Raw genomic sequence first — 137,333 nt, forward strand, 5'->3', positions numbered from 1 at the left:
TACCATCCACACACTCATTTTCACTTCTCACAAGACTCCTCTTAATTTTTGGTTATCAGATCGAATGAATTGAAGAAGATCAATGACAAAAACTTAACAATAATGTGTGAAAAGTAAAAAAAAAAAGTGTGAATAACACTCTTTTTCTTTTATGATGCACCACTCAAATTCATCAAACTTATTAGCATGAATTATACCACTCACCAAATGCCAAACCTAAAAGCACCCACTCTTCCAAGCAACAAATTTTACATACAAATAATGGTACCATAAAATAGTAGACATTATTCTTATTCATAGTAAGAGCACTTCCACCCCTAAAAAGCCTCCTGAGCAATAGTGGACATTATTCTTATTAATCCCCCAAGTGAACCTGTTCAAATACATCTTCATCCTAAATTGAATAGCCAAGAAATTTGTATTAAAATATTATTAATATTTTTTGATAAATAATAAAAAATCATTTATTTTAATTTCAGATAGGATTTTAACCAATCTCGTCACTCCACGTGTTTTTATCCGAAAGTACAATTTTTATAGATAGATTTTCGAATAGATTTTTAACCAATTTCGTAATGCCAAGTGTCATGATTTTGTAAGAATTTTGTGAATAAATTTCCATTAAGATTTTTAACCAATCACATTGTGTCACTTGTCATTATCCGTTTAGAATCTTTGAAAATGGATTTCAATAAGATTTTTAATCAATCATGGCGTGCCACGTGACAAGCAATGAGATTGTTTGATCTTGACGAGGGTGAAAATGCGTTGTTTGAAATAGAAGAGAAAGAGGATGAAGAACGTAGAAGCGAGAGAGCCTCACATTCCCGTCGTGTCATGCAAGTTGTGGGTGAGATCCCCAAACCCAGGTGTTCCGCAAACCTCAATAGAAAGACGGAACATCGAGGTAAGGACCTTTTAAACAATTATTTTATCCTAAACAATGCATACCCTAATGCGTATTTTAGACGTCGTTTTAGAATGCAATGAAGTTTGTTAACAAAATCATGATTGCTGTTTGCAGCCATGATCTATATTTTGTGTAAAAGAAGAATGCTTTTCATGTTATGAGCCTCATTCCTGAGCAAAAAATTACTATTGCAAAAGAAGGATTTTTATTTTATTTTATTTTATATTTTTATGTATTATTTTAATAATTTTTTATTAACTTAATTAATTTGGACCGTTGGATTATAAAAAAAATTAAAATCCAATAGGTCATACTTTGACACATGGCCAATGGTAACATTTCTGATATTTTTTTCTTATTTTTTGTTTTTCGTTTTTTTAAGCTAGAAAACCTAGATCGTTGATTGGAAATCAAAAGGTCTAGATTGTGCCATGTCATCTAACTGTTGGGGTTAGACTTCAATTTTTTTTACCATTGAAAATCCAACAACCTAGAAAAATAGCTATTGGAAATCCAATGGCCTAGCATGTGCCAAGTCACCCTTTATCCGAACTCATTAATGCGCTTGTACGCGAGTCTCATGCATTGTAGTGGCGTCGGAGACGCGCGCCAACTCGTGGGTGTTTTCTACGCACTTGGTGCAATTTTTTTTTCTAACATGGTTGACATCAGCCTTATGTCAAATGGCCTAGGAGATGGGCTTGTTGATTTCTGCCTAGGTGAACAATTAGGCTCCCCTGGAGCTTAGTGGATTACAAAGGGCTGGAGGAGCTTTGGGGTGGGGAGTGGATTTAATCCACTATCTCCTAGGGAATTTTATAGGGTTGGAAGTGCTCTAAATAGAATACAGTTGATACGATAAGGTTTAAATTATTTTCTTCTTTCCTTGACAATAAGATGCTTCATAATGATGACGATACCATTCACTTGACATCGTTCAAGAACCATTCTAACAAATCTTACCTCGTGGCCCACCGACTCCACTCATGTTCCACTTTCGGGAAAATCTCCACACATCTTTTAATCTATGATTCCTTATAACCAATAGTCATATTCTAATGGCTTTTTAGCCAAAATGGTCTATGAGATTTACATAACTCCTTATTTTGGTCTATGAGATTTGAAATCAATAGAATTAGTTCCTGAGTTTGTTCACCATCAATCATTTTGGTCATTCCTTGAAAAAAATTCATTACATAAGGATAAAATGACAAAAATACCTGTAATTTTTGTTAAATGATTTTGGCCCATTGTTTATTAAATTAAGGATATTTTTGTCATTTGGTCCTTATTTAACATAATTTTTCAAGGAATAATCAAAATGATTGATGGTGGACAAACTTAGGGACCATTTCTATTGATTTTAAATCTTAGGGACTAAAACAAGGAGTTATGTAAATCTCAAGGACCATTTTGGCTAAAAAGCCATTAGAATATGACTATTGGTTATAAGGAATTGCAGATTAAAAGACGTGTGGAGATTTTCCCGAAAGTGGAACACGGGTTGAGTCGGTGGGCCACGAGGTAAGATTTGTTAGAATGGTTCTTGAATGATGTCAAGTGAATGGTTGATGCAAGAGGATCAAAGCTCAAGTATCCAAGTGAAAAATCATCCTCTAACAAAATCACATCAACAACTTGGGCCAGAACTAAGAACACACTTTGGAAGAAAGAGGCAATTTCTATAAAAGGGCAGTGAAGAGATTAAAGAAATAACACTTAACCCAACATACAAAACGACTTCTAAAAGCTCTGCAATGTACTTTTCACATATTCCTTTTGTGGTTCAAACATTCCCTTGTATTTACAGCTCTGCTACTTCTTTGTTGTATCGATTTCCTGTATTAAATTTTACTTCTCAAAACGCTCCATGTACTCGGCAGAACTTATCCGAATAGGTTGAAACTTTGCCTAATCGTTTGTATTTATCATTTACTTTCAAGTTATTACTTTTCATGCAATTTATTGTCATTTTGGCTAACACTTAACGAGAATTTACAAGCTCTTTACTTTCAACTTTTTACTTATTCTTTGCTTCACTTTGCTTTATCTCCTTAATCTTTCACAAAGATTGCAAACTGGCTTGGATCGTTTCTGATTAGTTTGCGGTCATTGTTTTGGCATTCAACAAAAGAAAAATATAAAGTCCTTGTCTTCAAGGCATGGAAAAGAACCTAATATGAATTTAACCCCTCCATTAAACAATCTTTTCTAAGAGGCTCAGTTTACTTTCGGATCAACAAATGACCTATAAACATCTAAACTAATTAAACAACTTGTTGGACTTGACTAGTAATGGCACGCTTGACAATAACTAACTTTGCAAGAAAACCTAAGAGCCTATTCAAGGTTTTGTCAAGACACCTTCAATTAACTCAGTGTTTACCACCCGCGGGAAGAGTGTGGGGATCTTGCACCCCAACAAGAGTGTTTCCATGAAGGATATTTCCTATCCAACAAGGTCCTCTCCGGATCCTTTTGGTGAGAATCCTGAGAATCTGTGAATTATGTTTGTTCATCGTACATCATGCAGTCAGTTTTTGTTAAGTACTGTTTATGTTTATGTTTATTTTTAAATAAAAATATTTAAAATGATTTTTGACCGCACTATATACAATGAATGGACACAATTTACAGATTCTTGGGATCCTCACAAAAAGGATCCGGCAAGGATCCAGACTTATTTCCTACCTCATATTTTGCAGTTAAAGCGTCCTCAAATTGTTGTACAACTTCAGGTGGGGACATATTTGTTAGCATGCATCATTCTATTGAAAACCAAGTGACAGCTCAACAAGTTAATTAGTGTAAACATGAGTACTTAGGTGATTACCGATAATAGTGATTAGTAATTTGTGTATATAAATAAATATGTTTTCAAGTTTTAAATTTTCAAACTCCACTCTTTACCGCGCACATTTCTTGTGGTTCCACCAACATTCGTTTACAGTTGCTCATCCCTATTTTCTCTTTTGTATTTCCCCTCTGTTCCGAACCAAAATGTGAAAACTATTATCATGTATCCGAAACAAAATTATCAAGTTTATAAAGCTCTCTTTTTTGGTGGGGGGCACACCCATAGGGCATCTCCAACTAGTACTATACTTACATGACGCCCAAATGGTGTTGGGGGTTCCTACGGGTTACATGGAGGAGACTGGTCGAGAACTTTCAGTTCAAACTAGGGTTGTGATTTTCACACACCCTTAACTACTTTTCCCACACCCCTCCCTATTTTTTAGTACTTAATTGGTATCCTACTATTTAATCTTCCACATATACCCCTCCATATTTAATCTTTCATTAATTACCATCAAAAAGTAGGAAGGGTATATATGGAAGATTAAATAGTAGGATACCAATTAACTATTAAAAAATAGGGAGGGGTGTGGGAAAAGTAGTTAAGGGTGTGTGAAAATCACAACCCTTCAAACTATTGCGTGAGTCAATCTATAGGAAAAGGGAATGTAAATATAGAGTCATTTTTTTAGGAAGGTAATATTAGTGTTCTTTATTGTTTTCTTATGTAATAAGGATTGTATGTACTTATATTCAAAATTATGGAATACATGAAAATTAAGCCGTAAAATTCTATTTGGCATCGAAAACTTGTTGCCATAACCTTAACCGGAAAACAATTTATGTACTGTGCCGCTACTACAAGGGTTGTGCTTGCTGCCCTGTCGTGGGTCTTGTGTCCCTGCCGTGTTTCTTTTTTTTGCTATTCGTAGGAAATTGTCGTGTTGTTGTGTGTGTCGTGAACCAAGATGGCTAGTGTCGTAGAAAACTTACGGCTGAAGTTGGAGGGGGTCTACGTACAACCACCGACAATTCAGTTGTGAACCCTGTTGTGATACATATTGATGCTTCAAACGTACCGAATACCGTAAAACTCAATGGATCAAATTATTCTCTTTGGTCCAAAATATTAGAGATGCATATCGCTGGGCGTGGTTAGAAAGGGTTTGTGATAGGGAATATTAAAGAGCCTAAGCAAGAAAGTGTTGAGTATGAAGCTTGGGAAATTGGGAATGCAATTGTGAAATGGTGGTTAATTAATTCCATGGATCCTACCATTATGAGTTTTTTCATCCATCTTCGTACTGCTAAAGAAGTGTGGGAAGAAGTTGCTCGGACATATTATGATGGTTCTGATATCTCTCAAATTTATGAGTTGAAGGTAAAATCATTTCGACTCCATCAGGAAGGGAGTTCTATTGGTGTGTACTATGCTGATCTCAAGGTAGTATGGCAAGAACTGGATCAAAGAAGACCGATTAAGATGGAGTGTGCTCTTGATTTGAAGGCGATTCGAGGGGAGATCCAATTGGACCGAGTGTATGCCTTCTTGGCAGGACTTGATGATGTGTTTGATAAGGTACGTAGTGATATTTTGAGAACTCAACCCCTACCATCTGTCGATGAGGTGTTTTCTGTGATTAGGTGTGAAGCCCAACGTCATGCTACCATGATGGGAGGAAGTGGTGTCGACAACGACAGTAGCCATGGTGCCTCGGCCATTCCCTGCTGGCCGGCCATATACATCACCTTCATTGACAACTTCTCATCCTTTAACTCGAGAAAATAAAGATGATTTAAAATGTACTTTTTGCGGTCAAACCCATCATACTGAGGATAACTGTTTTAAAAAACATGGAGTCCGTAAGTGGTTTTTGGAATTGCAGAAAAAGTTACGTGCCAAGGAGCGTGCTGCTAATGGAACAAGTGGAAGCCATGCATCTGTTGCCATTGCCGGACCTTGTGTTAAGGAAGCCGTGCCTACCCCTGGAGATCTGAGTCAAAGTTTGTTGACTAAGACCACTCCTAGTGAATCACCGTCCAATGCAGGTAGTATGAGGCGTGTTTTCTTAGCATCTGACATGGAGCATCATACAGGTTGGATTCTAGACTCTGGTGTAATAGACCATATGACCTTTGACAAAACTTTGTTTACTTGTATGACAATGACTTCTCGGAAGTGTGTAGCAACGGAGAATGACACCACTGCACCGGTTCTGGGGGCCAACACCGTGGACCTCACACTGGTTTTCTCCCTTTATCACTGCTTGCTTGTTCCATCGTTGTCTCATAATTTTTTATCTATTCCTCAAGTTACTGAGCAATTAGATTATGTTGTACTTATGTATCCACTTTTTTATTTACTTCAGGATATTCAAACCAAGGAGATCATTAGGCGTGGCACTAAGAAAGAGGGGTTGTATTATGTGGATGACATCATTCCTAGCAGAGCTAATGCAGTTCAAGCATCCCATACCAATAATTTACAAGAATTTTGGTTATTGTATCGTTTGTTAGGACATACTTCGTTTGGTTATTTAAGGCGTATGTTGCCTAGTTTATTTCATGAAATAAAAAAATCAGACTTACATTGTGAAGTATGTATTCTTGCAAAGAGTCATCGTGATTTGTTTTCTCCTAGTATGAATAAAAGATTTTTTTTTCCATTTGATCTTGTGCACTCTGATGTTTGGGGTCCCTCCCTTGTTACTACACTTTCTGGTATTAAATGGTTTGTTACCTTTGTTGATGATTGCACATGTATGACTTGGATATATGTGATGAAGAATAAAAGTGATGTTAGTATGGTGTTCCGGTCTTTCTCTCATATGGTTACAACACAATATTCCTCTGTTATTAAAGATCTCCGCTTTGATAATGGAGGTGACTATATAGGTGTCTAGTTATCTAGCTTTCTTCAGGATCAAGGAATTCTTCATGAAACTACTTGTCTACATACTCCGCACCAAAATGGGTTTGCTACGAGAAAGAATCGTCATATTTTGGAAACTGCTAGTACCTTCCTTATTGGTGCATCCGTCCCTAAACATTTTTGGCATGAAGCCGTTACTCATGCCGTGTATGTGATTAACTGTATACCATCTCAGGTTGTGGACTTCCGTACACCTCTCCAAGTTTTGACTGAACATGTTCCCATAGTATCTACTAATACCTTAACTCCTCGTGTATTTGGATGTGTTGCATATGTTCATATCCACAAGATTCATCGTAGCAAATTGGATCCGTGTGCCCTTTGATGTGTATTTGTTGGGTTTGCCTCTCAACAGAAAGGGTACAAGTGTTATCATCCTGAAACTCGCCATATGTGTGTGACCATGGATGTTACTTTTTCTGAATCTGAGCACTTTTATTCTTCTATCCCGTCATCTTCAAATCACCAGAGGGAGAACACTAGTGGTGATCAGAATGATCTTGGATGGTTAGAGATACCATAAATTATGATATGTAGTTCAGAGGGAGCATGTGTTAACGATAATGAAAATAAAGGGAATCAGCAAGAAGCTGTCGAGATATTGAACTAACCGCTGTCTGCCAAGGCAGGTGCAGTACTTTAGTAAGAGTTTGCCAAGACAGGTACAGAAGATTAGCGAAAGTCTGCCGAGACAGGTACATCAGATTGGTAAAGTCCTGCCGATCCAAGTCCAACCGCCCAGCAGCTAGTTGCTACCGAACCAAGTGCAGTAGGGGAAATAGTGTTATCTGCCGAACCTCCATTACCTTCTCTCTCTAGCTCACTGCTCAATGTGTTTTCTCTGAATATCCTTGAGGTAAGTACAACGGATGAGCATGTAACTAATCCAAATAATGTTGTAAGTACATATAAGTTGCCGCTAAGGTAAAATCGTGGTCTTCCGCATGATAGGCTTTTTCTCGAATGAAAAGTGAAGTATCCAGTAGAAAATTATGTGTCATGCAAGAACCTTGCTCTAGAACGTCAAGCATGGGTGAATAATGTGGAAGCAGTTCAAGTACCAACCTGAGTTGAGGAGGCATTGAAGGATCCGAAATGGGCTGCTGCAATGGATGAAGAAATGATGACACTACATAAGAATGATACATGGGAAGTAATGGAACTACCGAATGGGAAAAGGCCGGTCGGATGTAGATGGGTTCTTACAATTAAATACAAGGCCAACAGATCAATAGACAGGTATAAAGCAAGGTTAGTGGCAAAAGGTTATACTCAAACGTATGGTGTTGATTACTAGGAAACATTTTCTTCAGTAGCAAAGATGAATACAATACGAGTTCTTATTTCACTAACTGCAAATTTGAATTGACAACTGAAACAATTTGATGTTAAAAATACTTTTCTTCATGGGCATTTGGAAGAAGAAGTGTATATGGATTTTCCTCCGTGTATAATGCTGAAGGGAAAACCAGAGTATGTAGGTTGCAAAAGTCTCTTTATGGACTTAAGCAATCACCTCATGCATGGTTTAGTAGATTTACTCAAGTTATCAGAATGAATGGATATTATCAGAGTCACTCCGACCATACGTTGTTTGTAAAACGGAGAAGCGGTAAAGTGACAGCCTTAATTATTTATGTGGATAACATGATAATAACAAGTGATAATTCGGAAGAGATGATGAAGCTGGAAGCAAGTCTTGCCGCCGAGTTCGAGATGAAGAATTTGGGAGACAAAATATTTTCTTGGAGTAGAAGTGGCTAGTTCTTCTTGAGGTATTTTCTTGTCTCAACATAAATATGTTATGGATTTATTAAAGGAGACAGGCATGCTGAGATGTAAACCGGTGGACACTCCTATTGTAGAGAAGCATTATTTAGGGATTTATCCAGATCAAGTGCCAGTTGCCAAAGGCATATCAGAGATTGGTAGGGAAACTAATTTATTTGTCCCACACTCGTCCGGATATTACTTATGCAGTAAGTGTGGTGAGTCAATTTATGCACTCAAGTGTGGAGCATATGGCGGCAGTTATGAGGATTCTTGCATATTTAAATTCTGCTCCTGGACAGGGAGTTTTGTATAAGCCTCATGGACACATGAAGATTGAGGGATTTACTGATGCTGATTGGGCAGGTGATGTGACTGATAGGTGTTCTACGTCTGGATATTTTACATTCGTTAGAGGAAATTTGGTTACTTGGCAGAGCAAGAAATAGAGGGTGGTGTCTCGATCTTCTACCGAGGCCGAATACAGGGGCATGGCACATGGTGTGTGTGAGATTCTTTGGCAACGAAAGTTACTTTGGAGTCTCGAATTTAAACAAGAAGAGGCAATGAAATTGTATTGTGACAAGTTGACAAGAGAGATAGCAGAGAATCCAGTACATCATGATATGACTAAGTATGTTGAGGTTGATCGACATTTCATTAAAGAAAGGCTTGAGAAGAAGATTGTTTCAATATTGTTTGTGAACTCTGAAGAACAACTTGCAGATGTTCTTACTCATGCCGTGTGTAATAGAGCTTTTGATGACTCACCTATCAAGTTGGGCATATGTGATATCTATGCACCAACTTGAGAGGGAGTATTGCGTGAGTCAATGTATAGGAAAAAGGAATGTAAATATTGTGTAAATATTAGTCATGTTTTAGGAAGGTAATATTAGTGTCCTTTATTGTTTCCTTATGTAATAAGGATTGTATGTACTTATATTCAGAATTATGGAATACATGAAAATTAAGCTGTAAAATTCTATTACAAAACTTGACAAACAAATAACAACAACAACAACAAAACCTTTTTCCACTAAGTGGGGTCGGCTATATGAATCCTAGAACGTCATTGTGCTCGGTTTTGTATCATGTCCTCCGTTAGATCCAAGTACTCCAGAGACATTATTTATCCATTACAAACAAATACGAACATAAAACTCCAGAGGCATTATTTATCCATTACTAATAGATAGCAGCTGATAAGGAAAACCACTTCAACAAATCTTGATGAGGCCACTCACTTGACATGGTTCAAGAACCACTTCAACAAATCTTGATGAGCCTCCTCGGCAGATTTACAAGCTGCTTCGTCTTCAACACTGTACCTCACCGTCCACCCATGTGACACTTTCGGGAATATTTTCACATGGCTCTTAACCTGTGATTCCACAAAACCAACAATCGTTTCAACAAATTTCAAAAGTTTACCACTACAAGCTACCATAGTGGTGAATCCTAATGTGAAGGAGGGTGTTTTTGGTGTTGTCCTATCATTTCTTCAAAAAGAACAAAATGAAAATGTTTTCAAAGTTCGTACAAAACGGTATATGACCCTGATTGGAAATTAAAATTGAATATCTTAACGTAGCATATAAGCTCTCTGGCCCCCTTCCCTTACAAGTCGTTTTTTTAAGGGCAAGTTACCTATAACTATAAGCCATGCATAATTATATTTCATAATATGATAGAAAAAGTTCGCCATGCATCCCAAGTTGAGGAATGTCCATGATTAGAATAAACAAACTAACAAAGCCACAAAAGTATTGAAGACAGTTCGGATGAAGGAGATTCCTACCTCAGGTTTTGCAGTTAAAACCTCTTCAAACTGTTTCACGACTTCAGGCGGAGACATCCGATCAATCTCAGCTCCAAGTATAGAAATAGGAACCTTAACCTCTGAAGGTAAGTCCAGGAATAGGTCATAAAGTGAGTGTGAGACTAATTTTTTGTTCCAATAATAGTGTATATATTTCCTGAATATTAGTACAGGTATCTTACCCTTGATATCATCCACAGTGACTAATGACGGATGACACAGAACAGCAGCTTGAATTAAAGCGTGCTTTGAAAGTTCAACCACAACCTTGGCTGAAAACAGCGCAAATAGTTCAATGTCAACCGAAACAATATTTTCCATATTGGTTGAACTACTGAAACAAGAGTGATAAGTAAAACATTGCCTAAACATTATCCAAATGTCTAAACGAGAAACGTTTTTGTTACACTCAAGAAGCAACAAATTAAATTTATATAAGGAAAAATGAAATAGAACAACTAAGATGTTAACGAGAAATGAACGTGAACTCACCTCCCCAACAGAAGCCTGCAGCACCGATTGCAGAAACACCTTTACTTTTTAAAGCTTCAAGAACTGGCTTTGCATCCTCAAATCCCTTGTCCTATCAATCCCAAAACAAGATTCAGAAGCTAACAATACTTGAACATACATATCCAAATTGCAGAAAAACTTCTATAACACCCCAATGCCAGGGACTCGTAATTTAACCATTGTCACAAAATGTGGAATCAGCCTAGTAGTGAACAACCACAAAAAGTTTTAACATAACAACTGCGACTCCCAAGCTGAACCCACACACAAAAGCATATAAAATATTTTTAAAAACTCAAGAATTGCATAGGGCAACTTGTAAAAGCACTTTGATCGTTAAAGAAACAACACAACAACAACAACAACAACAAAGCCTTTTCCCACTACGTGGGGTCGGCTATATGAATCCTAGAACGCCATTGCGCTCGGTTTTGTGTCATGTCCTCCGTTAGATCCAAGTACTCAAGTCTTTTCTTAGGGTCTCTTCCAAAGTTTTCCTAGGTCTTCCTCTACCCCTTCGGCCCTGAACCTCTATCCCGTAGTCACATTTTCGAACCGGAGCGTCAGTAGGCCTTCTTTGCACATGTCCGAACCACCGGAACCGATTTTCTCTTATATTTCCTTCAATTTTGGCTACTCCTACTTTACCTCGGATATCCTCATTCCCAATCTTATCATTTCTCGTGTGCCCATACATCCCACGGAGCATCCTCATCTCCGCTACACCCATTTTGTGTACGTGTTGATGCTTCACCGCCCAACATTCTGTGCCATACAACATCGCTGGCCTTATTGCCGTCCTATAAAATTTTCCCTTAAGCTTCAGTGGCCTACGACGGTCACACAACACGCCGGATGCACTCTTACACCTCATCCATCCAGCTTGTATTCTATGGTTGAGATCTCCATCTAATTCTCCGTTCTCTTGCAAGATAGATCCTAGGTAGCGAAAACGGTCACTTTTTGTGATCTTCGCTAGATTGCTCCAGTCATTAGTGTGGATAAGTATATAAATGGATAGAGATAAGTATATAAATGCACTCTTACACCCTAAAGAAACAACACAGATATGCATAAAAGTAGACACAATAACAAAAGAACCAACCGGTCCATGATCTTTTATCCAAACAGAAATAGGTCTGTTGGCATCTTCAGGTGCATAAGGGTCTTTGTTAAGGAAGTCGGGAACCACAACGAAGAACCCAGCAGCTGCAACTTTGTCAGCAAGCTTCCTTCACAATGAAAGGCAGGTGGCATTAGTTAAAGGGTACAGGATATTATGGAAACACCGAACAACATGAAAATATCTGAAGTCGGTAACTGGCACATGAAATTTTATCCTTCTGTAAATTATAGAGTGAACAATCTAAAATACCGGTATAGATCTTCAAACCATCATGAAAGGTTATTGTAAAAGTCAGGGGATCCGACAATTGTTATACGATATCTGATACTGATAGACAATCCGAAACTATTGGTTGCAACTATCCTTCAAAAATAAGTCAGATATAGATATAGAATCATAGATTACAGACCTACTGTAACTTTTTCTTTTTTTTTTCTTCCTTAACGATTGAATTATTTCAAGTAAACTGCTCATCAAATTTAAGTAGCAAGTGTAAATATCCGAAAGCGAAAAGTCATCATACCTCAAGTTTGGAGCTTCAAATCCTGAATGACAAAGCAAACATTCAACATTACAAAGCAGTTATACAAAACACACACTTTCATCACAGATTTGAACAACACATAAGCTAGATTATCAAGACTTTATCAGAATTGGAGGGAAAAAAATCCAAAAATTCAAAGGGGAAGGGAAAATGTCATAAATTTAGGAAACCCATCAACAAACATAGCCTAAAAATCAATACCCATTAAACCAAAAACCCAAATAAAAATAGACAACAAGGAAACAAACCCATGTCGTAGAATGAAGAAAGGAGAGGTTTTTTAAGTGGTGGGAAAGTTACCATAAACGTCAGAGATGAGAAGAACAGCAAGGTTGGAATCAGGGGAGCCAGTGACATAGGAGTCGAGACCGCCGAGGCTTTCGACATGGCCGGTGCCGCTGGAGGGGTTCAGGGTCGGAGGGTTTGAGCAGCACTCAGAGCTTGCCATGATTTCTTTCCTTTTCTCTCCCTGAATTCACTCTTGGCTAAATTGGATTGTTCATCCTGTGGTCACAAGAGACTTGCACGATGGCGTAGCGAAAAAACTAGGAATTAAATCCTGTGGTATAGAATGTTAGCAAATTTAGTTCAAAAGTAAGATTTTTGTTAAATAACTGTTAAAGGTTGGGGTAAAATTGTATTTTCAGTTCCAATTGACATTGAATTGGCGTTTTTTTTTATTTAAAAAATTAAGCATTATTTTTTTTGTTAATTGTTATAAAAAAAATTATTTATTTTAAATGTCAATTGGAACTGAAAATACAGTTTTACTTATACTTTTAACATTTAACAGAAATCTTACTTTTTGACTAAATTTGCTAACATTCTTGACCACAGGGGTTTAATTCCTAGTTTTTTCACCACGGGGGTCATCATGCAAGTTTCCTATGATCACAGGGATGAATAATTCAATTTGGCCTTCACTCTTTGTCAGTGTTTGATTGAGCTAGCATAGCGGAGACTATATTTAAATAGGGAAATTTTATTTAGACCCTAAAAACTTATTTCCACACCCAACTTAATTATTTTTAAGGAAAACTAATGAAAAAAGCTTGAAAACTTTGAGTTTTAATGATAAGGACAAAATAAAGGGTAAAGTGAATAGTACCAAGATTGACTTTTTAGTGTAAAAATATGGTTTTTCGTTAAAGTGAACAGTACCGGGTGTTTTTCATTAAAGTTCCATTTTTTTTATCATTGAACTCTCCACTTTACCCGTAAATTAATGTGAGATAAGAAAAATATATTGAAATGAGATGAACCCATATCAGCCCCCAACTCCCATCGCTTTCAGGCAACTTCTTCACTGACCGGGTAAATTTTTCGTGTCGGCGTCTTCTATTTTTAGGCTCCTTTTCCTTTCTCTTTGTTCTCATCCTCTATTCTCTCTCTCTCTCTCTCTCTCTCTCTCTCTCTCTCTCTCTTTAATTCTCACTTCCTTCAACCGACAAATGCCGACGTAGATGGGGGCTTATAGAGTTTTTGACGACGACGTGGAGAATCACGACCAAGGGTGCTTTTATGTTGTATGGAAGGCGTTCGATGTCAAAGCTTGTACGGAAGGTAAATGGGCTGCCATGTAAGGTAGTTTGATTTGAAGTTGCCTTGAAAATCGTCGGCAAATCTCTGGTGGGGTTTGAGGTAGAATAATGGTGGGTGTGGAAATACATTTTGATTTTGTTTTTTTTGTTTTTCAGTTCTATACAAGGGTGAATTAGGAATTTGAATAAAATATTTTTAAAGAAAAACTAATGAAAATAGCTTGAAAACTTTGAGTTTTAATGATAAGGACAAAATAAAAGGTAAAGTGAATAGTACCAGGATTGACTTTTTAGTGTAAAAATGTGGTTTTTCGTTAAAGTGAACAGTACCGGGTGCTTTTCGTTAAAGTGCCCTATTTTTAAAGTTGGGTGTAAAAAGAAGTTGAATGGGTTTTAATAAAATTTCCCATTTAAATATAAAAATTATTAAGTATTACAGTAGTACCACGTCGTCCATGATGCTTTTATTTAGGGGTGTGATATCCACACACTCCTTTTTACTTCTCCCATACCTTTTTAGTTTTTGACCATCGGATCGGATGAATTGAAGAAAATCAACGGACAGAAATTAACAAGGGGTGTGTGAGAAGTAAAAAAAGATGTGTGGATAGCACACCCCTTCATTTATAATTCGATATTAACCGTTTATTTGTTTTTTTGGCTGAACTTTCAACTTGTTTTAAAAAATTACCAATTAAATAAAAAGAAAATATCACCCGTCCATCCTCATCTCCCATTTGGATTCATCATGGGTGAATAATGTGGAAGCATGGGTGAATAACGTGGAAGCAGTTCAAGTACCAACCCGAGTTGATGAGGCATTGAAGGATCCGAAATGGGCTACTGAAATGGATGAAGAAATGATGGCACTACATAAGAATGATACATGGGAAGTAATGGAACTACCGAAGGGGAAAGGGCCGGTCAGATGTAGATGGGTCTTTACAATTAAATACAAGGCCGACAGATCAATAGACAGGTATAAAGCAAGGTTAGTGGCAAAATGTTATACTCAAACGTACGATGTTGATTACCAGGAAACCTTTTTTTCAGTAGCAAAGATGAATACAATACGGGTTCCTATTTCACTAGCTGCAAATTTGAATTGGCCACTAAAACAATTTGATGTTAAAAAGTAGTGTTTATGGATTTTCCTCTGAGTATAATGCTGAAGGGAAAACCGAAGTATGTAGGTTGCAAAAGTCTCTTTATGGACTTAAGCAATCACCTTGTGCATGGTTTGGTAGATTTACTCAAGTTATGAGAAGGAATGGATATTATCATAGTCACTCCGACCATACGTTGTTTGTAAAATGAAGAAGCGGTAACGTGACAACCTTAATTATTTATGTGGATGACATGATAATAACAGGTGATGATTTGGAAGAGATGATGAAGCTGGAAGCAAGTCTTGCCGTCGAGTTTGAGATGAAGAATTTGGGAGACAAAATATTTTCTTGGAGTAGAAGTGGCTAGTTCATCTTGGGGTATTTTCTTGTCTCAACGTAAATGTGTTATGGATTTATTAAAAGAGACAGGCATGCTGGGATGTAAACTGGTGGACACTCCTATTGTAGAGAAGCATTATTTAGGGATTTATCTAGATCAAGAATCGGTTGACAAAGGCAGATATCAGAGACTGGTAGGGAGAGTAATTTATTTGTCCCACACTCGTTCGGATATTGCCTATGCAGTAAGTGTGGTGAGTCAATTTATGCACTCGCCGAGTGTGGAGCATATGGCGGCAATTATGAGGATTCTAGCGTATTTAAAGTCTGCTCCTAGAAAGGGAATCCTGTATAAGCCTCATGGACACATGAGGATTGAGGGATTTACTGATGCTGATTGGGCATGTGATGTGACTGATAGGCGTTCTATGTCTGGATATTTTACATTCGTTGGAGAAAATTTGGTTACTCGGCAGAGCAAGAAACAGAGGGTGGTGTCTCAATCTTCTGCCGAGGCGGAATACAGGAGCATGGCGCATGGTGTGTGCAAGATTCTTTGGCTACGAAAGTTGATTTGGAGTCTCGGATTTAAACAAGAAGAGGCAATGAAATTGTATTGTGACAAGTCGGCAAGAGAGATAGCAGAGAATCCAGTACAACATGATAAGACTAAGTATGTTGGGGTTGATCGACATTTCATTAAAGAAAAGCTTGAGAAGAAGATTGTTTCAATACCATTTGTGAAATCGGAAGAACAACTTACAAATGTTCTTACTCATGCCGTGTGTAGTAGAGCTTTTGATGACTCACCTATCAAGTTGGGCATGTGTGATATCTATGCACCAACTTGAGGGGGAGTATTGCATGAGTCACTGTATAGGAAAAGAGAATGTAAATATTGTGTAAATATTAGTCATGTTTTATGAAGGTAATATTAATGTCCTTTATTGTTTCCTTATGTAATAAGGATTGTATGTACTTATATTCAGAATTATGGAATACATGAAAATTAAGCCGTAAAATTCTACTACAAAACTTTAAACAAATACGAACATAAAACTCCAGAGGCATTATTTATCCATTACTAATAGATAGCAGCTGATAAGGAAAACCACTTCAACAAATCTTGATGAGGCCACTCACTTGACATGGTTCAAGAACCACTTCAACAAATCTTGATGAGCCTCCTCGGCAGACTTACAAGCTGCTTCGTCTTCAACACTGTACCTCACCGTCCACCCATGTGACACTTTCGGGAATATTTTCACATGGCTCTTAACCTGTGATTCCACAAAACCAACAATCGTTTCAACAAATTTCAAAAGTTTACCACTACAAGCTACCATAGTGGTGAATCCTAATGTGAAGGGGGGTGTTTTTGGTGTTGTCCTATCATTTCTTCAAAAAGAACAAAATGAAAATGTTTTCAAAGTTCGTACAAAACGGTATATGACCCTGATTGGAAATTAAAATATAATATCTTAACGTAGCATATAAGCTCACTGGCCCCCTTCCCTTACAAGTCGTTTTTGTAAGGGCAAGTAACCTATTACCATAAGCCATGCACAATTATATTTCATAATATGATAGAAAAAGTTCGCCATGCATCCCAAGTTGAGGAATGTCCATGATTAGAATAAACAAACTAACAAAGCCACAAAAGTATTGAAGACTATTCGGATGAAGGAGATTTCTACCTCAGGTTTTGCAGTTAAAACCTCTTCAAACTGTTTCACGACTTCAGGCGGAGACATCTGATCAATCTCAGCTCCAAGTACAGAAATAGGAACCTTAACCTCTTAAAGTAAGTCCAGGAATAGATCATAAAGTGAGTGTGAGACTAATTTTTTGTTCCAATAATGGATTAGATATTTCCTGAATATTACTACAGGTATCTTACCCTTGATATCATCCACAGTGACTAATGATGGATGACACAGAACAGCAGCTTGAATTAAAGCGTGCTTTGAAAGTTCAACCACAACCTTGGCTGAAAACAGCGCAAATAGTTCAATGTCAGCTGAAACAATATTTTCCATATTGGTTGAACTACTGAAACAAGAGTGATAAGTAAAACATTGCCTAAACATTATCCAAATGTCTAAACGAGAAACATTTTTGTTACACTCAAAAAGCAACAAATTAAATATATACAAGGAAAAAAGAAATAGAGCAACTAAGATGTTAACGAGAAATGAACGTGAACTCACCTCCCCAACAGAAGCCTGCAGCACCGATTGCAGAAACACCTTTACTTTTTAAAGCTTCAAGAACTGGCTTTGCATCCTCAAATCCCTTGTCCTATCAATCCCAAAACAAGATACTTGAACATATCCAAATTGCAGAAAAACTTTTATAACACCCCAATGCCAGGGACTCGTAATTTAACCATTGTCACAAAAGGTGGAATCAGCCTAGTAGTGAACAACCATAAAAAGTTTTAACATAACAACAGTCTTCATGCACTCCCAAGCTGAACCCACACACATAAGCATATAAAATATTTTTAAAAACTCAAGAATTGCATAGGGAGACTTGTAAAAGTACTTTGATCGTTAAAGAAACAAAACAGATATGCATAAAAGTAGACACAGTAACAAAAGAACCAACCGGTCCATGATCTTTTATCCAAACAGAAATAGGTCTTTTGGCATCTTCAGGTGCATAAGGGTCTTTGTTAAGGAAGTCGGGAACTACAACGAAGAACCCAGCAGCTGCAACTTTGTCAGCAAGCTTCCTTCACAATGAAAGGCAGGTGGCATTAGTTAAAGGGTACAGGATATTATGGAAACACCGAACAACATGAAAATATCTGAAGTCGGTAACTGGCACGTGAAATTTTATCCTTCTGTAAATTATAGAGTGAACAATCTAAAAATACAGGTATAGATCTTCAAACCATCATGAAAGGTTACTGTAATAGTCAGGGGATCTGACAATTGTTATACGATATCTGATACTGATAGACAATCCGAAACTATTGGTTGCAACTATCTTTCAAAAATAAGTCAGATATAGATATAGAATCATAGATTACAGACCTACTGTAATTTTTTCTTTTTTTTCCTTCCTTAACGATTGAATTATTTCAATTAAACTGCTCATCAAATTTAAGCAGCAAGTGTAAATATCCGAAAGCGAAAAGTCATCATACCTCAAGTTTGGAGCTTCAAATCCTGAATGACAAAGCAAACATTCAACATTACGAAGCAGTTATACAAAACAGACACTTTCATCAAAAAATTGAACAACACATAAGCTAGATTATCAAGACTTTATCAGAATTGGAGGGAAAAAATCCAAAAATTCAAAGGGGAAGGGAAAATGTCATAAATTTAGGAAACCCATCAACAAACATAGCCTAAAAATCAATACCCATTAAACCAAAAACCCATATAAAAATGGACAACAAGGAAACAAACCCATGTCGTAGAATGAAGAAAGGAGAGGTTTTTTAAGTGGTGGAAAAGTTACCATAAATGTCAGAGATGAGAAGAACAGCAAGGTTGGAATCAGGGGAGCCAGTGACATAGGAGTCGAGACCGCCGAGGCTTTCGACATGGCCGGTGCCGCTGGAGGGGTTCAGGGTCGGAGGGTTTGAGCAGCACTCAGAGCTTGCCATGATTTCTTTCCTTTTCTCTCCCTGAATTCACACTCTTTGTTGGTGTTTGATTGAGCTAGCACAGCGGAGACTATATTTAAATATAAAAATTATCAAGTATTACAGTGCTAGCACGTCGTCCACGATGCTTTCATTTATAATTTGATATTAACCGTTTATTTGTTTTTTTTTTGCTGAACTTTCAACTTGTTTTAAAAAATCACCACTTAAATAAAAAGAAAATATCACCCGTCATCCTCCTCTCCCATTTGTATTCCACCAAACAGTTAAATTTCGTCAATATTTTTACAAAAAAAAATAATAATAATAATTCTTTTTCGTTTTGATTGTAGGATCATTTTCCACTTAATCCATTAAGTTTGGGATCTAAGCCGTTCAAATTTGATCCAACGATTACAATTATTATAACTTTTAAAGATCACCTTATTTATAGCCGTTTGATCAAATTTCAACAGTCAAAATCACAAACTTAATGAATTAGGTGAAAAGAAATCCGGATAATCCCTTTCCGTTTTGATTGATTCTCATTGAATTTCAAGTGACATGTGAGACTTCTTTTATATTTTGTTTTTTATTGAATTCTTTACTTTTTCAATGACGGGATGAATGACATAAGCCTAATGCGAAAAGTCTAAGGAGAATTGCTAAGAGCTAGAGTCCAGGACTACAATACTTCAAGAACGTGTTTACGTGTTCGATATCAGAATCAAAGGTCAGTGTGATTCCGATTACGGGTTATTTTTGTATTTACAAAAATTTGGATGAATCAAAATGGGTGGGGTCCACTTGAAATATAGGAATTGAATTCTTGATTTTGAAGGAATTGAACTCATGAGTAGGATGTGTCATTTGAATCCCGTCTAATTCCTAAAAACTCCATCTAATTCCTAAAAACTCCAAATCTGCCACTCAAATCAACAAGCCCAAACCTCTCTGCCTGCCTCCCATTCACCTCCCCGTGCGCCAATGAACCAATCTCAAGAATCCTAGAGCGTCTTCAGATATCGTAGTGAGCTGGTTGTTCTTTGGTTGTGGCATCGTGGTCGTGTGGGGATGGAGGTGCAACGAGCGAGAGAGATCAATGGATGCACATGAAATGATGATGAAGGATCCACAAAAAATAAAATGGAGGAGAGGGAGGGAGAGAATGGTGGCAAGGGTTAGCAGGGCGACCGTCCAAGGCCTCAAAAACTCGAGGGGCACCAAAAATTGATAGAGTAGTATATTCATATATATTTCCATAAGCATATAAATTTTGAAACCTTGGTTAAATCAATAAGAACTTTAGGCAGGAGTGGTGGTGTTTCGCTGCCAACTTAACAAAACGATGTTGTGTTTGAAACCCGATATGTTCATTTTTTTTTTCCAATTTTTTACAATATTCTGTTTGGGATCAATGCAAGGCACCTCATGCTTTTCCTTTCATGCCTTTCCCCTCACCATTTAACATCTGGATGTAATTTGCACAACAAACTAAACATTTAACTTAATGCTAAGAACTCATTAAAATACAAATAATTAATAAAACAATAAATTAGAAATATGGTGCCCAACACCTATTAATGTTCTTCCTCAACCCTTTTGTCGTTTCTTTTAACTTCCCTGGGAAGCGGCCATAAGCCATGCCTCTCAATTTCTCTTATTTTATTTATGAAGAAATATAATTCTTGAAAAAATAATTTTACAGTAACAATCACATATGGTTGTAGGTCGGAGAAAATTGCAAAGGCATAGGGAGGAAGAGGTAGAATTGAAGGATTTTGATGACAAATATACCTAGCTAACGACTTTCAGAAAAAATTATGAAAAAAATGTCATTAGTTCTACAAGATTTAGGGGTTAAAATGTGAACGATGAGAGGTTCTTGTTGAGAGGCATAGTTGTTGCGACCCGTGGAGGAAGTGAAAGAGATTAATGTTAAAGTTTGAGGAAGAACAAAAATAGGTGGTGGGACTCAAAATTCTAATTATCTTTAATTCTCTCATGCATTGCTTATACATTTCAATTAAAAACTCAAAAATATGATATATTTTTTTAGTCACATATTGACAAAGTAAGTAAATAAGAAAAAACACCTCACAATTTTATATAAAAGCACTCCAAAATTTCAAGGGGAAACATCTACTTGTAAGCCGGGGTTTTTTTGGTTCCCTTCTTTCAAACCAAATGTTGTGTCATCAATAGAAATAAGCATGTTAATCAACCCTTAAATAATAATCCAATTATCAACTTCCATGTTATTTAGTTTACCATATTTTGTCTACAAATTTAGTCTTCTTAACATTACCCTTTCCAAATTATTAAATTTGGTGTGCTTTTTCTAAGTGTTATTTTATCGAAATCTTACCTGTAAAAACAAATCATTTTTATTATATATGGAGTTAGGACATATTTTTTTATGTCGTCTTGGGCCTCAAAAATCTCAGGACCGGCCCTGAATGGTGGCGGTAGCGGCTGTTGAGGACTGACGAAGGATACTAGGGAGAAGAGAAAAGACGTGAAAAATTAGGTTTCAAAAGGCAGAAAACTTGGGAAGTTATAGGGTTGGTATAAAAAATTGGGAGTTTTAACGAAACACTCCCGATACTGTTCACTTTTAACGAAAAACCACATTTTTACCCTTTTTGGTACTATTCACTACACTTTTATTTGTCATTTTTCATTAAAACTAAAAAAAATTTGGATTTTTCGTGAGTTTTTCTTAAAAAATTGGGTTTAAAAAGGTGTTGACCCTAAAAACTACTAAGCTTACGTGGCGCGCATGCCGAATAATTTATAAGCTAACTACGTCATTCGGTTGAATGCGGGGCGTGCCAACTCGTCGGCCGAGCTTGGCCGATGAGTAAAATTTATCGATGTTGCGTTGGGTGCGCGGCTGACTTCTGCGTCTTGCAATTGCGACCGAGGAAGGAACACGTCTCAGCCTCTTGGGTTCTCGAACCTGAAGACAAGGCTATTATTCTTACAAAGTTCACGAATCGTTGTCGTTGGATTTGGTCACAATGATGGTATTCCTCAGAGTAAACTCACGTCGAATCGACACCAAAGTGTAAGGGCACAAATACTCAAAGCGGATATATGTCTTAATAGTGAACGTGGTTCGGCCGTCTGAATGCCGAACTCTAAATCCCACTTGAGAGTATCCAATCATAAAATAACTCGGCGTGCAATGCGCCGAGCTCAGTAAGTTGTAACACTTCACTTCGCCGAGAAGGCTAATGAGATGACCTCGATCAATAAGGATTCGGAAATCCTTCTCGACCGAGACTTGGATAGGTAACCAATCGCCTTCGCCGCAGTGCTGTTGATGCCAACGGAAGATGCTGCGAGATCGGCTAATTCTACGGTGACGGAGCTATCTATGCTGACTGAAGATATCATCGGTTGCTTTCACAGTGCTGTTGATGCCAACGGAAAATGTGTCAGCGAAAAGAGAAAATAAAAATCTCAAAGTTGTTGAGAGAGTTTGCGTAGGGCAGTTGTGTGTTGAATTGGAGGGGCTTTCAATGGTGTTCGCAACCTTGTATTTATAGACGCAGATGTGTGGTGCGGCTTCACACTAGTGTAGGATTTGATTTCAATTCACACTTATCAGCCAGAGTCCCAGTCAAATTCTTCTCAAGGTAAGCAGCAACCTATCTTCTAGATGTCATCATTATCTCCTTATTTTATGCAAATAATTAACATGCATAATGGCCTCCACGGCTCTGGAACCAAAGCATGCTGATAATTAACATGCAAATCTAGCCATTCACTTCCACAAGACTCGGTAAAAAACCCGCCAAAATCCAAGGATACATGCCATTTGGTGGTCATTTGCTTTCCTTGTGGAGACCATCAAAATAAACCTTTTTTCATGCCATCTTTATCCATCCAAACCATTTCCAACTTTTGCACGGCATTTAATGAAATTATCACATGCATGCATAAAAAATCATGGCTGGTAGTTTTGCATTATCTGCAAAACCACCCTGATCCCATCACATCACTTTACTTTGACTATTCCACACGTCTACACACATCCCAACTTAATTTGAACTGTACCACTTGTTTAGAGATATAATTCGCATTTATCAAGATAATTAAAAGATAATTATTATGATAAAAACCATAATATTATCTTTTAACAACAGCAAAACTATCTTCACTTTTCCATCTAACGGTTGAGAGCTATGCTCACTCAACGACCTTGATTGCACAGGCCGATGGTGTAACTTCAAATTCAGAAGTGAATTGGTAAACAACTTATATGAAACCAACACCATTCCTATTCCATTTCGTGATAATTTAGTAAACACCTTTCATAGGAATCTGATTCTAATTCCTCCCCAATCCAATTCTGCATCAATATTCCTTATCAATTCAATTCCTCCCATTTTGATTATGGATTAGTAAATGAGCCACAAGAGTATGACTCCAAACCAAACCCAGTACACCAAGTTGGTCATTTGTGAAAGTGAAAGGGTCTGTTATGGTTGGAAGTAAATTGCAGAATGTGAGTGATCAGTTGATGTATTGTGCATGCCTATGAGTTGCATATCGCAACTATCCATTAAAAGATCGTATTAGAGAAAACCGCTTAATGTGTGGTTCTGTTCGTTTTAGAATATAATTTTTTTTTTTATGATGCACTAATCAACTTCATCAAACTTATTAGCATGAATTATACCACTCGCCAAATACCAAACCTTAAAGCACCACATTGTTCTGAAACCTCTACCCTTCCGAGCAACAAATTTTATATACAAATATTGGTACCATAAAAAGTGCAGGCATTATTCTAATTCATAGTACATAGAACCCTGTTGATACGATAATGTTTAAATAATTCTTGTCTTTTAGAAACAATAGTGCTTTGCAGTGATGACAATACGAGTCACTTGACATGGTTCAGGAGCCACTCCAGCAAAGTCTTGATGAGCATCTTCTGCAGCCTTACAAGCTGCTTCGTCTTCAACGTCTGACCTCTTGTTCCACTTTCGGGAAATTCTTCACATGGCTTTTAATCTGCGATTCCATAAAACCCACGGCCATTCCAAATATATAACGCAAAACATTGAAGAAAGAAGGTAGAATATGTAAGCATATATTGATGATTTGATTATTACTTAAGTGTTGAAACACGTGCTTATTTCTTATTAGTGACATATCATTTAGTTTGTAAATTTAGTCTACCTAGCATTACTTTGTAAACATGATTAGTTAGGTAATTATTGGTAATATGTAATTAGTGTAAACATTCTTTTGCCTTCGCCCATCCCTCTTTTTTCCTTTGTATTTCCCCTCTGTTCCTAACTAAAGTGTGAAAACTGGTCATCATGTGCCGGAAACAAAATCATGAAGTTTATAAAACTCTCTTTTTCGGTGGGGGGCACAACCCATTGGGCATCTCGAACTAGTACTATACTTACATGACACCCAAATGGTGTTGGGGGTTCTTCCGGGTTACACGGAGGAGGCCGGTCGAGGACCGTCAGTTCAAACTACAAAACTTTACAAACACATACTAGTTCATAAAACTCCATAGGCATTATTTAACCGCTACCAATAGAAAGCAGCTGATAGGATAAGGAAATCCACTACAGTGATGATGTCACTCCCTTGACATGGTTCAAGAGCCACTCCAACAAGTCTTGATGAGCCTCCTCGGCAGATTTACAAGCTGCTTCGTCTTCAACATTGTACCTCACCGTCCACCCGTGTGACACTTTGGGGAATATCTTCACATGGCTCTTAACCTGTGATTCCACAAAACCAACAATCGTTTCAACAAATTTCAAAAGTTTGCCACTACAAGCTACCACAGTGGTGAACCCTAATGTGAAGGGGGGGTGTGTTCGTCGTGTTGTCCTATCATTTCTTCACAGAGAACAATTTTTGAAGTTCATACAAAACAGTGTACGACCATGATTGGAAATTAAATAGAATGTCTTGGCATAACATATAAGCTCTCGAGCACCCTTCCCTTACAAAGTTACAAGTCATTTTTGTAAGGGCAAGTTACCTTTAACTACAAGCCATGCACAATTATATTTCATTATATGATACACAAAGCAGGCATCTCAAGTTGAGGAATGTCCGTGACTAGAATAAACAAACTAACAAAAGCACAAGTACTGAAGACTGTTCGGATGAAGGATATATTCCTACACCAGATTTTGCAGTTAAAACCTCTTCAAACTGTTTCACAACTTCAGGTGGAGATATCCGATCAAACTCAGCTCCAAGTATAGAAATAGGAACCTTAACCTCTGAAAGTAGTTCCAGGAATAGACGAGTGTGAGACTAACTTTTTGTTCCAATAATGGTGTCCAAGGAGATATTTCCTGAATATTAATACAGATATCTTACCCTTTATATCATCCACAGTGACAAATGTAGGATGACACAGAACAGCAGCTTGAATTAAAGCGCGCTTTGCAAGTTCAACCACAACCTTGGCTGAAATCAGCGCAAATAGTTCAATGTCGACCGAAACAATATTTTCCATATTAGTTGAACTATCCAAACGAGAAACATTTTTGTTACACTGAAAAAGCAACAAATAACCCACAAAGTAAATGGATTATGGAGATAAGGAAAAATAAAATAGAGCAACCAAGATGTTAACAGGAAAGGAAAGTGAACTCACCTCCCCAACAGAAGCCTGCAGCACCGATTGAAGAAACGCCTTTTCTTTTTAAAGCTTCAAGAACTAGCTTTGCATCCTCAAATCCCTTGTTCTATCAATCCAAAAACCAGATTTAGAAGCTAACAATACTTGAACATACCCAAATTGCGGAGAAACTTTTATAACACCCCAATGCTAGGGACTCGTAACTTAACCATTGTCACAAAAGGTGGAATCAGCCTAGTAGTGAACAACCATAAAAAGTTTTGACATAAATAATCATGGGATTGCCAAGCTGAACCCGCACAGATAAGCATCTAAAATATTTTAGTAAACTCAAGAATTGCATAGGGAGACTTGTAAAAGTACTTCGATCATCAAAGAAACAAAACAGATATGCATAAAAGTAGACATAACAACAAAAGAACCAACCGGTCTATGATCTTTTATCCAAACAGGAAGAGGTCTATTGGCATCTTCAGGTGCATAAGGATCTTTGTTAAAGAAGTCGGGAACCACAACGAAGAATCCAGCAGCTGCTACTTTATCAGCAAGCTTCCTTCAAAATGGAAGGCAGGTGGCATTAGTTAAAGGGTATACGATATTGTGGAAACACGGAAACTACAAAGTGATTCCACAGTTTTCTTCGATGAAAATAGCTGATGTCGGTAACCGGCACGCGAAATTTTATCGTTCTGTACATTACAGAGTGAACAACCTAAAAATACAGTTATAGATCTTCAAATCATCATAAAAGGTCATTGCATAGGCAGGGGATCGGACAATATCTGATACTGATATACAATCCGAAACTATTGGTTGTAACTATCTTTCAAAATTAAGTTAGATATAGATATAGAATCATAGATTATAGACCTACAGTAACTTTTTTTTTTTTTTCTTCCTTAACGATTGTATTATTTCAAGTAATTACTCATCAAATTTAACCAGCAAGTGTCACTGATGTCCCCGAGTCAATATCCGAAAGCGAAAAGGGACAGCATAAAACGTTCGGGTGCAAGAAAAAGCGATTCGCAGAATTCATCTAGCACATTATCCACTGCAAATAAAATTAGCAGTCGAAAAACCAATAAAGAGACTAGTCAACTAGTCACCATACCTCAAGTTTGGAGCTTCAAATCCTGCATGACAAAGCAAACATTCAACATTACAAAGCAGTTATACAAAACACAAACTTTCATCACAGAAATGAACATCACATAACCTAGATTATCAAGACTTTATCAGAAATGGAGGAAAAAAAAAATCCAAAAATCCAAATAGAAATGGAAAATATCATAAATTTAGGAAACCCATAAACAAACACAGCCTAAAAATGAATACCCATTAAACCAAAAACCATAAAAATAACGCAATAAGGAAAGAAACCCATGTCGTTGAACGAAGAAAGGAGAGGCTTTTGAAGTGGTGGGGAAGTTACCAAAAACGTCAGAGACGAGGAGAAGGGCAAGTTTGGAGTGAGGGGAGCCAGTGACATAGGAGTCGAGACCGCCGAGGTTTTCGACATGGCCGGTGCCGCTGGAGGGGTTCAGGGTCGGAGGGTTTGAGCAGCACTCGGAGCTTGACATTCTTTCTTCTCCTGTGTAGCAAAATAACGTAAAAAACCGGACAATCAGAGAAGCAGTTCCAAACTTCCAAACCCGCCAAAATTGGGTTTCTTTTTTTCTTTTACAGAGCCCAGTTCTCACAAGGCAAAAAGCGAGTGGCCCAACCCGCCAAAAATGTAACCGTCCTCACTACGTCGCCGTTTTTACAGAAATTCCGTGCCACTGCCATCCGCAATTGGAATTCCAAACATCAACCACCATGCACGAAAACAAACAAAAAGAAATATAATTTAAAAAAAATAAAATAAAAATAAAAATTTATCTGCGACCGGCCTTGTCTGATACGCTATCCCATCAAAATTCAACATCGTCAGTGATTTTTAATAGCGTCGAGGTTTTTGTAGGCTTTCTCCTTAACCCCCACAGAACACGACATCTGAAAACTGCAAAAACATGGGTTCTTTGGAAAATGGGAGACAGAGAGCAAGTGGAGAAAGAGCAGAGCAGGAGGAGGAGCCGATATTAATGGAGCAGACGCAGAGGTTCTGCATGTTTCCTGTTCGTTACAAGCAAGTCTGGGAGATGTACAAGAAGGCCGTGGCCAGTTTCTGGACTGGTAAGTGGTAACTTCTTCGTTTTTACCTCTTTAAAGTTTAATCCTTTTTTGAAAACCAGAGCAAATATTCTAAGTATTTTTTGTGAATTTTGGTGTTTTCTTGCTTATCTGTGTGTTTTCTGAAGTGAGTTTCTGTTAATTTTTCAAAATTCAGTTTTTGGACTGGTAACTTGTTCATATTTCCCTCTTTTAATCTTCTTTGTAAGAGACAACACAGGTTCCCATATTTTCTTTTGAATTTTGGTTTTTTCTTGCTTTTCTGTATGCGTTTTGAAGTGGGTATTTCTTTATTTTCTTCAAGTTCATTACTTTTTGTTTTTGTATCTGTGCAATGTAAGTGTTTTCCCTTTGTCTTTGTTGGAATTTAAAAGAAATATGAGGTGGGGTTTTTTAATTCTTTTATTTTGGTTCCAAAATTCAGTTGTGTAATTACTTGGAAGATATTGTTACTGTTGGTTCATGAAAGTAGCGTCTTCTTTTCCTTAAATGGATCCGCAAGAATATTAGTTAAAAAAATGTGGTCATGGCGTCTGCTTTGTCTCTCTGAAGGGGAACAAATTTGGGATTTTCTTGTGCTTTGGGAAATAAATTAATTATCTTTATTCTCTCTCTTAAGTTTATTGTACATTACTTGTTTTTGAATTGTTACATGAAGAAGCAATTATCAAACTGTATGAAAATCCAACAAAATCGGAACATGTTCGAACGGAAACCCTTTGGGGGCTGCGTATTTCAACTGCAATATGATGTATGAAGGCATATTGATATGTCAAATACAGTATAAGTGGGTAGCATTGCCTCTGATTTACTTGGTTTGCTTTTGTGGTAAATAGCACTAGTATATAGTGTCTTACTCTGGAGATTTCTGAGTCTACAATCTCGAGCATATAAGTTCTTCACCTTCTACCGGACAGCTCTAGTCTTTGGCGGGTGTAGAATGTGGGCATAAGGCATTTATTTCAGCAACTTGATTCCTTATGTTTAATAAGAACCTTGTTCTAACCTTCAACGCATGGCATGGAAACTGTGTTTGTATTTATCCACAACAATGTAGTTTTTTAACAACAACCTGCCTTGCACAATTAGTCTGATATATATCCAGCTCAGACTTGCAAGCTAAGCTTTTACAGCAATTACCACCACAACTAATCTTTCTAATCTATTGACAAGTGTCAAACATTTAACAAGGGTCCCTTGAGCTAGTAGAATTATACTCGTACGCACTAATTTGTTTAACCTTTTCTGGTATCCTATCAATGTTATGCTGTTGAGTAGATGTTCCATTATTTTTATTTTTTTGCCATGGTATGTTCTAATGACATGTTAATTGGCTTACAGCTGAGGAGGTTGATCTCTCCCATGATATACAGCAGTGGGACGCTTTGTCTGACTCTGAAAGACACTTTGTAAGCCATGTCCTTGCATTTTTTGCCGCATCTGATGGGATTGTTTTGGAGAATTTGGCTGCAAGATTTCTAACTGATGTTCAGATTCCAGAGGTGACTTCTTTTCTCTGGTCTGTTCTTTAGATAAGATGCGAAGAGTTTTTGAAGTTCCCAAGACCTAAGTTTCAACTATTTATCTCCTTAGTTTCACCCCTAAGATTCAGATATTTAATTTTGTTTTCTCCTGGTTGACTTACTAACATCAAGGTTTCTCATTCTTCACAGGCTCGGGCATTCTATGGATTTCAACTTGCAATGGAGAATATCCATTCGGGTAGAGCTTAAAACATAGTTTCTCTGGTTTCCTTAGTTGTAATGTATATGGCCACCTGTCTAAGGAATTTTCTCCTTGTTCCTTTTTAAATACTGTCTACCATCAGAGATGTACAGCTTGCTTTTGGAGACATACATCAAGGATTCTACGGAGAAGCATAGATTGTTCAATGCAATTGAAAGCATTCCTTGTGTGTCTAAGAAGGCTAAGTGGGCTTTGGATTGGATACACAGGTACTCATGCTTTCCTATGAGTGAATATAATATCGCTAATAAGGGAAGGGAGATAGTACTTTTTGACAATTTTGTATGGTTGGACGTGTTTGTGAATGATATATGCGATCACGAGCAGTAGTATATGAGCATTAATTTGTACAACTCAGGTACTTGAATTTTTAATGTAGAAGTCCTCTAGTCCTTTCAAAGATTAAATGTTTAGATTTTGTCTGAGAAGAGAACAGATTGTTTAGATGTGTAGGAGGGCCATTTATGTCAAACTGCGGTATTGGACATCAGCAGTAATATTGAACTTCCTTCCGTGTGAAATTATACGTAATGACTTTCAGTTCAACCTTCAAGTGTGTATGGTATTGGAAAGGGGAGTGGGTTTTTAACATTCACTTGGTCTTTCCAAAGAGTAGGTTTATGCGCATAGGGAAAACGGGAGTGGCTCTTTAACCATGTATTATTCAGTTTCTAACAAAACAAAGAGCTCCTTCGGTAGTCTATGCTGTATCATATGTTGATATCACAAGATTCAAACTTAGTACCATCTGCTTCACTCTGCAAATTTAGAAGGCGCCTTTCTATATCCTGTCTGCTTGTTATCATCAAGCTTCATGTGTAGCTTGTACATAATCTTTGTTTGATTAGAAGCATGGCAGATGCTCCATAAACCAATTTCTTATTCTGCATGATGTGCAGTTCCAATTCATTTGCAGAGAGACTTGTTGCTTTTGCGTGTGTTGAAGGAATCTTTTTCTCCGGAAGGTAGTTTGGGCTTGCATTATATATGCTTGAGTTTGTATGTTTAATTGATACTTTTCGTTATGACGCTTGTATGATCTTTTCTTTTGTTTTCATCACCCTTTTCTCTCTTGTTTTTTACTTTATCGTTCATTCTCAGCTTCTGTGCCATATTCTGGCTTAAAAAGAGGGGACTAATGCCCGGGTTGACATTCTCAAACGAGCTTATATCTAGAGATGAGGGTCTTCACTGTGATTTTGCTTGCCTTTTGTACAGGTAATATCTATTTTCTTTCTGGTTCCCAAAATTGAGCTTCCTGTGTTGCTAGGCACAAGATAATAGTTATACGGTGTTGTTTTCACCTTCTTAGAACTCAGTGGTTTATTACTTTTAGTCCTCGCAGAATCCGGGAATTGGAGAAACTTGGGTAAAAAAGAGAGATTTAAAATTCTTTTCCATTTCTCGATATGCAAATGACGGAAACTATATTTGTTTTGTTATTAGTTTGTTGCAGAAGCAACTAAATTGGGAAAAAGTTCACGGAATTATAAATGAAGCTGTCGAGATTGAGACTGAATTTGTTTGTGAGGCCCTCCCATGCGCATTGATTGGCATGAACTCCGATCTTATGAGCCAGTACATAAAATATGTTGCTGATCGACTCTTGGTAAGTATCTCTCTGATGATTTCTTCCTCGTTTTTCATTTCTTTAATTCCTAGGTGATAGGGGAGTTGCGTTTAACTTGTATAACTATTCTCCGCCTTAGTATCAATATTCATATGGTAGAATGTTTCTCCTTTCCAGGTTGCGTTAGGTTGTCCGAGGAAGTACAATGTCAAAAATCCTTTTGACTGGATGGAGTTTATTTCTTTGCAGTGAGTATTTCTGAGAATGTGGTTTTGATTTGCCTGCTTTTAGTCTATTCTTGGAACCGGTTGACGGATAAATGATCTTGATCTCGTTTGCTTGATTCTGCAGAGGAAAGACGAACTTTTTCGAGAGAAGGGTCGGTGACTATCAAAAAGCATCTGTTATGTCAGGCCTCCAAGATGGTGGCAAAAATTTCATCTTCAAGTTGGACGCCGACTTCTAGTTCACCAAATTTGTATATTGTATTTCGAGGGAAGAGTCCTCTCTTGAGCTCAGGATGGGGATCCTCTTGACCAGCCCATCTGGGTCGTTCAAATTTAATCCAGCGGTTGCAATTATTATAACTTTTAGAGGGCCCCCTGTTTGGAGCCGTTGGATTAAATTTGAACGGCCCAGATGGGCTGGTCAAGAGGATCTCCATCCTAAGCTCAGGAGAGGATCCTCTTCCGTATTTCGAGGTAGTCATAGTCACCAACACTTGATAGTATGTATTGACGAGTAGTGCTATCGTCAATCAATCGCCCTCGCAAGCTTAGTTAATTTCTTATAATAGATGTTTGTGGGTTTCACAGTGGACTCATAAACATCAACGACCAGAAGCCCGGCCTTGTGCGATCAATCCTAGTATTTTTCATATATTCATTCTTTTAACTTAGGTGGTTGTCATTATCAATAAAGAATTTTTTGTTTCTATAATTTAATTTTTATTATTTATCATAATTTGGAATGTGCATAATATCATCATTGTGTTTGAAAAATGGTACATGCTTCAGCTGCTTTTCATCAGTGCTTCTGATGATTAGCCTTCTGACCATGGCATGGGTGCACCCTTTTCCCAATTTTGCTTGAATCATACATGTACTTTTTTATCTCTGCATACGCCAACATTTTTTCCAATTTGGTCTAAGATTTTGCTCGGGATAGCGTCATACGCGCATGTGAGTGACTTTCAGCTATTGATAATCTGTTGTCTTCTAAGGTTTATGATATTTATAATTTATGGCCCGTTAATTTAAAGCAAGCGATTAGCTAATATCCAAAAGCATATTTCCTCATTAGGGGTTTTCCTTAACCAACTCCAACGGGGAGTTGTCAATTGCTAAAATTTGGCACACAAAAAACAAATTCTTGATGGATAAATTGTTTTTCTTCTCCAACCCTTTAGTGTTGAATTTAGCAACTTAGCTATGTTAAATGTGAACAAGTGTTTTAGCATTGTTTTATTTTTTGTTAAACTTTTTTTCAAATTCTTTTTCTTTAGGTTATCTTTATTTAAATTTACGAAAATATAAGTTCCTAAAACAATCCAAATTTCCGACAAAGTTTGACGGACTTATGAGCTAAATACTTTTAATTATTATTTTAGCCCCTTGACATAAATTTGGACCGTTTGATCATATTCATCACTATTAAATTTGATCACATTTGATATCATCCGTTAGATATTTCTAAGAGAATTATGAAAAAAATAAAAATGAGAACTGATGTTGGGACTGTTGTGATTAAAATTATTATTTAGGAATGTGGTTGTGTAAACATAAAGTAAAATCCCAATAGAAGATCAAATCCTCATATGCTTCACAAGAAAACCCATCAAAACTAGTATAAATGGTACAAATCCTCACTCACGATGGGATAACCCAACGAAGTGAATATAACATTTTGGATAAAAAAACAAAAACAAAGAGCCATTGGCTCTCCTTTTTACGTAGAATTATCTCTCCTCTTATTCTAATCTCCTTCCTTCCCTTCTCTCACACTTTACTTTTCGTCTTACTGTCTCTATGAAAAATTAATATAAGATTTTAACGTAACTAAATATTAACCGTTCAAGTATGAGAGAAGAAAAAAGAAAAAAAATTAGAAGAAAAGAGAATTGTCATCCTATCGCGTCAATTCTAGGCGTCTCTGTCAATTGGTTTTTTGGCATCAAAGGGGTTGGGTTGGACAAGTACTTTGTTGCTAAATCCAAAATTTGGGACTTGGCATCTCCCATTTGGAGATGGTGTAAGGATGTTGATATTTTGGAAACATGCTAATTTCATCTTATTGCTATTATGTGCAAGCTCGTTCATCACCAGTGTTCGTCACTGCTTTTTCATGGTGAAGGAGGATCAGGCACATCATCATCTACCAACCAACAAAGCTAATAATGCTCCCAATTTGTCCTTTTGGACCCATCTCCATGTCACAACTTGCACTTGATGGAGAATAACTTACCTTGTTTCACTCGTTACGTGATGCATAAAAAATAAAGATATATTATTTACTTGAGAACTGGTTTTTTGGCTATCCATGAGAGTGTATATATCAAATTTTTATCTCTTTTATTTCTCTCATCACGCGATACTTTTTCAATTCACATATCACGTGACCAAAACAAGTCTGACAAACATATTGAGACAAAAATATATATTATCGGTTGTATGCTTGAAGGTTTTGTATTTTAATTCACATATCACATCATTCATATAACAACTCTCATAAAACTAAGGCTTTGTATTTTAATTCTACATCTCCCAAATTGTATCAATCGAGTTTAGAGCTGCCCTAGCGACTCAACCTTCCCAATATCTCTCTCGTGGCACAAGAGATGTGTCAAAGCTTTTATTGGACAAGTGCTTTACTTCTTGACAACGTAACACATTAATTAGTTACAGGGAGAATTTCTCGAACGAGCATACTGTCTTTATTCTCTGAGTTTGGCGTGTGCTTGAGGTGACCACAAGCACTAAGATTAGGTACCAAAACTCCACCACCTTTTCCTCCCTTTCTTATTATTTTAGTATTATCCAAATTTCCTGGTAATTATTACTATTAGGTGCCCCATCAATTTTGAGAGAAGGTGATGCTTTTCTCAATTTTAAATTTGCATCTCAATAGTTTAATTTGATTTATGTTTTGCTTGCCTTGGCCGCCTTGATTTTTGGTGGCAAGCAACCATCTTTTGAGCACAACTGGATCGTTTCGTATGGTCTATTAAAAAGATGACAACAATGCTTACTAATTAAAGTTAATTAAGACATAAGAATCAGTTTCATGTGAGTTTATCTATATATAAAAATAATAACATCTTATGCATTAATTTTTCGATACTAATCTCTTGAATTTTGTAGTTTTAAAGTAAGTGTGGTCACCTATCATCGGTCTTAATTCAACGGTAAAAGAGAACAAACGTTTGTTGTTTTATTTTTTTACCCATATTGTTAGATTAAAATCAAACAGTAAGTTATTACAATTTCTTTAAACGGTAAAGTTTAGGAGAACGAGATTAATTGGTTCTTCAATCCCTTGCAAATTACATCATCTTCCATACAAAACGTGGGTTTGTTAACCATATCCTCTCCCACTCTACCAACTTCAAATCATATCATAACAACTTTGAACTTGATGTGGTTTCTTAGAGATGACTGGACTAATTCACCTAACTCACTTTCTTCTATGTCATGTCTAATCTATCCCAATGTTTTACAATTAATTGGCTCACAAACTCCGAAAATGAGTTTAAAACCTTTTTAGTGTGACAAATACCAACAAATTGATAGGAAAATATCATGTTTTGTCCTGTACTATTATCTTAAACCAGTCCCTAATAAGCTTATGTGTGCGTTATAAATTTCTTTCGATTCCCACGAGTAACTTTCCTACCTACAAATTGATAGGAAAAATGTTGTTTTCCACGACAAGTTTTGGGAATGTCATATCACAACATCGTCATATCACAGTGTCTATTATCGTAAACCAAATCACAACATCGTTATCACTAAAATCAAATACAAGTATATTTCTTAATGTATAATATGTCACATCCTGGCCCGGGAGTCACATCCCGGCCTGGACCTCTACCACACTCTGGGCTTGACTCCGCCGTAGCACGATATCACCCTCACGGTTTTGTTTATAAGAATTCACACGAGAACTTCCCAATGGGTCATCTATCATGGGATTGCTCTCGCACGAACTCGCTTAACTTCGGAGTTTCGATGAAACTCGAAGCCAGTGAGCTCCCAAAAGGCCTCATGCTAGGTAGAGATGAGAATATACATATAAGGCTTACATGATCCACTCTCCTGGGCGATGTGTGATGTTACATAATAACTAAGCTATCATTCAACCTTTGATCTCTCATTCATTATGTGAATTCTTCATGGTATTCATAATTGAAAAAGCTCTTTTAGCTAGAGCAGTTACAACTAGTAAAATAAATGTAAATGTCACAAACAAGTACACCGAGAATTATTGTCTATAAAGGTCATTTATAAATTCAAAGAGAAGAAAAATATGAAGTTGTTGAGGTTATGTGGAACCAATGACCTCATGCTGCCTCCGCTACTTACATGCTTCCTACAATGTTTTGTTAATTTGTTTCTCATTAGTGATTACACCATGTTTTCCACAACATAATCCAATCTCTCTCATGAAGAATTATTATAATTAGGATTGGTAAGGGAGGTTGAACCACATTTGTTGAGACTTTTCAAGATTAATGCCCTAAACATAGTAGTTAATATATAAGATGCCCAAATGAAGGCATGCACTAATACTATTGCTTACCTACCAAGACATGCATAGTATATATTATATAACATCCACACACAACATGATATAGGATTGTAACTTGTGACAACATACCAAAAGTTCTTCCCAAAATGGTCCTCAATTGAAGAAGTGGGGGAAAAGGAGGATCACCTTTCCCATACCTAAAGCATAAGTCCTAACATGCCAATTTCATTGTGATGCATTTTTTCTCACCACCTTAAAGTTGTCATAATACTCACTACCTTATTTATCATTGTTGATTGAATTTAAATTTTGAGATTTTTATTTATCTACTGTACAAATATCAAAATCTAAATTCATTTAATAGTAATAAAAATAATAATGAGCATCACCATCACTTAACCATGGTGATAAAAAATATTTCCATTACCTTGCTACTTTTTTGCTTGGACGTGGACCCACGCTACTCTCGCAACTCTTAAGTGGACTTATTCAGCACCTACCACCATCCACTATGGTTTTTCAATTATTATATTTCTAGGACTGAAAAATAATGTAGAAATTAAGAAAAGAAATTATTGGGAAAATGATTTGAAGATCATCATCTGCTGGTGGCAAAGCCAATGGACCCTATGGATCGGTTATCATTTGTGGGCCACGGTTGGCCTCAAACATGAGGAAGGTCAGCATTAGATTACATCTTTACCCTTCATTACTTCCAACTTAAAAGTTAAGCTGTTCTGGTTCTTGTATGGAGTTGGATGCAATAGCTTGTGCCTAAGACATTGGTGGGGACATGATTTTGGTTATAACATTTGTAAGTACATGATAATATTAAAGAGAATGACTACATATAAATCCTCTTCGAATCTCATACTATGAAGTTTACCGATCTAATAATTCGGACTATATTTCATTATTTTTATTCGTTCCATTCCATTAGCTCATCTCACATATAATCTCTCTTCAACGCCTATATATCTCTCTTTCTTAAACGGTCTAGATTGCTAAACCTATGAGCTCCAAAGTGTGAGATTCGGAGAGAATCTCAATCCGTTTGCACATGACCACCGTTTAGAGTTTAGACCAACGCTCAGTCTTATACATTGGTCATATATTAAATGATTGTGTTGATGTATAGGGTTACACTTGTATGCACATTCGTGACTTGGCATACAAGAAATATATGTGAGGTTTTACAATAAACCTAAACCTACTAGCCCAGTGTGACGGGACGGATTCTCCTATTCGAATACCAAACGACACAAATTTGCTTCATCTTTATCGAAAGGATTAATAGATAGATACAAACGTGAGCACAAAAAGGCTACAACAATTAATAGAGATGTTTAGGAGAATCTGATTAGAGTAATGTAACCACAATTCGTTTGTCCCCACATGCCATGTATAGGAAAGATTATGTGAGCAAATCGTAAAGAGTTATGTTAGGTAGATCAAGTTTTTAAATTAAATTTGTGTACTATATGATATGTTATAGAATGGTATAAGAGAGGATGTGATCATTACATGAGATAGTGGTGAGTCTCAAAAAAAGAAATTACGTGTTATAAGACATGTGGTCCGATTGTCGTACCTAAAACTTTCTCCATGTATTGGCAGAAGACATTACCAAGATCCCAATAGTGCTCCTCACAGAGTTTTAACTTTACCGTTTCTTTAAACACCAATTTATACCCAAAGCATAAGATAAAACCATGATACTATTCTCGCCAATGCTTTCTCACTCATCAGAGTCACCACTCTGCTACTTTTGATCTGCTCTGCTCTCTCCCTCCCTCTCTCTCTCTCTCTCTCTCTCTACACTCACCATTCCACTCCGAGTTCCAAATTCCAGAACCATAATCAAAATCTCTTTCGCAAATGGAGGTCTCCTTACAAGGCAACCTCTGGGACAGTGTGGTGGAACTGACCAAAGGGGCACAGCAAAAGGGCAGTGATCCTCTGCTCTGGGTCATGCAGTTGTCCTCCAACTTGAACTCCATGGGAGTTTCTCTGCCCTCAGTGGAGCTCGCCAATGTGTTGGTCTCTCACATTTGCTGGGAAAACAACGTGCCCATCACTTGGAAGTTTCTGGAGAAGGCTCTGATGCTGAAGATTGTGCCCCCCATGCTTGTTCTTGCCCTGCTTTCACAAAAGTTTGTGCTTTCTCTCTCAAATTTGCTGTTTGAAGATTTTTGGTTTTTCTGGGTGGGTTCGGATTAATGGAAATTACCTTTTGATAAACGATGAAGATAATCTACACTAAATTCGTCTTTAACTGCGAAGAAGGGAACTCAAACTTTGGAGCACTCTAGCCAACTTGGCTAAGTCGAGCTCTGCGGTTTTTGGGATTTTAAATGAGGTTCTTTTGAGACATTTTTTAGTTGGGATCAGTTAAAGGGTGTGAATTTGTTTAAAGGTTTCATCTTTTCTTCCACACACACAGACAGAGTGCCCCCCACCCCCGGGGCCGCTGCGGAATGTTTGATTCATTGCTCTTTGTGTTTCAATGGGTTTTCTGCGTTTAATGATTTGTTCTATGTTGCTGTTTGCTGTTTGTTTGGTTGCTTAGAAAATGAAGGGAGGGAAAGTAATACCAGAATCTTAAATATGTTGGTGATGGCGCGTTGCTTAGGACAAGTGGAGGATATGTTGGCTGAATTGTAGCAAATACTTGTGTGTTCAGTTGACTAGGAGCAGAAATTAATGTGTTGTACAAATACTCTTTTCTATTTTGCTTTTGAGTTTTTAAATTCAAGACTTTTCTCACCTTTTCCCCACATTTTCAAATTGTGGAATGGTCTCACATGTTTCCCCTTGTACTTGATTTTTTTCTCTCATAAATGCAATTCGATTCTTCTCTAATTTCCATCTCGGTTTTCCCTGTCTTGATTATTCAGTATGATCGATGTTGTAGAAATCCTTTCTAAAAGAATGGATAACGAGCGAGCCAAGTTATTGTATTGCGATTAGACGTGTGGATGTGATCATCCTAATTTAATTTTCATTTGCTTGTGAACTCTACTGAATTCATGGATCGCAATGTGCTACATTGATGAGTGAGTGTGGCGTTGTTTATTATGTATTTGCAAAGTTTTATTTTGAAGTATCAGATGGCATGCAGATTACTGATCTTAGGCTGCATTGCTTGCCACTGATTTTCGGGTTTTGTTTGTGGTACTAGGTTTGGATAGATGGGTTCTGTTTGTTTCTCCAGATCTAGTTATGTTCACTTTTTCTTAACTTGCCTTCGTATGGTTTCACTTGTGAGCAACTGGTTGCTCCCTTGCATTGTAGGAAAGTGGAAACTCTCATAATGGTCTTACTCTTGTCTACCATTCTTTCTGCAGGGTCATTCCAAGTCGACGTTCCCAGCCGGTGGCATATAGACTTTACATGGAACTCCTTAAGAGACACATTTTTACCCTTAAATCTCAGATAAACGGGCCAAATTATCAAATGTAAGTTTTCTCTAGTACAGAATCATTATTTGCTTACATTGTACTGACAATGGTGCTTACATTGTATCTGGAATTTGTACCTATATTCTTTGGACAGAATCATGAAATCGATAGAATCTATTCTTCATCTTTCCTGGAATTTTGGTTTGCAAGCAAGTGACCCAGGGATTCTTGTGGTTGAGTTTTTATTTTCAATCGTATGGCAATTGCTTGATGCATCATTAGATGATGAAGGATTGCTGAACTGTACCCTCGAAAAGAAGTCCAAATGGGCAATTGAACCTCAAGAAATGGAGATAGATTGTCATGGAAGTTATTATGAGAAGAGGAGCGAATACAATGAGATATTGCAGGAAACAAATACAGTCATGGCCATTGAGATAATTGGGAAATTTCTTCAAAATAATTTAACTTCAAGAATTCTTGACTTGGCTCGCCGAAACTTGTAAGTCCTTGTTCCCTTTAGCAATTGCTTCTATACTTCGTCCTAGTTCCCTTCAATTTATACGACTTTAATATTTGGTTTTCTCAAGCAGTGGATGGCCTTAGTACTCAACTTATATGCATACGGAATTTTCTGAATGTGCTTTCAACAGATTTCCTTCTACTTACAGTGGAACTTTGTTGTATGCATTGTGTTTTTTCATTTCGTTTGCCAGCAAGTCCGAATATTAAAGACTAACTTTTCCTTTCGCCAGTACCTTGATCAGTTTCCTTTTTGGTCTTGCCCTTGACTGCAAGATTTTTCTTAACATGCCATCCCACTTTTTTCAGGCCTGTACATTGGACAAGTTTTATTCAACGATTACAGATTCTTGGATCAAACTCATTAGCATTAAGAAATTCGAAAACTCTTACTGCAGAGGCTCTTATAAACTTGACTTCAGATAGTCGCATGGTCTTGCCTCGAGACTGTAAAACAACTTCTTTGCTAAAGTATCATGCAGTGATGGTTTCTAGATCTCTGACTTCTACTGGTTTGTGTCACGGGGCTAGTCGTTCTGCTCTGTGGCTTCCTCTTGATCTTTTATTAGAAGATGCCATGGATGGATATCAAGTTGACGCAACAAGTGCTGTTGAAGTAATTACTGGTAAACACAAATTTTATCCCTTGTGCTTAAAGTAGTATTTTTAAATTACGATTTGTTCTTATGAAACCAGTTCTGTGAGAATGAAAAAGCAATGTTTCGTTTTGTAGGTTTGATTAAAACCCTTCGAGCAATAAATGGCACAAGCTGGCATGATACCTTTTTAGGCCTTTGGATAGCAGCTCTTCGTCTTGTACAGAGGGTTCGTTTCTGTTTTGAATAACTTTAAAATTTCTCCTCTTCTGTCTGAACGGTTAGCATATTTCCTGAACAAAAATCTTAGTACTCCCCATAAACTTTCTACTAGCTATATGTCCTAGAAGTTTAACACGATCAGACCCATATGTTGCAGAAGTTTAAGCAACTTGATTTTGGGTACTTCCGTCAACTTTGATTGCTGATTTGCAAAATTTCTTACAAAGTTCTAGAACTTTATGAGTTAGACATTAATGGCGGTTGAAAAATTTGTTGTATTTTATCACTGGTCCCAAAAGCTTAGGTTGTTTACTCTCTTAAGATGTGAGTCACAACTATTTTATATTCCAGCACTTCTCTCACGTGTGGGTCTCATTTCATCGTCAGAAAGTCCAACCTATGAAATTCAACATAAATTGGGAGGTTCCTGTTGTAGGGATTTTAACACAGAACCTTCTGCAGCTCTGCTATGACACCATTGATGAATAAGTTGGTTTACCATTTCTCTAAAAAAATCTTAAGCTGTTACTGTTAGAATTTTCTCTATCTACGTTCTAAGAATTAGCACCAGATTTACTCAAATTTTTAAATATTATATTAGCTATGGCTTCTTGTTTATAGTTTTTTTTTTTTTTTATATTTATTCCCTGTAGGAAAGGTATCCCATAGAGGGTCCTGTGCCTCGCCTAGACACTCGCTTATGCATGCTATTGAGTATCACAACACTTGTGGTTGCTGATCTGATTGAGGAGGAGGAAATTACACCAACCAACAAAAATGAATGTGGCTCAATCAATGGCTGGAAAGAAAAAGAGGTTCCAAGACAGCGCCGCAATGATTTAGTCTCCAGCCTACAGACACTGGGTGATTATCAGGGTTTGCTGACTCCACCGCAGTGTGTTGTTTCCGCTGCCAATCAGGCTGCTGCAAAAGCAATGCTGTTCCTTTCAGGTGTCACTGTTGGGAGTGCTTACTTTGACTGCGTCAGTATGAAAAACATGCCTATCAACTTCTGTGAGTAATATCAACATGAAAATACTTTGTGAGTATCAAAATGAAAGGCTGTTTGGAGCATGGCGACATGGTTCACTAAAAAATTTCTTATCATTTTTTGAATGTCTACTGCTCTGCATAAAAACTCTTAGAACTGTGTTGCACGTTGTTGTCCATGGTTGTTGCGGTCTTGTATTCTTTTTCTTGTTGAGTTTTTCATTTCAGTCTTATTTTATTTTCCGATGTTGTTCCTGTTTCTATGTTTTAGTTTAGTATTCTAATCTTAGGTTTTTGTATTTGTTTACAGCTGGAAACATGCGTCATTTGATAGTTGAGTCCTGTATTGCTAGAAATCTACTGGACACTTCTGCATATTCCTGGCCAGGTTATATTAACGGATGCATCAACCAGTTACCTCATGGCATGCCAACGCAAGGGCCTGATTGGTCGTCATATATGTTGGGGGCTACGCTTACTCCAGCAATGGCTAATGCTTTGGTTTCCAGTCCTGCTTCAAGGTATACTAGCTTTAACATTTTAAATATGTTACATTTAGTAATTCATGTTGTAATTAAGGGGTTAGGACTTCATTTCCACAATTTTTCATCGTTATACGCCAATGAGTAATTCCTTACAAGGATTAGTTCCTTGCTGCCTTTCTGGGGCTTGAAACCGCTGTTGGCAGTTTTTTTTCTCTCTCTGGTAAAATTGATTCGTTAAATTGGATTGCCACTTTCTGAAGGCGCATCAATAGATGATTTCTAAGTTATTGGTTTTTCAGTTCACTCTTAACTGCACTAACTAGGATGGAGGTTTTAAACGGGTTTGCATTTGGTTCACAGGAGTTTAAGAATCTAATAATCTGACTGATGTCGTACATGGATACCTTTGGCCACTGGCGTTATGATTCCTATGCCTAAGTAGCGGGATAGTGTGCAAACTATTAAAAGGGGAACTCTGTATAGATAGATGACCTTTAGATTACCATTTTAAACTTCTTTGACTATGGCCTGGTCTTCAGTTACTCCCTTTTCTTTCCTAAAGCCAGGTATATCAGATGCTCTTTTTTGTAAATTTACCCAAAGGTAAAGCTACTGAATTAAGCTCATGGATTTGATGGAAGCTTAGCAGAACTCGAGAAAGTATTTGAGGTTGCAGTCAATGGATCCAATGCTGAGAAGATTTCTGCTGCTACCGTTTTGTGCGGCGCCTCATTAATTAGAGGATGGAATATACAGGTGAAGAAACAATATTGTTATGCTTGATATATATTTAGAATCCTTTGCCCACAATGCAGTAGCTTTTCTGCAGTTGCGTGTTTGAATACTAAGAGTTCTTGCCATTTCCTACGAATCACTCAACTTTCTAATTAACTTATGGTTCGCATGTAATGCAGGAACATACTGCTCATTTTATCATTAGATTACTGTCCCCTCCGGTTCCTGCTAATTATTCTGGGGATGACAGCCATTTAATAGGTTATGCACCGATGCTGAATGTCCTCATTGTTGGAATAGGATCTGTTGACTGCGTTCAGATTTTCTCTTTACATGGCTTGGTATGTATAGTATATGTTTTACTTAACCAAAGGTCCAAACGTGACAGATACAGAATAATCTTGTTAGGGTTTGTCACATCCTAGATTCAGTGATTGAGCACACCCTTTACTTATAGCTAATTATTTTCCAACATTGACTGTTATCAAATTATCTACCTCAATAGTCAGTTTGGCATTTGAATTTGATGTGCCGTGTTTGTGTTAGTTACGAGACCCTCACATCGGCTATAAACTAACATCATCTAATTTTCTTACCAGGTTCCACAACTTGCATGTTCATTGATGCCGATTTGTGAGGTGTTCGGTTCATGTGTTCCCAATGTCTCCTGGACTCTAACAACAGGAGAAGAAATCTCTGCTCATGCTGTGTTTTCGAATGCATTTACTCTCCTTTTGAAGCTGTGGAGGTTTAATCATCCTCCTCTTGAGCATGGGGTGGGAGATGTACCCACAGTTGCTTCCCGACTTACACCTGAGTACCTCCTGTCAGTGAGAAATTCTTACCTAGTATCTTCTGGGAGTGCTCACCAGGATCGAAATAAGAGGAGACTCTCTGCTGTTGCAAGTTCTTCATCTCCAGAACCCGTATTTGTGGACTCATTTCCAAAATTAAAAGTTTGGTATCGGCAGCATCAAGCATGTATAGCCTCAACCCTCTCTGGTCTTGTTCATGGAACACCCGTTCATCAGATTGTTGATGGGCTTCTTAACATGATGTTCACAAAGATTAATCGAGGAAGCCAGTCTTTAACTTCTGTCAATTCTCCAAGTAGTAGTTCTTCGGGACCTGGAAATGAAGACAGCTCTCTAAGACCTAAATTGCCAGCCTGGGATATCCTGGAAGCTGTTCCCTTTGTGGTTGATGCTGCTCTAACAGCCTGTGCTCATGGAAAACTTTCTCCTCGTGAGCTGGCTACAGGTTAGCCTTGTTTTCTCATCTCATTTTCTGTACATACACCGATACTTGGGAAAATATATGAAAAAGTTTTTAAATTGACTTTTCTTAAAACTAATCGCGAAAGTTTAGCTATGGAACTCAATTTTAAAATGACTGAAGAGTTTTCACTATTTCAGGGCTTAAGGATTTGGTAGATTTTCTTCCGGCATCTTTGGCGACCATTGTGAGCTACTTTTCTGCTGAAGTAACTCGGGGTATCTGGAAACTAGTTTTTATGAATGGAACAGATTGGCCCAGTCCGGCTGTGAATCTATCTTATGTTGAGGAACAGATCAAAAAAATTCTAGCTGCTACCGGTGTTCATGTCCCTAGCCTTGCTGCAGGTTTTCTCCTCTTACGAACTTATAACGAGATGAGCTAGTACATTGTTTTGGGAGTGATTTCATTTTCCATTTTCCCCATACTGTGGAGCTAGTTTTGTAATGTCGTCACCTCTAGTATTTTGACTGAGACTTAACTATTGCAGGTGGAAGCTCTCCAGCTACACTTCCACTGCCCCTAGCTGCCTTCGTGAGTCTTACTATTACTTACAAGATTGACCGAGCATCAGAACGCTTCCTCAGTTTGGCTGGCCCCACCTTGGAGTGCCTTGCAGCTGGTTGCCCCTGGCCTTGTATGCCAATTGTCGCATCGCTTTGGACTCAAAAGGCCAAGCGATGGAGCGACTTCCTTGTTTTTTCTGCCTCTCGGACTGTTTTCCTCCAGAACAGGGATTCAATGGTCCAGCTTCTTAAAAGCTGCTTTACTGCCACACTTGGCCTGAATGCCACTCCTATCTCAAGCAATGGTGGTGTTGGAGCCCTTCTTGGCCATGGATTTGGATCCCATTTCTGTGGTGTGATTTCCCCCGTTGCACCAGGGATCCTTTACCTACGCGTTTACAGATCGATTACAGATATTGTCTTCATGACAGAAGAGATTGTTACTATCTTGATGCATTCTGTACGAGAGATAGCATGCCGTGTTCTTCCTAAAGAGAGATTGGAGAAGTTGAAGACAAGAGGAAACGCAATGAGATATGAACAGGTTTCACTTGATGCAGCAATGTCTCGGGTGAAACTAGCAGCTTCACTCGGGGCATCTTTAGTATGGTTGACAGGAGGCTTGTGTCTGGTTCAGTCATTGATCACGGAAACCTTGCCTTCTTGGTTTATATCTATGCATGGCTCCGAGCAGGAACAAGGGTCAGAAGGAATTGTTGCAATGCTTGGCGGCTATGCACTTGCATACTTTGCAGTGCTTGGTGGAGCCTTTGCGTGGGGCGTTGACTCGTCATCATCAGCATCAAAACGACGTCCCAAAGTCCTACGTATCCACATGGAGTTTCTTGCAAGTGCACTTGATGGGAAGATATCGCTTGGTTGTGATTCAGCAACATGGCGGGCCTATGTCTCGGGGTTTGTAACGCTGATGGTGAGTTGCACGCCTAATTGGGTGCTCGAGGTGGATGTAGACGTGTTGAGGAGACTGAGTAACGGTCTGAGGCAGTGGGGTGAGGAAGAGCTTGCTCTGGCGTTGCTGGGGATCGGAGGCGTCGGTACAATGGGAGCGGCCGCTGAGCTCATAGTCGAAAATGAGATGTAGACTCCATTTCCTCAGCACAGCTTTAAGGTTTTAGGAGGTCGGATGTACATGTTAAAAATGGTTTTAGATTAGATTTATCGCCGGAAACATTTGCAGCATTTCGTAGCATTTTGAATCAAATAGTCAATCGGATCTGATCACTCTATGTAGGACCTAACTGTATTAGAGAGTTTGTAGCATATTTGTTCGTTTTGTGTGTCTAAATAGAGTTACTCTTTCTTTCTTTTTTTCTTTTTTTGTTTTACAATATATACTTCAAATTCTTTTCCAATAAGCTCTAAACACTTGACCCTTTAAACCCAATATGAGTTGTGTAATCCGGATAAGGAACACATGTTTATTGAGTATCGACAATGTGCTGACAATATTTCAACTTTTAATTAACAAAATGTACCGACATGTTAGGATCAGCATAACATTTTAGTTAACCCTAGAGACAAGAAAAATGAATCAGTTTAATTGAATTTAAGGATCTGTACAAAGTTGTTCTAAATTCTCAATTTTTTTTCCTCAACAAGATTGAATACAAATTCCAAGTGGCAATCTTACAGCCAGTTTGACAGATCGTATCGCTTCAGTTGTTTCACGACCAAAAAAGCACACATGCACATCATGCACTGTCACAGAAGGAGAAGCAAAACCAAGAGACATTCCTTCAACGTTATTCTGATTCTGCAACATCCGAAATCTCTCTCCCTCTCTCTCTCTCTCTCTCTCTCTCTCTCTCTCACCGGAAACAGCCCGAAACGCTGGCCATTGTGATCGAGAAATGGCGGAGCCCAAACTGAGCAGCCTCTGGGACGCTGTGATAATGCAGACCAAGGAAGCTCAAGAAAATGGTAGTGATCCTCTTCTCTGGTCGATGGAAGTCTCATCGAATTTGAGCTCTGCCGGGGTGTCCCTGCTATCTATGGAGCTCGCCGGCGTGTTGGTATCGCATATTTGTTGGGAGAACAATGTGCCGATTATGCGGAAGTTTCTTGAGAAGGCCTTGGTTTTGAACATGGTGCCCTCCATCTTGTTCTGGCTTTGCTTTCTTCCAGGTCTGTTTTGATTAAAGATCGAATGGTCAATATAACAAAACATACTGACATGATATTCGCACATTATCAACAATGTCGATGCAAATCCATCCTTCAACAATTTACGTCGTGCACAGAAAATTCTCGTAAGGTATTAGACTTAACAGTTGTTTTTGTTGGATGAAAACTGTTCATATGTTGCATTTTTATGTAACAAATAAAATTCATGTTGCACCCCCTAGATGATATCATTGTAGTAGATATCAACTTAATAAAGAACAAACGTTCCGCACAGAGAATTCTTGTAAGATAAATAAACTTCATAGTTGCTTTTCTTTTCTTTTCATAGGGTTATTCCGAATCGACTTGTCCAGCCAATAGCTTATAGGCTTTACATGGAGCTCCTCATGAGACATGCCTTTTCACTGAAATCTTAAGCGGCCTAATCATCAACAGTAAGTTTCTAGTTTCTTCACTTGTATTGATACAATACGAAAAAATTACCCTTTACATTGTCTTATATAAGAAAGCCGGCTTGGGCCCAATTGGGAGTGATTCTGGAACTGACAAAAGCACCTCTCATAAGTAATTCTAGCCTTCCCAGAATCACTTCTGAACCGGCACTTGGTGTATAATATAAATGTTTTTATGGAATTTTGTTGTACCCTATTATTTTTGCTTGCAATGTATTAACTTATCTTCCTCATTCAGGGTTATGAAATCAACAGATACGATTCTTAATTTGTCCCAGATATTTGGGTTGCAAACAAGTGAAGCTGGGACTACTGTGGTTGCGTTCATCTTCTCAACCGTGTGGCAGTTGCTTTATTCATCGTTAGACGATGAGGGGTTACTGGAACTTATTCCGGAAAAGAAGTCCATATGGCCAACTAAACCCCAAGACACGGACATAGATGGTCTCGAAAATCATCATGAGGAGAGGAATGAACAATACGAGAGACTGCAGAGTTGGAACACTGTGATGGCCATTGCGTTAATCGCGCAATTTCTGCAAAATGTATTGACTGCAGAGCGGAACACTGATGGCCACTTCCCTGCATCCGCGTATAAATTGGATAGGAGAACTCTAACTGGCCCATGAGATGGTTGCAACCTGTCAAACTCTCTGCAGCCATTTCTCCTCTTTCCAGACTCCCAGGCAGCGTGCCCCATATGACTACATCAGCCTTCATGGGCATGCTCCTTATCATTTTCTCAGCATCTTCTACTCGACCAGCTCTTCCAAGGAGATCCACCATACAACCATAATGCTTGATATTTGGTTCTACATTGTAAACATTCTTCATGCTCTTAAAGTACCTCTCCCCCGCCTCCACGAAGCCAGCGTGGCAACATGCACTTAGGACTCCGATGAATGTGATTGAATTGAGTTTGATATTACGCTTTTGTAAGTCTGAAAATATTTCAAGAGATAACTTTGCATGTCCGTACATGGCCGACCCACATATGATGGCATTCCATGGTGAGACTGTAGAGGTTTTATCTCGGATTTGAAACAACACCTCTAAGGCAGTATTGATACATCCACATTTGGCATACATATCAATGAGTGCTGCACTTAGATTGTCATTGAGAGGAATGGAGTTTTCAACTATATATTTGTGTGCCCATCTTGCCTCTTTCAATGTGCCTAATGTAGCAATGCCAGATAACACACTCACCATTGTAATTTCATTCGGTCGGATCCCACTAGCTACCATTCTTTGAAGGAGTTCTAGAGCTAATTCAGGTTGATCACTCTGGTGCATAACCAGAAATCATGGAACTCCATGAAAAAACGTCTTTTTCAGGCATCTCATTAAACAATGCAATTGCCTGGTTGATCCTTCCATTTCTTATGTATCCGGCAATAAGGGCATTCCAAGATGCAACATGCTGCTTGATGCCCTTTTGAAACTGACGACGTGCAGGGCTCATGTCGCCACAGCCTGCATAAAAGTTGGTGATTGTTGCCTGTATAAAGTCATAGCAGTCAAAACCTTCCTATACAATTGTCCCATGAAGTTGCTGACCTTCATGTACTGCCTTAGACCGGCCACAAGCCGAAATCAAATCTACAAGCATAACATCATTCGCCCCTAACCCATTACACAGCATTGCCCGATACATCATCAAGGCTTCACTCAACCACTCTACTTGCACATACCCATCAATCATTGTACCCCATGAAGCCACATCCTTTACATGAATCTTGTCAAACAATCCACGAAACTATATTCTTTTCAGGCATCTCATTAAACAAATTTCTCGAATCACATAAACTCGAACAACCCCAATACATGTGCAACAAATTCGTAGAGACAAGAACAAACCCCTCAAGCTGCAACTTAATCACCAAAGCGTGAAGCATTCGACAATTCCAAACACCGCCCAAATGTGAGTAAGTTGAGATAACAGTCGCCACTGTCACCTCATTTGGGATCACACCCGCGGACCTCATATCCCTGAAAACCTCAACGGCTTCGGTCCAACGCTCATCCTGGGCAAGACCCATTATCATAGTAGTGTACGAGACACAACCCTTTTTCGGCATTTTCTCAAACACCTGGCGTGCACTCTCCAAACGACTCGATTTGACATACCCAGCAACCATAATATTGTAAGACACCGGAGTCTTAACTTATAGCAAGAATCGAACAGCAACTCGGCATCGGCAATGAAGCCGCATTTGGCATGCGTATTAATCAAGCTGTTCCTGATGAAATTGTTGGAGTCGAGCCCGGCTTTGAGAACAAGGGAGTGGATTTGCTGGCCTTGGAAGGAGGCCGCGAGGGAAGAGCGAGACTTTAAGGCCGAAACCAAGGCGAGCTCGTAGTCGGTTTGGGTTGGGTTCATTCTGCCGGTGAAGAAGGAACGGAGATTGTCCTCTGGATTTTGGGTGGCGGCGGCAGTGGAGAGCCATTTGAGACCTGAAATGCGAAGGTCTGGAAGTCCAGGGAACGATTTGGGTCTCAGAGATACGAGCATCCGACGAGAGCATGAGACGCTTTTGTAAGGGAAGTGAATTCAAGTAGAGAACTTGACAAGGTGAAAGTAAATGCGATGAAGCAAAACCAATCGAAAAGGAAGTAATTTTAGACCCAAGCTAACTTTAAATAGTTCGCCCAACAAAGCGGGAAGTCATAATAATTTGTTATTTAAACTCCGAACAACTAGTATCATTTAGTACTTCGATCTGATGGTACCTCTTTACTTGGAAGTGAGAGGTCTAAGTTTGAATTTCGTGGATGACGAATTCAATACCAAATTAGGTTTGTGACTTAGCCGAACTCTCACTCATCTTAATGTAAAAATATCAATGTACTAAAAAAAATATAAAATAAAAAACTCCTCGGACAACTAGTATCATGACCTAGCCCAATCACTCCTCCCTTAGAATAGAATACCATTGTACCAAGAAATAACACCACGTAGTTGTGTTGCGGTCCATTGCAGAATTCATCAATTTTGAGAACAAAGACCTTCATCCATAGCGACTCATCAATTCCCCCGTTTGGCAGAGGTACATGGCTTTACCTCATCTCGGTTCTAAAAGGGAATTGATGGGGTATAGAAGTTCAAAACCATTAGTTAGGCAAACAAAATATCCACTTGACATTTAATATATTTATTCTCATTCAATTTGTTATGCCCTTCCACATACGAGAGACAATCGCTCGAGAAGATGCTCGTCTACAGACTCTACACAAAGGTTGTTTCAAACATATAAATGTGCTGCCACCGGAGTATATGATTAATGAAAAAGAATTGTTTTGATTGAGAGTGAAGTGAAGAATAACGTCTATAATAACAGGTAAATGATCGAACATGTAATGGGAACACCGGCGGCGAAAGCATCCTTAACAATCAGCGATGATCTCCTCCATTAAGAGCCATACTGGCCAGAGCCCTGCAAGACCAAAGAGACTAGATAAGTATAAAACTTGCACGGTTACAATTCTCAGTAAGTGCTCAATACCACTTTCAGGGTTTGACAGAGTTGTACAATCGTTACGACACAAAACTTGCCAGCCTACAAAGCAATAAGTTCACCTACAAAGAACATAATAGTGCACCCAACAAAGTATATTTGAAACCTACTGAGGGCATTGTCTTCTAACAAGGTAAGACAAGCTGCAAATAACTAAAGCCAAATCAAGATACAAATTATCTTTTCAATTCTATTTATAAGAAACACGTCCCATAGGTAAAACCAAATCAGCAGAGTCGTACGTAACTGCCAGATCTATCGGTACCAGAAATGCAGCCCAAAAGGGGATGCTGTTAAACTGGACCAACACTGAATGAGGACAAAGTGAACCGTAACTGCTTACAGGTCTTCCTAAACTATATTGTTGCTTTCTCTGTATTGCCCGGACAACCACTCCTGCTCTCATGTGCATTGTAGGTACGGTGCTAAATAAAGAGCCAAACTAGTCTCTCCCGCAAACAGAAAATATATTGATGAATGCCTCTTATGAGGGGTCACCTTCTGGAACAATACTAATGGCTGGTCACATAGATCTAGAACCTAAAATGACTGGGTATATGCCCCAGCATATCATCATATCATCCTATCAGTTTATGTTGAGGACTCAAGTTTGTGCATATACTTATTTTGTGGAGAAAATTCATATCAAATCAAGATTTATTCCACATTGTCAACCATGGTGCTGAAGCTAACACTTTTCAGTAACCATTCTCAGTTACTCGGGAAATGATCATTCATGGCCTACACTCCAAATTATACCGTAGCTTTCATCCGTTTAGCACTTCAGAATATACTCACTGCTACCATTACATTGATGTTCATCCTGCCTTTTTTCATATTCTGATTAAAAGCTTTCCACAGATATCCTATAGTAATCTATCATGTATACCACTGAGGTTGATGTCTGGGTTATGGACCTTAAAGACCCAAACAAATTCTATCCCTAATACTTCTGGAGTAGAGGTGTAAAATGGGGCCGTCATTAAAATCCGCCCATCTGTGCTTCCTTTGGTACTTGGGGCAACTTAATCGTGCCATGCTCATGCATCATATTAGTGTGGTGCCTAATCCTGCCATATCTTTCTACACTTCTTCAGGGCCTCATTTTTTCAGTTATTTTCGTTGAAGTTATTTTCAGTTCTTTACTTCTTTAGGGCCTTATCATGCCTTTTTGAAACAGGCCATGTCCATACCATACTTGAACTAACCTAGCTTGCTTATCTCTATTGGGAGTACTCTCCTATTGACTAACAAATGTACATGCCATTTACACAGATCAATCTGAACTCAATCATAATTCTATTGGTGCACTACCTAAGATGTTTGTCCAACCGAAAACATATATACAGTATTTACCATTAAACTCCAGATTACTCAGGCTCCACTGAACAAACAAAACATTATTCTAGCCTACAATGTTCAAAAATGCCGGATGAAATACGGCACAGCCACCTAACGGATCTAGCCAGGGATACAAAGTGAAAAGACATATTAGGTACACATAATTTTTTAGGTGGGGCAAAATACGAAAGGTCAAACCAAAAGGGTCTCATTTCCCCAAAACCACTGGTGCCTACCTTCTACAATATCGACTTGATGCCATCACCTATGCTTCTACTCTTCTACATGGATCATCTGATTGCTTGAAGAGTGTATATAAGAGATATCGATCTTGGTCAAACCTAAGTCTAACGGAAGTTCATATGATCTAAGCTTTACCTCTTCAGCCTCAAGGAATTCAGTAAACCTTCCAGTACCCATCAAAGATTACTTGCAAATTTCTGTAAATTTAATCAACCCCTTTGAAGTCCAATTGTTCAATTCATAGCATCCAATAAGTTCCGCACAAAATTGTAACTTACCCAGATCAATACAAACAACATTTACTCAATCCAATTAATTTCCATCTACTCAAATAATCAAGAAAATGCAGGCAAGAAAAGAGAAAGACACTCACTTTTTATGCCGGCGTCCTCTCTTGGGACCCCAGCCTTCGAGCTTGGCCACCGGGCATCCGCATCGCGCCCGAAACAGCAGCACGGCACGGCCATTCGTCGGCGCCATCCGCCTCAGCTCAGTCCTGAGGCACTCGTAATCAGGATTGCCCTCGCTGCCGCCCTTCCACGGCAGCCTATCGATATCTTTAGACCCGGACTTGACACACTCCTCCGATTGCAATTGCAAATCGAATTCCATGGCCTTCTTCAAGCCCTTACATCCGGGCCTATCGCACTTCCTGGATCGAATGCCGCAGCAGAACTCGACTACGAACAGCGTGGCGGCGAAGAAGGCGACGAAGCCGACGACGTAGGGGACGGGAATGTGATGGAGGTGGAGGGGGAGGGTGGAGTGAGAGAGGAGGAGCGAGAGGGAGTTGAAGATGTAGGAAAAGTAAGAGGTGATGAGGAAGGTCCCGGAGAAGAGGACGAGGATGAGGATGAGGAGGTCGAGGGTGGGCGACGGCGAGTGCTTGCAGAGGAGGGTGCAATTAGGGTTTGAGGATTTGGGTTTGGGGGTTGGATAGGAGGAGGAGGATGACGTGGCAGCGGCAGAGAAGGAGGAGGAGGGCATGATGGTGGTGGTGGTGGCGAGTAGCAAATGGCGCATGTTAGAAAAACACGGAGGACGGGGGTTTCTGTAATTTTCAAATTTATTAATTTTTCAAAAATAATATTTAATATTTATTTATATTTTTGGGTACGTAGAGGTAGAGGTTTCGTCCTTCCAGGAAAACGATGGGGGACAGGGGAGAAGAAGGCTTGCCGGTGAAGGAGAGCGCACTCCGCTCACGCGCCTTCTGGAGCGAGTATGGCGTGGACCTTGCAAGCCTTGTTACGTCAACTATGTGAAGTTGCGAACAAGTATGTTCCATTTTATTAATTTTTAATTAATTTCCTATGAATCAATCCGGGGTAATTAGTTGCAAATATTGTTTAAATCAAGATTTTATGGAATGCTTAGTTGCTTACCTAATTAAAACGAGACAAGCCATGAATCTTGGATGTTAGAAATACGACAACTTAAAAATAGGTCAAGTAAGGCAACGTAATCAAATCAACTAGTCTCCGTAATCAATTTATTTTTCAATTTTTAGATATTTAACGTAGAATTCAGAGAAAAATAATTTACGCATACTACGGAATAAATACCCGATAATAAAATGATTCCTTGTAAGAAACAATACTCGATTTAATTACTGATTTTCATATGTTGTAATAAAACAAAGCTTTTTGCTATTTTTGGTTAATTCCTATTCTCCATTTGTTACTTTTCAATACTACAACCAAACCAAATTCAAGTGAAAACCAAATTTGGTGATTCCAGCTGGGCAAGGCCGACGATTGGATACGCGCCGACGACGCTATGATCGGTCCGTAGAAGGGATGCTTGTCTTGCGCTCGCTTGTAGAAATCTGTCTGCTCTGATACTCCTGAAGCGTCAGGCCTGCCCTCGCCGTTTCTTCACGTGATTAGGCTGCAAGATGGAGCCCTTGTGATCCAGTAAAACAGCAGCAGCAGCAGTTGGTGCTTCCTCGGCTGCGTCGGCGCCCCCTCCCCGCAATCTTCTTCCCAGTCGCAATCTCCTTCTCCATATGGATCATATCTAAATAATCATCCAAGTTCTTTTCTTTTTCACTTGATTGTCAACACATAACTCAACATAAGGTAAGAATTTTGAATTAGATTAGTTTACCTAAATAATTCCGATCTCAACCGTTGGATAAAATAAATATATAAATATAAAACTAACAATTAAATAAATTAAAGTGAACCATTGGATATTCAATATCCATTTGAATTGTGGCCGTCGGATAAAAAAAGGAGCTGTTGGGCTTGTGTCACAGGGTGACAAAAGGTCGATAGCCCCATGTGGGTGGACCAGCGATGCTGAGGCGGGTCAACACGTGCGGGGCATGTGCTCGTTTGGGCTCGGCGAGTCCAGTTCATTTCCCTTGTTACATTCTCACATGTGGGCTCAACCGCTAATTTGGACCTAAATCTTGGCCGGAATTTGACTGTTTTTTTTTTTAGTTCTAACACTTAACCCCATTTTAGCACAAAGGTTAGAATGATGTTGGGGGGATAGAAAACTTACTCCAAAGGTTAGAGTTGGTGTAAACAAATTTAAAATTTATTGCAATTTTTGTTCCATATGTGCAAAAACATGTTAAATCCTGAAATTTATATCACATATCGATGGAAATTGTGCTGAGCTCAAGTTTATTACAGACTCCCAACCATGACTATTTCTAAGAGATTATTAGATAATTACATGACTAAACTTATACTCCACAGATAAACAAGAAAAATATTGACAGTTCTTGGAACCTCAGAAACAAAGTGAAGGAGGTAGCTAGAACTCGCGATCAGGGAAAAGTAAAGGAGCGAGGAGGGACCAAACGTATAGTGCAGCAGTAACCCATTCTGTGCAGATTCGGACCCAAACCGATGTCCAGCCAACGTCAATGAGATCTGAGCTCTCTGATGAGTCGGTCCAACCCGAAAGCAGCATGGCTGAATACATGCTAGCCAAGGCAAATATCAGATGGAAAAACGTATAGGAATAACTGACGGGTTTTGCTTCTTTGTCCTCCTTCTCTTTCCCTTCTTCCAACTTTTTGCCGTCAAGAAGAGGTGTCTTTTCAGCTGCACCAGTGCCACAACATTCAACAAGTTTGGAAGAACTTAAATACGCTATGAACAAGAAGCACGAGAGTAGCTTTCATGAATTGCAACATTCAACAAGTTTGGAAGAAGTTATTACTTTTGGCTGAACATAAAGGATTACAAAAAGCGATTGAGTACCTCCCCTGGGTGAAGTTGGTGGTGATAAAAAAGTTGTTGATGATCCAGCACGAAGGGCAGAATACAAAACTGAAAGAACAGTCGTCGCCATCCCAAGAAGAAGGGTACTCACAGAGACTGCTTTGGAATGGTGAAGACCATTGCAAGCATAGTCACGAGGTTCACTGGAAAGAGCCGTGAAGCACACATAAGCACTATAAACAGATATCACTGAAGCAGGGAGGAGGCTGCCATTCACCTGTTTGAGATTTCCAGGCAAAATCATCATGTAGGTTAGTTTTCAATATAAAGCCTGACACTCTCTAGCACAGACCTACTAAGTCCCAAAGTACATACAAACGAATGAAGTTCACCCTTTTATCCTTACCTTCGGGTGTAATGCAATAACTGCAAATCCAAATGCGAGAATCATTGTCATGACAATAAAGAAGATATTAAGGCCACAGTCTTCGCCGGAGGGGTTGAACCAAATGAACAGAACGCCCGAGAGCGCAAATGCTGCAAGGTAGCATACAATTGATACAACAAGCAAAGCAATATACCTGAAACATACATATTCACTGAGTGAGAACTGAAATTCAACCAGTGAAGGTGAAATTTATCTATTTGTACTTAAACTAACCATTTTTGCTCATCTTTCTCCACCCATGCATCATTCCACGAGTGAGTAAAGTCTAATAAGATAATCACTTGAACCAGTAAAAATAAGCCTGCCCCAAATTTTGATAAGAAACCTGCAAACCCAGCATATAACTAAGTGGGAACTAGAGCAGGGTAACCAGAAAAAAATTGAAATTACAAAAAGAAAATACAAAGAAATCTGATTTTAATTGTTTCACAGAAAAAGAAGAGAGCTACAAATAATAGTTGATTAGGTTGCTTTAGAAATATCATTACAATCGATTTTAAAACCCCCATCCCTCATGTCTCACAGTTCTACAACTGCAGGATGGGCCCATGACCACTTTGGTCCCCTAGTGGCTCCGCCCTACCATCATGCACACCAAATTTATAAAAACATAATGGAAAATTTGTAAAAGGAAAAGTGCATAATTTCATTTTTATAGTGTCAATAACAACATGGGAAAAACAAAGCATTAGTCTCTGAACTAAAAACTCATGAGTATCAAGTAAAGCAGAGAAATGGCCACAGATTCATGACTGACCCCACAAACAAACTACGTCAGGCTGAAAACATTCTCTATTGCACAAGGTTAAAGAACTGAAAGCAGAAAATACTAATAGCCCAAACTGAAATATATCGAGAAAAAACTAACCATAGATTGTAATGACAATGTCTGGCATGAAAAACATGAGAATGACAAGCAAAAGCCAGATCACCATCTTGGCAATCCATCCACCATGATGCCAGGAATCTCGTCTGTCATTTTGATCTTTAACTCCAATCATTATAAGCGCAAATGCTGTGAAAAACAAGAAATTCCCCATGCTCACACGAAGAACCGCTTGTGTTTGATACCACACCTTGGTGTGTGTCTCAGAAGAGCTTATCCCTATAAAGACCAAACCCAAAAAGGATATCAAAAATCAAATCCACAACAGTCGCAACTCGCAAACAACATTTTGAGAAGTGAAACAAGCATCCCACATAATCTCGGTTATACACTCACTGGCATTTCCAATATTAAACTCCTAATTTGAAATCCTTTAAATTCTTGATTGAAGACTATCCGAAAACAAATTAGGCTGAATTCCAATATAGCATTTCCAGCTTTGCATGCTCGTGATAGAGCTGTTAAAAATGCAATCACGCTGCTGAATTTCGAATTCTTAATTTAAATCAACGAATAACATCAAGAAAATTAGATGATTCAGATATTTGGTATTCCATTCATCATCTTTAGAAGGTAATTAACCACATGTCTTTACATGTGGGGCAAACAACTGCAAAATCCAAAAACTTGACAGTAGCTACAATATGCATCACATGATAATAAAAAACAAAACAAACCCAGTTCATTATTTCAGAGATGAATTCAATTCTGTCACTAGAACTGTAAAATCTGACGATTCCTCACGTACCCAAAAAGAATCAGCTCCAAAAACGAAAGGGGTTGTTGGAAAAACGAAAAACTCACATGGGATTTTCTTCAAGAGAGGAGCTGCAACTTCTCTGAGAATCCAAGAAACTATGAGGGAGAGCCCGAAGAGACCGCAGTAAGCAAGCCTGGCGGACCTGTTGGAAATCCCAGAGGCGACGGAGCCGCAGAGGCCGCAGGTGGAAGCGGTGCAGCAGGACAAGCACCACGACATCTGTCTGTACCGGCGTTGTTGAGAATTCTGGGCAACTGGCAATCACAGGGAAGGAAGGAAGTAAGGTTTGAAGTGTTGGTGTGGGAGGGAGTGACTGGTAGCTGAGAGCTCTCTTGTGTTTTCTGGAACAGGTATGGTTTCTACTTTGTTGAATTTGAATCGCGTATTTTACGTACGTAGTTTGAAAGGTGAATTTGCATGATTGAGATGGAATTTACCATTTACCATTTACCAAGGTGGAAGAATGGTAAATTTGGTGGACAAGCCTGATTCTTCTTTTGTTAGCCCAAACTTGGTTTGGTCCAGGCCCAAAGAACTTACTATACCACATCGGGTTGGTCTGACAAGAAAGGAAGGTGATTTTACTTGTCGGACACTATTTTTAGCTCCCTACACATTTTTATTTTATTTTATTGTATCGTATAAATAAAACTTAACCTATAAGATTAAACTGAGGTATTTGAAAAGCTAATTAATATGGTGTTATCGTTATCGTTTTCTAAAGAAAAACTCCTCTCCAAATAGCCCTCCTTTGCGAGACCCCGATGCTACTCTTTAAGGTTTTCTTTTCGACATCGAATCATTAGCTATGAAAATTGGACATGCAAAATTTGAGTTCGTTCCGTGGGGTGGTAATCTTGATGCCCACACGATCGCCTTGTTTATCGCCTTGCATGGTGGTGCATAATAAGAACCTTGTTCTACCTTCAACGCATGACACATAAACTTTGATGTATTATTACTCAACAATATACTTTTCTTATCATATCCTGCCTTGCATATTTAGTCTGCTATATATATATCTCTTTTCCAGACTTGTAGGCTAAGTTTCTACAATTACAATCATCCCAACTAACCCACCCAACTACTGACAAGTGTCAAACATCTAATAAGGGTACCTTGAACTAACAGAATATACACATATGGATAACCCTCCTTAGTATCCTATCATTACCCCGCCCATAGAAACATACCTTGTCCTCAAGGTTGAAAACTAGGAAATCGTTGTCTAAAAGCATCAAATTCTTCCCAAGTTGCATCTTCCTTAGAATGATTTTTCCAATGAACAAGGACTTCAGGAATCTGAAAGTTGGCCTTGGTGACCACCCGCTGCTAGAGGATGGCTAATGGAGTTGCTTGTAACAGACCTTCATCAATGACATCAAGAAGTATAGTAGTAGGAGTCACACCCACACCCAATTGCTTCTTCAAACAGGACATATGAAAAACATGATGTAATTTCGAGTGAGCATGAAGTTTGAGTTTGTAAGCGACTGCCCCAACCTTTTCCAACACCGCAAATGGTCCATAAAACTTGGGTTGTAACTTGTGAAATGAATGACAAGCTAAGGACTGATACTGGTAAGGAATAAGTCGGAGGTAAACCATATCACCCATTTCAAAAGTACGTTCAATACGATGTTTATCTGCCTGATGCTTCATCCGCACCTGAGCTGCTTCCAAATTCGTCTTAAGTTGAGATAGAATCTATGATCGAGTTTGCAAACACCTATCAACCATATCCAGTTTGGTGGTGCCTGATTTATATGTCTGAACCGCTGTAAGACGTTGGCCATAAACAATTTCATATGGAGTAAGCTTGGAAGATGAATGATAGGAGGTATTGTAACTCCATTCAGCCCATGATAACCATTGGAGCCACTTCCTTGGTTGAAGGCTGCAAAAACAACGCAGATATGTTTTTAGACAACGGTTGACGACCTCGGTTTGACCATCGGTTTGGGGATGATACCCTGAGCTGAGACACAGTTTAGATCCCTGTAAAGCGAAGAATTCCTTCCAAAAAGTGCTAAGAAACACGGGGTCTCGAACACTAACAATTGTTGCAGGCATACCATGTAGCTTGAACACATGATCAACAAAAATCTGAGCAACTGAATGGGTTATGTAGGGATGAGAAATCGCCACAAAATGTGCATATTTAGAGAACCGATCCACCACTACAAAAATAATAGTCTTCCTTTTGCAAGGCCGCAACCCCATAATAAAATCTATGGAAACGTATGTCCACACAGTTTGAGGGATTGGCAGGGGATTCAATAGGCCAGGGGAAGCTAAGGTTTCATATTTATTTTGTTGACACACCTGACATTCAGCAACCATTCGTCTAATATCCGTCTTCATGCCATGCCAATAAAAAGAGCGTGAAATCCTCTTGTAAGTTTTAAGAAACCCGGCGTGTCCTGCCATCAAGGTACTGTGATGCTCCTGAAATATCTTATCCCTCCAACTAGTCGTCAGACTTAACACAATTTTTCCTTTATGTTTAAGAAAACCATTATCATAATGGTAGGAAGAGGACGATGTATTAGCAGCACTAGTCGAAACAGAAGACTCTTTGAGTTTCGAAATAATCCAAGGCTCTTGTTCCAAGTGTCGGCGCAAGTCGTCTAACCAACCCATGTAAGGATAGGAAATAGCACAGAACTGAGCCTCCGAATGCAGTCGAGACAGTGCATCAGCAACTTGATTTTTAGTGCCTTGTTTGTACTGGATTTCGTAATCGAATCCCAAGAGTTTAGAAATCCATTTTTGCTGGAATGGAGTATGAGCTCTATTTTGCAAAAAAAATTTCAGGCTATGATGGTTCATTCGTATAACAAAGTGGTTGCCTTGAAGATAAGTTTGCCATTTCTTAATAGCATGAATGATTGCAAGCATTTCTCGTTCATATGCTGACATAGCTTGAGATCGAGGTCCAAGAGCTTTACTTGTAAAAGCTATAGGTCTGCCCCTTGTTGTAGAACAACCCCAATGCCCGTGTTAGATGCATCAGTCTCAATAACAAATGGCTTCGAAAAATTTGGGAGAGCGAGAACTGTTGGAGACAACATCGCTTCTTTAAGCTGATTGAAAGTAGTCGTAGCCTTTGAATTCCAATGGAAGGCATCCTTCTTTGTTAAGGAAGTTAGTGGTCCACAAATTCTTCCATACCCTTGTATAAACTTGCGGTAATACCCGGTAAGACCTAAAAATCCCCGTAAGGCTTTGACTGATCCAGGTAAGGGCCACTCTTGAATGACACGGAGTTTTGAAAGATCCGTTGCAACTCCATTTCGAGAGACCACATGACCCAAATACTTAATCTGTGATTTACCAAAATTTCATTTTGATTTCTTCACAAACAATTGATGCTGCTACAACACTTGAAAAACTGTATTGAGATGTCGCAGGTGATCCTCCCAAGTAGAAATGTAAACTAAGATATCATTAAAAAATACCAGAACAAAGTGAAGCAAAAAAGGTCAAAATAGTTCATTCATTAAGCTCTGAAAGGTTGCTGGAGCGTTTGTGAGTCCAGACGGCATCACCAAGAACTCATAATGCCCATTATGAGTGCGGAAGGCTGTTTTCTCAATATCGGCAGGGTGCACTCAAATCTGATGATAACCGGCCCGTAAATCCAATTTGGAAAATAACTGAGCACCCTATAGTTCATCCAGCAATTCATCAATTAATGGGATGGGATATTTATCCTCGATAGTCAACAAATTCAAGGCTCGGTAGTCCATACACATCCTCCAACTGTCATCCTTCTTCCAAACTAACAAAATAGGGGAAGAGAAAGGACTATTACTGGCTCGGATAAAACCAGAATCTAATAGCTCCGTAACACATTTCTCAATCTCAGACTTCTGCATAGGATTGTACTGATAAGGCCTTGCACTAGGTGGTTTACTTTCTTCCAATAATGGAATCTTATGGTCATGAGACCGTGATGAAGGCAAGGTGGTAGGTGACTGGAATATTACTTTAAACTGAGACAATAATCCATCCAATTCAGCTTGTTGACTACGATATAAATCTTCTTTGATAGCCACAGCATCCTTCGGAGCAATAAGAAACAAAACCACTCCAAAAGAACCTTGAGTCAGCAGCCTTTGTATGTGACAAGCTATCACTGACCTCGGTGCAGGGGCCGGAGAACTACATAAGCAATAAAGTCGTTGGCCTAAGGTGAATTCCATCTTTAATTTCTCGAAATCCCAGAGAATGGGTCATAAAGTTCTCAGCCATTGAGCGCCCAAGACAACATCACAACCTCCCAACTGCAAAACATACAAATCCGAGATGTATTCATAGTCTTGGATAGTAATTTTGACCTGAGAACAGCACCCCATACTGGTAATTGTACCACCATTGGCAATCATCACATCAAACTTCTGAAGTGGGTCAATTCACTAGCCCATCTTCTTGGCGAAAGCAGAGTTAATGAAATTTTAAGAACTTCCTGAGTAAAAAAGAATCACTGCATGACAATGTTTAATAGACCCTAGAACCTTCATAGTTTGAATATTATCAGGAGCAGATACACCATACATATCACAAGTAGTAATATGAGCATTCGATAATTCCTCACTCTCATCTAGCACAGGATCAACATCAAGAACCTCTTCAGATCTATCAGACAAATCAAGTAGTAAAAGTTGAGAACTTTGGCAAACATGCCCTTTGAACCATTTGATAGGACAATAATCACAAAGACCCTTCCTCCTGTGTTCTCTAATTTCCTCAAATGTCATCTTTTTAACATTGCTCTGCTTAGGGGTGGGTTCGGTTTAAATCGGTTTGGTTTTTTGCCAAAACCGAAACCAAACCGAAATTTTGATTTGGTTCGGTTCGGTTCAATTTTTTTTCGATTTTTTTCGGTTCGATTTTTTCCGGTTCGGTTTCGGTTTTTTGTTTTTATTTTTTTCAAAAAATGAAAAACATTGAAATTTTAAATTTTAACATATCCAACACAACCATAACATAAACATTCTAACTAGAATCAAAGACAATGAAAATAAACATTTAAAGTTGAACTAAAATCATCAATCAAGTTTTCCAAAGTCCAAACTAACAACCTCACAACACAAAAATCACACAAAAATCGTACAAATGACTTAGAAAAGTTAAATTGTATGATGTTGTTCAAAGATCAGGGTTGTTTTCTTGTAATTGCATGTTGACAACTTGATTAGTAAAGGTAATGCGTGGGTGGATTTATTTAGTGTGTGTTGGATTCTTTTCCATCACAAAGTACCCAAGTAATCTACACGAAATACATGTTTATGGATTATGTTACATGTTATATGAGAGTAGATTTGGAAAAGAAAGCTGGCGCATAAGTAGACAGTGCTATGGAGATGGATGTAGGTACTTCGGGAAGAGGTTTGGTTCCGGAACCTTATATGGGGGAGAAATAATAGGTTAGGGTTTAGAGTTTTTATAGGCCCCTTTTTAATATTTTGAGCTTAAAGTTTGGCAACACATTGGGTTTAGCACATTTTAATTTAATTAATTCGGTTTGGTTCGGTTTCTAGATCACTAAAACCGAACCGAACCAAAAGAATTCGGTTCGGTTCGGTTTTTTCAATTCAGTTCGATTTTTTTGTTCGGTTCGGTTTTTTCGGTTTCGGTTTGGTTTGGTTTTCGATTTTTTTCGGTTTTCGGTTTTTTGAACTCATCCCTAGCTATGCTTAGGAAGATGAATAGAAGAAGTGGAAGTACCTGAATCCTGAGAGGTTGGTGTAGTCTTATTGCCAAACGAATTATGCCAAGAAAAATTTGGGGCTTTTGAGAATGGCTGGATCTTAGAATCCGCAAGCTTGGCATCGATCTGTAATGCTAGTGCCTGAGCCTCATAAACATCCACTGGCCGCAGAAGCTTTACATCGTGACTGAGCTCCAGTTTCAACCCCCCGATGAAACAACTTTTAAGCATTGCTGGAGCAATCTCATGGGTTCTATTGGCCAAACGCCTGAACTCTGTGATATAATCCCTCACCAATCCAGTTTGCTTCAATTGAACCAATGCTTCCAAGAAATCCTCAAACTCCAAAGGGCCAAACTCTCGACAGAAAATCTTAACAAAATCAAGCCAGTGGGAAAAAATCTTGAGACAATTCCGCCACTGAAACCATTGAAGGGCTTCACGATCAAGATGGAAGGATGCCAATTGAACCTTGCAATCGTCGGCCATCGATAAATAGTAAAAAAAATGCTCCGCTTTGTACACCCAAGCTAAAGGATCGTCCCCATCAACAAATCTTGGAAAATCAAGTTTGATTGGCGGTTGGCGAAACTGAAATGGAGAATCTTGATGGCGGAATCAAGTGTCTTGACGCTGAAATTGAAGATTGGGATCAAGATTTTGATTGCTGAAAGTTTTGTCGGAATAAATAGGATTACCCCCTAATTACGACGGACCCCCACACCCGCGACCCCGTTCTTCCATGGTTGCAGAACGAGATTGATCAACGAAAGACGGGTATCCATTATCATTATGAATTTGGACATCTAGGCTGCAAGGTTCTGGACTAATTTTTCAATTATGGAATTCGAAGCTTCAAGGGCAGTGACGCGAGCATCCATCTTTATAGCACGAGTGGTTGCTCTTGGCATACACAAGGGAAACGTGGGATCGTATAATTAGCTGATACCAATAATAAGAACCTTGTTCTACCTTCAATGCATGGCACATAAACTCTGATGTATTATTACTCAACAATATACTTTTCTTATCATATCCTGCCTTGCATATTTAGTCTGTTATATATATCTCTTTTCCAGACTTGCAGGCTAAGTTTCTACAATTACAATCATCCCAACTAACCCACCCAACTACTGACAAGTGTCAAACATCTAATAAGGGTACCTTGAACTAATAGAATATACACATATCACTTAATTTGGATAACCCTCCTTAGTATCATATCAGTGCATTCCTTTGGGACGAGGTTGGCTTGAAATTTATGTTTAATAATCTTGCAGAAGATGTAAACATTGCAATTAGATTATAATAAAGGCTATCTTTCGACAAAAGAAATTTTATCACAAATGGTCATTGAGATTGACCAAACTTATCATTTTGGTCCCTCGCTTTCAAAATCAATCAATGTCATCCTTGACATTCACTACCGCACATCAATTTGGTCCTTCCATTTAGATTCCGTCAATTATTCTGTTAGTTTGTATGTGGGACTCACAAATCCAATAAAATTGTGACACATGGATTACACAAAAGAAGGGTTTTTATCGCAAATGGTTCCTGACATTAATCAAACTCCTCATTTTGGTCCCTAAGATTAAAAAATTGATGAATTTGGTCCCTGACTTTCACTACCACACATCACTTGAGTCATTCCGTCAATATTTTTTGTTAGTGTGTTGATGTGGCCCCACTAATCTAATCACATGGCACCAAGTAGATTAACTAGAAGAAACTATTTTTTTTAGAGTGAACCAACTAACGAGTATTCCGCATTGGCATTTCTCTTGCATCCCATAATCCCAATTGGAAAAAAAAAATTCAATCTAAATTCGATAAAATCGAATCCAAATTCAATTCAAATTTGATAAGATTATAACCAACTAGAGAGAATGAGGAGTGAGTTCATGGAGGCCAAGAGCTTTAGTGGTGTCATGGTGCCTTATGATGATATCTTTTTTCACTTTTTTTAGTTTTAGTTTTTTAATTTCTTATTTTACTTTTAGTTTTAAATCTAAAAAAAAAAAATTCTTATAGTTAATCCATATGGCGCCATATGATTGTATTAGTGGGACCATATCAGCACACTAACAAAAAATATTAATGAAATTTAAATGGAATGACTAAATTGAAGTGTGGTAGTGAAAGTCAGGGACCAAATTTATTGATTTTTGAAACTTAGGGACCAAAATGAGGATTTTGATTAATGTCAGGAACCATTTGCGATTATGAAAAAATGGTCAAAAACGTGTTGAACTGATTCTACAAAAATAGTCGAAGACAAGTTGAACTGGTTGATTCTACAAAATTGGAAAAGACGGGTTGAACTGATTATGCAAAAATGGTTGAGGATGGGTTGAATTGATTTTGCAAAAATGGTCGAAGACGGATAAACTAATTATGTAAGAATGATCGAAGACAAATTGAATTGATTCTACAAAAATTATCGAGAACGGGTTGAATTGATTCTGCAAAAATGGTCGATGATGGGTTGAACTGATTCTGCAAAAATGGTCGAGGACGGGTTAGATTGGTTCTGCAAAAATGGTTGAAGACGAGTTGAACTGATTTCGCATAAATGGTCGATGATGGATTGAACTAATTCTAGTAATAAAGGATATAAACTGATTCTGCATAAATAGTTGAAGATAAGCTTATGGCACATATTAATTTTGTTGGATTTGTAAAGGCTGGATTCTCTTAGCAGCCCTAAAGCATAGGGGTATGGCTAGCATTTTAAAACAGTGTTTTCATGCTTTTAGGCTGGGCTTTAGTTGTTTTTATATTTTTGTCTCTCATTGACATGTTTAAAAACTAGTGGATTTCCTTGAAATATAGTGAAAGTTTTTGTCTCTATATATAAAGATCCCTTGATATTACTCATTTGTGCTATAACATGCATATTTATTTATTTACACTATTTTATTAGACTCTGATGTATTAAATTAATAATATTATTTTTATCATATAAATTTATGACAATTTTATATCACATGATGTGACAGGTGAGGTGGACAACCAAGTCAATTAAAAAGAATTTTGTGGCAGTTGAGGTGGATAATCACATAAATAAAATTTGACGTAGATAATCACATAAAAAAAATCTCATTCTTTTATTAATAAAAAGCTTAAGAAATAATTCAAACCCTAAATTTTAGGTGTCTTTAGTTTATCTGCCTCCCTCACCTCTTTCTATCGTCAACTTGCTTCTCAAGATCGGTTTTGTTTTTTCTCCCAAATGTCGTCGATCTACATGTCCATAGAATTATATCTTCTAACTCATGATTAATTTGTTCAGGTTATACCATTCGTCGATGTTGATGAATTATCCACATCCTTTGTTGATAACTAATTGGGTTATAACTTGAAAAAATTGACAATCTGATGGGAAGCGCTCATTAGCAGCGATTAATCAATGCGATGCTTGACAGTTAGAGAACTTCTAACCGTATAATCTCTGAAATAGTCACCATCAGTTCATTCACTGGAGAAGGATGGGTTAGAGCTTCGATAGTCAGGAGGTTGAAGAAGCGATGTGAATGTGGACAAAGGAGAGGGAGGAGGAGGCTACAGGGAGAGAGGCATGAAAATGTACAAAACTAGGGTTTGAAATTTGAGATTTTGATGTGATTATCCACCTTATTTTTCTCAATATTTTTTATAATTGATATGGCTTACACACCTCAATTGCCATAGAAGATGTATAAAAGTGTGGTATATTTAGATAGCAAGAATAGCATTACTCATATTAAATATGACGTAACATGTGAATTTATGGCACCTCATGTTGATATGTCTATCACACAAAAAAAATTTCTCTTCCTTTTCCACCCTTCTTCTGTGTTACTTGGAGTCTCACATGGCCGATCATTGGTTGGCCAGTCTCTTCCCTTGTCAGTTTATATTAGATAGATGATATATATGATTGTTGATTGAGATGGTACACTCGACCCTATACCCCGACTCCATACAAAAACATTAATCTTATAAAAGGAGTCGTCACTTAGTACTATGGTCTAGTGGTATTCTTTTTCACTTGTAAGTGAGAAAAAAAAAGATTATAAAAGGAATCTATAGTTTTGCCAAGGAGAGGATACATTTTTGTATGGCTCAGTCTCGATTCTTTTTATGCCTTAAAGATATAAAACTTTATAATTTATTTGGTGAATGCCAAATACAACAAGTGAGATAATCTTTAGTGAATGACTCAACTAAAACCTAGAAGCCTAAGTGTAAAAACTAATCTTAATCTAAATGATTTAAGTTGCAGTAAAATCAAAGAGGCCGGAATCACTTGACTTTACCTCGGACTAGAATAGCAACTTGATTATGAAAAAGCACTTCAATTGGGATTTACAAGGTCTTAAACTAACATTTTCGCAACCCAAATGCTCCGAGGTTTGAATTCGAAAATGGATTGCCGTACCTAGGTCCGATTTGAAGAAAGTTAGGGTTTCATTATAAAATTAATTGGCAATATAAGGAGTGGTCTAACTATACTTATAAGCACATACAAGGAAGGTCCCTTCTCCCATCAATGTCTAGATCCCCTCACTAATAGGGTTTATATCTCTAGGTATGTCTACTTTGATAAATCATTTGTTTTATATCATAAAACCAATTGACAATATGAGAAGGAGCCCAACTACTTATATGTTATAAGCACATTTGTGGTCCCTTATTCCATTAATGTGGGACTGCATTCTCAGCAAATCCCCCTTACATGTGACGAATTTTCAAGCCTAGTATATGGACAACACAAATGGGGGTGATGTGGAGTGCATGGGGTTGTGGGGCGCCACATGTGAGACAACCTGCTCTAATACCATAAAGAAAGTTGGAGGTTCTAGCATAAACCAATTGGCATTATGAGGAGGAGGTAGCCCAACTACTTATAAGCACATGAGAAGGTTCATTTTCCTATCAATGTGAGATTTAATATTGTCAACACAATTCTCATTCAGGCTCAAGCAACGAGGACAGGCGAATACATGAGCTTAGAAGCAAAGGATGAACAACACTTCATTAGAGCAACAAGCCCTTTGTCATGTTATGAGATTAACCATGTTACAGTCACTCGTATGATTACACAACCGATTAATCTTATGGTTTACTGTTAAACAGACACGCTCACCATATCAGTTTATGATGTGAAACCGTTGATGGTTGCCATTTGCCAAAAGAGAAGCTACTGGCTACCTATGCTCCACGACATCTCTCAACTGTGATTAAAGAGTCACCCAAATATGAGCTAAACCCTACCAGCTGTAGGTTGTCACCATCTTTTGGTAGATGAATCTTTTTCTCTTTGACAGTCCAACGATGCAGCTATTTGCTCGTTATGTCTGTTGAAAGCGAATGTTGTGATTGTGGTGTCTCAGTTAGTCACAGTCTCAACTCAAAAGATCAACCCACTTCCCTTTAACTTCACTTCCTAAACATCCCAACAAATTAATGCAACAAAAGAAAGCACTCCCCACCAACTTGGAATTTTCCAATCTTTCTAATTATCTCCTAACTAAAGTAGTTCAGTGACATTTTGATGGTGTCCCCAAGTTACTAACACACACCTGCCTCATCTCTAGGTATGTACGACTCTCATTGAGATATTGTTCATAGGGCCAATCTGATTTGGATCTATATCAGCTGGATAATAGTAGATCATTTTCCCAGAGGTCCACATGGATTTAAGTATAATAAAAAATCTTATCGCTTGATGCTTTCTACTTATAAGATAAGGTTTGAGAACATTTCAATTGCTAATCGTATACATGGCAATGAGACATGATTAGACGCGTGAAGTGGGAAATGTGACTGTGATGTTCTTGGGGGACTTGGCAATGAGAACACAATGTCACAGTATCTTTGGAGGGAAGGAGTTATCTACACTATGAAATGTTATGGTAGCGTTGAAATCAATAATACAATTATTGTGTATTATAACTTTTCTCATAAGACATTATATTATTGGTTTGAGACACTACAATGGTGTTTCTCCATTTGGAGAAGCCAACTTGGTCAACTGGAGTCACCAAAATTTCAAAAATTTCATTATTTAAAAAAAGTTTTCAGTCGTCGTATGATATTATTAATTAATGAAAGTGTTATAATATGAGTTATACCATCAAAGTTGATATTTTCATAAGAGTGGGATAACAAACGTTCACACCAAAAACTTTCTAAAGCAAAATCATAACACATATGGGGCACCTAACTGCAACAGGAATCTCAAATGTTCTACTTATTAGAACTAGTTTGAAGCTAGTTTATAAGGAGTGGATGTTAAAATATTCCAAGACAAGTGCTTGAGATCTTAAGCCACTAAATTAGGGTTTAGAATTTAAGGAAGAGTCATAATTTGTTCGTGAAAGTAGCAAAGCTATAGATATATTGGTCATGGGAAGCATGGGGCAGGAGACTTGTCAAGTGGAAAAGAATGGTGAGGGAACAAAAAGGGAAGCTCTATATTACTAGGGTTTGCATTTCTATGCTTCTTGGTTGGCACAAGCACGCTTGATCGTTCGGGCCATGCATTGCATGCAGTCCCATAATATGTATGCGTAAAATTAGTACGTCGTATATCTCGTTAGGTGTTGATATGTGAAGAAGCATGTATATTAGATTGTGAGAAATTCTCAAGTGTAATCAGAGAGATGTATTCCACTATTCTTGTATCTCTTATCACGTGACATGATCATTCAATAAGAGCATAGAAAATGAAATTGAGGGATATGTCTTCGGTTGCATGGTGAATTTGTTAATTAAGAAGAGGTTCTATTGTATCATTGACGCACTCTATTAATGTTTTCTCCTAGCTAAGAGTGAGATATGTCTATAGTGATCAGCTTAATTTATCGAGAATAATATTTTTGTGTAAGTGCAAATTTTAAGTTGTAAATATTGTTTTGAGTATGTTTTTTTTTTGTGTTTCCTATAATATAGCACAAGATGGGAACATGATCTAACAAGGTGGATTTTGTGGTGTTGATCAGCAACTATATAAAATTACAAAGTACGAGAAATCCAAGCGTCAAGTATTTATATATGTACCTAATCAAGCATGCAGTCTTATATATTCTTTATATATATATATATATATATACATGTATAAATCTTGTACAGATCTTGTAAATAAGTTTTAAGGAATCCATCCAGAAGCCCCCTGAAATTCTGGAAGAGAAATAGTTTAATTTGTTAAGCCATCTATATCCTTAACATACAGAGATAATATAAATATATAAATATATAAATATATAGACACACACATATATAGTATAGTTAGTTCATTCAGTGGACAAATTACAGCCTATAATAATGGCGGACAGAGGTGGTCTTGAGATTGGGATGAAAAACTCCAATCCTTGTCAAAGCTTATCAGGTGATTGAACAGGGAGACAAAGCTCATGTGTCTGCTTTGTCATCTTTGTTCTCAATGGGAGCCCCACTCCTTGTAAACCCATTTACGGCCGACACTTGTCACCCTACCATATACTGCCTCATCAGATCCTTCCTATGTGCCTCTCTATAAGGCAAAGCTATGGCTAGCTCAAGTTCTTCCATGACCAATATTGCAACCTTGAAATTTTTCATACCAACGTACAAGTATTTCTCTCATCAGATCCTTCCTATGTGCCTCTCTATAAGGCAAAGCTATAGCTAGCTCAAGTTCTTCCATGACCAATATTGCAACCTTGAAATTTTACATACCAACGTACAAGTATCTCTCTCTCTCTCTCTCTCTCTCTCTCTCTCTCTCTCTCTCTCTGTGCCTAAAATAGTCTCAACAGTTGCCGTCTAACATGAAGGGAGAGTTGTCCTCCGTTCGAACGCCCAAGCTCCGGTCGTGGGAGAAATGCTCGAGGTTGATGAGGGAGCAGCGGACGCGATTTTATATCATGTGGAGGTGCACTGTCATACTTCTCTGCTGGGATGAGTGACGAGGATGTGACTGTATTTTGACTAGGATGAAGGGGGTTGAAGTTGTGTTCTTGTGATTTTGAATTTCCTATTGAAATTGGATCCAAATAGTTTACAAGAATGTAAAGCTTCGAGTGTCTGGGATGAGTTTAAATACTTATACCATGTAATTAAATGAATACTACATGTAAAATTCAATGATAGTACTACATGTAATGTACTATATTTACTGAGCTCATTTAGACTCCACATATTTAATAGAGGTGACATTTTCTTTATCTGCAAATATCACCCTCCAGAGTAGGTTAATTGTTGTGAATTCCGCACTGATGCATTCTTTTGAACCATACTTTAGCCTACCTTTTAATTCGGTGATCAAATGTACGATGTCGTCTCATGTGGTATTAGAGTTGCATGAGAGATTAGTCTATCATCAATATGTGTTGATATATTAAAAAAAAAGAAATAAAGAAATAAAAGAATAGCTTAATTGCTGTGCCAGAAAAGCTTATTACAAATTTGATGCCAATAAAGCTTGTTTAGTATCGTGGCCATTTATTGCAGAGCATGCAAGTTGCAAATTTGTAAATTCATGGTGGAAGCGAGAATTTATCACTACGCCTGAGGTCTCTTGTTTGATTCCATTTTCCCTCAATATCGCTTGTATCGAAGAAAAATATTGAAGGAATCCTCAGCGAGCTAGCATGCATCACGCATGTTCTTTCTTGGTCTTGAAGTAATATCTTCGTTTAAACTCGAACTAGGAACACAACGGAAATTGAAAGTCGAGAATTCAAGGAACAAACTGTCTTCATTTATTTACTTCTTATTGTACAGATCTGAATATTTCTGTAAACTTGCATAGCAGAAAGAATCGTGCATAGAAACCTTGCACTTGTTATTGAACTACTTTCTCCATATACCGTCGTTTACAAAACAAAAAGTAGAGCCAGCCAAAGAGGCAGCTCGACCTATCGATTTAATATGAACCAAAAAAACACAACAACAACAACAACAACAATAAAGCCTTTTTCCACTAAGTGGGGTCAGCTATATGAATCCTAGAACGCCATTGCGCTCGGTTTTGTGTCATGTCCTCCGTTAGATCCAAGTACTCAAGTCTTTTCTTAGGGTCTCTTCCAAAGTTTTCCTAGGTCTTCCTCTACCCCTTCGGCCCTGAACCTCTGTCCCGTAGTCACATTTTCGAACCGGAGCGTCAGTAGGCCTTCTTTGCACATGTCCAAACCACCGGAACCGATTTTCTCTCATATTTCCTTCAATTTTGGCTACTCCTACTTTACCTCGGATAACCTCATTCCCAATCTTATCATTTCTCGTGTGCCCATACATCCCACGAAGCATCCTCATCTCCGCTACACCCATTTTGTGTACGTTGATGCTTCACTGCCCAACATTCTGTGCCATACAACATCGCTGGCCTTATTGCCGTCCTATAAAATTTTCCCTTGAACTTCAGTGGCCTACGACGGTCACACAACACGCCGGATGCACTCTTACACTTCATCCATCCAGCTTGTATTCTATGGTTGAGATCTCCATCTAATTCTCCGTTCTCTTGCAAGATAGATCCTAGGTAGCGAAAACGGTCACTTTTTGTGATCTTCGCTAGATTGCTCCGGTCATTAGTGTGGATAAGTATATAAATGGATAGAGATAGGAAAGCAAACACAAGATGTACGTGGTTCACCCAGATTGGCTACGTCCACGGAATAGAGGAGTTCTCATTAATTGTGAAGGGTTTACACAAAAGCAAACACAAGATGTACGTGGTTCACCCAGATTGGCTACGTCCACGGAATAGAGGAGTTCTCATTAATTGTGAAGGGTTTACACAAGTACATAGGTTCAAGCTCTCCTTTAGTGAGTACAAGTGAATGATTTAGTACAAATGACATTAGGAAATATTGTGGGAGAATGATCTCGTAGCCACGAAACTTCTAAGTACCGGAGTGTGGTATCGTCTTGACTTGCCTTATCTGTCTCATAGGTAGATGTGGCATCTTCTCTGGAAGTACTCTTCCTCCATCCAGGGGTGGTATCTGTAACTGGTGGAGATGCACAAGGTAATGTATCAATTTCACTTGAAGCTTACTTGTAGTTTCATGCTTGGTCAAGCGCGATACAAACCATGTAGTAGGAGTCCCCCAAGTCGCCGAGCTAGGGGATCTGCTGAAAGAGGTGACAGACAAGGTAAGCAATCAGAGCTCCGGCTGATTGTTCACATTCTCCTTATCTTGCAGGCAGCATGAAGGATAAAGTGAAGAAAAATGAGGAGAGATGATATGGGATACTTTTGCTTTTGAAGAAGTAACTTTCCACAGGCTTATTCTTGAACTGGGCTGGAGGGTTTTCTGGTTTCCTCCAGAGTATAAGGCTGACTGAAGAATTTGAGGGTCAAAACAAGTCCATCAAATTTAGAGTACGTTCGACCCTGCTGATATGGGATACTTTTGCTTTTGACAGAGTAGTGGATGCATCGGCACGTGTGCTGTTACGCTTGTCTCCACATGCTTCCTTGTATCCTTCTCACTTGCCCTATTTGTTCCTCAGGCAGATGCGGTATCTTCCCTGGAAGCATAAGATGTTGAAGATGAGTACTCGAGAGCAATGCCAGGTAAGTAATCAGGTAAGGGGTTCCAGGCAGTCAGTTCCTGGCTGGAAGCTTGATTCCAAGTGCTGACTGATTGCTCTCTTTCTCCTTGTCTTGCAGGTAAGAACAAGGCCAAAGGAAAAGACAGGGAAAAAGCATGATATGGGATACTCTTGCTTTTAACCCTGATGATATGAGATATTCTTGCTCTAGTATAGCTTGTTTACAGAGGTATTATCGGGGGGAAAGAAAGCTGAATATTTCGAAAGGCTTCGTTGGGAGTGCCCTCTCAGATAAGAGAAAGGGTTGAGCATTTTTGCAGGTCTGCCTGTCCGTTAGGGATGAAGGTCGACATATATAGGAGTCTCCCTAACATCAAGTAATAATGTTATTCCTTTACCCTGCTTGGTTATAGCACGGTAGTAGGAGCTGCCAACTTCACATGTTTTAACCCTGTCAGAGCACTTTGAAAAAGTGGTCTGTGGTATCTGGAAAGCTGATGTTGCGTGTGAAGATTACAGACAAGCTTTATCCAAAGAGATCCAGCTCTTAAAGTTGGGAAAGTGGTGCCTCTTCGATTTTCGAACAAGCAATCCTGTCGGGGATCTGGCTCTCGAGATTCGGAGAACGATGCCTCTTCAATTTTTGAGAAAGCAATCCTGCTAGGGGTTTAGCTCTCGAGATTCGGAGAGCGGTGTCTCTTCGATTTTTGAGAAAGTAATCATGTTGGGAGTCTGGCTCTCGAGATTCGGAGGGCGGTGCCTCTTCGATTTTGGAGCAAGCAATCTCGTTGGGAGTGTTTTCTCGAATGTGAGTAAAGGTTGGACGTGTTTGCTAGTCTACCTTACCACGAAGCACAGAGGTTCACACACAGGGACTTGCCAATTATCCAGCAGTGGTACTGTTCCTTTACCCTCTCTTCGATTTTTGAGAAAGTAATCATGTTGGGAGTCTAGCTCTCGAGATTCGGAGGGCGGTGCCTCTTCGATTTTGGAGCAAGCAATCTTGTTGGGAGTGTTTTCTCGAATGTGAGTAAAGGTTGGGCATGTTTGCTAGTCTACCTTGCCACGAAGCACAAAGGTTGACACACAGGGACTTTCCAATTATCCAGCAGTGGTACTGTTCCTTTACCCTCTTTTCGATTTTTGAGAAAGTAATCATGTTGGGAGTCTGGCTCTCGAGATTCAGAGGGCGGTGCCTCTTCGATTTTGGAGCAAGCAATCTTGTTGGGAGTGTTTTCTCGAATGTGAGTACAGGTTGGGCATGTTTGCTAGTCTACCTTGCCACGAAGCACAGAGGTTGACACACCGGGACTTTCCAATTATCCAGTAGTGGTACTGTTCCTTTACCCTTGTGGGTAATAATATGGTAGCTAGACCTTCAAAATTTATGTGTTTAAACTTTGTTAGTGTTGTTTCTTTGCAATTCTTTTACCCTTCTTGGTCAGAGCGATGTAGTGGGAGCTGCAAGCTTCACGTGTCTCAACTTTGTCAGAGAACTTTGGCAAAGTAATCTGTGGTACCCATGAGCTACTGTTGCGTGTGGGAAGTGGGTGATTGAACAATACGATTCATGTGCTTTCTACTTCGTCAGAAATCTTCGATAGAATGCCCATAATTTCCGCAAAGCTGAGTGTGCGTGTGACAGGTGCTGATAAGGCTGGAAAAGTAGGTGCCTCTTCGATTTCTGAGATCGGCCCTCGTGGTCTCTGAGCATCCCAGCTTTTGAGAAAGCAAGCCTCTTCGATTTCTGAGATCGGCCTTCGTGGTCTTTGAGCAGCCCAGCTTTTGAGAAAGCAAACGCCTCTTCGATTTCTGAGATCGACCCTCGTGGTCTCTGAGCAGCCCAGCTTTTGAGAAAGCAAACGCCTCTTCGATTTCTGAGCAGGCGCCTCTTCGATTTCTGAAGCTTCGTCGAGTGCAGATTTTTATAGGGGCTGACATTAAGTTCCAAAGCACACTTGAATATCCACCAGTAGAAGCTCCATTCTTACACTTCTAAGATCTTGATTTGTCCGACCTCTTCTCTCTTCAACACCTTTGAAAATGTCTGGCCCTTCCGACCGTCGTTTTGACTTGAACCTTGTTGAAGAGGCAGCCCCGCCTTCTCCAGACAACATATGGCGCCCATCCTTCGTCTCCCCTACTGGTCCTCTTACCGTTGGGGATTCCGTGATGAAGAATGATATGACCGTTGCGGTAGTGGCCAGGAACCTTCTCACTCCCAAAGAGAACAGACTACTTTCCAAACGGTCTGATGAGTTGGCTGTTAAGGATTCTCTGGCTCTCAGTGTTCAGTGTGCAGGTTCTGTGTCTAATATGGCCCAACGCCTATTTGCTCGAACCCGCCAAGTTGAATCATTGGCGGCTGAAGTGATGAGTCTCAAATAGGAGATTAGAGGGCTCAAGCATGAGAATAAACAGTTGCACCGGCTCGCACATGACTATGCTACAAACATGAAGAGGAAGCTTGACCAGATGAAGGAATCTGATGGTCAGGTTTTACTTGATCATCAGAGATTTGTGGGTTTGTTCCAAAGGCATTTATTGCCTTCGTCTTCTGGGGCTGTACCGCGTAATGAAGCTCCAAATGATCAACCTCTGATGCCTCCTCCTTCTAGGGTTTTGTCCAGTACTGAGGCTCCAAATGATCCTCCTCCGGTGCCTTCTCTTTCTGGGGCTCTACCGCCTGCTGAGACTTCTCCTAAGCAACCTTTGTGAAGGCTCCCTCTTGTTTGTTTATTTTGACTCAAGTATATGTACATATTTGTAACTTATCGGGGATATCAATAAATAAGCTTTCCTTCATTTCAACGTATTGTGTTAAATACACCAAAGCCTTCTTCGCTAAGTTCTTTGAATTTTCTTTTGTTGAAGCTTGTACGTTGAAGCTTTGTGAGTGGAGCATATAGGTTGAGGTAGTGTTCCCTTAATTTCCCGAGTGAGGAAAACTTCTTGGTTGGAGACTTGGAAAATCCAAGTCACTTAGTGGGATCGGCTATATGAATCTTAGAACGCCATTGTGTTCTGTCCTGTGTCATGTCCTCCGTTAGATCCAAGTACTCTAAGTCTTTTCTTAGGGTCTCTTCCAAAGTTTTCCTAGGTCTTCCTCTGCCCCTTCGGCCCTGGACCTCTGTCCCGTAGTCGCATCTTCTAATCGGAGCGTCAGTAGGCCTTCTTTGCACATGTCCAAACCACCGTAACCGATTTTCTCTCATCTTTCCTTCAATTTCGGCTACTCCTATTTTACCCCGGATATCCTCATTCCTAATCTTATCCTTTCTCGTGTGCCCACACATCCAACGAAGCATCCTCATCTCCGCTACACCCATTTTGTGTACGTGTTGATGCTTCACCGCCCAACATTCTGTGCCATACAGCATCGCCGGCCTTATTGCCGTCCTATAAAATTTTCCCTTGAGCTTCAGTGGCATACGGCGGTCACACAACACGCCGGATGCACTCTTCCACTTCATCCATCCAGCTTGTATTCTATGGTTGAGATCTCCATCTAATTCTCCGTTCTTTTGCAAGATAGATCCTAGGTAACGAAAACGGTCGCTCTTTGGTATTTCTTGATCTCCGATCCTCACCCCTAACTCGTTTTGGCCTCCATTTGCACTGAACTTGCACTCCATATATTCTGTCTTTGATCGGCTTAGGCGAAGACCTTTAGATTCCAACACTTATCTCCAAAGGTTAAGCTTTGCATTTACCCCTTCCTGAGTTTCATCTATCAACACTATATCGTCTGCGAAAAGCATACACCAAGGAATATCACCTTGAATATGTCCTGTTAACTCATCCATTACCAACGCAAAAAGGTAAGGACTTAAGGATGAGCCTTGATGTAATCCTACAGTTATGGGAAAGCTTTCGGTTTGTCCTTCATGAGTTCTTACGGCAGTCTTTGCTCCTTCATACATATCATGTATAGCTTGGATATATGCTACTCGTACTCCTTTCTTCTCTAAAATCCTCCAAAGAATGTCTCTTGGGACCCTATCATACGCTTTTTCCAAATCTATAAAGACCATGTGTAAATCCTTTTTCCCATCTCTATATCTTTCCATCAATCTTCGTAAAAGATAGATTGCCTCCATGGTTGAGCGCCCTGGCATGAACCCGAATTGGTTGTCCGAAACCCGTGTCTCTTGCCTCAATCTATGCTCAATGACTCTCTCCCAGAGCTTCATTGTATGACTCATTAGCTTAATACCCCTATAGTTCATGCAATTTTGTACATCGCCCTTATTCTTGTAGATAGGCACCAAAGTGCTCATTCGCCACTCATTCGACATCTTCTTCGTTTTCAAAATCCTATTGAAAAGGTTAGTGAGCCATGTTATACCTGTCTCTCCCAAAACTTTCCACACTTCGATTGGTATATCGTCTGGGCCTACTGCTTTTCTATGCTTCATCTTCTTCAAAGCTACACCCACTTCTTCCTTCCGGATTCTACGATAAAAAGAGTAGTTTCTACACTCTTCTGAGTTACTCAACTCCCCTAAAGAAGCACTCCTTTCATGTCCTTCATTGAAAAGATTATGAAAATAACCTTTCCATCTGTCTTTAACCGCGTTCTCTGTAGCAAGAACCTTTCCATCCTCATCCTTGATGCACCTCACTTGGTTTAGGTCCCTTGTCTTCTTGTCCCTTGCTCTAGCTAGTTTATAGATATCCAACTCTCCTTCTTTGGTATCTAGTCGCTTATACATATCGTCATAAGCCGCTAACTTAGCTTCTCTCACAGCTTTCTTCGCCTCTTGCTTCGCTTTTCTATACCTTTCACCATTTTCATCGGTCCTATCCTTGTATAAGGCTTTACAACATTCCTTCTTAGCCTTCACCTTTGCTTGTACCTCCTCATTCCACCACCAAGATTCCTTTTGGTGTGGGGCAAAGCCCTTGGACTCTCCTAATACCTCTTTTGCTACTTTTCGGATACAACTAGCCATGGAATCCCACATTTGGTTAGCTTCCCCCTCTCTATCCCACACACACTGGGTGATTACTTTCTCTTTGAAAATGGCTTGTTTTTCTTCTTTTAGATTCCACCATCTAGTCCTTGGGCACTTCCAAGTCTTGTTCTTTTTTCTCACTCTTTTGATATGTACATCCATCACCAACAAGCGATGTTGATTAGCCACGCTCTCTCCTGGTATAACTTTGCAATCCTTACAAGTTATACGATCCCCTTTCCTCATTAGAAGAAAATCTATTTGTGTTTTTGACGACCCACTCTTGTAGGTGATCACATGTTCTTCTCTCTTCTTAAAGAAGGTGTTGGCTAAGAAGAGATCATATGCCATTGCAAAATCCAAGATAGCTTCCCCATCCTCGTTTCTCTCCCCAAAACCATGGCCACCATGAAAACCTCCATAGTTGCCTGTCTCCCTGCCCACGTGTCCATTTAAATCTCCTCCTATAAATAACTTCTCTGTCTGAGCAATTCCTTGCACCAAGTCTCCAAGGTCTTCCCAAAATTTCTCCTTCGAACTCGTATCCAACCCTACTTGAGGTGTGTACGCACTAATCACATTGATAAGTTCTTGTCCTATTACAATCTTGATTGCCATGATTCTATCTCCTACCCTCTTGACATCTACAACATCTTGTGTCAAGGTCTTGTCCACGATGATGCCAACACCGTTTCTCGTTCTATTTGTGCCCGAATACCATAGTTTAAACCCTGAGTTTTCTAGATCCTTTGCCTTACGACTAACCCACTTAGTTTCTTGTAGGCACATAATATTTATCCTTCTCCTCACCATAACTTCTACTACTTCCATAGATTTTCCCGTCAAGGTTCCTATATTCCACGTTCCTAAATGCATTTTGCTCTCTTGAACTCTACCCTTCTGTCCTAGCTTCTTCACCCTTCCCCGTCTAATAGGATCAAAGTACTTCTTTTGTGTGTCCCGTGTAAAGTTGATAGGAGCATATGCTCCCAAACAACTTTGAGTGGAGTCGTTCGAAAAGAAGTTTCTATAGCCCCCTTGCTCATTTAACACTGCATCCGGGTGCCGATGGAGATACAGCGACCCTTGCTCACTTATCACTGTGCTCAGGCCACACAGCGCGCCACTTACGGGTGACGCCCTAGCTTTAGCGCGATTTCGTTCTGGATTCATTTTCATAAGGATTCGACGTGATCATGGAGTGCCGGCTGTCGACTACCTGACGCCCTCCCCCTCCTCCTTTATCCGGGCTTGGGACCGGCAATGTAAGATAAACTTACACGGCGGAGTTAATATGAACCAAAAAAAAACAAGTGGAAATAATTAGTAAGGTACTAAACTTACAATGATGTCCTCCTATGCAATCTAATGTAGAACTCCACCTTTCGAAACCTACCCGCCACCCAGAGAACAAAAATCGAAAACAAAAACAAACAACTTTCATAGATGCAAGTCAAAGCCAATTCCCTGAGGAGCAACCGGATCAGGAAATGATGAATGGGCAAGATGAATCATCTCTTATTTCCAAGACGGGGTACGCCAGAAGTCCGTTGCAATGTTGCCGAGGACCAATCATCAGCAGATTTCTTGAGGGTTAGTCCTTGGTTACTTTTTGGCCTGCCTAGGGCATCATCACAATAAGAACAAGAAAACATTAGTCAGCTTCGACCACTGGACAAAAATTGAACATTAAAAAAAAAGAGTGAATGTTGAGAGGCAAATCAACTGCCCAGACCCCTTCGAAAATAACAGATTGAAAAGGGGGAATACATTTTGTCCAGTGGCAGGTCCCTTGTTCACATTTAACCTCCGAGTCGATGGAGCCGTGCCACTGATGAAGCAGCTGCAGCTGCAGCGACACGTATTCTGCAAGGAAGAAGAAGATTAATCCACTTTCAAATTATAGTCAACCAACTATTTGCTTTTGTCACTCTATGATCCCTTTTATGTACATCAACATATTCATCTGTTTCATCCACAATCTCCTCCTGCATTTTTCAAGACAATCATCACTACAACTAAATAAACAATTTTCATTAACTGAAAGCACGAGAATATCAGTTGCGTGTACATTACCTGCAGGAGTTCTTCAAATACATCTTCCAGAGTGATAATCCCAATGACTTCACCCTCCTCGATATCCTCTGATACCTGGAGCAAACCATTTGTTGCTTTATCACTATGGGGTGAAAAAGTTTCCTTGTGTCTATGAAGGGGCCTTGGTATCCTGGGTATAAGAACAACAACACTGTCCGGCTTTCCATCCTGCTTGGATAGCAAGGGAGTAGTCAGTTGGGAGTCCGTGCCAGTGTCTCCGTTCCATTCATCTCTCCTTCCATCAATGGTTGGTTGAGGAATTTTTATCAAGATATGGATGGGAAAATAAGACACAGGAATGGAGATATCAGCGCTCTTAACTTGTTTTTTTTTTTTTTTTTTTTTAGAATGTAAGTTACAAAATTACCCTTTATAGTGGTAAATTCTTTCACACACATTTATCTCCTCCATCCTTTATCGTTGCTACCTTCTCTCTTTTTCTCTACAATTCCCTCACGCGCCATCACCTCGCATTCAAACCCTTTGTCTCCTCTTCCAAACCCTCACTCCTGGCGATGAATGACCGGCCTCCTTCCTCGTACGACTCCGTCTACATCCCTCCCGACCATTGCCTCTGCTCCATCATCACCACCCCTAATTATACCTCCCATGTTTCAATCTGCTCCAAGCTCTAGGAAAAACCAGACTGCTGCTGCTGCTGCTGCTCTCAACCGAAGGAGCAGCACCAATGGTGCTCTGGTGTAGTACCAAAATCAGCAGCAGCAGGAGTATAAACCCAAGCTATAGCAGACTTCTGTTTACGACAACAACGTTTCCGATAAAGGCTTTGATCGCAAAGTTGAGTTGTCACCGCATCCGGTGACGTTTCTATACGTGGATTGTGTACTCGTAGAGTTGTTAATTGGGAAGTATGCGTGTTTACTAAGTGTGAATTGGTGATTGAGTTTTGTTGATGCACAAAATCAGTGAGGACTTTGGTACAACAGAAAGTGTTAAGTTTGTAACCTTCGCTAGATTGCTCCGGTCACTAGCGTGGATAAGTATGTAAATGGATAGGGACAGAGAAGCAAACACAAGATGTACGTGGTTCACCCAGATTGGCTACGTCCACGGAGTAAAGGAGTTCTCATTAATTGTGAAGGGTTTACACAAGTACATAGGTTCAAGCTCTTCTTTAGTAAGTACCAGTGAATGATTTAGTACAAATGACATTAGGAAATATTGTGAGAGAATGATCTCTATTTATAGAAGAGAGTTTCTAGTTTCATTCTGACATTGACACGTGTCATGTTGTGATTGGCTTCTGATGTTGACACGTGTCACGCTATGATTGGCTTCTGATGTCGACACGTGTCGCGCTGTAATTGGCCTCCTGGTTGTAGGGAAACTCTTCTGGGTCCTTGACGGTATAACGTTGACTGGTGCTCAGTAGTTTCTAGATTGGTCAAGTATGGTACAAATAGTGCTCCCCTAAGTTCCCGAGTGAGGGAAGCTCCTCAGTTAGGGACTTGTAAGATCTAAGCCATTGAGTAATCACGAAACTTCTAAGTACCGAAATGTGGTATCATTTTCACTTGCCTTATCTGTCTCATACCAGGGGTTCCAGGCAGTCAGTTCCTGACTGGAAGCTTGATTCCAAATGCTGACTGATTGCTCTCTTTCTCCTTGTTTTGCAGGTAAGAATAAGGGTAAAGGAAAAGACAGGGAAAAAGCATGATATGGGATACTCTTGCTTTTGACCCTGATGATATGAGATACTCTTGCTCTGGTGTGGTTGGTTTGCATAGGTATTATTGGGGGGAAGAAAGCTGAGTATTTCGAAAGGCTTCGTTGGGAGTGCCTTCTCAAATATGAGGAAGGGTTGAGCATTTTTGCAGGTCTGCCTGTCCGTGGAGGATGAAGGTCAACATATATAGGAGTCTCCCTAACAACAAATAGTAATGCTATTCCTTTACCCTTCTTGGTCGAAAGCTTCACGTGTTTTAACTTTGTCAGAGCACTTTGAAAAAGTGGTATGTGGTATCTGGAAAGTTGATGTTGCGTGTGAAGATTGCAGACAAGCTTTATCCAAGAAAATCTGGCTCTCGAAGTTCGGAGAGCGATGCCTCTTCGGTTTTCGAACAAGCAATCCTGTCGGGGATCTGGCTCTCGAGATTCAGAGAGCGGTGCCTCTTCAATTTTTGAGAAAGCAATCCTGTTGGGAGTCTGGCTCTTGAGATTCGGAGAGCGGTGCCTCTTCAATTTTTGAGAAAGAAATCCTGTTGGGAGTCTGGCTCTCGAGATTCAGAGGGCGGTGCCTCTTTGATTTTTGAGCGAGTAATAATGTTATTCCTTTACCTTTCTTGGTCATAGCAATGTAGTAGGAGCTGTAAGCTTCACATGTTTTAACTTTGTTAGAGCGCTTTGAAAAAGTGGTATGTGGTATCTGGAAAGCTGATGTTACGTGTGAAGATTACAGACAAGCTTTATCCAAGGAAATCTGTCTCTCGAGAAAGTAATCCTGTTGGAAGTCTGGCTCTCGAGAAAGTAATCTCGTTAGGAGTCTAGCTCTCGAGATTTTGAAAGTGGTTCCTCTTTGATTTTTTAGCAAGCAATCTTGTTGGGAGTGTTTTCTTGAATGTGAGTAAAGGTTGGGCATTTTTGCTAGTTTGCCTTGCCACGGAGCACGGAGGTTGACACACATTGGTACTTTCTAGTTATCAAGCAGTGGTGCTGTTCCTTTACCCTTGTGGGTAATAGTAGGGTAGCTGGACCTTCAAAATTTATGTGTCTAAACTTTGTCAGAGATCTTTGGCAAAGTTATCTATGGTACTCGATGAGCTGATGTTGCGTGTGGAAAGTGGTGCCTCTTCGAAATCCGAAGAGTGGTGCCTCTTCGATTTTTGAACCAACGGCCCTGTTGCCCTTTCTTTTATAAGGGCACCAATTGTGTGCAAGGAGTACATTCAGAGAGTTATTGCTTGTAGGAATTTTCCCCTTACTTCAGAGATTTATTGCACCTCATTTCTCCTTCATCATTTCTGAGAATGTCTGGCCCATCCGACCGTCGTTTTGACTTGAACTTTGGTGAAGATGCAGCCATGCCTTCTCAAGACAACATATGGCACCCATCCTTCTTATCCCATACTGGTTCTCTTACCGTTGGGGACTCTGTGATGAAGAATGATATGATCGCTGCGGTGGTGGCCAGGAACCTTCTCACTCTCAAAGATAACAGACTACTTTCCAAACGGTCTGTTGAGTTAGCTGTTAAGGATTCTCTGGCTCTCAGTGTTCAGTATGCAGGTTCTATGTCTAATATGGCCCAACGCTTATTTGCTCGAACCCGCCAAGTTGAATCATTGGCGGCTGAAGTGATAAGTCTCAAACAGTTGCACAGGCTCGCACATGACTATGCTACAAACATGAAGAGGAAGCTCGACCAGCTGCAGGAATCTGATGGTCAGATTTTACTTGATCATCAGAGGTTTGTGGGTTTGTTCCAAAGGCATTTATTGCCCTCGCCTTCTAGGGTTGTACTGCGTAATGAAGCTCCAAATGATCAACCTTTGGTGCCTCTTCCTTATGGGGTTCTGCCTAGTACTGAGACTCCGAATAATCACTCTCTGGTGCCTCATCTTTCTGGGGCTCTTTCAACTGCTAAGACTTCTCCTGAGCAACCTTTGTGAAGGCTCCTTCTTGTTTGTTTATTTTGATTCATGTATATGTACATATTTGTAACTTATCGGAGATATCAATAAACAAGCTTTGCTTCATTTCAAGGTATTGTGTTAAATACACCAAGACCTTCTTCACTAAGTTCTTTGAATTTTTCCTTTTATTGAAGCTTGTATGTTGAAGCTTTGTGAGTGAAACATGTAGATTGAGGTGGTGCTCCCTTAATTTCCCGAGTGAGAAAAACTTCTCGTTTGGAGACTTGAAAAATCCAAGTCATTGAGTGGTCGTGAGACTTCCGAGTATCAAGATGCAGTAACATATGGTAGGAGTCCTCCAAGTCTCCGATCGAGGGAGTTGACGAATGAGGCATTTCCTTTCTAAGTGGTAGCCCAAAACTCCTTCTTCATATATATGTATTATGAAAGTTGTTAGGCCCAAAGAAGAGGAGGCCTATGCAATTTTTTTTTTTCGAAATTTTTTTTTCGATTTTTTTTTTTCGAATTTTCAAATTTTTGAATTTTTGAATTTTCGAATTTCTGAAAATATATATATATATATATATATATATTTTTAAAGCTTTGTAGGTGAAACTTTGGTGTTGAAGCTTTGTAGGTGAAGCTTTAAGGTCGAAGCTTTGTTGGGCACCATGAATTGATTTTGCTTCACACTATCTTGATCAAGATAGTGTGAAGCTTTTGTAGGTGAAGCTTTTGTGTTGAAGCTTTGTAGGTGAAGCTTTTGTGGGTCAAGTTTTTGTAGGTGAAGCTTTGGTGGGTCAAACTTTTGTAGGTGAAGCTTTTGTGGGTGAAGCTTTTATGGGTGAAGCTTTTGTAGGTGAAGCTTTTGTGGGTCAAGCTTTTGTGGGTCAAGCTTTTGTGTTAAAGCTTTTGTGGGGGAAGCTTTGGAGTTGAAGCTTTGTAGGTGAAGCTTTGGAGTTGAAGCTTTTGTTGGGTACCATGAATTGATTTTGCTTCACACTATCTTGATCAAGATAGTGTGAAGCTTTTCAGAATTTGTAGTTGTCCTCCATTAATGAAGCTTTGTTGAATTTCCTTTTTTTTTTTTGGGGAAACTAGAAATTTGAAAATGTGGGAGAGACAACATATACAAATTTTGCTTCCACACCGTTGAGCAAGAGATTATGATGCAAGCCACACCTTGTAGTAGTCGAAGGTTTGGATGAACCATATAAATTGAATTTGCTTCGAAGGTTTGAGAATTGTAGTTGCCCTCCATTGATGAAGGTTTTGTTGGCACCATAAATTGGTTTTGCTTCACACTGTCTTGATCAAGAGTGTGTGAAGCTTTTGAGAATTGTGGTTGAACTCTTTTGATGAAGCTTTTGTTGGTACCATAAATTGGTTTTGCTTCACACTATCTTGATCAAGAGTGTGTGAAGCTTTTGAGGATTGTGGTTGAACTTCTTTGATGAAGCTCTTGTTGGCACCATAAATTGATTTTGCTTCACATTGTCTTGATTAAGAGTGTGTGCAGCTTTTGAGAATTGTGGTTGCCCTTCATTGATGAAGCTCTTGTTGTTGGCACCATAAATTGGTTTTGCTTCACACTGTCTTGATCAAGAATGTGTGAAGCTTTTGAGAATTGTGGTTGCCCTCTATTGATGAAGCTTTTGTTGGCACCATAAATTGGTTTTGCTTCACATTGTCTTGATCAAGAGTGTGTGAAGCTTTCTACGAGTTGTAGTGTTTGTATTGTTACAGAGGGGAAATGTCTGAAGCAGATGCAAAATGGCTGAATAGCTTGATCTTCGTATGCCATGCACTGAAGTTGTTGTTGGCTTGCAATAAGACTTTGTTGGTGACTATAACTCTTGTTGGGCATAAGTGCTCTGCTAGTTGAGTTGTCAAGCTTGAGGGTTTTTGATTATTTGTGAATGCTAGGAGTTCACATGTACAAGTTGTACCACTTGTCTTCTGGTAGCTGGAATGAATGGTGAGTTGCTTTCATCACTTGGTTAGTGGTATGAAGATGAGTTCTTTCTTCACCTAGTTGGTGGCATGAGTGGCAAGTTGCTAAATGATATTAGAGTACGGGTTGTACATTTCATTACCTGGTTGGTGGCATGAAAGAGACTACGGGTTGTACATTTTATCACCTGGTTGGTGGCACGAAGATGAGTTCCTTTTTCACCTGGTTGGTGGCATGAGTGGCAAGTTGCCAAATGAGTTCCTTCTTCACCTGGTTGGTGGCATGAAGGAGAGTACAGGTTGTACATTTCATTACTTGGTTGGTGGCATGAAGATGAGTTCATTCTTCACTTGGTTGGTGGCATGAGTGGCAAGTTGCCAAATGATACGGGTTGTACATTTCATCATTTGGTTGGTGGCATGAAGATGAGTTCCTTTTTCACCTGGTTGGTGGCATGAGTGGCAAGTTGCCAACTGATATTAGAGTACGGGTTGTACATTTCATCACCTGGTTAGTGGCATGAAGAAGAGTACGGGTTATACATTTCATCACCTGATTGGTAAGAATAAAGGCAAGGTGTCGAGGCACATTGTAGCAAGTGTCGAAGACATAAAGTATGTTAAACCCTTTCGAAGCACAATTGGCTTATGTATGAATGTGTTGGAATGTATGATTGAACGAATATACTGTGAAGTTGTTCGTTTATTTGTATAGTCTTGTTGACTTATACTTAGACTTTGTTTCATGTTGGAAGCATTCATGTTGAAGCTTTGAACCCGAGTGTTTCATTGCTCGGAATGTAAGAGGATTAGGATCGAGTTGTCTAAATCACCTCTTTATTGAATTCATGCCAAATAGTCTTCGTTACATAGGATGCCGAACGGCTGAAGCTTAACACTTGTACAATGTGAGTTTACTTGTAATAGTACTTCAGGTGATCATCGTTCCATGAATGGCCAAGGGTTTTTCCATCGGAGCTTCTAAGCTTGTAGGGGCCAGGGCGACTGATGCCAACAACTTCAAACGGTCCATCCCAGTTTGGACTAAGTGTTCATTCACTCGGAACTCTTTCGTAGAGTAATCTTTTCTTCAATACCCAGTCCCTCACTTTGAAAAAATGAGGTTTGGCCCTTGAGTCATAGTAGTTGGAGATGCGCTACTTGTAGGCGACATTCCTTAAGTGAGCCTGGTTTCTGTGTTCCTCGACTAGATCTAAGTTGAGGGTAAGTTGTTTGTCATTTTCTTTTTACACGTAGTTCTGGACTCGGAACGTTGCTTGCTCAAGCTCAACTGGGACAACTGCCTCTGTACCAAAAGCAAGTGAGAATGGGGTTTCTCCTGTTGATGTCCGATTCGAAGTGCGGTATGACCAAAGAACTTGGGGTACAAATTCTGGCCAACAACCTTTAGCCTTGTCCAAGCTGGTTTTCAAGGTTTGGTTGATTATTTTGTTGATGGCTTCAACTTGTCTATTAGACTGAGGATGAGCTGGGGAGGCAAAACATAAGTTGATGTTGAACTTAGAGCAAAACATCCTGAACTTATTGTTGTCGAACTGTCGTCCGTTGTCAGTGACTATCGCATTGGGAATGCCAAATCTGCAAAGAATGTTCTTCCATACGAAGTCTTCTATTTTGCCTCAGTAATGATTGTTAAGGGTTATACTTCGGCCCACTTTATGAAGTAGTCAACTGCAATGATTGCATAGCGAACCTTGCCCTTCCTTACAGGCATTGGGCCGATCAAATCAAGTCCCCATTGGGCGAAGGGCCAAGGGTTGATCATAGGAGTGAGCGGCTCGGGAAAAGAGTGAGGAATAGTTACGTAGCGTTGACACTTATCACATGAGCGGGATATTCTGATGGCATCTTGATGAAGTGTTGGCCAGTAATATCCTTGGAGAAAAGCCTTGTATGCTAGGGATCGAGATCCAGCATGATCTTCTCAGACTCCTTCATGTATTTCCAGAATGACAATTTCCGCCTCTGCAGGCGTAAGGTATCTTAGGTATGGTAGGTTAAAACGTCGCTTGTAGAGTTGGTCATTAATGATCAAGTAACGGGTAGCCTTGTATCGAATCTGCTTAGCTTGAACTTTGTCATTTGGAAGGGTGCCATGAGTAAGGAATCTATAAATCGGGGTAATCCAACTATCTCATTGTTGTAAGTTGCACACTTCTGCAGCCATGGTGTTTGGTGTTGCCAACAATTTGACCTGAATTTTTCTCCCAATCTTGTCTTCCACCGTTGAGGTGAGGTGAGCCAAAGCATCTGCATGACTGTTTGCCGCTCGAGGAATTTGGGTGATTTGGTAGTGGAAGTGCTTGAGCAACAATTGTGTTTGTGCCAGATATGCTGCCATGAAGCTATCCTTAGCGTCAAAGTTGTTGGTGACCTGGTTAACCACCAATTGGGAGTCACTGAAGATATCAATTCGTTTAACCCCAAGGTGTTTGGCCAAACGTAAGCCTGCTATGAGGGTTTCATATTCGGCCTCATTGTTCAACGCCTTGAATTTGAAACGAAGAGCATACTCCATCGCCACTTTGTCAGGGGACGTAAGGACTAGTCATTCTCCACAACCTTGTTGGTTTGACGAGCCATCAACATATATACTCCATGTTGAGGCTGTTGGTTCTATTTTCTAAGCTTCCGAGGGTAATGAAACTACTTCTTTAGGCGTAGAAATAATGTCAACAGGATATGTGAAGTCGGCGATGAAGTCTGCCATTACTTGGCCTTTCTTAGCTGGCTTTGGTTGGTAGGAGATGTCAAACTCACCCAATGTTATTGCCCATTTGATCATTCGCCCGTAAGTGTCAGGACTTTAGAGTATTTGTCGAAGAGAATGATTGGTAAGCACGATGATGGAGTGTGCTTGGAAGTAAGGGCGAAGTTTTCGAGCAGACATGACCAATGCTAGAGCCAATTTCTCAATGTTGGAGTATCGTGTCTCCGCATCTTGTAAGGCCTTGCTAGCATAGTAGACAGGTCGTTTGACATTACCGTCATTTCAAATGAGAACAGAACTTACTGCTGAAGCCGATACCGATAGATAGATAATGAGAGTGTCACCAACCTCAGGTTTGGAGAGCAAATGGGCTTTACTCATGTAGTCTTTAAGGTTCTTGAATGCCTCAGCACATTCATCAATCCATGTAATGTACTTTTTACTTCCTTTAAGTGCTTTAAAGAAATGAGCACATCTGTCTGTGGCCTTAGAGATGAACCTAGTTAAGGCTGCCACATTGCCAGTAAGGCTCTGGATGTCTTTTGAAGTTACCGATTCCTTCATATCGAGGATTGCTTTGATCTTCTCGGGATTAGCCTCAATGCCTCGTTGGCTTATCATGAAGCCTAAGAATTTTCCAGAGCCTACGCCGAAGGCACATTTGTTGGGGTTCAACCTCATTCGATACCTCTTCAGAATGGTGAAAGTTTCAGATAGGTTGGTGGTGTGTTGGTCAGCATGTTTGCTCTTGACTAGCATATCATTAACGTAAAATTTCATGCTCTTCCCAATCTATTCGGCGAACATTGAATTGACCAATCTCTGATAAGTCACTCCTGCATTCTTTAGGCCGAAGGGCATGATAGTAGTGAAGGCTGTGTGTTCTTGGTCTGGAGGGTTCATGAGGATTTGGTTGTATCCTGAGTAAGCATCCATGAAGCTTAGGAGTTCACACCCTGCCGTAGAGTCTATAAGTCTGTCTATGAGAGGAAGAGGAAAGCTATCATTCGGGCATCCTTTGTTTAGGTCGATGTAATCGACACATATTCTCCATAAGACCCTTTGGAACATGAGACTTTCCTTGGTCAGATTCTTCTTAACAAGGACAACATTTGCTACCTACGTTGGATAATTGACTTCACGGACGAAGCCTATGCCTTTGAGTTTTTCAACTTCTGCCTTCATTGCCTCGTACCGTTCAACGTCATAAGATCTTCGCTTCTGTCTCACTGGCTTGGTCTTGGGGTCAATACTTAAGCGATGACAGATGATATCGGGAGAGATGCCTGGCATGTCTTCGTATGACCAGGCGAAAACCCCAGTGTTCTCTTCCAAAAAAGAGATCAATGCCAATCGAATGGGTGGTGACAAGGTGGTGCCAATCTTCACCATGCGATCCGGATAATCTTTTGAGATATAGACCTTTTCCAACTCTTCAGCGGGTTGTGCTTGCTGGGTGAAAGAGTCATCTCGAGAATCGTTGGGTTGACTGTTGCCACCGTGAAGATCCAAGTTAGCTTCGTCTGGGTTGGTCTTTATGACTTGGTCATGTATTGAAAGGGTTTCCTTGGGCACAGACAGGTGCTATTGCTTGACCGAAGTGTTGTAACATGATCGTGCACTAAGTTGATCTCCTCTGATGTAACCATTGCCATAGGGGGTTGGAAATTTCATCAACAACATATGTATGGATACCATGGCCTTGAGATCATTGATGCCTGTGCGTCCGAAGATGACATTGTATGCCGTTGGGCAATCAACCACTAGGAAGTTAGTGGTAATAGTAGCTGTGTAAGGGCCTGTACCAATGGCGAAAAGTAAGTGTATGCTCCCCAAAGGTTGCACGATATCACCGAAAAAGCTTATCAGATGGGAAATTAAGCAATCGAGCAAGTGTTCAGCTACATTAAGTGCCCTGAAAGCTTCAATAAACATGATATTAATCGAAGCCCCCGTGTCTACCAGGATTCGTCGTACTTCAAAGTTGGCTATGTGAGCTTCCACGATCAGTGGGTCGTTGTAAGGGTAGATGATACCTCTTTCTTCCTCAGGGTAGAAACATATTGGATCCCAGTTAGGCTTTTGATGCTTACCTCCCCTGATATCTTCCACGTGAATCACTTGGTGGCCAGACCTTAAAGCTCGTTTGCTATTTTTCATGGCCTTGTTAGAAGATTTAGATATAGGTGTGCCACCACTTATGGAATATATCACATTTACCTAGCGTTGGTTATGGTTACCCCTTGGAGGGTGAAGGAGGAATTGATCAATTTTTCCTTCACGTGCCAAAACTTCAATATGATCACGAAGGGTGATACACTTCTCGCCGTTATAGCCGTTATGCTCGTGGTAGCAGCAAAACGTGCCCGTGTTCTTCGTGGGCTTGTAATCCGGGTGCCTTGGCTTTGGCTTCAGTATTAGGTGTGCTATGCTGGGGTAAATGACCACGCATGTGGCATTCAAAGGTGTGTATGTCTCATACCTTAGGGTAGGGGTTATCCTGACACGTGCTTGACCTACTGTGTTGACTGCCTGAGGTCGAGGATTATCATGGCGATACCCTTGGTTATCGTGGTAGTGTCTCTTACTCTTTTTACTAAAATGAGACTAGTGAGGATGAAAATCTTTCCTTTTGCCCTGAGATTGATATGTCTGTTGACTTGGCAAAGTATAAAGTAAGGTAGGGGGAGGCATCGCTGCCGTTTGGAAGGTCGAGGTCTTCTCATTCGGTTGGATCTGGCTTCCACTCCCTACTTGCTGATAAGGGGTGGCTGTGGGGGGTTTCCCTTGATATGTCCTTACCTCGGCGGAAGCATGGTTGTAAGCTTGTGCCATCACCTCAGAGTAAGTCTTCTAAGTGTTGACATTGATCATGTACTTGAAGAAACAATCACGTAGGTCTGCCGTGAAGACCTTGAGGGCGGTCTTGTCATCTGCCTCAGCGCAGCGGGAATACTCATGGCTGAAACGACCGGCATACCCTCGTAGTGACTTGTCTGGCTTCTGGCGAATATGTACAAGTCATCTGCAGAATGTAAGCGATCGGTCTGGAAGATATGTTCAGAGACAAACAGTTTCCTCAGTTCCTCAAATGAGTCTACTGTCTCAGGTGGAAGACGGCAATACTAGTTTAAAGCTCCGCTAGAAAGGGTGGAGGGGAAGAGAAGACATCGCTATTCGTCGGTGTGCATCCGATATACCGTGGTGGACTTAAAGAGGTTAAGGTGTTCAATTAGGTCTTCCCTTCCAATATAGAGTTGTAAACCAAGCTTTTGTTTTGTTTTTGCTTGAATGGAGTGTCGAGGATCCTTCTTGTGAGAGGGCCAGGCCTAGGTTGGTTCCAGTCAGGTATCTCAGCTTGACGTTCGGCCTTCAACTTGTTAAGGGGGTCCTGAGTGGAGTCATGTACCATTGGGATTTTCTTTCGTAAGTCTCCATCGCCTCTTGGAAGTAGGAAAGTTTGAGCAAGGGCGTGTGATTTTTCCTTGGACTCGCCGTACTGACTTCTAGGGCGAGTTTGTCGGAATACCTCAAAGTTTCCTGTACCTTCATGTTCCTCTGGGACTTGTCGTTCATTCCCTAGATTGGCAGCTGGCCTGGATCGTGGGAGGGGACTGACTTTTTCAGAAACCCTTGGGTTATTGATATTTGAGCATATATGGAGAGAATTCTCTCAACGTTGCTTTAGAAAGTCTTGGCAGTCACGATAAACGGCTTTCGATCCTTCCAACCCTTCTGCATGGAGGTGTCTTCCTCCACTTCTCATGTTTCGGGTCGAAGCAGCTGGGTTAAGAGAAGTCTCATGTTGATCAATGTTTTGATGATTAGCTCGCTCCTCATCAAGGATACCCATGTCGAAAGAAGGTGACCCTCCATGTTGGGCGGCACCTAGATGATGGTTGATATCCACAGGGGCAACGAGCTCGCATGTTTGAGTACGCCTAGTTTCGTGGAACGTCTCAAAGAGCTTCTAATACTGCTCCTGGATGACCTTATTCTTCATTGTTATCTTGTTGTTCTGAGCTTCTAGCTCATCGACTTTAGCTTGAAGAGCAACCCTTTTTCCTTCATTCTTTCGTTGCTTCGCACTAGGTGCAAGAGGGGTGTCATTCTGTATGCTGTGGCTTCCTTCGCTCCCCATGTTGGAGAGAGATGCCTGGTCAAAAGAGAGTGTACGAATTGTGGAAACTAACTTGACAAAGCTGAAGAGAATGGGAATAAGTGTCGTTCCCACATATGGCGCCAAATGTTGATGCACAAAATCAGTGAGGACTTTGGTACAACAGAAAGTGTTAAGTTTGTAACCTTCGCTAGATTGCTTCAGTCACTAGTGTGGATAAGTATGTAAATGGATAGGGACAGGGAAGCAAACACAAGATGTACGTGGTTCACCCAGATTGGCTATGTCCACGGAGTAGAGGAGTTCTCATTAATTGTGAAGGGTTTACACAAGTACATAGGTTCAAGCTCTCCTTTAGTGAGTACTAGTGAATGATTTAGTACAAATGACATTAGAAAATATTATGAGAGAATGATCTCTATTTATAGAAGAGAGTTTCTAGTTTCATTTTGACATTGACACGTGTTGTGTTGTGATTGGCTTCTGATGTTGACACGTGTCGCACTATGATTGGCTTCTAATGTCGACACGTCTCGCGCTGTGATTGGCCTCCTGGTTGTAGGGAAACTCTTCTGGGTCCTTGACGGTATAACGTTGACCGGTGCTCAGTAGTTTCGGGATTGGTCAAGTATGGTACAAACAAGTTTCAATTAGGGCTCAACAGCTGATCACATTGATCAGAGAATTGGTCTTGTTTTATCAGATCTTATTAAAATTTGAGGGAAGATTAACAACTGACGCCGGCTTACTCTCAAGGCTAATGCTCAGGTGAATATTCATCTTTGGTTTAAATTGTTCCTTCTTTTCTTCTTGTGTAGAAAACATGTGGAAGTAGCGATGTAACCCATTTATTTTGACTTTTATTTATAGTTTGCAAATGAGCCGCACATGTCTAATGGCATGGTCAATTTGGACTACAAGGTCATCTTTCAATTTACATGTTTCAGTCCTTCAGGAACATTTTAGTGTACTAGATTGCCTTCAGCTTCGTTAAACTCTCCAAGCTTAGTTTTAGAAGTAGATGGTGGTTCTCATCTCATGTGTCATATGGATATGGTGCTCCTATGATTACACAGGGTTCAAATTCACCAATTTCTCCAAAATAACGACCTAATGTGAAGCAATAAGAAAGACTTGTTCATATTGGTGCATAAATTAGATGGCATGCAAGGTCACCTACTAAAAGAAAGTGAATACAACAAACTGTCACGCAATAAGAAAGGCTTGGTGCAGAAGTTAGACTCTGATGTTTTGAAGAGGTGGACGAGTGTTTCAAACTTGGTTGTTCATTGACTCGCGTACTCAGTGCGATGTGAAATGTTTTGTTGATTTTTTATTTACGTTGCTGGTAACTTAGTCAAAGTGTAATCGGATTACGTTGCGGATTGTGATTGAAAAGTAGTGGAGAGATTTTGTCGAGTTTGGGTTAGCAACTTAATGAGAAGTTACATAAATATTTCATTTTCATTTTTTGTTGCTTCCCATTCCATACTCAAAGGCATTTCAAGCACCCATTTACCGATAAGAAAATCACTTTTGCCCATTGGTACATTAAGTTGGGGAGTTTTCTAACCGCATTTTCCCTCTCGTGATCAAAACAATATATGATGGAGTGTTTATGGTTAAGAATGTCAGTTCTGTTGTAGAAGGAAAAAGAAAATGAAAGACTCAGATATCTTTTCTATGTTAAAATTGATTTTGCTAAAACTATACAAATTTGCTTTACTAAAAACTATATAAAATTGATTCTACATATATTTAAAGCTAATTATGCAAAAATGATCGAGATTAGGTTGGGCTAATGACGTGTATGTAATTTTGTTAATGTTGTACATATTTGAAACTGATTCTGCAACAATGGTTGAAGACGAGTTGAACTGATTCTGCAAAAATGGTCAAGGACGGGTTGAACAAGGACGGGCTGAACTAATTCTAGAAAAATGGTCGAGAACGGGTTGAACTGATTCCGCAAAAATTATCAAAGACTGGTTGAACAGATTTTGCAAAAATGGTTGATGATGGGATGGATTGATTCTACAAAAATGGTCGAAGATGAGTTGTACTGATACTGCAAAAATGGTCAAAGACTAGTTGAACTAATTTTGCAAAATGGTCAAAAAGGGGTTGAACTGATTCTGCCAAAATAATTGAAGACGAGTTGAACTGATTGATTTTGCAAAATTGGTTAAAGACAGGTTGAACTGATTATGCAAAAATGGTTAAGAATAGGTTGAACTGATTCTGCAAAAATGGTTGAAGACAGATAAATTGATTATGTAAGAATGGTCTAAGATGGGTTGAACTGATTATGTAAAAATTATCGAGAACGGGTTAAATTGATTCTGCAAAAATGGTCGAGGGTAGTTTGAATGGTTTTGCAAAAATGTTTGAAGATGAGTTGAACTGATTCTGCATAAATGGTCGATGACAGGTTGAACTGATTCTAGTAATAAAGGATACAAACTAGGGGTGGGCAAACGGGTCCTGGACTCGCGGGTAGGGGCGGATCCTTGCGGTTCGGGTGGGTCCAAAAATTATAAATACGAAACAGGGCGGGGCGGGCCGGTTCTTGGTAAATAACGGGATGGGCCGGTTTTAAAAATTTGAGAAAACGGGCCCCCGACCCGGACCGTTCTCTACCCCCTCTAATATCTATCCTTTTTTGTCAAATATACATCTCAGACCTCCACCCAATTAGGCCAATTCACTCTACTCTCCGTCCCTCCCCTCACATCACCTTCTCTTTCTATCCTGACTTCGACTCCGACTCTCCTCCCTCGATCTCTCATCGCATCTTTTTTCTTTTCTCGTCTTAGACCTCTCTTAAGCCCAGGCTCCCATCTTAAACCTCACTCTCGACCACTCCTTCTCCTGACATGCTGCAGATGCACTTCTATGAGACCTGTGACGGTCAACACAGTCTTCGAGTTGCACAAGCTGCTGGCCCGACTCGACCTTGTTGACTCGTTGGAGGGGTCGGCGAACAGGTAGGATAAGGTGATGTTGGAGGTTTATTTGGGGAAGCAAATCTGCAATCTTGGTGGCGTGCGAAGGGTTGGACCAGGTGGAGAGGTACGATCACTATCGTGGCATCCTCTCCTAACTCTCCATTGTGGCATCCCTAGGTAATTTATAAATTAGGGTTTCTGATTTAGGAAATTAGGGTTTCCGATTTAGGAAATTAGGGTTTTTTATTTAGGAATTTAGGGTTTTTTATTTATGTGGGTTTTTGATTTAGGAATTTTGTGGGTTTCTGATTTTGTTTTGATTCATCAACTGATGTAATTTGTAATTGCGAGGGTGGAGGTCTTGGATCCATGGAAAGATGATGTCTCTGGTTCGATTTGCCGATTTGAACAATTTGATTATTTATGAGATTGATTTGATGTAGTTTTGTGTTTAAGAGTAATGGGTTCTGTTTGAAACTATGGATCTGGGATTTCATGGTTTGCTTATTTCGGGACATGCATGGAAGTTAACATGTGCGGAGTATACATAAATGTTTGTAGGATTTGTTTTTCTGTGTTCTGAGTAGTGCAAATGAGGGTCTAAAATTGTTGGTTTTGCTTCTGCTTCTGCTTCTGCTCAGTATATCGGGGTAGTTCCAAAACCGAATTTAAAACAAAAAAAAAGTAATTGGACCCGTGGACCTGTCCCGAACCGGCCCGGCCCATGCCCAACCCTAATACAAACTGATTCTGCATAAAATTTCTAAACTGATTCTGCATAAATAGTTGAGGATAAGCTTATGGCACATATTAATTTTGTTGGGCTGGGCTTTAATTTTGTTGGGATAAGCTTATGGCACATAAAATTTTTAAAACATTGTTTTCATGTTTTTAGGTTGGGCTTTAGTTGTTTTTATGTTTATGTCTCTCATGGACATGTTTAAAAACTAGTGGAGTTTCTTGAAATATAGTGAAAGTTTTTGTTTCTATATATAAAGTTATCTTGATATTACTCATTTGTGTTATAACATGCATATTTATTTATTTCTATTATTTTATTAGACTCTGATGTAATAAATTAATAATATTATTCTTACCATTTAAATTTATGACAATTTTATATCCCCTGATGTGACAGGTGAGGTGGACAACCAAGTTAATTATAAAGAATTGTGTGGCAGTTGATGCGAAATATATAAGCACACAAATTAAACCCTCTTTTTATCAATTGTAGTAAAGTATGTAAGTAGGGATCGTTCTAGGCCGGGGATTAGGAGGGATTGCTAAATCACTTGGAAACTGACTTGAAAACGTAAAAACAAAGTTTAAAACACTAACTAGACTCAAAAAAATGCAAAACTATACTTTAAAACACTAAAACAAACCAAAAGACTCAAAACAGCCCCAAAACACTCAAAACTACCTTAAACACACAATCTGGGCAGTTTTGGGACTCTAACACAAACTTGGACGAATTTTGGTTTTCTAATGAACTAAAACACTTAAAAACATAATCTAAGACAAGTTCTAATTAATATGACTCAAAGAAATAAGATGGGGTTGATTTTGGACAAAAATAATTAAATTAAGACAAGAACAAAGTACACAAATTCTTAGACAAATTTAAGTGAATCAAAACAGATTGTAAAATGAATTTGAATGAAACTTATGGATGGAAGGCTAGCTAGGAGGTTCTTCTCCACACATGTCACACTTGCATACAAAATGATTTCCAGTTGCTTTTCGATAAGCTATGAATACTCAACGCCCCAAATTAACCGTGAATTGCACAAATTAACCGTGAATTGCACTAATTAACCCTCAGTTTTTCCGCAAGTTATTGGATTGGATGATTGCATACGACAACCCAAAACATTCCCTACAAGTTCCCTACATGAATTGCATAATAAAGATACAAGCAAGAATCATTAAGTTCTATGAAAAACATAAGCATTGACGAGGCACTCGTTACTATGATTTGCATGAAACTTATGCCAAGAATTTACTTAACGTGATTGTGACTAGCAACCTTCACTACTTGTGAATATAAGTTCATAACGATTAGGTGAAACTCCCTTATATTCTAACGTTAAATTCATGCATGAAAATTAAGCGTGCACTCTCAACCAACATACACAAGTCATTTTTTATACGATCGGATAAGTAAATTGAATTCACAACTGGATGTAATCAAATCATATTGCAAGTATGAACATGGTTTCGAATCACCCCCTAACTAAGAGGGGTTTAGTTCCTCATACTCACAAAGCAAAGATACATAAAATTAGACATTAAAATCAAAGGAAAGAAAACACCTAAAATGCTCCAACTTGGGTAGCAAGTGCATCCAAGAATTCTCCTTTGCTTGCTTGCGGCAGATTGCTTTGTGGACGGATTTTTGGGTAGTTTTATGATGTAGAATGGATGGGGAATGGTATGGAAAGGTTTAGGGTAAGTGTGGAGGAGTGTTTGAGGGTTGGAGGGTGGTGGAGAACTAGGCAAAGAGGGTGGAAGAAGGTGGAGTGGCTGTTATGTTTTCTAGGCACTAGAATGGTGTTTTTGGGGTGTTTTGCTACCTAGAGGTTGTATGGACGAATTTTCTGTGATGAATGATGAATATGAGAGTGTGAACCCTTTGCCAAGGGGTGTAAACATGTATATATAGGCCCAAAAAACCTTAGAGAATCAGGTTAGGCTAGGGAGAATGCACGGCAAAGAGTGTATGTGGTGTGCAATGGTCCAAGGGTGAAAATGAAGTGATGATGCAAAGTGTGAAGGGTAAAATGGAGTGGTTTAGTAGCTAGGGGGCATGAATGATTGTGTACATTGCATAGAGATGGAAAGGGAGGTGAAAATGTGTCAATAAATGGGTCAAAGGTCCAGCAACATGTGGTACACAAGGCATAGGATTCCAAATGTGAATGATGGAGCATCAATTGGTGCATGTTATGGTTGTGAAAGTTGTATAAAATTTTGTGGGTGAAGGGAACAAGAGGTATCAAGCAATTAAGTGTAATAATTAAATGAATTGAAGCATGAAATCAGAAATTATGTAAGGGACAAGAGTGATCAAGCATAGCATGGGAATCCAAAGGGAATTCTATGTTGTTTTGCATGGCAATGAAGGCAAGTTGGGGTGACAAATTTTTGGGCTGAGTTCTTCATCTTTTGGACCATAATTCTTCACATTCTTGGCCTCTTTAGTTATCAAATTCGTCCATCCACTTTGGCCCAAATATGTGACATGCATTCCAAGCTCCATTTTGCTCCAAAATGCTCCAAAATGCATCTTCTTGCCTACTTTGTCCATAAGATCTGAAAACACACGAAAATGACTTTAAACATTAAAATAACTAAGGAAACACGACATAAATGCACAAGAACAAGCCAACTAAGTCGCATAAATATGCTCCTATCAAATTCCCACACACTTAGCTTTTGCTAGTCCTCGAGCAAAACAAAGAGATAAAACGAAACAAAGTAAATAAAACACAACCTAAACCTTCCAACATTTGCCTCAGGGATTTCCAATGCACATGACATGTTAAAAATTATTATCCCCACAGATTTGAGTCATCTTCACACTTAAGCACGTACTTAATCATAGTCACCACTTACTTGTTCACAATTAATCGATTAAAATAATGTTTTTGATGTAGTAACATGCCTTAGAGAAATCACTCAATTCCTTACAAGATATGCACTCAATTTTCACTCGGATTTTCTAACTACACACCCTATACTAGTTATATGTGAGAAGATTGATGTAGATATGAAAACGAACGCTCACATATATGTATCACAAAGAAAGCAATTTCTGGAGTTAATAAGCATGTTTAGATATGATCTCATGAATGGAATGCTACTACTTAGATGCGAGAACCAGTGACACCATATGCTCATATCAATTTCAAACTCCACATATTGAAACGCATGACACTCAAGATGAAGTTTAAGGGTTGTAACGGGGCTTGGGGTGATGGCTAACAAATGAAGGATAAGGATAACAATCGTTCTTAAAGCAATAGCAAGTAAAGTAATGAAATTGAAACTTAGAATTCACTTAGATTGCAAAAATCAGCTTTTAGATACGAAGGGAAAATTCAAGCAATATTTAGGGCCGAATTCTATGTTTTGGACCCTTTCTTCAACAAGCAGCACTTTAAAACTCTTTTTCGCATATTTTTCAACTCCTTTTTTTTTTTTTCAACTCTTCTTTTCTTTTCAACAAGCATAATAACTCACACTTCCCCCACACTTGTTTTCTGCCATACATTAATCAAAAGAAATTCAATTTGAATCATGCTTTACTATGCTTCAAGAACAAGGGTATGGATGGTCCTAAACTAGGCTAGGTAAGGATAATGTGGTTTAACAAAGAATGTAGGCTATCAAGGCTCAATGGGGTTAACTTAAACATATAACGATATGGGATACATGGCAGTTTGGCTTTGGTGGTGGTAACTACACAACTTCATCTTGAATATGTTTTATGCAAATCAATAGCATGCTTTGAATGAAATAGGCATGAGTTCTAGCATTTGGAACTAAATGATGAAACGTCTTCTAAGTAATAACCAAGCAAAGAATAATGAGATCATGCAACGACTTTAGAAAACAAGAATGCACACATTTTAACTCTCCAAATAAACGTTTAGGCTCAAGTCTCACAAGGTTGTAGCGTTAGTTTGAGTTCTTTCCTTCAAGCATGTTACAAAAACTAATTTTTTCTTTTATGATTACATGTGATTTCATAAGTTATAACCACAACCACGCATAAATAAAGAGTAAATCAAACTTTCATCCATGTTTATAACTCTCTTTAACAGTCATGCAATTACAAACTGAATCCTCATCATTGTGTTGGAAGGTACCCTAAGACACAAATAAGCACACAAAAACAACTCTTTTTGGGATTTTCAAAAACAATTTTTCAAATTTTTATGAATTTTCGGATTTTTATGTCAAAACACACTGAAACACTCCAAAACAGCTTAAAAATACTTAAAACAACAAGGAACAACACTAGAAGTAATGGGTGATAAATTTCTACGAATTTCATGCAAAACAATGGTTACCCCCCCCCCCACACTTAAATCAAACATTGTCCTCAATGTTTCAAGCATATACTCACACAAAAAACAAGCAAATAACAAACGACAAATAAACATGACAAATATGGCAAAGTAAAAACCAGACAGAGTAGAGTTTAAGAACGCAAATCTGGTTTTGGAGATAGTTGATCTTGTTGACTTTCCACAGCTTTGATCTTGAACTGGATTGGAATTGTACGGCGAAGCTTTGCTCTTTGGTGATGTTGCAATTCCTTATTTGTTCTCCAAGCAGATGTGGCAGCTTCTCTAGTTCTTCATCTCAGACTCCTTCTGCTGGGTTGATTGTGCAAGCTGCATTATTCTCTGCTTGTTTCTTCTGCACGACGGGCGGGCACAAGGTAAAGGTGTTGGTCTGTTTCTTTCTTCAATCTTTCCAAGTGCCCACCTCTTGCTTTCTTTCTCCTTGTCCCTAGTTGAGGATGAATCAGCACGTTGTCTCCACATGCTTCGAGGTATCATCTTCACTTCCCTTATACGTGAGAGACGAAGAGAAAACACAAGATGATGAGTACTCGAGAACATGTGCTGGCTGGAGAAAGGACAGGGAGAAAGCATGATATGAGATACTCGTGCTCTCAACCTTTATGATATGAAATACTTGTGCTCTGGATGGGTTGTTTGCAGGGGTATCCCAGGGGATGAAAAATACAGAGTGACTCGAGAGGGTTTGTTGGGAAGCCATTTCAGAGAGGATGAAGGGTTAAGTGAGGCTGAAAGTTGGGTGAGACTGCTTCACTTTAAAGTTCAACATTTATAGAATTTTCTTAATGGCTGGGAAGGCATTGTTCCATTACTCGTGTTGGCGAGCCTGGGATAATTTAACAGTAGTTTTCACGTGCATTCCGCTTCTCCAAAAATTTTCGACAGATTGCGCGTGATTTACGCAACGCAGATGTGCAAATTGACAGATGCTGACACGTCTCGATAAAGCAGAGGCCTCTTTAATATCCGGAATTTACGCTTTGAGTTCTAAGCTTTGTTGAGGGCAGAGATTGCATGTGACAAGTGCTGACGAGGCTGAGAGAGATAGATGGTTGGAATCGGTGCTTCGATAGACTGCCCGTGATTTTCGCAAAGCTAAGTTGCGTGTGATGGGTGCTGACGAGGCTGAGACAGTTAACACTCTTCGGTATCTGGAATTGGTGGTTTGTGAGCAAGCCCAACTTTTGAGAAAGCTGGCGCCTCTTCGATCTTCGAATGGCTTCTTCGATTTCTGAGCTCACCTCTTCGATCTCTGAAATCCCATCGCGTGCTGATTTTTATAGAGGTATGCAGGACGTTCAAAGCACTCTTGAATTTCTGCCTGTAAAAACTCTCGTTTTGCACTTCTACGATCTTGACTTGTCTGATCTCCTCTTTCTTTAACACCTCTGAAAAATGTCTGGCCCTTCCAACCGTCGTTTTGACTTGAACCTTAGTGAAGGCGCAGCCCCTCCTTCTCTAGACAACATATGGCGCCCGTCCCTCATATCCCCTACTGGTCCTCTTACCGTTGGGGATTCGGTGATGAAAAATGACATGACCGTTGCGGTGGTGGCCCGGAACCTTGTCACCCCCAGAGATAACAGACTGCTCGCTAGACGGTCTGATGAATTGGCGGTTAAGGAGTCTCTGGCTCTTAGCGTACAGTGTGCGGGTTCTGTGTCCAACATGGCCCAACGCCTATTTGCTCGAACCCGTCACGTTGAATCATTGGCGGCTGAAATACAGAGTCTCAAAGAGGAGATTAGAGGACTCAAGCATGAAAATAAACAATTGCATAAGCTTGCACACAGTTATGCCACAAACATGAAGAGGAAAATTGACCAGCTGCATGAAACTGATGGTCAGATTTTACTTGATCACCGGAGGTTTGTGGGTTTGTTCCTTTAGCATCTGCCTTCGTCTTCTGGGGCGGCACCGCGTAGTGAAGCTCCAACTGATCAACCTCCGATACCTCCTCCTTCCGTGGCCCCACCGACTGCTGAGACTCCGCCGACTACTGCAACTCCGCCGACTACTGCGACCTCTCCCAAGCAGCCTTTGTGAAGGCTCCCTCTTGTATTATGCTATGTTTCTTTATTTCCCAGTTTGCTGTTCATTTCCACGAAGTTTAATGTTAAAATCCTTTGCATATTTGTTAATGTTTCAAAATAGAAAGTCACAACCAAAAATAATTAAACAAGTAATAAAATTGACAATCAAGCAGAATAAATGGGTTGCCTCCCTTAAAGCGCTTGCTTTAACGTCTTCCAGCCGGACGATGAACACCTTCACTTCTCCTTGGAACCCACGGCATGCAGTGGGATCTCCTCCACAACATGCTCCACAAAGCTCTCATACATTGCATCCTTGAACGGAAATGGATAGTGATGTTTGTTGATGGGTGTGTTGTGTTGCCTAAGGTTCACGTTCCTGTGCCCACCGTCGGAGATCTGCTTGGGTATCTGCACCAAAGAAGGGAACCACCTATCAACTTTAATGGGAATTGGATTTGGATTAGGTGGCTTACCTATGTGATGTGATGAAGTGGTAGCAATGTGAACATTCTTCCCCATGGTGCTTTTGGCCAATTTGAGCACTGTGAGGGCAGTGGCCGTATGGTCCTTGTACTCCACTCCAATTCCCTCGTCTTGCATGGTTGTTGATGCATCCTTTGTGCTTGGTGCTGAACGGTCCAGTCCTATCTTTTCAATTTTATCAATGGCACAACAAGAATGAACAACATTAGGAGTCTCAATGGATTCAGAAATTTTAAAACTAATCATGTCACCACCAAATGCCATAGTGACTAATCCTTTGGCCACATCAATCTTCGTTTGAGCCGTTTTCATAAATGGCCTTCCAAGGAGGATGGGCAATGAAGGGGCATGGTCCGATTCATCCATTTCGAGGACATAGAAATCCGCCGGGAAGATTAAATGATCAACCTGCACTAAAACGTCTTCCAAAACTCCTTTTGGATAAGCGTTAGATCTATCGGCCAATTGTATGATTACACCATCATTTTTCAATGCTCCTAAGTTCATAGATGCATAAATGGAATATGGCATAACATTTATAGAAGCACCTAAATCAAGCATGGCAGATTTGAAATGGGTATTACCAATGACACACGGAATTGTAAAACTCCCCGGATCTTTGCATTTGGGGGGTAGTTTATGTTGCAAGATGGCGGAGACATTCTCACTTACATGTACCACCTCTTTCTCCCGGACACGTTTCTTTGTTGTACAAAGCTTCTTTAAACACTTGGCATACTTCGGGATTTGCTTTATGGCATCAAGGAGGGGAATGTTGACTTGCACCTTTCTAAACGTCTCTAGAACATCTTTTTCCTCCTCTTCGTTCTTTGATTGCAAAAATCTGCTAGGAAAAGGGACATTCAAAGGAAAAACATTAGTAGGAATTGAATTTAACACATTCTTACCCTTATTGGACAGATTTGAAGGTTTAGGGGCCATGGACACTTACGGCATAGGCATGTCCATCTTTGCCGTGGGTGGGCTTGATTCCTCCTCTTCCATTTGCAACATTTCATCTTCTTTGGGACCTGTTTTTGATGAAGAACCTACCCCAACCTCCTTACCACTTCTTAGGGTGATTGCTTTGGCTGATTCAAACCCTCCCTTTGGATTTGGAATGGTAGAACTAGGGAGCCTTCCTTGGTCTCTAATCTGCCCAACAACCTCGGCAATCTGTCCCATTTGTTTCTCTAGTTGGTCCACCCTTTTGTTTTGATTTTCCTGCCCATTAGTCAAAGTGGTTAGTAACTTAACAAGTGTATCATTATCCAAAGCATTACCTGAAGTATTTGGGGCAGATTGTGGTTGGATTTGAGGGGGTGCGTATGGTTTGGTGTAGAAGCCCGGGGGTTGTTGCCTAAAGCCTCCTTGTGGTTGGGCTTGTTGTGGATCTCTCCATTTGAAGTTTGGATGGTCTCTCCACCCCGGATTATACGTGTTGGAGTATGGATCATGTCTTGGCTAATTTTGGCTTTGAAACCCAATGGCATTGGCACTCTCTCATCCACCATTCTCGATGAGTTGAGGACACTTTTCGGAAACATGTCCTTGGATAGAACATACGCCACACACCATGGGTCCTTGAATATTGGATGCGGAACTTACCTCATGCACTTGTTGCCGTGGGGGTCCTCTTTGGCCTACACCTTTGTATTGTTGAGCGTTCAATGCTCTATTAGCAATCAAGATTTTTGCAGCCATGGGCGTTTTGTCCACCAATGCTCCACCCGCCGAAGCATCAAGCATTTGACGTTCAAGTGGTAGGAGCCCTTCATAGAAGTATTGCAAAAGCAACTCCTCCTTCATCTGATGCTGTGGACAAGAAGCAACAAGTGATTTAAATCGCTCATAATATGTAGGAAAACACTCACCTTCATCTTGTTGAATTCCACTTATTTTTTTACGAAGAAGAATGATGCGAGAAGTTGGGAAAAATTTCTCCAGAAATGCCCTCTTCATACTCTCCCAAGATGTAACTGTACCGGGAGCCAATTCGTATAACCAATCCTTGGCTTTGTCCATTAAAGAGAATGGAAAAGCCTTCATCTTTAAAATACTTCCGTCAACAGTAACCGGAGTCATACTTGAGCACACCACTTCAAATTCTTTCAAATGTTTGTTCGGATCCTCCATGGACAGCCCATGGAACTTTGGAATGTGGTGGAGCAAACTTGACTTTAACTCAAACTCTTCGGTTTTACCTTGAGCAGCCGTGGGATATTGGATACACAATGGTGCGGCATTATCCAAACCCGAGGCGGCAAGCTCCTTGAGCGTACGGTTGTCCATGGCTATACCTTGCTCTTCTCCACCCACTTGTGCCGTGGGCTTCTCTTCAACCTCAACTTCTTGCTCTTCTAATTCAGGCTCGGGACTAGGAGGATTAGACTCTTGCAATTTCTTTTTCCTTCTCAAAGTCCTCTCAAAATCACCGTCAAAGTCGGAGATATGCTCACGAACAGGTTGTGAGCTACGGGTCATAAACTAGTACCTAAAAACAAAGAAAACAAAACAAATCAGCAACTTAAACAAAATACAATAATTCGAAAGAAAACAATCCAAGAGATTAGCAAAGTTGCTAATCCCCGGCAACGGCGCCAAAATTTGATGCGAAATATATAAGCACACAAATTAAACCCTCTTTTTATCAATTGTAGTAAAGTATGTAAGTAGGGATCGTTCTAGGCCGGGGATTAGGAGGGATTGCTAAATCACTTGGAAACTGACTTGAAAACGTAAAAACAAAATTTAAAACACTAACTAGACTAAAAAAAATGCAAAACTATACTTTAAAACACTAAAACAAACCAAAAGACTCAAAACAGCCCCTAAACACTCAAAACTACCTTAAACACACAATCTGGGCAGTTTTGGGACTCTAACACAAACTTGGACGAATTTTGGTTTTCTAATGAACTAAAACACTTAAAAACATAATCTAAGACAAGTTCTAATTAATATGACTCAAAGAAATAAGATGGGGTTGATTTTGGACGAAAATAATTAAATTAAGACAAGAACAAAGTAAACAAATTCTTAGACAAATTTAAGTGAATCAAAACAGATTGTAAAATGAATTTGAATGAAACTTATGGAGGAAGGCTAGCTAGGAGGTTCTTCTCCACACATGTCACACTTGCATACAAAACGATTTCCAGTTGCTTTTCGATAAGCTATGAATACTCAACGCCCCAAATTAACCGTGAATTGCACTAATTAACCCTCAGTTTTTCCACAAGTTATTGGATTGGATGATTGCATACGACAACCCAAAACATTCCCTACAAGTTCCCTACATGAATTGCATAATAGAGATACAAGCAAGAATCATTAAGTTCTATGAAAAACATAAGCATTGACGAGGCACTCGTTACTATGATTTGCATGAAACTTATGCCAAGAATTTACTTAACGTGATTGTGACTAGCAACCTTCACTACTTGTGAATATAAGTTCATAACGATTAGGTGAAACTCCCTTATATTCTAGCGTTAAATTCATGCATGAAAATTAAGCGTGCACTCTCAACCAACATACACAAATCATTTTTTATACGATCGGATAAGTAAATTGAATTCACAACTTATGAATCACAACTGGATGTAATCAAATCATATTGCAAGTATGAACATGGTTTCGAATCACCCCCTAACTAAGAGGGGTGTAGTTCCTCATACTCACAAAGCAAAGATACATAAAATTAGACATTAAAATCAAAGGAAAGAAAACACCTAAAATGCTCCAACTTGGGTAGCAAGTGCATCCAAGAATTCTCCTTTGCTTGCTTGCGGCAGATTGCTTTGTGGACGGATTTTTGGGTAGTTTTATGATGTAGAATGGATGGGGAATGGTATGGAAAGGTTTAGGGTAAGTGTGGAGGAGTGTTTGAGGGTTGGAGGGTGGTGGAGAACTAGGCAAAGAGGGTGGAAGAAGGTGGAGTGGCTGTTATGTTTTCTAGGCACTAGAATGGTGTTTTTGGGGTGTTTTGCTACCTAGAGGTTGTATGGACGAATTTTCTGTGATGAATGATGAATATGAGAGTGTGAACCCTTTGCCAAGGGGTGTAAACATGTATATATAGGCCCCAAAAACCTTAGAGAATCAGGTTAGGCTAGGGAGAATGCACGGCAAAGAGTGTATGTGGTGTGCAATGGTCCAAGGGTGAAAATGAAGTGATGATGAAAAGTGTGAAGGGTAAAATGGAGTGGTCTTGTAGCTAGGGGGCATGAATGATTGTGTACATTGCATAAAGATGGAAAGGGAGGTGAAAATGTGTCAATAAATGGGTCAAAGGTCCAGCAACATGTGGTACACAAGGCATAGGATTCCAAATGTGAATGATGGAGCATCAATTGGTGCATGTTATGGTTGTGAAAGTTGTATAAAATTTTGTGGGTGAAGGGAACAAGAGGTATCAAGCAATTAAGTGTAATAATGCATGAAATCAGAAATTATGTAGGGGACAAGAGTGATCAAGCATGGCATGGGAATCCAAAGGGAATTCTATGTTGTTTTGCATGGCAATGAAGGCAAGTTGGGGTGACAAATTTTTGGGCTGAGTTCTTCATCTTTTGGACCATAATTCTTCACATTCTTGGCCTCTTTAGTTCTCAAATTCGTCCATCCACTTTGGCCCAAATATGTGACATGCATTCCAAGCTCCATTTTGCTCCAAAATGCATCTTCTTGCCTACTTTGTCCATAAGATCTGAAAACACACGAAAATGACTTTAAACATTAAAATAACTAAGGAAACACGACATAAATGCACAAGAACAAGCCAACTAAGTCGCATAAATATGCTCCTATCAGCAGTTGAGGTAGATAATCACATAAATAAAAAAATCTCAAATTTTCATTAATAAAAAGTTTAAGAAATAATTCAAACCTTAAATTTTAGGTGCCCTTAGTTTATCTTCCTCCCTCACCTCTTTCTGTCATCAACTTGCTTCTCAAGACCAGTTTTGTTTTATTCTCCCAAATGTCGTCAATCTACATGTCCATAGAATTATATCTTCTAACTCATGATTAATTTGTTCATGTTATACCATTCGTTGATGTTGATGAATTATCCACATCCTTTGTTGATAACTAATTGGGTTATAACTTGAAAAAATTGACAATCTTATGGGAAGCACTCATTAGTGACGGTTAATTGATGCGATGCTTGACAGTTGGAGAACTTCTAACTGTATAATCTCTGAAATAGTCACCATCAGTTCATTCGCTAGAGAAGGATGGGTTGGAGCTGCGATAGTCAGGAGGTTGAAGAAGCGATGTGAATGTGGACAGAGGAGAGGGAGGAGGAGGCTAGAGGGAGGGAGGCATGAAAACGTACAAAACTAGGGTTTGAAATATGAGATTTTGATGTGATTAACCTTATTTTTCACAATATTTTTTACAATTGGTATGGCTTACGCACCTCAATTGCCACATAAGATGGTATAAAGTGTGGTACATTTAGATAGAAATAATAGCATTACTCATATTAAATATGACGTAACATGTGAATTTATGGCACCTCATGTTGATTTGTCTATCACACTAAAAACATTTCTCTTCCCTTTCCACCCTTCCTTTTGTGTTACGTGGAGTATCACATGGCCGATCATTGATTGGCCAATCTCTTACCTCATCATTTTATATTAGATAGATGATACATATGATTGTTGATTGAAATGGTATGCTAGACCCTATACCTGACTCAATACAACAACATTAATCTTATAAAAGGAGTCGTCACTTAATACTACGGTCTAGTGGTATTCCTGCTCACTTATAAGTGATAGGAAAAAAAATTATAAAAGGAGTCTAGAGTTTGCCAAGGAGAGGATACATTTTTGTATGGCTCAGTCTCGATTCTTTTTATGCCTTAAAGACATAAAAGTTTATAATTTATTTGGTGAATGCCAAATACGACAAGTGAGATAATCTTTAGTGAATGACTCAATTAAAATCTAGAAGCCTAAGTCTAAAAACTAATCTTAATCTAAATGATTAAGTTGCAGTAAAATCAAAGAGGCCGGTATCACTTGACTTTACCTCGGACTAGAATAGCAACTTGGTTAAGAAAAAACACTTCATGTAGGGATTTACAAGGTCTTAAACTAACATTTTCGCAACCGAAATGCTCCGAGGTTTGAATTCGAAAATGGACTGCCGTACCTAGGTCCAATTTGAAGAAAGTTAGGGTTTCATTATAAAATTAATTGGCAATATAAGGAGTGGTCTAACTACTTGTAAGCACATACAAGGGAGGTCCCTTCTCCCATCAATGTCTAGATCCCCTCACCAATAGGGTTTATATCTCCAGGTATGTCTACTTTGATGAATCATTTGTTTTATACCATAAAACCAATTGACAATATAAGGAGGATTCCAACTACTTATATGTTATAAGCACATTTGTGGTCCCTTATACCATTAATGTGGGACTGCATTCTCAGCACGCCCCCTTACATGTAACGAATTTTCAAGCCTAGTATGTGGACAACACAAATGGGGGTGACTTGGAGTGCATGGGGCTATGGGGCATCACTTGTGTAGCAACCTGCTCTAATACCATAAAGAAAGTTGGAGTTCTAGCATAAACCAATTGGCACTATGAAGATGTGCTAGCCCAACTACTTATAAGCACATGAAGGTTCATTTTCCTATCAATGTGAGATTTATAACACAATTCTTATTCAGGCTCAAGCAACGAGGACAGGCGAATACATGAGCTTAGATGCAAGGGATGAACAACACTTCATTAGAGCAACAAGCCCAGCTAGTAGGTTGTCACCATCTTTTGGTATACGAATCTTTTTCTCATTGACAGTCCAACGATGCAGTTATTTGCTCGTTATGTCTGTTGAAAGGGAATGTTGTGATTGTGTTGTCTCAGTTAGTCACAGTCTCAACTCAAAAGATCAACCCACTTCCCTTAACTTCACTTCCTAAACATCCCAACAAATTAATGCAACAAAAGAAAGCACTCCCCACCAACTTGAATTTTCCAATCTTTCTAATTATCTCCTAACTAAAGTAGTTCAGTGACATTTTGATGGTGTCCCCAAGTTGCTAACACACACACCTGCCTCATCTCTAAGTATGTACGACTCTCATTGAGATATTGTTCATAGGGCCAATCTGATTTGGATCTATGTCAGCTGGATAATAGTAGATCATTTTCTCATAGGTCCACATGGATTTAAGTATAATAAAAAATCTTATCGCTTGATGCTTTCTACTTATAAGATAAGGTTTGAGAACATTTCCATTACTAATCGTATACATGGCAATGAGACATGATTAGACGCGTGAAGTGGGAAATGTGACTGTGATGTTCTTGGGGGACTTGGCAATGAGAACACAATGTCACAGTATATCTTTGGAGGGAAGGAGTTATCTACACTATGAAATGTCATCGTAGCGTTGAAATCAATAATACAATTATTATGTATTGTAACTTTTGTCACAAGACATTATATTATTGGTTTGGGACACTACAATGGTGTTTCTCCATTTGGAGAAGTCAACTTAGTCAACTGGAGTCACAAAAATTTCAAAAATTTCATTATTTAAAAAAAATATTCAGTTGTCACATGATATTAATAATTAATGAGCGTGTTATAGTATGAGTTATACCATCAAAGTTGATATTTTCATATGAGTGGGATAACAAACGTGCACACCAAAAACTTTCTAAAGCAAAATCACAACACATATGGGGGCACCTAACTGCAACAGGAATCTCAACTGTTCTACTTAGAACTAGTTTGAACAAGAGGGACAATCATTAATGGCAGGCAAAATTTATCCGATGAGGACTTTTAAGGTGAGAGAGATACACGCTGCTAGTGCACGTGGCATGGAGGTGATGTGAAGGTACAGGTGGACCCTGCGACTTAACATTTGGAAGGCTTGAAGCTAGTTTATAAGGAGTGGATGTTAAAATATTCCAAGACAAGTACTTGAGATCTTCAGCCACTAAATTAGGGTTTAGAATTGAAGGAGGAGTCATAATTTGTTCGTGAAAGTAGCAAAGCTATAAATATTGGTCATGGGAAGCATGGGCAGGAGACTTGCCAAGTGGAAAAGAATGGTGAGGCAACAAAAAGGGAAGCTCTATATTACTAGGGTTTGCATTTCTATGCTTCTTGGTTGGCACAAGTACGCTTGATCGTTCGGGCCATGCATTGCATGCAGTCCCATAATATGTATGCGTAAAATTAGTACGTTCTATATCGATAGGTGTTGATATGTGGAGAAGCATGTATGTTAGATTGTGAGAAATTCTCAAGAGTAATCAGAGATGTATTTCACTATTTTTATATCTCTTATCACGTGACATGATCATTCAATGAGAGTACAGAAAAAGAAAATGTGGGATATGTTTTCGGTTGCATGTTGAATTTCTAAATTAAGAAGAGGTTTTACTGTATCATTAACGCACTCTATTAATGTTTTCTCCTAGTTAAGAATGAGATGTTTATAGTGATCAACTCAATTTATCGAGAATAATATTTTTATATAAGTGCAAATTTTAAGTTGTAAATATTGGTTTGAGTTTTTTTTTTTTTTTTTTTTTTTTTTTTTTTTTTTGTGTTTCCTATAATATAGCACAAGAGGGGAACATGATCTAACAAGGTGGATTTTGTGGTGTTGATCAGCAACTATATAAAATTACGAAGTACGATAAATCCAAGCGTGAAGTATTTATATATGTACCTACTCAAGCATGCAGTCTTATATACTCTTCATATATATATACATGTATAAATCGTGTACAGATCTTGGAAATAAGTTTTAAGGAATACATCCAAAGGCTCCCTGAAATTCTGGAAGAGAAATAGTTTAATTTGTTAAGCCATCTATATCCTTAACATACATAGATAATATATATATATATATATAGCTAGACACACACACATGTACTATAGTTAGTTCATTCAATGGACAAATTGCAGCCTATAATAATGGCGGACAGAGGTGGCCTTGAGATTAGTATGGAAAACTCCAATCCTTGTCAAGTTTTTCAGGTGATTGAACAGGGAGACAAAGCTCATGTGTCTGCTTTATCATCTTTGTTCTCAATGGGACCCCCACTACTTGTAAACCCATTCAGCGGCCGACACTTGTCACCCTACCATGTACTGCCGCATCTGATCCTTCCTATGTGCCTCTCTATAATGCAAGGCTAGCTAGCTCAAGTTCTTCCATGACCAATATTACAACCTTGAAATTTTTGATACCAACGTACAAGTATTCCTCTCTCTCTCTCTCTCTCTCTCTCTCTCTCTCTCTCTGAAATAGTCTCAACAGTTGCCGTCTAACATGAAGGGAGAGTTGTCTTCCGTTCGAACGCCCAAGCTCCGGTCGTGGGAGAAATGCTCGAGGTTGATGAGGGAGCAGCGGACACGATTTTATATCATGTGGAGGTGTACTGTCATACTTCTTTGTTGGGATGAGTGACGGAGAGGTGACTGTTTTTACCATGCAAGGGTTGAAGTTGTGTTTTTGTGATTTTGAATTTCCTATTGAAATTGGATCCAAATAGTTTACAAGAATGTAAAGCTACTTGTGTCTGGGAAGAGTTTAAATACTAATACCATGTAATTAAACGAATGTTACATGTAAAATTCAATGACAGTACTACATGTAATGTACTATATTTACTGAGCTCATTTAGACTCCACATATTTAATAGAGGTGACATTTTCTTTATCCGCAAATATCACCCTCCAGAATAGATTAATTGTTGTGAATTCTGCACTGATGCATTCTTTTGAACCATACTTTAGCCTACCTTTTAATTCGGAGATCAAATGTAGGATGTCGTCTCATGTGGTATTAGAGTTGCATGAGAGATTAGTCTGTCATCAATATGTGTTGATATATTAAAAAAAGAAATAAAGAAATAAAAGAATAGCTTAATTGCTGTGCCAGAAAAGCTTATTATTACAAATTTGATGCCAATAAAGCTTGTTTAGTATCGTGGCCATTTACTGCAGAGCATGCAAGTTGTAAATTTGTAAAATCATGGTGGGAGCGAGAATTTATCACTACGCCCGAGATGTCTTGTTTGATTCCGTTATCCCTCAATATCGCTTGTATCCAAGAAAAATATTGAAGGAATCCTCAGCGAGCTAGCATGTATCACGCATGTTCTGTCTTGGTCTTGAAGTAACATCTTTGCTTAAACTCGAACTAGGAACACAACGGAAATTGAAAGTCGAGAATTCAAGGAACAAACTGTCTTCATTTATTTACTTCTTATTGTACAGATCTGAATATTTCTGTAAACTTGCATAGCAGAAAGAATCGTGCATGGAAACCTTGCACTTGTTATTGAACTACTTTCTCCATATACCACTACTACAAAAGGACCCTATAGTGTCAGTTGTTGCGTCGGTTTAATATCATATAGTGGCGCAGAAGAGAGTTGCGACACCCACTGAATATGACGTCGGATTTAGAAAGTCTGCGTCGCTTCTATATGCGACACGCATACTTAATGTCGCTTATAACCGACACACGTTTTAATAATTTTAAATACTGGCGTCGCTTTTAATAAAACAGTGTCGCTTTTAAGCGACATTAAGTATGCGTGTCGCATATAGAAGCGACACTAATTGATTTTTTTATATATTTTAAATCCTACGTCGGTTCTGAGCGACATATATTTTATTTTTTTAAATATTTTGAAACCCAGTGTCGGTTGTAAGCGACAGATTGATCGTCTTTATATTCACTCACCCGTGTTCATCTTTTCCTCTTGCATTTATCTCATTCTCACGGTTCACAAACCTTCTCTCTCTCACCTTCCGAGTTCTTCCAAGTTCATTCTTCACATTCCGAGTTCTTCCAAGTTCATTCTTCACAAAGGTAAATTTTTCTTGCTTGTAGTATTTTTATTTTCTCCTCTTATGTTTAATATTTTGATACAATTTATTGTTGTAGGGAATTTATTTGAGCTGGTTGAGTATATAAAAAGAATTGATCGACGACGGAATTCTTCTATAATTCAGGTTTCTATCACTAAATTCTTTAATTTTTAAATTGTATAATACACAAGTTTATTTATTTAAAAATTGTAATTTAAGTAGTTAGATAAATTTCTATTATTTTTGTTAAATTACTTCATATTTAGGCGAAATAATTAATTTTGTCACTTGAATTGTTATGAGAAAATAGAATGAATATTATCTATAAGCATTTATGTTAAATTAACAACATTAAATATAACTTAAACTTATAATATTGAGTAATTTAAGAATATATTATGTTAAATTAATTTTTTTTTTTCACTCTAATTGTTATTTTAATTTGTTGTTATTTTGATAATTTTTTGTTGTTATTTACTAGAATGGATTAGATGAGAATAATTTGAATTGTTATGAGAAAATGGAATGAATATTATTTATATGCATTTATGTTAAATTAACAATATTAAATATAACATAAACTTATAATATTGAGTAATGTAAGAATATATTATGTTAAATTAATTTTGTTCGCACTTTAATTGTTACTTTAATTTGTTGTTATTTTGATAATTTTTTGTTGTTATTTACTAGAATGGATTAGATGAGAATAATTTGAATTGTTATGAGAAAATGGAATGAATAATAATTATAAGCATTTATGTTAAATTAACAATCTTAAATATAACATAAAATTATAATATTTAGTTATATAAGAATATATTATATTAAATTAATTTTTTTTTGCAATTTGAATTGTTATGAGAAAATGGAATGAATAATATTTATAAGCATTTATGTTAAATTAACAATATTAAATATAACATAAACTTATAATATTTAGTAATGTAAAAATATATTATGTTAAATTAAATTTTTTTTTTTGCAATTTGAATGGTTATGAGAAAATGAAATGAATAATATTTATAAGCATGTATGTTAAATTAACAATATTAATATAACATAAACTTATCATTTTTAGTAATATAAGAATATATTATGTTAAATTAATTTTTTTTACAATTTGAATTGTTATGAGAAAATGGAATGAATAATTTAAATAAGCATTTATGTTAAATTAACAATATTAAATATAACTTTTGCACTATAATTGTTATTTTAATTTATTGTTATTTTGTTAACTTTTGGTTGTTATTTACTAGAATGGATTAGATGAGCATAATTTTGATAACTTTTTGTTGTTATTTTAATTTGTTTTTACTACAATAGGTGTTGAAAATTAAAAGATTGCAATCGTGATCGTGATAGAGTTCGAGGGTTGAAAGATAGAAATTGAAAATTCTAATAGTTATGCCTACATGATAGGGATTGCAAGATTGTAGGCATCTTAGTGTCAGCGTAATATTTTACCCTCGTAAACTGGTAAAACATGGACAAGAGTTGGTTGACGATACCTCGAAATTTTGAAGCGTATACAGCTGGAATTAATTTGTTTTTGGATCAAGCAGTTGCAAATGGTGTTGGTCCTGATAAGTTTAGATGTCCTTGCAAAAGATGTTGTAATCGATATACTTTTGTTAGGAACACTATTATTGAACATCTCATATTGTATGATATGGATAAAGATTATAAGGCCTCGTTTGGTACACCGTATAACACACCGGATAGGATTAATTATACGGTATCAGGTGTTTGGTGTCCCCATGTATTAAATAGTCAGCCGACTAAATACTCCGGCCCAACCTATTCTATACTGCTGACATCCGCTTAACTATCCTTTCCAAAACCACGGTATTATTTAGTCGGGTTGAAAACATGGCTCTCTCGCTCTCTCCAACTCCCAGGTTCTCCTTCGAATCCCAGGTTCTCCTCATTCTTCTTCTCTCATCTGAATCCCAGGTTCTCCTTCTTTGTCTTCTCCTCATTCTTCTTCTCTCATCTGAACCCAGGTTCTTCTTCTTCGTCTTTTTTCTCCTTCTTCTCTCTCATCTGAATCCCAGGTCCTCCTTCTTCTTCTCTCTGTTCCGCCTTTCACCTACTATTTTTCTTCTTCTTCTCTCTATGTTCTGCCATCCTCCTCTTATTTTTCTTCTTCCAGATCCGAAAAAAAAAAAATTTGATCTGTATGTTGAAAATTGCAAAGATCCTAAATTGGGTATGTTGGAAATTCGAACCCAGTTGAAGAAATGGGTTGAGCGATTACATCTGAATGAAGCTTGATGAATTCATAATATCAATGCTTGTGCTGGTTTGGTTGCTGCAAGATTTGGAATTGATGTAATTTCACAGTATTGTTCAAAATTCATCATTCATCAATATAATAATATTTTTAAGTCTTTCTTATCCGATAGAGTATCCAACCAAACACAGTATAAATAATACGGTCATTAATCCGATACTGCACCAAACGTCCGATTAATTTAGTCAGTCCTATCCGGTGACTATTTATCCTATCCGACAGAAATAGTCAGTACAGTCCGAGCTGCCAAACGAGGCCTAAAAATGCTTGCTGGCGACATCATGGCGAGCAAAACATTGGAGAGCAAAATGTGGCAATTGGAGAAGAAGAAACAGGAGATGAGGTGATTGGTATGCATGACTTTCTTAATGATGTATTTGTCCAACCATTAACAGAAGAAGGTGTTGGGCCGTCTACTGAACCGTCTATTGGGGAAGGGCGTCCAGAAGAGGCGGAGACTTTTTTTAGGTTGCTTGAAGAGGCAGATCAAGATTTGTGGCCAGGGTGTAAGGAGTTTAAGAAATTAGAAGCAGTTGTAAGGCTGTATCAGATCAAGTGTTTAGCGGGAATGCCAGACGACATCTTCACAACTTTACTGGAGTTAATTAAAAGAATGTTGCCTGAAGGGGATTGTTTGCCTGAATCATGTTATAAGGCAAAAAAACTTATAAATGACTTGGGTCTGACGTATGTGAAAATTGATGCATGTCCCAATGATTGCATGATCTATTGGAAAGATACTTCGGATTTGACCGTGTGCTCGGTTTGTGGTGAATCAAGATATAAAGTTACCAACGCAGCGGATAGGTCGAGAAAAAAGATCGCAGCTAAGGTTATGTGGTATTTTCCTTTAAAACCAAGATTGCAACGATTTTTTATGTCGAAGCATACGGCTGAACATATGAGGTGGCATGCAATTGAATGTCCTAAAGATGAGTTTATGAGACATCCTTCAGATTCTCCAGCATGGAAGCATTTGGATAATTTATATCCGGATTTTGCGTCAGAAATTCGAAATGTTCGATTAGGGTTGGCCAGTGATGGATTTAATCCTTTTGGAAAAATGAGGAATGATCATAGCACATGGCCGGTGGTGCTTTCTGTTTACAATTTGCCGCCTTGGATGTGCATGAAGCAACCAAATTTGTTGTTGTCTCTTTTAATACCAGGACCGCGCAGTCCTGGTAAAGAGATTGATGTATACATGCGTCCACTGATTGACGAGTTGAATGAGTTGTGGGAGGTGGGCACTCCAACTTATGATGCGTATTCCAACCAAAGTTTTATGATGAAGGCTGTTGTCTTATGGACTATAAGTGATTTTCCGGCTTATGGAATGTTGTCAGGATGGAGTACACATGGCTATAAAGCATGTCCACATTGCATGCATGATAAAGAATCTATTTACTTGCCGGCGAGTCGTAAAATTTGTTATATGGGCCATCGACGGTTTCTTGAAGATAATCATAGGTTTCGAAGGCAAACCACAGCTTTTAATGGTCGTCGTGAGCATCGTAGTGCACCAAGGCAGTGGACTGGTTTACAATGTCTTGAAGAACTTTGTACATTGAGATTTACTTTTGGAAAACCAAAGAAAAATGCTTCAGTCGGGCAACGCAGAAAAAGAACTTCGAGCAGTACAAGTGGTAACAGTCAGTGGAAGAAGAAATCTATTTTTTATGAACTACCTTATTGGAGGCATCTGTTGATTAGACACAATCTTGATGTTATGCATATCGAGAAGAATATATGTGACAGTCTGGTGGGAACATTGCTAGGTATAGAAAAGTCTAAAGATGGATTGGCTGCACGTGCAGATCTTGAAGTCTTGAACATAAGACGCAGTCAACACCCACGTAGAGAAGGAAATAGAACATTTCTACCTCCAGCTTTGTTCACGTTGAAAAGAGAAGAAAAAACTGCGTTTTGCAATGTGTTGTCTACTATTCGGGTCCCCGATGGATATTCATCAAATTTATCGCGATGTGTGCACGTGAATGAACGAAAAATACATGGGTTGAAAAGTCATGATTGCCATGTTTTAATGCAGCAGTTACTCCCGCTTGCAATACGCCCGGTTTTGCCTAAAGCTGTTACTATGGTATTATTAGAGTTGAGTGCAATTTTCAGACAGTTGTGTAGTAAGAAGGAGTCTGAGGAAGGATTCAAGGAACTGAGTTCAAGAATTGCCTTGACATTATGTCAACTTGAAAAAATATTTCCTCCTGCATTTTTTGATATAATGGTGCACCTTCCAGTTCACTTGGCAGATGAAGCAGCTCTTGCAGGGCATGTTCCCTATAGATGGATGTATCCAATTGAACGGTAATTAATAATTTTTTATAAATTTTTTACAATTGTAGTCATAACTTTAATTTATAATTATTACAATTGTAGTCATAACTTTAATTTATAATTATAGGTATTTGCAAACGTTGAAGCGCAATGTTCGTAATAAAGGTCGTCCTGAAGGTTCTATGGCTGAAGCAAATTTGGTGGATGAGTGCTTGTCCTTCTGTTCCATGTATCTTAGAGGTGTCGAGTCTCGTCGTAACCGTAGAGGCCGAAATGAAGATGGTATTGGACGTGGAGTGTCTGGTGGGTTATCAATTTTTGACTCCAAAGGATGTTATATGGGTTCAGGAGAACATGTGGAGCTCGATCTAAATACTCTTGATCAGTGCCATAGATATATTCTAAATAATTGTGATGAAGTGAACCCATTTAGAAGGTAATAACGTTTAATCACACGTTTTAATGTTTTATTGATTTTCTTAACTTTGAAAAATTAATTATCTAAATTTCGACATAATTGTGTAGCCAACATGAGGAATTCTTGAAAACTAAACATCGTCGAGAAAGGTTAACTATGCGCCAAATTAAGGAGCTAAGCAAGAAAGAATTTCCAGAATGGTTCAAGCAACATGTGAGTTGATATAACAATCACATTATTTATTTATTGTTTTGCATTTTAATTATAACATGTTATAGTTATTCTGTCAATTTTTATCTTCATACTTATTACAGATGAATTCAAGCTATCATGCTAATGACACGTTGATATCTGAAGACTTGCATTGGCTAGCTAATTATCCTAGTAGGGTTGTGAGTAGATATAAAAGTCACATTGTTCATGGGTTTAGATTTCGTATAAAATCTGTGGATGATAAGCATAAGAATCAAAATTGTGGTGTCTTTGTACCTGCAAATGTTCCTGGAGCAATTGGGCAAGTGAATTGTTATGGCAGAGTTGTTGATATGTTCGAGGTTAAATATTGTGGTCCTACTGAGGCGGAAGATAGGGGTCGAGCTGTGATGTTATTTAAGTGCGAATGGGTTAATAGTGAAAGTCCACGAGGAATGAAGACCGATCAATATGGATTTACTATGGTGAATTTCAATCAATTGGGATTTAAAGAGGATCCTTTCATACTAGCATCACAAGCATTACAAGCATTTTATGTGGAGGACACAATTGAAAAAGATTGGCACGTAGTTGTTCGAACTCAGCCGAGGGATTTGTTTGACGTACTAGAGGATAGTGATGCTATTGATGATTATGCCATACCGAATTTGGATGATCGAATTCTTGATAATGAAAATTTTCATACAAGGGTTGGCGTGGAAGAGACTCCTTTTCTTGAATCATTAGCGCTGCCTACCGAGTTCGTTAATCATGCCAATGTCGACGATGAGCTAACAGATGATGAAGGAGAATAAATATGTTAATTATTTTATGTATTAATTATCTTATCTTTCATTTCGTATGTTATGATATCTTATTATCAAAATTATATTTCTGTTTTTTTTTATTAAGTATTAAATATAAGTTAAACCTTTTATTTTTAATATTGGGTTATAATTTTTTTTTTTTTTTTAACTTGTTTCCTGTCGCTTTTAACCGACGTCGGTTTAATTAAAATATTTTGGGCGGCATTTTTCGCGGTTTTTTAATTCATTTGGCGTCGGTTTTAACCGACGCAATGAAAGCTTATTTCGACGCAATGTCATTTTAGCGTCGGTTTAAACCGACGCAAACTAAGATTATTTCGACGCAGACTGTCAGATTACGTCGGTTTGATCCGACGCAATATAAGCCTATTTCGACGCAATGTCAGTCTATTTCGACGCAAGTTAAAAACCTGTTGTGAATTATATGTATTAATGCGAAGAAAGGATGATTATTTATTCTTATTTAAAGTTCACGAAATTTTTTGAGCTGTTAATTACACTATTTTTCTTTTTATTTAACAATTTTATACTTCTAAAAACTTTAACAATTTTATACACTAGTGGATATCCCAAAATCTTGTGTTATACTTAATGAAAGTATGAATAAACTGTTTAAGAGTTAGTGAATGTATCGTTTTGATGGAATACGAACTCTACGAAACTAATTTCAACGATCGAACCGTCAAACATGTTTGTGTATACTTCGAGATCGCATACGCCAAAAATTAAAAAAAAAAAACTTTCTGAGACACAGTAACGGGAAAAACTTATTCGACGGTTATTAACGAAAAATCACGATGTAACGGTTATTTTAACTCCGATTTTGATGATTTTTTATATGTACACTCCTTCACCCTATATGAATACGGTGAATGAATGCGATCTTCAATTTGAAATATTTACACTAGTGGATATCCCAAAATCTTGTGTTATACTTAATGAAAGTATGAATAAACTGTTTAAGTGTTAGTGAATGTATCGTTTTGATGGAATACGAACTCTACGAAACTAATTTCAACGATCGAACCGTCAAACATGTTTGTGTATACTTCGAGATCGCATACGCCAAAAATTAAAAAAAAAAAACTTTCTGAGACACAGTAACGGGAAAAACTTATTCGACGGTTATTAACGAAAAATCACGATGTAACGGTTATTTTAACTCCGATTTTGATGATTTTTTATATGTACACTCCTTCACCCTATATGAATACGGTGAATGAATGCGATCTTCAATTTGAAATATTTACACTAGTGGATATCCCAAAATCTTGTGTTATACTTAATGAAAGTATGAATAAACTGTTTAAGTGTTAGTGAATGTATCGTTTTGATGGAATACGAACTCTACGAAACTAATTTCAACAATCGAACCGTCAAACATGTTTGTGTATACTTCGAGATCGCATACGCCAAAAATTAAAAAAAAAAAACTTTCTGAGACACAGTAACGGGAAAAACTTATTCGACGGTTATTAACGAAAAATCACGATGTAACGGTTATTTTAACTCCGATTTTGATGATTTTTTATATGTACACTCCTTCACCCTATATGAATACGGTGAATGAATGCGATCTTCAATTTGAAATATTTACACTAGTGGATATCCCAAAATCTTGTGTTATACTTAATGAAAGTATGAATAAACTGTTTAAGTGTTAGTGAATGTATCGTTTTGATGGAATACGAACTCTACGAAACTAATTTCAACGATCGAACCGTCAAACATGTTTGTGTATACTTCGAGATCGCATACGCCAAAAATTAAAAAAAAAAAACTTTCTGAGACACAGTAACGGGAAAAACTTATTCGACGGTTATTAACGAAAAATCACGATGTAACGGTTATTTTAACTCCGATTTTGATGATTTTTTATATGTACACTCCTTCACCCTATATGAATACGGTGAATGAATGCGATCTTCAATTTGAAATATTTACACTAGTGGATATCTCAAAATCTTGTGTTATACTTAATGAAAGTATGAATAAACTGTTTAAGTGTTAGTGAATGTATCGTTTTGATGGAATACGAACTCTACGAAACTAATTTCAACGATCGAACCGTCAAACATGTTTGTGTATACTTCGAGATCGCATACGCCAAAAATTTAAAAAAAAAAACTTTCTGAGACACAGTAACGGGAAAAACTTATTCGACGGTTATTAACGAAAAATCACGATGTAACGGTTATTTTAACTCCGATTTTGATGATTTTTTATATGTACACTCCTTCACCCTATATGAATACGGTGAATGAATGCGATCTTCAATTTGAAATATTTACACTAGTGGATATCCCAAAATCTTGTGTTATACTTAATGAAAGTATGAATAAACTGTTTAAGTGTTAGTGAATGTATCGTTTTGATGGAATACGAACTCTACGAAACTAATTTCAACGATCGAACCGTCAAACATGTTTGTGTATACTTCGAGATCGCATACGCCAAAAATTAAAAAAAAAAAACTTTCTGAGACACAGTAACGGGAAAAACTTATTCGACGGTTATTAACGAAAAATCACGATGTAACGGTTATTTTAACTCCGATTTTGATGATTTTTTATATGTACACTCCTTCACCCTATATGAATACGGTGAATGAATGTGATCTTCAATTTGAAATATTTACACTAGTGGATATCCCAAAATCTTGTGTTATACTTAATGAAAGTATGAATAAACTGTTTAAGTGTTAGTGAATGTATCGTTTTAATACAACAAATTATTTGCATAAGAAAAATTCATTTTAAACGAATAATGATAAGTTAAGATAGAATATTTGTGGTGAATTTAGAATATTTATCATAATATTTTATGAACTAGTTGGTCAATTATTTACAATAAAAATCAAAATTTTAAGGATATTATAAACCGAACAATGTTTGATCAAAAGCTTCAAAATTATAGATGTTTGATTAAAACAATTCAAATATAAGCCATCAATATCAAAATGTTCCTAAAATTATATTTGTGTTTTTATTAAGCATTATGTATAAGTTAAATTTTATATATTAAAATATTATAAGAAATAACCTTTTTTTATTTTAACTATTTTTTTTTTCTCCTGCGTTTCCATTTTTTCTTTTTTAGTTAAACTCTTTTTTTATTTTTTTGTTGGGCGGGAATTTTCCTGGTTTTTTTGCACGGGGAAATGGATCGGAAGAATTGGACGTGCGAAAGAACCGAAGCATCGAAATAATAAATAGTTGCGTCGAAATAATAAGTAGTGGCGTCGGTTTTAATCGACGTAAATACTTATTATTTCGACACAACCACTTATTATTTCGACGCCTCGTATTATACGTCGGTTTAAACCGACGCAACCAGTTATTGTTTCGACGCAGGCATTTATTTCTATGCCTCGGTTCTTTCACACGTCCAATTCCGAGGACACTGCAATTAATGTCTGTCAGAATAACGTCGGTTAAAACCGACGTCATTGTTCTCTATTTCGACGCTAGTTAGAAATGTCAGACTATAACGTCGGTTTTAAGCGACGCAATATGCCCATATTTCGAAGCCTCGGTCACATTCGCACATCCAATTCCGAGGCCACTGCAATTACTGTCTGTCAGAATAACGTCGGTTCAAATCGACGCAATTAGCCTCTATTTCGACGCTATTTAAATCTGTCAGACCTAACGTCGTTTTGAAGCGACTCAATGTTACCCTATTTCGACGCTAGTCAAAAATGTTGCAGAGGTGGTGTCGCTTTGAAGCGACGTAATAGTTGCATATTTCGACGCTAATTTTTTTGGCATATTTAAGGTTCTACGACCTATTTCCGTCTCTCTCATTTCACTCCCCATTTCACTCCCTTCACTCCCCATTTCACTCCCTTCACTCCTATTTCCGCACTTCTTCCTTTGGTTTTGCTATGGATAGTAGTTGTGATTCTCAACGTGATGAGGAACTTCATGTGGAAGGGGAGGAGGTCGAAGCTGGTTATTTTTCTACATTATTATTGGATTCGTTTTTTTTTTTTTTTTTTTGTGTTTAATCTTCTATTATCCTTATAAACTGAAAGTTTACATCTGTTTCCAACTTTTTTGGTTTGTTTTAACTGTGGTTTTGTTATGAACAAGGAACTTCTCAACGGAGGCGAGGACCCTCAGTTCCCAAATGGACGAAACAGCTTTGTTCGTTTGATATGTCTGGAAAATGCGTTAGTGATAACTCTAGTGCATTTTCAAAATATGTGGCATCGGAGGTTAGAGACCACAGAATTCTCCCATTGGCGAAGCATTGGCGTAAGATTAAGGATGTAGATAAGGAAGCTTTTTGGAATAGAATTAAGGTATAGGTATTTATATTTTTATTAGAAAATGAAAGAATAATTCAATGATTGTTATAATATTTGACTTGGTTGATTTATTTTTTTTATTTTTTATTTTATGGATGTAGGGAAATATTGTTTTTGAAGATGCTGATATACCAAGATTGCCTTTGATCCGCTTTATGACGCTTAAGGTTGCTGAGCATGCACATAAGGAGTACAGAAATAAGTTAAAAAAAAAATATTATACCAACAGAGCTGCAGAGGAGCGTCCCCAGCCTCCTCCTGATGTGAATCCTACCCAGTGGGGTAATTTGTTGGCATACTGGAGTGGAGATAAAACAAAGGTAAACGATGTAGTTTATTTCGTTATAACTATAAATTTGTGTAATAATTTTTTTATTTTTATTTTCAGGAGGTTGCTGAAAAAAACAAGATTAATCGGCAAAAGAAAACAATGAACCATACTACTGGTACAAAATCTTTTGCAAGAAAGCGGCAAGAATATGTAAGGATTGTACCATTTGAAGAAATGTTATTTTAAATATTCAATAGTTATAAATTTTAATTTTAACGAGGTTAGCCTAAAATTGTTTGTGTGAAATTTTATTTTTGGTAAAGCGGAAGAAGCATGGGAAAGAAGCTGATCCTGTAACCTTTTTTCGTGAATGTCATACACGAAAAAATGAAGCTTGGATTGATGAAGAATCGGAGCGTACAGGGGTAATTTATTTTACTGTGTTGGTATTTCATTATTATTCAAATTTATTATCTATAGCTTATTGTTCTGTTTTACGATTGAATTTTTCTTTTTAAAAATTGTAATGCTAGGCAACAATGGAGAGCAATCTGCAAACTTTGATTCAGTCGGGGCAAGAGGATAATGAAGATCTTAGGACCCAAGTGTATGTTGACACAATGGGTCCTGAGAGGTATAATACAGTCAGAGGATACGGTCATGGGGTGACTCCTGATATGGTTTCCTATGCATCTTCTTCGTCTTCTACATCAATTTCCTCCAAGAGGTCATCTAACAGTGCAATGGCATTGCTGATGACTCAAAATAATGAGTTGAAATTGAGGGACGAAAATAACAATAAACGGATTTCGGACCTAGAGAACAAGCAAAGTTAGTTGTTTGCGTGGCTTTTCCAAAGATTTCAGCCACAAGCACAACCACAACCACCGTTTAGCCCGGGAACCCAACAGTCAGGCCAGAGTCAGCCTCCTCCTCAACAGTCGGGTCAAAGTCAGCCGCCCCCTGCATATCCTTATGCTGGCTATAATCAGCAACCTCCGTATCCTATGTATCCGCTGCCTATGCAGCCCACGCCATACATGCAGCAGCCGCCTATGCCATACATGCAGCAGCCTCCCATGCCTTACATGCAGGAGCCGCCTTATCAAGTGCCAGTATATCGACCCGAGATGGCTGCGCCTTGTCCTGAATTTCCAGCTGGGGGGTTTGCTGAAATGCTTGCGGGTGTTGGATCTGATGTGGACTTGTCGAGGATGTTGGCATCAAATATAGGACCTCAAGGGCGAGAAGGATCTGTGCCACGTTCAGGCGCAGATTCGGTTCCGTAGTTTATTTGGTTCGGTTTTTTGTCGGTTAAATATGATACTTTAATCGTTCTATCTTTTTTGTTTTTTATGTTATGTTTGTAATGTCGGATTTAGTAGTTGTTATGACGGATGGGTTTTTGTATATTTTGACATTATTTTTATTGTTAATTATTTTCATTAATGTATGGACAATATTGTGTATGTTGGCAGACTTTTTTTTTAATTATTTTTATTAATGTTTTTTTTTTGACCTTGAAATTAATTAATATAATTATATAAAATTTTTCTGTTACAATGAATCGAAGAAGAATGCGATTTGTGTGTTTTTTTTATTATTATTAACAAAGGTGGTGTCGGTTAAGACCGTTATTCGGTTGCATATTTTATTTATTTAATTGTTATTTGGCGTCGGTTTATGGGATATTAAATTGATTTAATATTATTTCAGTGTCATTTAAAAGCGACAGTAGGAATTATATTTTACAATTAAATTGCTAATGAACGTTTCCTTAAAGCGACGTAACGTGTAAGTATGCGTCGCTTTAAACCGACGTTAGTTTAGTGTCGCTTTAAAGCGACGCTATGTAGTGTCGGTTTAAGCCACCAAACCGACGCTAAAGCCCTTTCGTGACGCTAGCAATAGTGTCGCTTTGAAAATGCGACATTACATTGTTTTATGTCGCATTTTTTCCAAAATTGCGACAGAAATCTGATTTCTTGTCGGTTTTGACTCCGACGGTGATAGCATATATTGTAGTAGTGTACCGTCGTTTACAAAACAAAAAGTAGAGACAGCCAAAGAGGCAGCTCGACCTATCGATTTAATATGAACCAAAAAAACGAGTGGAAATAATTAGTAAGATACCAAACTTCCAATGATATCCTCCTATGCAATCTAATGTAGAACTCCCCCTCTCGAAACCTACCTGCCACCCGGAGAACAAAAATCGAAAACAAAAACAAACAACTTTCATAGATGCAAGTCAAAGCCAGTTCCCTGAGGAGCAACCGGATCAGGAAATGACGAATGAGCAAGATGAATCTTCTCATATTTCCAAGACGGGGTTCGCCAGAAGTCCGTTGCAATGTTGCCGAGGGCCAATCATCAGCAGATTTCTTGAGGGTTAGTCCTTGCTTACTTTTTGGCCTGCCTAGGGCATCATCACAATAAGAACAAGAAAACATTAGTCAGCTTCGACCACTGGACAAAAATTGAACATTAAAAAAAGAGTGAATGTTGAGAGGCAAATCAACTGCCCAGACCCCTTCGAAAATAACAGATTGAAAAGGGGGAATACATTTTGTCCAGTGGCAGGTCCCTTGTTCACATTTAACCTCCGAGTCGATGGAGCCCGTGCCACTGATGAAGCAGCTGCAGCTGCAGCGACACGTATTCTGCAAGGATGAAGAAGATTAATCCACTTTCAAATTATAACTTTCGTACATAATGTCAACCAACTATTTGCTTTTGTCACTCTATGATACCTTTTATGTACATCAACATATTCATCTGTTTCATCCACAATCTCCTCCTGCATTTTTCAAGACAATCATCACTACAACCAAATAAACAATTTTCATTAACTGAAAGCACGAGAATATCAGTTGCGTGTACATTACCTGCAGGAGTTCTTTAAATACATCTTCCAGAGTGATAACCCCAATGAATTCACCCTCCTCGATATCCTCTTATACAGTGGCGAATCCAGGATTTTAACTTAGGGTGGTCCCAATATAAAAGCTTCAAAAAAAAAAAAAAAAGAAGAAAATATCATTGAACAAATAAATGGCAAACTACAATTTTCATTCATAATCTTTGTGCTAAACAAGCTAGAAATACTAAATTTGTCCACGACGGGATCACATACTTTGAAAACGTGTTATGATAGTTTCATTGTCAATACAAAAAAAAAAAAATTTTAGCTCTAAAAGGCTCCATTAATATATATGCTATTCGGACCTCATCTCGAATATTTGGAGGATAATCCTTCATTGGAATTCTCTTTCCGGGGTCTCTCTCAAGATTATCCTAATCAACTTTTAACTCATTTTGTTGTGGAGTGTAATTACCCCCAATTGGATCGGACCTATTTGGAATTGGAGGGGAACTATTCGGAATAGGATTGGAACTATCCAAGTTTGGAGATGAACTATTTGGAATATGATTGTCCGAACTAATCGATGATGATTTTCGCTTGTAATATCGTTCCATACTTTTAATTTCTACACATATCAATTAATAAAAAAATCTATGTCAATTGATGAAACTAAAAATATGTATGAACTAAAAACCCCTAACTGTAACACAATCTTCAACAAAAGAAACCCTATAACACAATCCAAGTAATATCAGAAAATCCTAACGAATCAACAATAAATATGTATGAACTAACACTAAAATAGATATGAAAAAAATCATTTGCAAGATTCACTGTTCGGCCCCTTTGTTTTTAATTAGTGTTCTTTAAAAAAAAAATTACCTAAAAGTCTAAAACTAAAAATCCTAACAAATTAACAATAAATCTGTATCAACTAACACTAAAAATAAGTAAGAACTAACACTAAATTAGAAATCTTACAGAAATGTGGGTTTGGTGGTAAACACATGTACATTCGAGACGGAAGTTGAACAGGGAGCAGAGAGCAGAAATTGCTATGGAGAGCATGAATGTTCATTCTGTTTAAAGGTCTGAGTCTGAATAAAATCATCGACAAAATCACGATCTGAATACCAATATATTGAAAACAAAGCAAATCACAAAGTTGGGGTTACTTGGGTAGCGTGAGGATTCCTCCTGTTTGAAAACTTACAGACAATTTGCTATTATTGGTGAAGTAAAGTTGATTGAAAGCACTATTCTATAAAAGATGGTGAGTCTGACTTTTCTATAAAAAAATAAAAGATGGTGACTGGCGAGTGCTCTATCACGTGAAGGTGAGGAGTTTTTAAACTTTTTTAATAACTTGGCTCAAAACGACGTCGTTTTGGCTAAGTTATTTTTTTTTAAAATTGACTTTCTTCTTCCTCCTTCCGTTTTGCACAGCTTGCAGCAGCCATGGCTGCTGTTCTTCTGCCCAGATTTGGATGGTCCTTGAAGATCCTCACAGTCGTTTGTCCTAGCTTCCGGGTGGTCCTGGGACCACCCTGGTCCCTTAATGGATCTGCCCCTGCTCTTATACCTAGAGCAAACCATTTGTTGCTTTATCACTATGAGGTGAAAAAGTTTCCTTGTGTCTATGAGGGGGCCTTGGTATCCTGGGTATATCAACAACAACACTGTCTGGCTTTCCATCCTACTTGGATAGCAAAGGAGTAGTCGGTTGGGAGTCTGTGCCAGTGTCTCCGTTCCATTCGAGAGATTTTTCAATGTAACCAATACACGAGGTGGTACACCATGTGTCATTATACAAATGGTGGGATATGTGTGCTAAAAAGTTAATAACTTAAAAAATAAAATTTCTCACCATTTCTATTAAAACACATGGTTTACCACTTGTGTTTCCGTTACAATTAAAAATTTCTCGTTCCGTTCATCTCTCCTTCAATCAATGGTTGGTCGAGGAATTTTTGTTAAGATATGGGTAGGAAAATAAGACATAGAAGTGGGGATATTAGCACTCTTAACTTTTTTATTTTTTTTTAGAATGTAAGTTACAAAATTACCCTTTATAGTGGTAAATTCTTTTTTTTTTTTTTTGAACCAAGGATATACAATACCAAGGCACAGAGGCCAGCCGAGAACAAAGAAAGCCGCACAGGCTAACGCAACAAAGGAACTAACGACAGAGCAAGGGCCCGAGATTACAATAGACGCTACCACAGCTGGCAAACACGTCATCCCCAAAAAACAAGATCCGAAGATAGCTACTCGAAGGGCAAGGCAAACCATCCTTATTTAAAATTCTAACAAGAGAAGATGGGGGCCTGTAAGCCCAAACAGAGTTGCACATCTCCGGAGTGAAGTTCTTCACAATGAAGTCCACCACACAGTTTGCTGATCTTGGAATCTAAGACCATGAGCAAGCTTGGAAAGCCTTCCCAACCAACCAAATACGATCTCAGAATGGGAAGAGTTCCCAAGCGCAGCTCGAAGAACAATCCTGCAAACACGAAGTAACCAATTTTGAATCCGATTCAATCACCACCCGAGGAAAATTCAGACCCTTCGCTAGAAGACACCCCTCCAAAACCACCAAGGACTTTGCCATTGCAGTAGAAGAGGCCAGGACCTCCATCCTTCTGACCTCCAAACACCAACGACTCGAGTCACGGATCAACAATCCAACCCACGCCGAAGAAGCACCATGCCTCCAACTCGCATCCACATTTATCTTCAACAAGGAAGGAGGAGGAGGAGGAGACCACGAAACCTCACACAAATGGTTGTTCCTAGGCGAGGGAGCAAGGCCATGGATCCTGGAGTTAGCATCAGCAAAGGTCTCCCAAGCACTGGACAGATTAAAAATAGTGTGAGATAGAGAAGGGGATCGCCCGTTGAACACCGCGTCGCATCTGGCTCTCCAGATAAACCAACAGGGAGAAAGCCACCTGAGACAGAAACCTTGATTTAGACTTGGAGAACCCCAGCTGCAACGAAAACAGGTGAGAGATCCAGTCATCAAATGAGGAAATAGATGCGCCAATAATACGAATGTAGAGAAGACCACCAAACCACACAGGCTGCACCCACGGGCATAGGAGTAGCACATCTATCTCATCCATCATTTATCGTTGCTACCTCTCTTTTTCTCTATACTTCCCTCACGTGTCATCGCCTCGCATTCAAAACCCTTTGTCTCCTCTTCCAAACCCTCACTCTTGGCGATGAAGGACCAGCCTCCTTCCTTGTACGGCTCCGTCTACATCCCTCCCGACCATCGCCTCTCCTCCATCATCACCACCCCCAATTATACCTCCCATGTTTCAATCTGTTCCAAGCTCTAAAAAGAACCAGACTGCTGATGCCATTGCTGCTCTCAACCGGATGAGCAGCACCAGTGGTGCTCTGGTGTACTACCAAACTCAGCAGCAGCAGGAGTGGTTGCATAAACCCAAGCTATAGCAGATTTCTGTTTACAACGACAACGTTTCCGATGAAGGCTTTGATCGCAAAGTTGAGTTGTCACCGTATTCGGTGACGTATCTATACGTGGATTGTGTTAGTATACCATGGGTCCAGCCCATGATGAAAGACATTAAAGGTCCAACCCATTATAAAGGATGGATGCTAGAAAATTCTAGCATCTTATCAAATGCCAAGGAACTAGAAAAATCTGGTCCAAATATGCATGTCGGTGGAGTGCATGCATAAGCTAGAATGTTCTAACTGTTTGAATAATATTGAGCCTCCCACGCAAGCCTAAGTCGGTGGGCTTGTGTATAAGTCGGCAAAACTCAATTATAAATAGGGGTGCATGTATGTATCATAAGGTGTGAAAAACCAAAGTAAGAGTGTTCCACTCCAAGAGTGAGGGTTATAAGAGTTGTTCCACTTCAAGTTTGAGAGTAAGAGTGTTCCACTACACATTGTGTGTGAGTGAAGTTTAGAGTGATAGAAAGTGTGTGTTATACTCTCTTGTATTCATCAAGCCTTGTTTTTGGCTTGGTAAGACTACTCTTGTTGTACTCATCTTTTTCATATAGTGAAGATTGATCCTTGTTTCGTAGACGTAGGCATAAATTGTCGAACCACATAAATTATTGGTGTCCATTTTCCACTTTACCTTGTGCATTCTCTATCTTGTAGTACCGACATTCCTAACAAGTGGTATCAGAGCCCGGTTGGCTCGTACTACGGGATGGAAGGAAGTGGCACTATGATCAAACTCACCAATTCCAATTAGGTAACATGGAAGCCAAGGATGGAGGACATTCTTTATTGCAAGGATCTGCATGAGCCAATTGAAAGAAATGCCGCTAAGCTCGAGAGCATGTCCGATGCCGAGTGGAAGAAGATGAATTGCAAGGCAATTGGCACAATTAGACAATGGGTGGATGATAGTGTTTTTCACCATGTGTCTAATGAAACCAATGCCCGTGAGTTTTGGACAAAGCTTGAGTCCTTGTTTGAAAAGAAAACCCAAGCCAAGAAAGCCTTCTTGATCAAAGAGCTCATCAGTGCGAAGTACAAGGATGGTTTAAGTGTAGCAAAACACTTAAACAATTTCCAGAATATCATCAACCAGTTGGCTACTATGAAAATGACGATTGAGGACGAGCTATAGGCATTCTTGTTACTTAGATCCTTGCCAGACAGTTGGGAGACCTTTGTGGTGAATATAAGTAACTCTGCTTCTAATGGTGTTCTTACTCTTGATAATGTTAAAAATAACATGCTCAATGAAGAAACAAGGAGAAAGACTTCTGGCACAGATAACAGCCAAGTATTTGCCACAGAGAACCGCGGAAGAAGCAAGAGTAGAGGACCTAGAGGTCATGGCAGGAGTCCTAGCCAATCCAAGTCAAGGTTCAAGGGTGCATGCCACCATTGTGGCAAAGAAGGCCATATGAAGAAAAATTGTCGAGTTTGGAAGAGAGAGCAAATGGAAGGGAACAATCAGAAGAAAGATGATACTGGCAGTACCACTGCTGTCATATGTGGTGATGTACCAAAAATATTATATGTTGGTGAATGTCTGCATATGGGCAACTCTGACAGAGACATTGAATGGATCTTTGACAATGGAGCTTCCTTCCATGCTACGTCCAAACGGGAGTTCTCCAGTACATACAAAGAAGGTGACTTTGGCATAGTGAAGATGGGGAATGAAAGCTATTCCAAAATTTTTGGAATTGGTGATATTTGCCTAAGAACTAATCTCGGCTGCCAGTTGATGTTGAAAGATGTGAGACATATTCCTAATATACGTCTCACTCCATCGGTACCCTTAATCGACAAGGTTATTATCACCATATTGGCGAAGGAAAATTGAAGCTTACTAAAGGCTTAATTAATGGTGGTAGCAAGAGCACGACTTTGTTCTACGTTGTACCGGTCAAATGCCAAGGTTTTGAAAAGTGAGTTGAATGTTGTGGAGGACTCATCTCTAGACTTGTGGCATAAGAGGCTAGGCCACATGAGCGAGAAAGGCCTACAAGTTTTGGCAAAGAAGTATCACATTCCCTTTGCCAAAGGTATGTCATTAAACTCTTGTGAGCACTGATTATTCGGAAAACAAAGAAGAATTAGTTTTTCTGTTCCATTTACAAAGAAAGGAAATTTGTTAGATCTTGTTTATTCAGATGTGCATGATCCCATGGAAGTCGAGTCACTTGGAAGAAATAAATATTTTGTTACTTATATTGTTGATGCTTCACAAAGGGTCTGGGTGTATTTGTTGAAATCCAAAGACCAGGTGTTTCAGACATTCCAGGAGTTCCATGACATGGTGGAGAGGGAAATTGGGAAACCTCTCAAGTGCCTTCGTATCGACAACGGTGGCAAGTACACATCTCACCAATTTAGAGAGTATTATGTGAAACATGGCATACGTCATGAGATGACAGTTCCTGGAACTCCACAACATAATGGTATTGCTGAAAGAATGAACCGAACCATCATGGAGAAAGTCAGGTGTATGCTGAGGACTGCAAAGTTATCTAAGCAGTTCTGGGGTGAAGCTGTAAGGACAGCCTGCTATTTGATCAACCGATCTCCATCAATACCATTAGGTCTTGATGTTCTAGATAGAGTATAGACTAGTAATGATGTGTCTTACTCTCATCTGAAAGTGTTTGGTTGCAAAGCTTTTGTGCATGTGCCCAAAGAGTAGAGATCTAAGTTAGACTACAAAGCTACACCATGCATCTTTCTTGGTTATAGCGGTGAAGATTTTGGTTACAGATTATGGGACCCATACCAGAAAAAGTTTATCCGAAGTAGAGACGTGGTCTATTATGATGATCAAACAATTGGGGATTCGGATAAAAAGGCACAACCAAATGGCACAGTCATAGGAGTTGATCCATTAGCTTCAGATGAAGAAAGTCACGATGACATCCCTAAAGCAGCTGCCAATGAAGTGCTTGTAGAACCAGATAATGTTGATCAGGGGGAGCCTGATCAAGATGTGCCAGACCATGAGATTGCTGATCAGGGAGAGCCTAGTCAAGAAGATTAGACTCAATGAGAACCCAATCAGGGGAAGCCTCCAGCCCCGCAAGAGAATGAAGATCAGGTCAGAAGATCCAGCAGAAGTTGAATACCTTCTACCAAGTATTCTTCATTAGAGTATATCATGTTGACTAATTATGGAGAGCCCGAAACTTATGAGGAGGCCAGAGCTCATAACGACAGTGATAAATGGATGAAGGCAATGAAGTCAGAGATGGAATCCTTATTAAGGAATGATACCTATGAGCTGGTGGAGCTTCAAAAGGGAAGAAAAGTGTTGAAAAATAAGTGGGTGTTCAAATTGAAAAGGGACGACAACATGACAAGGTACAAGGCTCGTTTGGTTGTCAAAGGTTTTGGTCAAAAGAAAGGAGTTGACTTTGATGAGATTTCTCACCGGTGGTGAAGATGACTTCCATTCGAGTTATCCTTGGTATGGCAGCAAGCATGGATCTTAAGCTCGAGCAGTTAGACGTTAAAACTGCATTTCTCCACGGCAATTTAGAAGAGAAGATATACATGGAGCAACCTAAAGGCTTTGAAGTCAAAGGTAAAGAAAATTTGGTGTGCAAGCTCAAGAAAAGCTTATATGGTCTTAAGTAGGCTCCGAGACAGTGGAATAAAAAGTTCAACTCATTCATGGTGATTAATGGGTACAAGAGAACTCATGCTGACTCTTGTGTTTATATCAAACAATTTTCTGGAGGTAAATTCATCATTTTATTGCTTTATGTTGATGACATGTTAATTGTCAGTCAAGATGTTTCTATGATTAAAAAGCTTAAAGAAGAGTTATCTAAGTCCTTTGACATGAATGACTTAGGGCCAGCCAAGTAGATTTTGGGCATGGAGATAATTCGTGACAGAAAATCCAAGAAGTTGTGGCTGTCACAAGAAAAGTATGTTGAACGGGTGCTTGAAAGGTTCAACATGAAAGCAGCCAAACCGGTAAGCTCACCTTTAGCCAATCATATCAAGTTGAGCAAAGAGTCATGTCCAAAAACATATGAAGAAAAGGAGAAAATGGCAGTTGTTCCCTACTCTTCAGCGGTAGGAAGTATCATGTATGCAATGGTGTGCACATGGCCAAATATTGCTCATGCAGTAGGTGTGGTGAGCAGGTTTCTCTCTAATCCAAGGAAAGACCATTGGGAAGCTGTTAAGTGCATTCTCAGATATTTGAAGGGGACTTCTAAGATGTGCTTGTGCATTGGCGGTTCCAAACCAATCTTGGAAGGATTCACAGATGCTGACATAGGAGGTGACCTGGATGGTAGAAAATCTACGTCTGGGTACTTGTTTACTTTTGCAGGGGGAGCCGTGTCTTGGCAATCCAAGTTGCAAAAGTGTGTTGCTTTGTCCACAACTGAGGCTGAATACATAGCCGCTACAGAAGCATGCAAGGAGTTGTTGTGGCTGAAGCGGTTTCTCCAAGAGTTGGGTTTGAAGCAAAGTGATTATGGCGTTTATTGTGATAGTCAGAGTGCTCTGGTTTGAGCAAGAACACTACATATCATTCACGCACCAAGAACATTGATATTCGTTATCACTGGATTAGGGACGCTATCGAGAACAAGTTGCTACAGCTGAAGAAGATTCATACCAATAATAATTCTTCAGACATGTTGACAAAGGTAGTCACAAAATCAAAGTTGGAATTCTGCATTAAGGCTGCTAGGATGGACTCCAGGTAACTTGGAGTCATGATCGGAATTCCTCTCTCATGGATTGAAGAGGGAGATTGTTGGTATACCATGGGTCCAGCCCATGATGAAAGACATTAAAGGTCCAACCCATTATAAAGAATGGATGCTAGAAAATTCTAGCATCTTATCAAATGCCAAGGAACTAGAAAAATCTGGTCCAAATATGCATGTCGGTGGAGTGCATGCATAAGCTAGAAAGTTCTAGCTGTTTGAATAATATTGAGGCTGCCATGCAAACCTAAGTCAGTGGGCTTGTGTATAAGTCGGCAAAACTCAATTATAAATAGGGGTGCATGTATGTTTCATAAGGTGTGAAAAACCAAAGTAAGAGTGTTCCACTCTAAGAGTGAGGGTTATAAGAGTTGTTCCACTTCAAGTTTGAGAGTGAGAGTGTTCCACTACATATTGTGTGTGAGTGAAGTTTAGAGTGATAGAAAGTGTGTGTTATACTTTCTTGTATTCATCAAGCCTTGTCTTTGGCTTGGTAAGACTACTCTTGTTGTACTCATCTTTTTCATATGGTGAAGATTGATCCTTGTTTCGTGGACGTAGGCATAAATTGCCGAACCACATAAATTATTGGTGTCCATTTTCTACTTTACCTTGTGCATTCTCTATCTTGTAGTACCGACATTCCTAACAGATTGTGTACTTGTAGAGTTGTTAATTGGGAAGTTATGCGTGTTTACTAAGTGTGAATTGGTGATTGAGTTTCAATTAGGGCTCAACAGCTAATCACATTGATCAGAGAATTAGTCTTGTTTTATAAGATCTTATTAAAATTTGAGGGACGATCAACAACTGACGCCGGCTCACTCTCAAGGCTAATGCTCAGGTGAATATTCATCTTTGGTTTAAATTGTTCCTTCTTTTCTTTTTGTGTAGAAAAAAATGTGGAAGTAGCGATGTAACCCA

General features: G+C 38.8%; 10 protein-coding genes, 1 long non-coding RNA gene and 1 pseudogene across 16 annotated transcripts; 4 read left to right on the forward strand and 8 right to left on the reverse strand.

The window, feature by feature from the left end:
* Positions 1-9,290: 9,290 nt before the first annotated feature.
* Positions 9,291-12,990, reverse strand: LOC103403837 (endo-1,3;1,4-beta-D-glucanase-like). Of its 2 annotated transcripts, XM_017323632.3 has the most exons (7): positions 12,717-12,990; positions 12,396-12,417; positions 11,852-11,978; positions 10,726-10,816; positions 10,416-10,505; positions 10,213-10,313; positions 9,291-9,795 (listed from the first exon to the last, which is right to left on the reverse strand). In XM_017323632.3, the coding sequence occupies exons 1-7, from the start codon at positions 12,862-12,864 to the stop codon at positions 9,655-9,657; spliced, it is 720 nt and encodes a 239-aa protein (XP_017179121.3). In that variant the 5' UTR covers positions 12,865-12,990; the 3' UTR covers positions 9,291-9,654. The 2 variants fall into 2 exon arrangements, with proteins under 2 accessions (XP_017179121.3, XP_070671162.1); XM_070815061.1 differs by having other exon boundaries at positions 10,213-10,505; positions 12,717-12,942.
* A 3,333-nt stretch (positions 12,991-16,323) lies between these two features.
* Positions 16,324-19,143, reverse strand: LOC103416837 (endo-1,3;1,4-beta-D-glucanase-like). Its single transcript, XM_017327194.3, has 7 exons — positions 18,880-19,143; positions 18,560-18,581; positions 18,016-18,142; positions 17,616-17,706; positions 17,306-17,395; positions 17,103-17,203; positions 16,324-16,685 (listed from the first exon to the last, which is right to left on the reverse strand). Exons 1-7 carry the CDS (start codon positions 19,025-19,027, stop codon positions 16,545-16,547), a joined length of 720 nt encoding a protein of 239 aa, XP_017182683.3. The 5' UTR covers positions 19,028-19,143; the 3' UTR covers positions 16,324-16,544.
* Positions 19,144-24,348: 5,205 nt separating this feature from the next.
* On the reverse strand, positions 24,349-27,367 carry LOC103403832 (endo-1,3;1,4-beta-D-glucanase-like). Its single transcript, XM_029095632.2, has 7 exons — positions 27,079-27,367; positions 26,758-26,779; positions 26,070-26,196; positions 25,659-25,749; positions 25,379-25,468; positions 25,178-25,278; positions 24,349-24,765 (listed from the first exon to the last, which is right to left on the reverse strand). Exons 1-7 carry the CDS (start codon positions 27,224-27,226, stop codon positions 24,607-24,609), a joined length of 738 nt encoding a protein of 245 aa, XP_028951465.2. The 5' UTR covers positions 27,227-27,367; the 3' UTR covers positions 24,349-24,606.
* Positions 27,368-27,423: 56 nt separating this feature from the next.
* LOC103403833 (ribonucleoside-diphosphate reductase small chain A-like) lies at positions 27,424-32,073 on the forward strand. Of its 2 annotated transcripts, XM_017323631.3 has the most exons (9): positions 27,424-27,821; positions 29,160-29,320; positions 29,492-29,540; positions 29,647-29,773; positions 30,464-30,529; positions 30,666-30,782; positions 31,011-31,173; positions 31,312-31,382; positions 31,486-32,073. In XM_017323631.3, the coding sequence occupies exons 1-9, from the start codon at positions 27,659-27,661 to the stop codon at positions 31,598-31,600; spliced, it is 1,032 nt and encodes a 343-aa protein (XP_017179120.3). In that variant the 5' UTR covers positions 27,424-27,658; the 3' UTR covers positions 31,601-32,073. The 2 variants fall into 2 exon arrangements, with proteins under 2 accessions (XP_017179120.3, XP_028951463.2); XM_029095630.2 differs by lacking the exon at positions 30,464-30,529 and having other exon boundaries at positions 27,512-27,821.
* A 5,495-nt stretch (positions 32,074-37,568) lies between these two features.
* On the forward strand, positions 37,569-45,937 carry LOC103403834 (mediator of RNA polymerase II transcription subunit 33A-like). Of its 3 annotated transcripts, none has more exons than XM_008342685.4 (12): positions 37,569-38,033; positions 39,228-39,338; positions 39,436-39,783; positions 40,113-40,429; positions 40,537-40,628; positions 41,275-41,635; positions 41,922-42,132; positions 42,738-42,852; positions 43,011-43,172; positions 43,431-44,091; positions 44,247-44,453; positions 44,597-45,937. In XM_008342685.4, the coding sequence occupies exons 1-12, from the start codon at positions 37,759-37,761 to the stop codon at positions 45,712-45,714; spliced, it is 3,978 nt and encodes a 1,325-aa protein (XP_008340907.3). In that variant the 5' UTR covers positions 37,569-37,758; the 3' UTR covers positions 45,715-45,937. The 3 variants fall into 3 exon arrangements, with proteins under 3 accessions (XP_008340907.3, XP_070671529.1, XP_028951910.2); XM_070815428.1 differs by having other exon boundaries at positions 41,275-41,608; XM_029096077.2 differs by having other exon boundaries at positions 41,275-41,572.
* Positions 45,938-47,423: 1,486 nt separating this feature from the next.
* Positions 47,424-49,850, reverse strand: LOC108169743 (pentatricopeptide repeat-containing protein At5g19020, mitochondrial-like; annotated as a pseudogene).
* A 498-nt stretch (positions 49,851-50,348) lies between these two features.
* On the reverse strand, positions 50,349-53,648 carry LOC103403835 (uncharacterized protein At5g19025-like). The gene is made up of 2 exons (XM_008342686.4): positions 52,685-53,648; positions 50,349-50,646 (listed from the first exon to the last, which is right to left on the reverse strand). The coding sequence occupies exons 1-2, from the start codon at positions 53,332-53,334 to the stop codon at positions 50,604-50,606; spliced, it is 693 nt and encodes a 230-aa protein (XP_008340908.3). The 5' UTR covers positions 53,335-53,648; the 3' UTR covers positions 50,349-50,603.
* A 1,244-nt stretch (positions 53,649-54,892) lies between these two features.
* On the reverse strand, positions 54,893-57,952 carry LOC103403836 (uncharacterized). Its single transcript, XM_008342687.4, has 6 exons — positions 57,632-57,952; positions 56,810-57,046; positions 56,155-56,266; positions 55,900-56,074; positions 55,533-55,770; positions 54,893-55,373 (listed from the first exon to the last, which is right to left on the reverse strand). The coding sequence occupies exons 1-6, from the start codon at positions 57,804-57,806 to the stop codon at positions 55,081-55,083; spliced, it is 1,230 nt and encodes a 409-aa protein (XP_008340909.1). The 5' UTR covers positions 57,807-57,952; the 3' UTR covers positions 54,893-55,080.
* A 22,207-nt stretch (positions 57,953-80,159) lies between these two features.
* Positions 80,160-81,150, reverse strand: LOC108169738 (uncharacterized). Its single transcript, XM_070815064.1, has 4 exons — positions 80,865-81,150; positions 80,730-80,776; positions 80,559-80,654; positions 80,160-80,409 (listed from the first exon to the last, which is right to left on the reverse strand). Exons 1-4 carry the CDS (start codon positions 81,050-81,052, stop codon positions 80,300-80,302), a joined length of 441 nt encoding a protein of 146 aa, XP_070671165.1. The 5' UTR covers positions 81,053-81,150; the 3' UTR covers positions 80,160-80,299.
* Positions 81,151-116,591: 35,441 nt separating this feature from the next.
* On the forward strand, positions 116,592-119,750 carry LOC114824521 (uncharacterized). The gene is made up of 3 exons (XM_070815967.1): positions 116,592-116,725; positions 117,238-119,340; positions 119,438-119,750. Exons 1-3 carry the CDS (start codon positions 116,592-116,594, stop codon positions 119,748-119,750), a joined length of 2,550 nt encoding a protein of 849 aa, XP_070672068.1.
* Positions 119,751-119,839: 89 nt separating this feature from the next.
* On the forward strand, positions 119,840-120,811 carry LOC139192680 (uncharacterized). Its single transcript, XM_070815063.1, has 2 exons — positions 119,840-119,941; positions 120,043-120,811. The coding sequence occupies exons 1-2, from the start codon at positions 119,885-119,887 to the stop codon at positions 120,733-120,735; spliced, it is 750 nt and encodes a 249-aa protein (XP_070671164.1). The 5' UTR covers positions 119,840-119,884; the 3' UTR covers positions 120,736-120,811.
* Positions 120,812-127,438: 6,627 nt separating this feature from the next.
* LOC103431972 (uncharacterized) lies at positions 127,439-128,293 on the reverse strand. Of its 2 annotated transcripts, none has more exons than XR_528938.4 (4): positions 128,219-128,293; positions 128,084-128,130; positions 127,897-127,993; positions 127,439-127,745 (listed from the first exon to the last, which is right to left on the reverse strand). It is a non-coding gene; the product is annotated as an uncharacterized lncRNA (long non-coding RNA). The 2 variants fall into 2 exon arrangements; XR_528939.4 differs by having other exon boundaries at positions 127,623-127,749.
* Between the last annotated feature and the right edge of the window lie 9,040 nt (positions 128,294-137,333).

The sequence above is a fragment of the Malus domestica genome, chromosome 16 (genome assembly GCF_042453785.1).
Source record: "Malus domestica chromosome 16, GDT2T_hap1".
In the NCBI taxonomy this organism is placed as follows: domain Eukaryota; kingdom Viridiplantae; phylum Streptophyta; class Magnoliopsida; order Rosales; family Rosaceae; genus Malus; species Malus domestica.

Bases quoted from the DNA above. Each gene is read 5' to 3' on its own strand.
- LOC103403837 (XM_070815061.1), bottom strand. From the start codon at position 12,864: ATGGCAAGCTCTGAGTGCTGCTCAAACCCTCCGACCCTGAACCCCTCC. The intron at 11,979-12,395 runs GTATGATGACTT...TTCATTGTGAAG, and splicing joins TTTGAAGCTCCAAACTTGAG to GAAGCTTGCTGACAAAGTTG. The intron at 9,796-10,212 runs GTAGGAATCTCC...GTGGAATCACAG, and splicing joins TTTTAACTGCAAAACCTGAG to GTTAAGAGCCATGTGAAAAT.
- LOC103416837 (XM_017327194.3), bottom strand. From the start codon at position 19,027: ATGGCAAGCTCTGAGTGCTGCTCAAACCCTCCGACCCTGAACCCCTCC. The intron at 18,582-18,879 runs GTAACTTTTCCA...TTTGTCATTCAG, and splicing joins TCTCATCTCTGACATTTATG to GATTTGAAGCTCCAAACTTG. The intron at 17,707-18,015 runs GTTGGTTCTTTT...TGGGATTGATAG, and splicing joins GGATAAAAGATCATGGACCG to GACAAGGGATTTGAGGATGC.
- LOC103403832 (XM_029095632.2), bottom strand. From the start codon at position 27,226: ATGTCAAGCTCCGAGTGCTGCTCAAACCCTCCGACCCTGAACCCCTCC. The intron at 25,750-26,069 runs GTTGGTTCTTTT...TTGGATTGATAG, and splicing joins GGATAAAAGATCATAGACCG to AACAAGGGATTTGAGGATGC. The intron at 25,469-25,658 runs GTGAGTTCACTT...CGCTGATTTCAG, and splicing joins TGCAGGCTTCTGTTGGGGAG to CCAAGGTTGTGGTTGAACTT.
- LOC103403833 (XM_017323631.3), top strand. From the start codon at position 27,659: ATGGGTTCTTTGGAAAATGGGAGACAGAGAGCAAGTGGAGAAAGAGCA. The intron at 29,774-30,463 runs GTACTCATGCTT...CATGATGTGCAG, and splicing joins GCTTTGGATTGGATACACAG to TTCCAATTCATTTGCAGAGA. The intron at 30,783-31,010 runs GTAATATCTATT...TTTTGTTATTAG, and splicing joins TTTGCTTGCCTTTTGTACAG to TTTGTTGCAGAAGCAACTAA.
- LOC103403834 (XM_008342685.4), top strand. From the start codon at position 37,759: ATGGAGGTCTCCTTACAAGGCAACCTCTGGGACAGTGTGGTGGAACTG. The intron at 40,629-41,274 runs GTTCGTTTCTGT...TATTCCCTGTAG, and splicing joins CTCTTCGTCTTGTACAGAGG to GAAAGGTATCCCATAGAGGG. The intron at 41,636-41,921 runs GTGAGTAATATC...ATTTGTTTACAG, and splicing joins AAACATGCCTATCAACTTCT to CTGGAAACATGCGTCATTTG.
- LOC103403835 (XM_008342686.4), bottom strand. From the start codon at position 53,334: ATGCGCCATTTGCTACTCGCCACCACCACCACCATCATGCCCTCCTCC. The intron at 50,647-52,684 runs GTGAGTGTCTTT...TTGGTCTTGCAG, and splicing joins AGAGGACGCCGGCATAAAAA to GGCTCTGGCCAGTATGGCTC.
- LOC103403836 (XM_008342687.4), bottom strand. From the start codon at position 57,806: ATGTCGTGGTGCTTGTCCTGCTGCACCGCTTCCACCTGCGGCCTCTGC. The intron at 57,047-57,631 runs GTGAGTTTTTCG...TGGTCTTTATAG, and splicing joins TCTCTTGAAGAAAATCCCAT to GGATAAGCTCTTCTGAGACA. The intron at 56,075-56,154 runs GTTAGTTTAAGT...TGTATGTTTCAG, and splicing joins GAGAAAGATGAGCAAAAATG to GTATATTGCTTTGCTTGTTG.
- LOC108169738 (XM_070815064.1), bottom strand. From the start codon at position 81,052: ATGGAAAGCCGGACAGTGTTGTTGTTCTTATACCCAGGATACCAAGGC. The intron at 80,777-80,864 runs GTAATGTACACG...TGAAAAATGCAG, and splicing joins TATTTGAAGAACTCCTGCAG to GAGGAGATTGTGGATGAAAC. The intron at 80,410-80,558 runs GTATTCCCCCTT...ATGATGCCCTAG, and splicing joins GACCTGCCACTGGACAAAAT to GCAGGCCAAAAAGTAACCAA.
- LOC114824521 (XM_070815967.1), top strand. From the start codon at position 116,592: ATGGCTCTCTCGCTCTCTCCAACTCCCAGGTTCTCCTTCGAATCCCAG. The intron at 116,726-117,237 runs GTTCTTCTTCTT...CCTATCCGACAG, and splicing joins CTTCTCTCATCTGAACCCAG to AAATAGTCAGTACAGTCCGA. The intron at 119,341-119,437 runs GTAATTAATAAT...TTATAATTATAG, and splicing joins TGGATGTATCCAATTGAACG to GTATTTGCAAACGTTGAAGC.
- LOC139192680 (XM_070815063.1), top strand. From the start codon at position 119,885: ATGCGCCAAATTAAGGAGCTAAGCAAGAAAGAATTTCCAGAATGGTTC. The intron at 119,942-120,042 runs GTGAGTTGATAT...TACTTATTACAG, and splicing joins CAGAATGGTTCAAGCAACAT to ATGAATTCAAGCTATCATGC.